The sequence below is a fragment of the Seriola lalandi genome, unplaced genomic scaffold (genome assembly GCF_002814215.2).
Source record: "Seriola lalandi dorsalis isolate HSWRI2012SDOR001 ecotype SW California unplaced genomic scaffold, Sedor1 jcf7180002054966, whole genome shotgun sequence".
NCBI classification, from domain to species: domain Eukaryota; kingdom Metazoa; phylum Chordata; class Actinopteri; order Carangiformes; family Carangidae; genus Seriola; species Seriola lalandi.
Genome location: NW_019525517.1, coordinates 1,465,674 through 1,609,852, shown reverse-complemented (window position 1 = coordinate 1,609,852; position 144,179 = coordinate 1,465,674). Strand labels below are relative to the sequence as shown.

At 39.5% G+C, this 144,179-nt stretch overlaps 3 protein-coding genes across 4 annotated transcripts in view; all 3 read right to left on the bottom strand.

Annotated features, from left to right (window-relative positions):
• Positions 1–57,858: 57,858 nt before the first annotated feature.
• Positions 57,859–61,884, bottom strand: LOC111646177 (uncharacterized). Its single transcript, XM_023395607.2, has 6 exons — positions 61,491–61,884; positions 61,047–61,151; positions 60,497–60,627; positions 60,105–60,266; positions 59,587–59,813; positions 57,859–58,654 (listed from the first exon to the last, which is right to left on the bottom strand). The coding sequence occupies exons 1-6, from the start codon at positions 61,555–61,557 to the stop codon at positions 58,552–58,554; spliced, it is 795 nt and encodes a 264-aa protein (XP_023251375.1). The 5' UTR covers positions 61,558–61,884; the 3' UTR covers positions 57,859–58,551.
• Positions 61,885–62,958: 1,074 nt separating this feature from the next.
• LOC111646166 (FERM and PDZ domain-containing protein 4-like) lies at positions 62,959–108,089 on the bottom strand. Its single transcript, XM_023395597.2, has 16 exons — positions 107,653–108,089; positions 86,608–86,730; positions 81,444–81,595; positions 79,969–80,071; positions 78,931–78,976; positions 77,168–77,272; positions 76,758–76,865; positions 75,784–75,915; positions 74,026–74,145; positions 73,432–73,568; positions 72,676–72,802; positions 70,061–70,150; positions 69,727–69,909; positions 69,446–69,584; positions 67,902–68,924; positions 62,959–67,485 (listed from the first exon to the last, which is right to left on the bottom strand). The coding sequence occupies exons 1-16, from the start codon at positions 107,691–107,693 to the stop codon at positions 64,106–64,108; spliced, it is 6,009 nt and encodes a 2,002-aa protein (XP_023251365.1). The 5' UTR covers positions 107,694–108,089; the 3' UTR covers positions 62,959–64,105.
• Positions 108,090–136,595: 28,506 nt separating this feature from the next.
• The window catches only part of LOC111646187 (MSL complex subunit 3), a 10,851-nt gene continuing 3,267 nt past the window's right edge, over positions 136,596–144,179 (bottom strand). Inside the window, exons 7-14 of one of the 2 annotated variants that reach the window (XM_023395618.2) lie at positions 143,955–144,115; positions 143,319–143,477; positions 142,958–143,193; positions 142,758–142,847; positions 141,961–142,070; positions 141,456–141,555; positions 141,211–141,295; positions 136,596–138,471 (exon numbers count right to left, since the gene is read on the bottom strand). In XM_023395618.2, the coding sequence (XP_023251386.1) occupies positions 138,372–138,471; positions 141,211–141,295; positions 141,456–141,555; positions 141,961–142,070; positions 142,758–142,847; positions 142,958–143,193; positions 143,319–143,477; positions 143,955–144,115 (1,041 nt within the window). In that variant the 3' untranslated portion in view covers positions 136,596–138,371. The remainder of the gene's footprint in view (positions 138,472–141,210; positions 141,296–141,455; positions 141,556–141,960; positions 142,071–142,757; positions 142,848–142,957; positions 143,194–143,318; positions 143,478–143,954; positions 144,116–144,179) is intronic. The other variant, XM_087170878.1, reaches the window with a different exon arrangement.

The following is a 144,179-nucleotide window of genomic DNA, read 5'->3' as shown; positions in this document are numbered from 1 at the left end:
ACTTGCATGCTCTGGCAGAGGTAAGTCTGGCAGATATTTTTATAGCCCTCCTGGCCTACATCTGACAGCTCAAATGGTAATTCTTGTCAGGGAGCCACTATTTACTCTAAATGCGTTTTTACTTTTGTGCTTCGAGGAAATTTGGGGTGAAATGCCCTTGACTCGAACTGCACCAAATAACCACACCTGAAAATGCAAATCTCTGTAGAGTAAACTGCAGCAAGGTTCATAAGGAGGGAAAATATAACCCAGGCCAAAAACAGAAAAGCAATTTTACGGGTATAAAGCAACGAAATGATGATAGCACTTACTCATGCATGCAAAGTCTAGCACAACAAAATGTACCGATGACAAATTTAGTGCTCATACTCTGCTTTTCTTACACTTTCTTCATGGGTATGGAGTTTTATACTTTTCCAAACTTACAGAAACTTGAATCCAATCTTGTTGTACTCCAAATTACTGAAGATGTACCCAAGATTCCAATGTGACTTTTGTTTACGAGCTGAGGTACTTTTCAATTGGGCTGCATTAACATAATGATACTACTTATAAGTTAAATAAGTAATCTGCATCACGGTTCACACTAAAGAAAACAAACTGTAGCATTGGCAGACTCCCGCTTGGCCCCCAAACACTATCCGTATCCCACCCACCTCAAAACCAGTCTCTGCGTGGCGGCATGAAAGGTCTACGAGCTGTTGAAAAAAAGCTGCTGTGCTTAGCTGGGAAGTGATGAAAACATTTTCTCTGACTGCGGGTGTTTGAAGCTCTCTCGACAGCTTTTTACTTTCTACAGAAGTGTACAAGCTTCAGAGTAAAGGGATGGAGTAAAGAGTGCAAGTAGGATGAGCGACCTTGCTAACCTAAGAAAAGACTTTGAGGGAAAAACTAAATGACTCGCCGTTGTGTCAGCCACATTAGCCATGTTAAACGACGGTCCTCAGCTGTATAACCTACCTATACCTTAACGATGGGTTTTTAGTCACATATGAAGTGAAACCCAATTAAAGTGTTGGATGTCAATTTTTTGCAGATATGTTTGATATAATTCAATAACAATAGCAACAATAATAATTGTATTTCACAGATACATTCAAAATTAATTTTGTGTCAGATATGTTAAATAAAATAGTCCAAGCTTTGTACAGTCCCTCCAAAACAGCATATAAATTAAATTCACAGAATTTTCCAGCCCTCTAATCATATTTTGATGATGCAGCTCAAGAAGAAAATTAGGCCCTGCATATATATCCACTAGGGAGGGAGAAATGAGTAGCATATCTGAGGCAAGTGGAGATATGTGCTTAACATCCTTATTCAGAGACTATGTGCAGCTTGACGTGATGTTTAATCCAGCACAGATATAGCTCAGACTGAAGCCCAAATTTCTGTGCCGTCTGTGAATGCATTCTCTTTGGACTTCATATCTCTTTAAAATCAAAGTATGTTAAGTGTATATGAGACAGGAAGCACATTTACCACACTCCCTAATGAAAAAGCATCTAAAAAGTTAAAAATTATTTTACAAATTAGAACATTATTTCATATTCTGTTGTTTATACTGTGTATTATTCTATGGTTAATGAATGAAGACAGATGACTAAATGTACTCCATTTCATGTAGGTGCCGTTGTGGCAGGGCCATGCTATTGTGCATACTGGATCACAAGCACTCTGCTAACAATAGATTGTTTGACCAGTTTTATTTTCAAAGCTTAAAGCTTGTACTTTGGAAAAATATTCTTCTGTAAAATCAATGTAATACATACATAATATAATATAATTCTCATTTAGAGGCTTAGCTACCTTGCCTGAACAGTCTGACCTGCTATGATTTGGTGCTGCTAATTACGCTTATTGTAAGAGAAAGACGTTTTTTATGGGATTTTAGTATGTAAAATTAGTATTTTATATAGTTTGTTAAATAGCATAAATTAATATATACTGTAGCTCTCTAGATAAAGCAGAAAGTTAATCCAGTGTATGTTTTCTTTAAACAAACAAACAAAAAAATATTGAATAATCTTTTTCTCTTTCCTTTTTTCTTTACACCCCTTTCAGTTTTTGTTGTGCAGTGCCACTTCTACCATGTGGACTGCATTTGAAATTGGGGCTTATAATCAAATCTACATGGTCTGTATTGAAATGCAGGATATGTGAAATCTGGACAGTTGAGCAAAAACAAAGATGCACTGGAGCTTTAAATCATGTCATGTTATTTTGATCAACATCACTGTGACTTATTTTGAGAATTTTCTAGAAACAAGATAAAGCGTTTCAGAAACAAGAACAAGAAATCAACAATTACGACTGAATGAGGCTAAATGAACTTGATGAAGGACACGTCATACATTATTGCTTCTGTTATATGGGTCACAATCTTCAAAGCCAATTGTTTCTGGCATTTGTGTGTTCAGTGGAATGTGAATGCACCAGGTCTGATCCTGCCACAATGTCCTGCATGTTCCCCTGAAATGTTGTTTAGAGGGTAATTGAGTGATGTGAATAATAAGTAATTCCCGGTGAGCTCTGTTTGGCTTTGTAGTGGTAACCAGGCGCTCCATCCTTGCACTTTGATTTATGAATGATGCATCAAGAAGTCCAATCAATATATTCAGTACGCTGAAACAAAAAGGCCCCCTGCCTTTATATGGACATCACGCTTCGCTTAATTAATGGAAATAGACCCAGGTGGTCCACGTGTACTTGATGTCAAACCTTAGATCATGTTTGAAATGTGCTCCTCAAGATGAAACAAGAAATATTCATTAATACTGACGAGGAAGGAATGGGCTGCAAGAGGAGTGTTGAATGTGGAACTGAGTCAATTTTGGGGCACGATAGATGGGCAATGTTCCCAGTGACAAACAACAAAAGCCCTCCTGGTACAGGATTAGAATAATGTGGGCATCCCATGTAACTAATAAATGACCATTCAACTGCTGTTTCCTAAAACACATCATGCATCCCACACAGCTGGCAGGAGAGCTTGATCTTAGCACATCGTTTGCTGCTGCTCAGTGGGACTCAATATGGAGGAGTGCCATGCTCTCATCCGAGTGTGTGAAGTACGGGATTATCCAATTTAAGATATTATGCAGGGCATATATCACCCCGGTGAGACTGTCAAAGATGAGTAAGAGCCACTGGTTTGTGTTGGCATAAGTGCAAGGAGGCTGGTACATTACTCCATCTATTTTGGGAATACCTTGCTGTAAAATTCTTCTGCTGTGAAATGGTATCCTTTCCATTAGAGATTTTTTTCCTACTGTAACTATTCAGAGCCAAAAACCTCATAACACTGTAAATAAATGCTGTTAACCAGCTGTGGATGCTGGACTATTCTTAGTGACTCTTTTCAAGTGGAAGGAGGAAAGGTAAGCTGATTTCTCCAAAAGACATTTGACTGAAGGACTATCCTATCTGGACTTGATTAACACAGAGTGCGCAGCCAGCCAGCTGACAGAGTTTGATAATGGACTTACTGAGATTGTGAGGAAAGCCCTGAATTGTTTGGCTTTAATCATCTTTGATTTACTAATGATCCTATAAAGGATAATCACTTTAAACTAGTCAGAGTTCCTCACTTGCCTCTTTGTCAGCGGGTAACTTGTGGTTCTTTGAAGAACATGGACATAGCATCAGTGATGTCACATCATATTTTGATGCCTCTTTTGAAGCAAGAGTAGAAAGTAATGTAAATTAATTCCACAAAAAGCCACATTCAAATTTGTGAAAAAAGACACGTTACCTTTGTATGTGAAGAGGGAAAATGGGGATTTTCTATTGACTTGTGTACAGTTGTTTTTGAACTACTATGTAACAACCACTAAAGCAGCTGCATCCTTTGGCACTTCCACAGTCACTTTAGCACTCAGCCTTCATGTCACCAAAGAGCAGGCACCACCATTTATTTAACACTTAGTCAGAAAGCCTTCCTATACTCAACCAACAATGAGTAAACCCACAACGTGTGCCTTGTCTCCATTAATTATAGCTTATGCAATGTAGCACATCATATTCTAAAATTATTCTGCAAGGTTGAGCACAAAACACTCCTCTCTGAACTACAGGGCCATGTTTTTGTGCTTTCTTTAATGCGGTCTCGGTTCATTTGGACTTCAAGCTCATACATTTCTAATGTGAGCTTTTTATGGTGCTTGCAACATCAGCCTAAAACAGAATGCATCTACGCTACCAATTACTTCAGAAAACTTCTGCAAACTAGTGATGTGTAGTCTGAAGTCACTCAAGAGTCAAATGTTGTCTTTGCAACTGGATTTGAGGGAAAACTGTAAATCTTGAGTGCCATTATTTGAAGTCACATTTGGTCAAAACTCAAGCTATTTGAGGTAAGCGCCTCTGAAAGGAAGTGGAATACTTTCCTACACAACACTATTGTTTCAACCAGCTGCCCTTGAAATACACGGATCGAGCCTTCAATGGGAGAACAAAGCTTTTTACCACAATTCCCAGGGCTATGATTACGGATAAGACTTCCCTCAGGCAATTCTGAGTGAAGGGCAGATGAGGAACAGAAGCCTAGCATGTGGTCTAACTATGGGCCAACTAATTGGCTACAAAGCCAGATTCAAAAGGATGATTTCTTTGTATACATATGGTAAGCCACATTCATACACAAATAGAAAGATTGACAGATAGAGTCTGCAGAGCATGTGCCTATTCTCCATATCGAGAACGACTCTATTCATCACTTTGTGGCAGCTCTTGGCAGAAAATGGCGATCAGTCTCTGATGGCATATAACACAGCTTTGGAGAGCCATCACGCTAAAGGCCAGGTTTGTTTGAAGTTCGCTTTGCGATGCATCAGTGGCGATGACCTAGATTTCCTATCTCTCGCTCCTCCAAGAGTGCAGAGAGAGACAGCCTCGTTTCAGCCCTTTCCATCCTCTAACTATGTCAGCTTGCCTGTAAACATTTGGCATAGTCACATCACTGCGTCTCCCCATTTCCCTGCATACGGCTCCGTTTTCCTGTTGTCAACTCTTGATTCCCCACGCATTTGTCCCCTAGAATGGAGGTGGATGGTCAAGCAGCTGAGTTTTTCCAAAGCTAAATGGAACTGAGATACAGTGTAGAGAACGACAGAAAACAAACACTAAAGTAAATGCATAAATTAAACTGCAAGTTTGAGGACACATCATCTCTTTTTTCTTGGCTAAGCTTCCTGCAGGGATAGACCATGCAAGTTCTGACCCATGAAACACAACACAGGTTAAACCCCAGGTGCTCCCTGCGCTCAGAAACATGGCTTGTCTGCTTGACTGTCTGCATATCTTCCGATTCGTCTTCCTACTCTTCCATCCATCTGCTTTCTTGGTGTGTCCGACTCACTGCCTGACAACAAACACGAAAAGAAATGAACAAATTGCAAAAAAGAAACACAGATGGAAGCCGGCCTTGTGCCTCTGAGGTACAATGTTTATTTTGATCATATCTAAAAGTAGCCACTAAAAACGAAGCAGGCATTAGCCAGCCATCTCTCCCTCCTTTCCTCACATCCCTTCATCTGACTTCTCTCTCCTTCCCACACACCCACAGGGGACAGTCGTCAGTGCAGAGTACACTAGAGTGAAGGCACGGGAACAACATTAAAAACGGCTTCAGCTCAACAGCGGACTCATCAAGCCAGAAAGAGTGTGTGCCATGTTTTTAATTATGCATGCTGCACAGCATTACATAGCCCTGTCAGTCAGGGAAAAAGTGCCTTCTTCGCTATTTCTGCTGGAGCCTTTTGTTGGTTTCCTTGGTGATGGTGTAATCTGACATCATAAGACAAGTAGGGTATGCTCGTCAGAGTTGCAGGTGCCCTGTTCCAAAATATCCACCCTATTCCTGACTAATCTTGTCACACCAACTGCCACTACTACCTCTCACTGTGCAGTAATTTTCATTAGAGAACCAGTTTTAAAAACTCTGTCAGACCTCAGGATCCCTGTGAGAAACAGTGTCTCGGGAGTGGAGCGAATTAATGTTCTTTCATGGAAAATCAACTGCACACTGTAGCCTTGTAAGTGGGTTTGAATCTTGGCTTGGGTCCTGGCTATTTAGCTCTTTCTGCTCTGCTTCTTAATATCCTCTGTGTGCAATAGCAGGTGCAAATGTAAAAGAACACTGGAACATGATGGATTGCTCAGCTTCCTAACAACAAATGAAGATGCACTGATAAAAAAAAATTCTGTAAAGCCATAAAATCTTACAGTCTGTACTGGTTCCTGACAATGAATACTCAGAAGTCAACAATGACTCAGTGGTTATGTTTGCTTTTTCTGTTTTGTGCTGTAAAGAATTTTTTTAAAAATCTGAGCCTGTAGCACATTGTGTTTCAATCGATGTTTCATCTTCACATTTTTCAACTCAGTCTCCGCGGGTTTAACACGCATCAAACAATTCTGCAATACACGATTCATGTCGAAAATTCAGCACCAATGACGAAAGTAGCTTAAGAGTTGTAATTTAAATGAAGGTTGCTGTTAGTGTAGGGTTTTGTTAGTCACTTATTTTTGAAAATTTAATTTGCTGTTTGTCACAATATTTTGTAAAATTATGAACCTGCGGTAAAATTAATCTTTCAAAAGCAGGTGTGCAAATTCTGGTGGGTGCTTTTTTGACTAATTTAAGTTGGGGAAGTGGATATTAATGGAGTCAAATGAATATCATCATATCATCATTATCATCATTATTACTGAAAAAAGATACAAAGTTAATCAGTCATTTTACATGCAGTCAATGTCTGATCTAATTTGTGTCAGTTTAGGGGTCCTTGATGTGAAAAAGTTTGAGAACCACTGATTTAGAAGACTAAAGCACATTTAAAAAGCATCTAGAAAAGTACTTACACACACTTACTTTTATACATATATATATATAAACCATATTATATGCACACACACACACACATATAGAGCAGCTGTAGCCAGCTGACTAGCTCAATCAAAACACAGCTGTACAGGGGTTCAGAGATGCCCTCTACACTGCAATTACTCTGATACAGTCTTTTAATACAAAAACAAGGATCTAAAGGAGCAGGTTGAACTAATAGAAAATGGACAGTCAGATGAACAGCCAGCTTCAAGAATAGCTCAGACAAAAAAATTAGCTCCTCAAAAAGGTAATCAGAAAAAGGCAGGTTGGCATGAAAGCCAACATAGACAGTTTCACCCAACTTTCTCAAAAAGACCTCCTCCTCAACAGGAATGAAGAGCAGTGGAAGAACAGGTGTGACTGCCTGCAACAGGAGCTGGCCCGGAGAGATGAAAGCTGTAGGAGGAAAGTGAAGGAGGTGCAAAATGAGAGGAACCTGCTCTGTGAAAAATGGCTCAAGAAGGAGGAAGAGGGAAAGCTAGACTCATGAGCAGATGAGCCTCTTAACCTCCAAGAACAAACAGCACCAGGGACGATGCCTCAGCTGATGCATTTACCTCAGAATAAGGGCCAGCATGTTTCAGAACGCTTGAGAATTTGTTTTAGGATGTTAAATAAAAAATACAGTTTTTATCTTTTCAGAAGCTTGTCACTGATATGTAGGATCAAGTACCACAGAATTACAGTATTTGTTTTGGAGGAACAGATCAGATATGATAATGTTCTCTTTCTATCATTAACAAGACTAGGTGAAAAGCTAGTATATGGCTGGAACGCATCGTCGGCTATTTGCATTTTGCCTAGTGTCAGCCGGTTTCAGCCCTTTATTTATTTGCTTCTTTCCTACTCTCTGTGCTCACATAAGCAGTATTTCAATACAGCCAAAGCTCCAATAAAGCTGTTCTCAGTTAAATGTTTTTGTTTTTTTTTTTGTCAGACAACAGAACATTAAATAAAATAGTGACTGAAGCATGGCCATTTACACTAAATGTTAATCAACAGTCACCTCCAAGCCATTTCCAACCTGTTAAAATCCTGACTTTATAACGGCAGTATCGTCTGACAAAATCACCAAACACATAAGTTAAAGACGTCTGTGCTGTGATTTCAGTTATATCTACTTGTAAAATGATCGCTCAGATAGAAAGTTGGAAGCTCATTCACGTCAGTTTGTGTGCGGTCAGCATAGAGAAGTGTGTCTGCGTGAACAAAAAGCCACCAGATTTCTCTGTAGGTGCTTTCCTTAAAAAAGTCATGTAAGGGGTAAGGGGAAATCTAGTGGCAAAGGTGCCAAGTTGGCAACACTGTTTGTTCACATCAAAATTACTTTGAAAGTGTGACCAATTGTGTAACTTCATCACTCATTCCCCTTTATAGGGTTGGCCCCAGTATTGCAATCCAGCCAGATATGTCGGAATCTTTCCTCCGTCTGTTTGTGACTCACTCTGGTGATCATAACAGCAGAGAGGGTCAAAAATAAAACATCATTTAGGTGATCTTATTAAAACAGCCAGATCCTTAGTGTTAACACCACTGAACAAACTACATTCACTATTCTAGAAAAAATTCCCAAAAGCAATAATAGGCTATATGCCTTTTAAATTAGGGAAATTTGTGTGTGTTTAATGTTTTTAAAACTTGAAACAGACCACTCCTCACATTTCTGGCCTGCTGATGCATGAGAATGTGAGTGTGCAATGTGCAGTAAACAAGAGCAAGTATTGAAATCTTTCTTTTCACAAGCTCTGGTTGGTATCATCATATAAGCCTGCACTATCCTGACCTTTTACTTCCAAAGATGAGTATCACGTTGAGGGAGAGATGAAACACTGTGAATTTTTGAAGTGTTTACTATTTTGCTTGTGCCTGTTTGGTGAGTTAGAACTTCAGCATTTGTGTGGACAGCCTCTGATAAATATATAGCCTTGATATACCTAAAACTGCTATTTGCAATGTCTCTTTTAGAATGAATACTATTTTATTGTTTTATTATTTTATCCATCTGTACATAAAATCACATTTACTGCGGTTCTACCAGCAAGATAAGAATCTAAGGATTATTGCCGTGTCTTCAAAAATGTGAAAGTTTGTTAAAAGTCTTGCTGAGCTTTTCAAAATTATACTCCTACAGTATTTATTATTGATGGAAACCGCTGCTTGTTTCTGTCACTTGACTGTAATTATGAACACAAAATCCTGCAATGTAAAAAAGATGATTACATGAGAGGCACAAACTGGGTCTATGGCTCATGTCAGGCCTTTCAGATTTAATGGGTATCAGATTTTAGGGCTATCCTAGAGAAGATCAGGGAGAGGAACGACATGTTTTATCTAGTCTTGATCATGACACATTTTTTGTTGAAAGATTCAGCCTGTACTGCATGAGCAACATCTGACTCTAGCATTTCAGGCACAAACTTAGATGAAATATTTAACTGGATGTCTCTACAGAGTTTCCTTCCTCACTTAACAAGCTACATCACCACACAGCAGTTTTTCTCTTGCACAATTTGTACTGACCAGTTCAAAAGCAACAATACTTAAGACTTTGAAAAACGTTCTGGCTTGCAAGTGTGCAGCAGAATTATTTCCCTTTCTTGAGAATGATTTCTCTTTGGGAACCACTGACATTTTGACAGCTGTGGGGTGAAACTATCAGCAGTGTACCGAATGCAGCTGATTCAACCCTGAGGCCTCTAGTGGATCCTGTGATATCACCTATCCTTTGAAAGCACTGGTGGCTCAGTGCTATTTACTGCAGTGAAGGACACATGAATTTGATTCCTGTAAACATTGCAGTCCCTTCAATCTTCGGTATGTCAATGTATATATCACGTGAAGTGACAGGATAAATCAACAATGCCAATGAGAACTTGAGAAATTAGATTTCAATTATAAACTTCACAACAGTAGTACTTCTTGTTGTTTTTTTCTTCTCAGTTCATACATTATCTGCACATGGCAAATTAACTATGGTCAAAGTATAGTTAAAGTTAGCAACTACAACACTTACTTAGGATTATTATAAATATAATATAATATAAATATTGTGGTTACAGTTTATAAGAAATTGAACTTAAACTGCAGAAGGTAAGAAGTGTACTTTGTTGCACCGTTACATCACTGCAGCAAGGTGACAAGTTAAAACACTGGTCAACAAAAACGACATTTTCAGGTTACTGAAAGTTACTCTTTAAGACACAAGTGACCATGAGTTAAACTATATTTTAAGTTGCATTCATGTGTTGTAAAATAATGCATTTAGTGCATGTGCACAGAAAATGTGTGTATTCAGTTACCTGCACATAATTGATTATGATCACCTGCATTTTGCCTGTTCATAACATACATACAACATACTTGTTAAAACGTAATGGGCAGAGTGGCATTACATTTGCATTGACATTTCATCAGCACCATTCTCAAGTTAAACTTTGACTACCTTTACATACTGTAGCCTCACTGTTATTTCCCACTACAATTAACTAAGAGGTTTTCTCTAACTGGATTTGGCCAAACTCTGCACTGTCCTTCCATTAAAAGTAAGCAGCTTATTACCATCCATAGTTACACTTTGTTGTTAGGCAACCTCTAGGGGTCATAGTAATTATTACATGAGCAAAGGAGAAGGTCAGGTGATGTTAGTAAACAAAGCGACAAAACAAGCTGTCTTATAACATTTTTTGTTATTTCCAAGATCATGATTTTCTTTAACACACCTTTCAACTGAGAAACATACTGAATTTTGTAAAGATGGCTGGAGAAAAACCCTGTAGAACTGCAGATTCTTATAACACCTGTCATCTGAGTCAGACAAATGTATTTAAGTTGACAGTACCTCCAGCAGGTCTTTCTAACTTTGAAAAAGCTTTTAGATGGCTCCACTGTTCTCCATCAAAAGTGATTTTCTATTCTAAAATTAAATGCACATAAAGGTCCAACGCTTTTTAAATGAGACAAAATAACATCTTAATGAATCCTGAGAGTGCGTCGGTTGAATGACATGAAATAAACAGTGGTCAAAAAGACTTAAATCACATGATAGAAAGCACTTTGCTTCCAGGGAGACAGACAAAACCAGTTCTCTATGAGCAGAAACTGTGCATTTCATACAGTAATTGGAGTCTGCTTTAACATACCATACATGAACTCAGACACGGCAGAAAAATGTTTCAGTTACTGATATCTTGTCATCTTGGTTTTCTGCATACTCACAACATGTTTGCAGCATTCAGGACTGAACTCATTCTGTCTGTTGTTCCATTACAACTTACATCTTTGCTCCTTTACTCTCCTGGATAAGTGAATTTATGTATTCAACTGTGCTGCAGCTACTTATGTAACATGTAGCTGTCCTTTCTCTGTGCAGTTAAGTGAAACAAATAATGTATAATATGTGTAAGCAAGTGCAAAAGACAACAGATACTTTGGCACAGGCCACAAGCTTGAATGTGAATGTGGCAAAGGGCCACAAAGTAAAAAGAAATGAATAAGTCTCTTGTGTTGACAGTTCAGTAATATGATGAGTAAAAAATAGCTTCATACCATTTCTGCAAACAAGACACTTTTAAGCTATTAATACGGCTTGTAATGAGCTATCTTTCTCAAAATAACATCTTAAATGCTATTAGGTTCAATGAACATTGATCAAATACAAATTATTCCACTTTCTTTGGAACCCTCAGAGATTCATAGTTTTGGTACCAGGCCAAGTTGAGCCCATGGATCCTACTTTCAGCAGAATCTCGGATAGAGCTTTCTGAAGCTTTTGTTATCTTTATTGTCATTTTGCTGACACAATTCCCAACTCAGCACAGGTACACAGATATGGCCCCGGATTTGCGGAGAGCAAAGATTCCTTACAAAGCAATACCAGCTACACGAGTTCACAGGGGGATGGCTCTCTAATGATTTAGTATCGGAAACTTTTTCAAACACATTTTGAGGGAACTCAATTAAATTTTCAATTCAAACCTACAAACCAAATTTATCCTTGCAGTGCAATATTCATGTCAGGCATAACATACTGTATAACACAATCTAATACATAAACGCACAGGACCACAAGCTGTAACATTATTTTATAGAGAGCATTACTTAAATTCGAAGGAGTAGCAATATATTGGATCTTCATAATTCAGTGCAGAGTTTGTGCATGTCTGTCATCTTCTCACACACACCCACACACACTGTATTTGTTTACCTCTAGAGTGGTTAAGGTGAGGCTGAAACCGTCATTCAAGGGCAGAAATTTAGAGGACAAAAAGCTCAGACTCTTATGTGGACTATGATGACGACAGTTAGTAAAAACTAGTTTTGCTATTTAACATTAGTTAATATTAGTTTCTATATTTCAGTACAATAACTACCACTCCCATGACATTTTGCAAACACACTGTCTTTTTATACATCATCTGTAGTTACAGATATTACAAATAAATATCAGACTAATCAAACTAATGCTGAAATTATACTTTCAATGTCCATACAGACGCAAGTCCATATAGTCCACATGATGTAAATTCTAACATTTTAACAACACACAGGGATCCTGTGACAGAAACAAATGATCTGTATTTACTTTACAGAAGCAGTTGATTGAAGAAACATCATAAATAACGGTTTTGAGTTTAGATTTTCCAGTTCTCATTAACTCGTATGCTGCATGATTCCCAGTGTGTAGAGGATTTTTCTAAATGCTCATTTGCTGAAAATGAAGAATGGAAGCCAACAATAACATTTAGCTTTTGGAGGACTAGAAAGGAATGAAGAGAGATATTGACACTGGTCTGAGTCGTATCATCTTTGAGCCAGATGATATATTGGACAACAGTTGAAGATGAGGTTCCACTTCCAACAGGTCTTGCCTGAGTCGGAGACTGAACAGGGTCTTTTTTAATAAAGTTTTATGGGCACCACGATGAAGAGTGAGAGTACAGTTAGTGGGGTTTTTCACAAACCAAATTGGAAGATGGTTTTCCCTCCATCTGTTTCTGTGTTATCTGTTTCTTTTTTGTTCATTTGCAAAATTCATCTGAAAACATGACAGACTCAGATGAAAGATTTTTGGAAAGATACTCCATAGTAATTAGTTGATAATATTTTGTCAATATTACAAATCTGTGATATTTGCCTTTTGATTTTTTAATACACATAACTATTTCTACAGCTGATACTGCTGTGTGTTTATTTCTTTTTGCGTGATACTTGAGGCACATAACAGGTAACTTTACAATAAGAAATTAGCCCCATAGGAAAGCTACACAGTGTAATGTGCAATCTGCTCATTATGGCAAAGAGCCAAGAGAGCAGTGGTCTACCACTATGTTTGTCATTAGTTGTCTTACAAAGCCGCACTGAGATCCAATATCTAATCTGACCAACATAATTAAGCTTGTGAGGCAAGGAGAACTGCTGAGTGAGGATATACTCCCGTCTTTTTTATCAGGTAAAGACATAATCTATGATATCAAACTGTCAACAGTTTTCACAGGGACTACTTGCTCAGATGAAAGCAGTCAAAACTAGGTCACTGTTTCTTACTACATACGTTGCTGTAAAAATTTAAGTGTGTAAGTGTGATTTTTCAGTGCTGTGCACATGGCAAACACAACTCCATTCATGTGCATTGTAGTAAGAGTGGCAGCAGAAATTACACAGACACATCTGTCAAAAAAAGACGACTATCGACATAGAAGGAGGTTTCGTGTTTTTAGTGAAACAATACTTTATGACATATTGAATAGCATCATCCTCACAGCACTCATGTCATTGTGAAATAAACTTGAACAGTGGATCAATCTGTCACAGCTGTTCATGTTAGCAGTCTGTCATTTTTTTCCCCTGTTGTATTTGTTCTTGTTTATTATTGCCTCATTTAAACCCTTCCAGCCCTAAAATTAAAATCTGAGGATCTGTCTGTTTAGAAATTTGTCTGTGTAGAAATTTAAACTGTGTTTTTTTTTTTGTTTTTTTTTGTTTAGTTTTTTTACAATGAGCAGAAAAAATGAAGAAGCTAATTGGAAAAAATGTCTGTATGGTTGTTTAAATCATAGAAACTGCTGGTGTGTAGAACCAATTATTGACAGTATTTCACAATCCTCGATAGCGTGCGTGGGAGAAATACAGCAACAGGTAAAAAGCTTTGATACTGACTTCAAAGTGTGAACCATGAGGATGTCCTCTGGCTCACATACTCTCTGCATGTCATCTTTAGAGTCGGCCTTTAGACTTTTACCCATGATTAACATCTGATGTCCCCTGTGATACAAGATGAGAGCTTACATGGAAAACTTTGTCAGATAAAACAGAGCAGGAGTGTGTATCATAATATCAGTAGGGCAGCTGCTGTGAACTTAGAGTAACAAGCCACATAATTTCTTTGAGTAAAGGACTGGGGCTTGGCTGCTGCTATGAAAAATGAGGAAACATTACTGCGGTGATCTTGCAGATTATCACTTTAATGGGGACCTCAGTAACAAATATTAACCTTGTGAGCTGTGTAAGACCATACTCTTAATGGATTTTATTACAGACCTCCTTAAAATGCAATTAAATTTGCACTCCCTTATATAGTAATCAGCAGAATAATCACAAGTCTATGCGGATGTTCCTGCTTAATAAAAATAAATAAATAAAAGTTTTCAGTGCAGTTTAATTTGACCCAATACTAACAACTCCCTCTTAAAATAGATAAGAGAGAACATGTGTGTGAGTCAAACCAAACATGTAAGGTTGAGGAAAGTATTTGATCAATAACTCACTTTAAAGCAATGCACTGTTGCTGATAGCTCAATAGGCGACTGAGGGAGGTGGAAAATTTGATGATTTCTACAGGCAAGCTTAAATTGAAAGGGGAAAAAACAGAGTGGGTGGAAAATCACATGGATCACTGTGGATGAAAGTGAAGAAACAATGAAGGAGAAAACTGATGCACAACAACAAGGATGAAATATGTCTTCTACATGCGTTATCTAAAGCACATCCAGGTATCTGACAGGTGGCACTATCTTGGTTGTTATTGGGAAATATTACTTGACGCTGTTGCTGACAGACCATTCGTGCACTACAAAAAAATATCCATCTTATATGAAATAGATGGCTCTGTTTTTGGAGTTATAGCAATCCCCACAACCCATTATCAGCTGGAAGACAAAAAACCGAATGAAGTCGATACAGCTGGAAGCCCAAAATGGCGAAAAAAATACAAATACTGACAAGATGTCCGCAATCAAAATGACCAATGTCAGTGCCTTCTAAAACACATATTTTTTATTACCAAAATAACTAAACTAAACTAGGCAACCAAAATGTCTTGGTTCAGGTTAGAAAAGATTGTCGTCATGATTAAAAAAAACAATATTGACTGTTGGTAAGAGAAGTGAGGTAAACCAGCATCAAAGTCAGACATTCTGAGCGCCAAACCATCTACCATGACTTCCCCTGCCTTCACACGACCACAAGAGGTCACGTAAAAACAGCTCTTTTTAAGCACGCCCATGTTAATGCCCATGGTGTCTTTTTTCTGGTGAGGATAGTGCAGATAAGTACTGATGGTCTCACTAATGCCCCACTAAAATCTGCTGAATCTTTCATGAACAATCTCACTTTAAATATCATAACAAACCTCCCAAGAACCAGATGCAATAGTGACACAGTGGCATGTCTCCATCCAACCAATGTCAATTAACTTTTATAGAAAAATTTTCTAGGGTACAAATGAAGGAGTTTCTTTATAATATGTTTAAAAAAACTTCCAAATACTTTTTTCTTTTTAATTTTATTTTCAGGGATCAAATTTTCAGAAATATATATACTGCCTTTAGGAATTAAACCCTTCACATTCACTTCCTTTTGTCTTGGTAATTGGACCAGCCAAACAATTCATGCACTGAATGATTTGCTCGAGACAAAAGGAGCAGAACGATTGGAAGCGCCCTCTTTACTGCAGGTGAGCTCAAACTGAGTGTGACATTCCCCTGAGACTTCCCTGTAGCTGACACTAAAATGCCAAACGCAGTGGTGGTTGTTTCCGACATGTGCATTACTGCAGAGAGAGGAAGTCTAATTTGCACAAACAACCTTTATGTTACAGTTACAGGTACTGTATGTACCTCCTTTACTCTCACAAGAGCTAGCCTGTTGCTCATCGCTATACTAGAAGAAAGGTTAGTTACGTTTTTTTCTAAAATAGATTCCAGATAGGGAATTTTAACTGTGGTCCTTGTAGTCATTTTAGAACATGATAAATTTGATGTGTGAAATATTGAAGTCCGCAGTTTTACAAGAGCTAGCCACATACATGAGTCCCTATTTCCTTCACTACTATATATTGTGATGATGCATACATGGCAGGCTGTTATGAAATAGAAATGGAGGAGGCACACAAACAAAGAAACAGTATTTGTGAATTCTTTGAGGTTTGGGGAGCACAATTGCCACTATTATACCCAAGTACATTTCATCTGCTTCTGGAATGATGTATGGGGGAACTTAACCTTTTCATTTTCTGATCTGATTACTTTTTCAGACACAGTCTTGGGTGACGAGCTGCAAAACAATTATCAAATGTGGACACTATGTGTATAAAAAACTATACGTACGAGGACATCACTTTCACTGATTTTTTTTCTCCATCCCAGCAACCTCTGTGAAGGACGGATTTTTTTCATTCCTTCATCGAGATATCATTCACACAGTGTCTTTGTTAAAAGTGACCAATGGCAAAGTGGAAATATGTGACCCTCTCTCCTCCTCTTCAATGGACGGCTGAGCTCCAGCACTGCTGCCAGTGTCAGATGCCAGCATTGATAAAGCCAGGGGCAAGATGGCAACTGTCCACCCTGGAGCCTGCATTTTAAAACTGCTCCTGCCTGCAGCTTTCAGATGGGCACTAACTGCATAGAAGAACTCTGTCTCAGCAAGGCTTTTAGTCTTTTGTTCAGTGTTTTTTAATGAGCTTCTAACGGGTTTAATTGAAGAATTTTCAAAATCATATAACAATACTGTGTTTTGATTAGTTAAATTATATAGACAGGAATGATGTCTTTCATAAAATGTAAAAAAAAATGTAAATGCTACTTTCTGAAATCCTCATTTTACTTTAATTTTTTTTTTTTTTTTTTTTTAAATTATCCTTATTTGGCAAGCTTTCAGACAAGGAACATATGGCTAAAACTAACATTTACAGCACAACAAATAAAGTCATTAGATGTCACAGAACTCAACACCAATCCAGTCACACATAAGCCACCCAGCTGAACACACCCTCTAGCCATGTTTCATGGTCTCTTCCAATCTCAAGATGGCAGATTCTTTATCTGCACAAAACACCTGGGAGCTGAGCCTTCAATAACCTACACCAGTTACAGAGACATTTGATCATTTAGGCACTGAACTGCTTCAAATATTATGTCATGGCCAAGACAATTAAAATAAATGCAGATGGAAGAAAGTAAAACTATGGTTTTCCGATACTTAAACACACCTGCAGAAAATTACAGCGGGAATGGTGTTCAACTAGGCTCCGTTTCCCAGCATGTAAGGCTGAAGTATTAAGCACAGAATCAACATTGCTTTTTTTCTCATATGCAGTCGATTAACATTAACACCCCCCACCACCACCACCAACCTCCCAGTGCCTTGACACTGAGTGTCTGATTATGATTGTCAGATTATGCATAGTCTATAATATATATGAACATCCCCACAACGATCTGCTAGCTAATGGTTACTTTTCATCATTAACCCATGTTCATATCATTTAGTTAACTCTGTGTGGGCTCAAGGCTGCAGCAAACAAAACACACCTGATGCAACGACTGAAAAACTATTTGTCAGTCGAAAGCTGTACATTTCTCTGCCTGTATATGACGGACTTTCACTGGAGATCACTCGTATTCCCGCTCTTACATGCAAAAGACTGAACCACACTTTAGTTCTCTCCGCCATAGATACTTAGAGCAGGGTCTGTGTCTGTGTCTGTGCGTGCTGCACGGTGCTCCACACAGAGCTGCCTCTGCCTCTAACACACACAGGGTCCGAGAGAGAGAGAGAGAGAGAGAGGAAGAGAGAGGGAGAGGTCTCTCCTCTGGATTAGGAACAGCGATAATACATCATTCAAATACTAATGTCTTAATCTGAAACAGAGGTGTTGAGATAACATGTGCGGGAAAGTTTTATGGCGCAATAATAAACAGGAAATCTATTTTCTCAATTTTTTAAGAACCAAAAGCAGAACCAATTAACATCTGAGCTTATTGATACCCCGCTCTTTCAAAATTTAGCCCCAGGTCACATTCAATACCAGGTTTCAGTACCCATCCCTTGGTAGTAGGAGGGAAGGAGAAAGGACTTATTTTCCTTATTAACTGAATTTAAAGTGTTGACTTCAAGCTCCACAGGCTGCATTCAAAGACCCTTTTCCCAGTTTGAGGACTTAATGAAACTAAAATGGAACTTCCCTCTGGCCCTGGGCCATCTGCTTTTGAAACATCAGCAATTAAACTGTAGCTACTAAGCCCATCCTGAAGGTTAGAAGGAACCATGTTAATGATCTGCTCTCTATTGATTCTGATGTACAAGCTTTACAAAGCCATTGTCACTCATAACGCTGTAATCTTCAACTCACTAAACCAAACCATAGGTCATTCTGGAGCAACACAGACATTAAATATGATGCTTTTGTCACTGCTACACTCTCAACAGCACACTAAACAGACTGATGACTCAATCATGACTCGGTCTCTTCACAGACTAAGTTAGAGATTTAAATTTGTTTCCTGTTTCTGTGACTGAGCAGTTCATGCAGGTGAGTGCATCTCCTATCTCGAAATCTCCAGTTGTGACCTGGCTATACTGGAATTCTTCTTGACATGTCCTATGTATGTCTGGTAATAGTTATGGTGCATGAAAGAGTCGACCTTATGGTATGGAGGAAAAGTCAAACAATCACCAAAGACTTGTGAATGTCTGTTTCATGGCAATGTATAGGATGAAATGATTTGTAATTAAAGCAAAAGATTACCTTGTCAGTTAAACAAATCAACAGGTCTTGTCTAAAGGTGTGATGTCAGAAACCAACTCTCTAGAACAAGAGTTGAAGGACACAACTAGACTACAATGTGCCAGAGGAGACGGCACATTATCTCCTTTACGTAGTTTTCTTTCTTCCTTCAGCTCTCTTTATCTTGTCCTCCCATACTCTCCACCCTGTCCACTCACTGTACAGAAAACATCACCCTCTCACTTCTCCTCCTCTCACTTTGATTTTTTTACTGTCATATAGATCTGTAGCTATGGGGATGTATAGTGTCTCTATACATGTGTATGTATGTATGTGTGTGTGTGTGTGTGTGTGTGTGTGTGTGTGTGTGTGTGTGTGTGTGTGTGTGTGTGTGTGTGTGTGTGTGGTGGGGGTAACAGCATTGCTTCCTCTTTGAACTCTTTGCAACGATGGCTAACCAGAGCTGTGATCCATAATTTATCTGCCATGAGACCTGTGTGCACACAAGTGTGAAGTGAGTGTGAGTGTGTGTGTGTGTGTGTGTGTGTGTGTGTGTGTGTGTATGGGTGTGTGTGTGGGTGTGTGTGAGAGAGAGAGAGAGAGTGTGTAGTGGAGGAGCCTTGAAAGCAGATTTTGAATAATGAGAGGATACTAAACCCAGGCCCATTCAAAAGAGACGAGTAGGTACAGAAACTCTTACGCAGAGAAATATGACATCTGCATTACTAAACATTACAGCCTTCAAACAAGAAAAAAAATACACTGGTGGTGTGTGTGTGTGTGTGTGTGTGTGTGTGCGTGCGTGCGTGCGTGCGTGCGTCTGTAATGCAGAGCGCAGGCAAAATGAAAAACATTTTCAGAATTCCTTTGAGATTGAAATTGGACATTTACAAGGAAAATTTTAATTTAAAACCTAAAAGACAAATCTGGGAAGGCAAAGATTAATAGAATTTGGAAGCTTTTGAAATTTAGACAGAAACTTCACCAGTTTTGTCAGAGCCAATTTACTGTACTAATCAGAGAAAACAGTTGTATGAGGACTTCTGTGACTGTAGAGGAACTTTCTAAAGTCTGACAACATTATTCTAGAGACTACATATTTCTCACATTTAGCTTTGGGGAATTGGGGTTTAAAAGACGCCCATAAATAGAACAGGGAGGAGGAGGGCATGACTGTATGTTTTTGGGGTGAGTTCTCGCACTTATATTTGATTGTTTTTGTACCACTTTATAATAATGTGTTGACACAATAGAAAAGGAAAGTGGAGGCTGTTGGGACCTCACAATGTTCTCTTCAATAATCCTCTGATTTTCCCTTAAATGTACTCGAGTCCTTTATCAAACGCCCAAATTTAGGTTTGTTTTGCTTCAGACATTTTTGTTTTTTTTTATCATCTCAATAATACTCCTTCTTTTGCTTTGGACAAGCTGTGCAATTTCTATTTCCTGTTCTATGGCCGATATCCCATGTAGTTAAGAGACAAAAACACTAAAACCAGCTTTTGATCATTTGGTAAAACTTTAAAGCTGTTCTTGACAAGATCAACATCCTCTTTCATAAAGAGTGGCTTCCTTGAGGCCTGTGGATTCTCTTTTTTCCTAAATGAAGTTCTGGTCACTGGGATAATCACATCTCTGCCCACAGGAGGTACTGAATTGAAATTTTGTCAAATTAAAACTCCTTAAAGTGAGAGTAAGCCTCTGAGTTCTGCTACACCACATCTTTTAGTCCTTTTTTCCTTGTAGTGGTGTTATGAATTATACGCCTACCAGTCTATAGTTTACTGTGCAATATGTAACTTCATATCTGGGTATTAAGTGATAAGTAATACAATATTTATTCAATTTTACAACCCTGTGCAACTTGGACCTGCCAACATATGAATTTGCCTCACACAGCTTTGAGTATTCAGTAGGGCAGTGAAAGGTGTGACAAATTAAACAGATTAGTTGTAACTACAACATATATTGTTTAATGCAATTTGTTTTGCATTAATGTGGTGTAGATGTGTTTGAGTGTCTTTTGTCTATTTTCTCTTATCTCCAACTTGCAGACTTAATTACCGGTGTGAGTCCATGTGGAGCACACAACACAGAGAGGTGGTGAACCACTTGCACTGGTAATTATTTTGTACCTCACCGCGTGTAGAGAATCCACTGAAAATGTAAGCAGCAGCCATGATGACAAGGCGTCAGCAATGGGCTGCTCTGGGCTGATTACAGTCTTAGTCTTTAAGATGGAATAAGCAGAGAGGAGGAACATTGCACATGTTCACATAAAGGTCAACTTTGTGCTTATAGTTGAATGAGTAATGTTTACTTTCAACTCATAGTATGTTTGACTTTAATCAAAACAATTACAGCAATTCAAATGAGAATATTTGGATAGAGAACCACCCGCACCAGCAGCAACATTTTATTAAAGTAATGAATGTAAATTACAACTGGATTTCCCCCTTAGAGTTTAAACTTTCTGTTCAGTTAAAGAAAGGAAATGCTATTGTCTTAAACTCACTTTTATTTGTGATTTTGATTGTTATCTTGGGAATTACAATAATAAATAATTAAGTCAAATTATTTGAAAGGCAATGCCATAAAATAGTTAAACTCATTATTGTGCCACTAAAATGCACGAGTGATTAAAATGATGAGTTTGATTATTTTAAATATGCTATTTTGTATTGTAACCGGGTTTCTACTACATTTGAAAGTTATTTGTTTACACGCTTGTATTGTTGTTTCTTTTGCAAAAGTCCCATAACTTTCTTGACACTCAAACAAGAATTCAGCATTAACAGATCAATCTGTCTTTCTGTTGGCTAATTTGGCTAATTTAGAAAAGTTGAACTAGCTGTTCAACTTTATTTGCACTCCAAAATGTAGTATCTTTGCAGTGCTGTCTTTCTAACTCGGAGATCTCAGAGTCAGGCAGTGGTCATATCCTTGCTATCAGCTGGTAGATACTGTCAGTTCAGTTAGGATTTCAAAAGATGGTGATGATAACAAGAGGCTGGTAGGTAGAGCTGTGGTGTGTCATAGTATTCTAGTAAGTATTTAGTACTTGTAAGTACCTCCTGTCATTACATGGAGGTGCACATGAGTGAACTTTAATTTGGAAAGCCCAGCTCTACATTTTCACTGAGGCTAAGCACTGTTAACATTGCTAGTGTGACAATAAATCTACCTGCAAACAAATTATTCTTTATTAGAACAGAGTAACAGAAGTAATTTTTTTTTTTTTAAATCTACCTAATTATGCTGGAGGGGAAATATTTCAGCACTCAGTCCATTGTTCTCTCTCTTAACTATCCCTGTTCCTCATAATAAGATGCTTTACTTAGGAAAAGGTCTCAGAACTGGCTGGTCATGCTGAGCTCTGCGTGTCGGCCAGGTGTCATCACTTTATACCAGCGTTCAGAGACAAGACCCCTCACTGTCACCAGCTGCTCTCCTCTAATCTTTCTCCCCTTATCTTTCTCTTTTGTCTTTCTCCTTATTCTCACTCTCCTTTCGTCTTGTTTGTTTCTCATTCTCTTTTCACTGCTACTAATTCAAAAACCTTGTTTTTGCCCCCTGCCATTTTCATGGATACCTCCCGGTCCAACCGCTCTTGAGGATTGTAAACTCACTCAGCAAAATGCACAAAATTTAAATGTTATTTCGATGGGTTTTATACAATTACACAAAGGCCTACAGCCTTTGCCAGCACATTGGTTATTTCTTCAGAATAGTGGGCTAAAGGTCAGGGGTAACACTTGTTTAAAGTTTTCTCAGACAAGCAGTAACCTGCAACCACTGTAAGAACTTCCTCAGACTATTCCCAGCATCCAAAAAACTTCCTTTGGACAGTTATTAATTATAAGCTGCCACTCGCCATGTCAATGAGGCAGTGAAATTATTTAGTAATGAGGTATTGTCAACAGCAAGAAGAGGATGCTGGACAAAACAGTGCACTCTTGCTGACAACTGATTATTGTATTTTAATGAAACCTCCTTAAAGAAAAAAGTTAAAGAAACTTTTGCTCCACACATATATATTGAGGCTGAAAATTCACTGTTCTTTTCTTTCGGTGAAAAATGAAAAAAATCCATTAACAAACAGAACGAAAAGAAGATCAAAAGTAAAACTGCGTTTCTGTTCATCACCGTTAGCAACTACTTGCTAGCTTTAAAGACATATCACCTGGAGAATCTTTCCGTCATCTTCTACAGAATGAGGGCTGCTAATTTAGCTCAAAGATCTGTCTGATCACTCAGACTATCCATCTGTGGGTGTGCGGTAATTGCAAGATATTTGCATCACTGTGGAGTGTGATAATCAAGGGCATGCTAACACGGTACAACCACTTGGATTAGCTGAGAAACACTTTACAACAGCTGTCTTTATTCCTGCACCATACATGGCAACCTTGAGAGTCCTGAGATCAGCAGATGTTCAAAGTGTGTGTGTATGTGTGTTTGTGTCAGATTCAGATTTATTTCCTGCATTACAGCCAATGACAAGTTGCACTCACACTGAACAAACAGGAAAGATAAACAGCATGCATGCTGCCTTGTGTAAGAATTCAACACTAATGTCAAGTTAAATCTGCGGTCAGCTCAAAAAATATCACAGATCTTTGTGATATTTGCACAGTCTAGCTATGATCAGTCAATACATCCAGCATGCAGCATTCTCATTCTACCATCTCTTCCTCTGGCTTTGAGCTTTTGGAATTATGCCTGGTGGTATATCAGCACCAGTCTGTAGTCATCAAACTGTAACCCTTACCAATAATTTACATTCTAGGCTTGTTAAATACTGGCCTTCTAATCAGTGTTACCAGCTGGTGTTGGACTGATATGCCATGTGTGAAGAGCTTGGATAAAGAGGTGAAATGAGGTGGACTAAAATGACAAGCATAGCATTTTTTTTTTTCTAATCTGTCAAAACTAAGTCAAGCTTTTTATATAGTTTATGTAAAGATTCCCCCTTCTCGTGTGGCTGCTGGTGCAATGCAAGCCACAGGCAGGAAAAAGCTAATTACTGAAGCTCTACAAATTAATAAATGAAATGAACAGTCCATTGAGGTTCATCAATCAGTGAGATAAATAAGTGAAATAAGTCAAGTCCAAGCACTGATTCAGAGTCCAAGGGTCTAGGTATGTGTAGGACAAACAAAAGTCCTATAAATGACTGAGTAAATATATCAAAAAGATGCCTTATGACTGATACTCTTGGATGAAATGACAAGAGTCCATTAAGACTAGATTTCACTGCCCCAGCTGGCAAAATGAAGTGCCTGATAGAGGACATGGCTGACTACACCCTGGCCAGACCAACAGGGAAAGTTTTCCATATCCAGCTTGCTGGACCTATTCTGCAGTCCTCTCAATTTGGAGATTCTCAGTTATAAACATCCAAATTCAAGTTCACAAACATTACACAGTGTTTATATGACTTGGAAGTGCCAGTGAGTCTGTTAGCAGTTCAGTTTAAGATTGTATTTGTGAACAACTAAAGTAAGCAGATATTTTGCATTATATATTGACATAAAGTGATGCTCCGGGCCAAAATTGTCACGTGGGGGAAAACTAGAAGTAAATCAACATATATGTCCTTCGTGAGATTTTCTGCAATATGCGCTCAACAGTAGAGTGCATAGTCTACATACTACATACTACTACATCTGTATGTTTTCACCCTGTCTATTTCTTGGTTGATTTATTTGTTTGTTTGACAGCAAAAAGAACTGAACCAATTTGCCCAAAGTTGCTTATCCAGTAAAAAGGGATGGATCCAGGAATTCTTTTAATCTCTTTCCTTAATACTGCGAAAAATTTTTCGTCAATTTCTGTATGTATGTATGTATGGATCTTGTGGTAAAAAATCGAACGTATTAATGCTGTTGAGATTTATGCCTTCATGCAGTTTGGTGCAGATAGAGATAATAATCTGGATCTGACAGACAGGTATAGGATTGTTTGGCCTTGGTTGAGATATGTGCTCTACTGAGTGTCATTCTACTATTGACTCCTGTTAATGTTTGTCTCAGTCTGCTCATCATTTTCTTACATTTTATGTCAGCCATGGAGATAATTGATTCCCTGAAGACAAGGAACCAGTGAGCTACAGCAACTATCCACTAACATTAAAGTTGTGAGGACACTTGATCAAGTGTCAAGTGGCAGTGTGACTGCTCAGAAACTGAACCTCTAAATGTGACATGCTCAGGGCTTCATACCTGGTTTACATCAAATGTAAAAAAAACCTAATGTTCATGCTATGTCAGCAAGTTGAAATACCAAGTGTAATTAATGATGAATAGGAGAAGGCCATTCTGGTATCATTTTTTCTCTCAGTCACCAATACTCACTGCTATCCATGTGAAGCTGGATTACTGCAGTGCAGGCCTCACATTTCAATGTGTGCTCTGCGTGGGCGACTTCCTACGCCAAGAACATATGAAATTCAGCTATGTCAAAATTGAAAATTATAATACATTTGATATGTCTGCCTTTGCCTTTAGCGCACTCTGTACAATTGATGTGAAACACTCAGAAAGGTGTGTGGGCAGCATATGTTTTCCTTAACTGTTACAATATTTTTTTTTATGAAAATTTGGAAACACCATTTACATGGCTTCCATGTATTATATTCATCTCAAGTCACAAAGGGAACATGTTGTGCTTAAACTAATTGTTTAAAATGACCTAGATTCTATATGAGCATTTTAATTAGATTCAGAAAATTTTTCTTTGCACTTTTTCAGGACTCTACTGTTAATAATCAATAATTACAGCACAGCGGTGCAATACAATAATTTTATTCATCATTAACTGTAATCAAAAAACATTCCCAAAATGAAATATTCCCCTCATCTTTTTCTGTTTTAATTTCATTGTTCACACAAAGTGCTGTTGCTGTACCCAAACCCCCCTTCAGTGTAGCTTACAGTCAATAACAGTGGCTTCAGTGAAGATGAATTTCCCCTCTACCGTGACCCTTTTTTATTGTGACTCCATCTTGGCTACTAAAAATATTCACCTTATGATTAAGGTGGAGACATGGAAGTATGGTTTTCATTACCACTTCAAAAAAACATCCTCTATTTCATGAAAGTGACTGTGGAGTAAAATTTATTATTTGATTATTTACCTATTCAACCAGGGGAAGAAGCATATTAAATCTCCTGACTCTGATCAGGCAGATTCAACAGGCAGGTGCACTACTGAATGGATTGGTGCTAGGGAAAAGGGCTATGAGTCCTTCATAAATAACATCTACAAACTCTCTTGACTCAGCAAGGACAGTCGCACAATAAAATGTTAGTGATAGGGGTTTGATCAGAGCTAGAGGTTGAAATGGTTTTCTGGTAGGGCCCTGCCATCTCAAGTGGGCAGAGAACCATGGGGGAAGAGATAACACTAGAGTTACTGAAACACCATTGTACTCATAGATGCAAGATACACTAGGGCAGATTGTTATGTACTCTAAAAGCTCCCTTTTATCAGCAACAGCATTTATTCTATTCATGTTTGCACAAATTGTATTTTGGTGATGGGTATGGACAATCCTCTATTCACAGAAAGAGTCAGATTGAGGCAATAATCACCAGTGCAGGTAATGTCAGGTTACAAGATCGCTGGATTCTATATTACTTTTCTATATTTCCATTCTCTTGTGACACTTTTCATTACTTTGCATAAACAAAAAGTGAATGCAGCATAAGAGTAACTTGAGTAAAAATCATATGCACATGTTTAACATGCTTACTACCTTGTACTGTGCTATGATCGTTCTTTCACAAGGACTATGTATTTACAGTATGGCACTGTCTCGTGCACCATAATAGCAACTGCAATTGTGAACATTAACGTGACTTTTAGCTGAAAATGAATTTAGACTTTGACATCTTCTAAAATTTAAAATAAGTAAAAGAATAAAAGTGCTGTGAGTTTAGTTTTAAAGAAACTGAACACAGTGGTCAGCTAAATGTTTGTACTATGTATATAAATATATACACATACCATATATATATATATATATATATATATATATATATATATATCGCTAGATTTCCAGACTTATTTGACAAACTGTAGCTACTTTCCATTGAAAAGAGTATTGCCAGTATTGCTGTGCGAGGTCCAGCTTTCCCCCACAGACAAACCTCTCAACGCTGACCACACAACAGCTGACAAACTCTCTCCCGAGTGATCATTTTACAAGTAAATATAGCTGGAATCAGAGCACAGCATGTGTCTGTAAAGTATGTGTTTGGTGATTTTGTGCAGAGCAGCAGCTTGGAAATGGCTAATGTATTCACTATTTCATATTTGTTCTGTTGTCCGACAACAGAAACCAAAAAAACATGTAAATGAGAACAGCTTTATTGGAGATTCAGCTGTATTAAAATACTGCATATGTGAGCACAGCGAGTAGGAGAGAAGCAGACAGATAAAGGGCTGAAACCGGCTGACACGAGGCAGAATGCAAATAGCCTACGACACGGTCCAGCTATTTACTAGGTTATGACCTAGTCTTGTACTAGTAAGAAAGAGTAAAGAGAGATAAAGTTTAAGTAAGAGATATGATTGATCTTAATGAATGTGGGTATTTGGGCATCAAGAGATGAAATCTACAATCGAACTGGCTGTTGCAACATGACAGTGAACAAACTGCAGAATACTGTGCCAAAAGAGAAAAAAAAGAGAATGACTGGTTTAATACCACACTTAAAACATCCAAGCACTTGACCAGACTCACAGATGTGCGCTTCACACATCATCAGGCCATCAAAGAACATCAGCATCCTGAGTGGCAGTATTGCTATTATATATGCATTAACAGAACCCTTGGGAACCCCAAGTGTGATACATGAATAGAAAGAAAGAAAACTGTTGCAAGAAGTGTTTCGAGGGAAAGTGAAAGTATTTCAAAACAGTCTTCCACTGTTAGCTGTTCCATAATATTCACAGTGAGCAGCTGTAGTGCAGATGTATTGGAGGCTGACTAATGCCTCTGTATTTAAAAAATGTTAGTACACTTACAAGCTGATATACACACAAAGGCGGAAATGAGATGTGGTAACTTTAAAGGAAAAAAAACACTAACAAACTCTCATGCACCCTGTGAATTCTCTCATTCTGTAGCAGATAATTATGATCCTTTTATTCTGCTCACTGTTCTCTTCCCAACCGTTATTAATCCATTTTAGAGAGAGAGAGAGAGGACATCATGACAGATGGGATACTTCTCGTGCTCGTGTCCTCCCACTCTGATTGCAGCGACCCATCCATACCGCCCAGGGGGCCATATGTGCTGTACTCCTCCTTGAAGGAGTGCAGGGAAGGGGCATGGAGACATGCCAGCTCACAGTAGCCTTGTTTCTAATACATTGCCAAATATGGGCTTCGTCACATTAACCTACAGTTTTTTTTTTTAAACACAGTTTCTTCCATAGTAGGCTGTTGTAGGTTCCAGATCAGATTTTGTCCGGAATTCAACAGAAAATTGATCATGTAATTTTGTATTGTATCCAAATGAAATAATCTATGTATCGTTTTATTGCCAGAGGAAATTGTTCACTAACTGAGTTATTGTTCTTAATAAACAAATAGTAATTTTGATCTTGTATTACAGTAAATCACATTGGATTGACCTCAGCCCTGACAGGCACCACAGGGTTCTACTGTGAAAAAGTATCTATTGGCAAGACTCCAGGGCTACTATGTCATGTCAGAAAGAGCTTTTATGGACTATTTCCAGCAACTTGTGCCATTTCTACTGACCCCGATAGTCACCCCAACTCATCAGTACCAGCCCGGAGGGCTCCTACTGAAGGGATAGTCACCCAGGTTGGCCGTTATCTCCTATGTACAATATCTTAGGCTGAAGTGAAAAAAGCAGAGGAGAGAGATTGAACAGGTGAACTGGCATCAATCTTCAAGGTCTCTGTCTCTGCAGGGAATCCAGCACTGCATGCTACAGTCCTTGTTTCTTGTCAAACGCCAACATTGTAAGGAAGTAAGGAGGTCAAAGGAGTGACAAAATGTGATGCAAATACAATTTTCCACTTCTAACCACTTAATGAAAGAAATCAGGTTGAAATGAAGATCCCATTGAAATTATGCAGTTGTTTTGGCTGTGGGCTCATAAACCTAACTCAGCACGTGAAGAATCACATTACATTTCAGAAAACACTACAAGTTAATGCTTCTGCAGGGAAACTGCACCCACCACTGGTTCAAAGTACAACTTCCAAATATCAAGGCCATTATAAAACCAGACAAACATAAATGACCCTGGGTGGCTTTTCAGTCTCACTTCATCAAGAGTGACATGAACAAACTGATCCAGTCAGCCTGGTCCAATGTGATAGATGCTGTTCCAATTGGCTCAAATCTAGTTCTCTTTGTAGAGCATGTATTGCCCGTGGCATTTGGAATCTATTCACCATTCAGAATAAATGAAATAACATAATGTAACAATGCCAAAAAACATTAATATATTCTATTACTGTTGCTTCTCATTGTGATCAATGCAGAAATTTCAATGATGTAACACAATTGACAATAAATTACACTAATGCAGACACAGTGAGAAAAGAAGCAGTTGCATTTTTCCAGTCCAGAAGGTGACAGTTATGTAAATGCAGCGTCCTAATCTGTCAGTAGCACTCCTCCAGGATTGATATTTTGACAGCATGACAGACTTGAGCCTTCTATTTTTGGGAGATAGCTTTAACTGTCACAAACACTGACTGAACTGTCTTGCATCAGGAGAAAGATTATGTTTTAGGGCATTTTCTCATTTAAGCTTTGAGGGTTTGACAGACCAAAGGAAATGGCTTTCATCCACTGGTTTAAGGTAGCCACAAACGGTTGCTTTCATTATCAGTTTTAGTACTCTCTTGATCATTTGTTTGAAAGAATCAATTATTGTAAAAATAGTGAAAGCAGAGTCAAAGATGGCATCTTCTAATTGCTTGTTTTGTCCCATCAACAGTCCAAAACCTGAAGATATCAAATTTACAATAATATAAAACAGAGAACAACTGAACTGACCTGAATGATTCTGAATCTACAAAATGTTCTGTCAATTGATTAACTGTCTAATTGTTTCAGGACTACATATGAATTTAGTGTTTAATGTTTGAATTAATCTTTTCAGTGTAGATATTTTGAAAACGTTTTCATGAGCACATAACTTTTAAGAGTGGAATAAAACATGTAAATACTGTTACGCTTCCATATCAGCATGAGCGAACACCTCTTAGCCGTGTACCATTACTTCCAGCAGTGCGGTAATTTCCAGCCAGTTTTATGTTCTATTTTTTCCAAAAGTAACATGACAGCTAATACAAATGGCCTCATTTCCAGGTGCACAACACCCCCTGCAAGTTTAACAATTAATGCAATGCTTTTGATAAACTACCCCCTCAATGAGCTCATTTCTGGCAGAGGTGGGCTTAGCACAAAAAGGCCATTGAATACTTTGAGAGTGCACTGACAGAAGCAGAACAGTTTATGCAAAATGGATATGATCACAAAACGCACACTGATATTTTCAGTGTAAGAATTTTACACTTCACTGGATGGAAGACATTTTCTCGTCACTAGTATACATAACGTTACACAGCCATTGAACTTTGTGCTCACATGTGCTGCCACTGACTAAATGTTCCCAGAGGCGGCAGGCATCTGACCCAATGATGGCCCTTATTCTCCCTAGCAGATGCAGAGAGTGCAATTACTGCTCACACAATTACTACTCCTCACAGTGCACAGCAGGCTGTCGGGTTCAGATTCTCTCTAACGTCTCTCTCTCTCTCTCTCTCTGTCAAGAAAAGAAAAAAAACTCCACAGTTCTGCAGAAATGAAGGAATCCTCTTTGCAGGCATTTCAAGCTGTCATATTTGAAAATAATGTATGTGAACTGTGAACCCAGAGGAGAAGGAGGTTTTACTATATGAGTGACAGCAGTGTATATGTAGCTCGGGTATTTGGCTAATATAATGTAGAGTTACTACAAAAAAGGAATTTGGTCATTTGAATTGAAGACGGTCTAAATAAGACTCTGGATTCCTGCAGCAGTCTTAATATGGATTCATTTAAATACAGGAATTCACTATGACAAGATATAAATTCTCCTCTCATTGAGCTTTGAGGGATTCAGTGCGATTTTGGGCTTTTATGGCCAGGTTCTCAGGTGGAAAATACTCTGGAGGAATGAGGGTTTTCTCCTCATATTATTAATCAAACCAACAATGCATCCAAAGAAGCCACTGGCGCAGACTGTGCTTCTTTGCTCCTCAACGACACTCTGCTGACCAATTTCCCATCACTTGCTCTGACTCACCCCATTCTGAAGAAGCAGCACACTGACTTTATTACCGCGTCACAGGCAGACAGGGACTCATAAAGCTGACGGGTGTGATAACTCGTCCCCTACCTTGTCATGGCTCAGAGAGGAGGATGGAACAAAGGTGTGATGGAGAAGGGCATGAAGCCATCATCCCACTGTGTGCTCAATGGGTTTTCCCAGTGACACCCTGTCGCTCCAGATTTAAAGACTGAGGGGAAGGCCCAGACAGTGACAGGAGATAGAGTGCCAGGGACGCACACAGGGCCGATGTACCTTGGTGTTTACGTCTTGCCGTGCACGTCTCTGAAGAGCAGTTTGTTCTCTTGACTGAGGTGTTTTTAACGCTCAGGCTGAGAAGGGCAGTGGTGGTTTCCGACTTTCTTTTTAAATCTTTCTTCTTCTGGTGATGAATTGGTAAGGTGCATACATTCAGTTTTCCAGAAAAGTCAATTCATTTTCAATATTTATGTCATTACTATTAAGTAATATCATAATATCATCATCATTACTAAATGTGAGCACCTATCTTCACCTGCTCTGTTAAATAAACAGAACACACACTCCACCTCCTCTCAGGTTTCAGCTGCGAGATCAAAATCAAAAACCTTTACATACTCTATGCACCCACACTGAGCAAAGCCCTAGAGATTTGGTTGCAGTATGACTTTACCTCTAAGAGATAACGGTCATTAGTTACAGCTCCACTAGAGGTCACTTGTCAGGGAAAACTAATTAGTAGTATTAAGTCTTTTAACATATGACCAAATCTGCTGTTTTTCCACTGGAGCACAATTTATGGTAGTGAAAGGAGCACTGCAAACTATCTTAATGGCCGTTTGGTGCTCAATTTTTTTATTTCTATTTGTTCTACTGTTTGTTGTTATTTCACAATTTCCCTGTTTATGTGCTTTTCATTTTGCGTTTTTGTCTTGAAAAGTCTTGTCTACAGAATTTTATACTTTAGGCCCCACGAGTAGAACAACGGACAACACTCATAGACTCAAAATTATTGATTTTGATCCTGACAATCATTGTCTGTGAGATAAATATTAATTTTGACTTTTGTGATGTTTGATTTGGGTAAAAGCTTTGATTAACAGGAATAGCTGAACAGATTAAGAGGCCATCACTGGTGGGAGGCCATCATCTCCTATTCGCAGCTCTGTAAGTTTGCTCAGGGGTATTGTCGACCTTTACGCTGACACAAACTTATTGCTGGTGTAAATCACACTCTAGCCACACAACACTCCTGCCCTCTTTCCATGAATATTTAAACAAGTATACATACATACCACACTGCCTTACATTGTCTAGAATATTATTGCTTGCCTGAAGTTATGTTTGAATTACGCCTTTGTCTCAGGAAGTGTAACTTTGGTTTTTCACATCTTCTGTATATCCACATTGCGATGACATATTAGATGAGAAAATATGTAGAAGGAATATCTGCTTCATACACTTGATGTTGTTTTCTCCATGAGGTTACTGGGGACACAGAGAAGTGACAGGGTGTATCCACACTAATGCATCTCTGCTCACAGACAGATGACACACCTCCAGACCTATCTGTTCATTTACCTCCACAATCAAGATTCACGGCTCTATTTTCCACTGCCCTGTTTGCCAGAGGTGCTCTGTTTTCTTCAGTGTTAAATGAATTAAATGGGCTGGCTGCCAAAAGCACTGCTCATTCCACACACCAGATATAGCAGTGTGTCTGCATCTCGAGTGCGTTCACATGTTCAGCCTTCAGCTGATTCAAAGTGATGGATTTTGGTTTCAGAGCTCCGCACCATGACCTCTATTTTTAAAAGGTCAAGTGTTAATGTCACGATAATAACAAAAAATATTGATACTAGCTTTCAGTTATATTACCAAATGCATTACATTTAAATGTCAGTGCAAACTCCACACTCGAGTGCACAAAAAAAGTCGCTAACAAATGTCACCGTGATGAGCACAGTTGCTCTTCTAAATGAGCTACAATAAGCAGTGTGCGCAAGTGAGCACAGTGAGCAGCAGACAGCCGAGCCTTGGCTCTGCATGACTGGCTCTGTCAACGGCAGCATACGGAGGCCTAGCGCTGGCCAGGTGGCTCTTACATCTGGCCCATTAGCTCTCAACCACTGCAATGACTCTCCACGCCACTGAGAGCCTGTTGAAATAATATCATCAGGACCTGTAAGTGCTGAAGGCCGCCTTGCCCATTGCCTGCTCAGAATAGCGAGTCACAGTAACACTCTGAATCTGACCTGTCAGCTCTGAGGCCAGGTCCATTCCTGAACGGAATATCTTGCAAAAATGTGAGGACTCCAAACTGCTGAATCAGGTTTAAGTTCAATGCAGTGATACAATATAGATTAGGAACAAATTCATGTAGTGCTGGACACATTAGTTAACATAAAGTTTATTTAATTTGATAACTGATTCTCATTTGTCAAGAAAAATGCTGTTCTAGACTCCTAAACATGGGGATTTAGAGATTTTCTGTTTTTGATATGCTTCCTTGGGTTCTGACAAGTTGTCACTTTAAAAAATTAAAAAATGACCTGTGACAGACAACTTATAACGGATAGAAAATGACATTTACAGTTTGTTTCTATCACATCTACCTAATGAAATGTCATTATGGTTGACTGTATATTTTAAACACTCACAAACCTAATAAGCCAGTTATTCAAAAAGTTTGTTAGCATTTTAAAATGCACAATGGCCATCATGTATCTCTCTGACAACAAAAACAAAGATTTTAGATGATATTATCAAATTGTTGAGGCTAAACTACAAAAACTCATAAAACATATTTTGTTTCTTTCCGTAAGATCAACAACTTAAATAAAAGATGTTGTTTGTGCTTCTTCACTGTAGCAGCTCAGGTTAATAAATATTATACATTTTTGTCTGGGACCTCAGCAGAGATAATCTAGAGACATTTTTTCTTTTGTGAATTGCGTGCCCCTGTCAGGTCGTGGTAGTTAACACGAATAAAGTGGCCAGGTCTTTGGCCTTTACTTTCCAGTCTCCAGTCCCCTGACTCTCAGGGACAAACCCCCACCTCCAAAAGCTTGCCTCTTGCCCTGAGCACTGCACCAAGTGACACATTCTATCCATCAAAAACTGCACCGCAACATACGAAGCAAAAAAGTGCTGGGATGGCAAATTTTTCATGCATATGATATTCGGGCTGCAGCACATCCGCCTACGATAACCCATAAGAGAGAGAGAGAGAGAGAGAGAGAGAGAGAGAGAGAGAGAGAGAGGAAGAGGGACGCTTTGAAGATGGATTACCAGATCACGTCACGAGAAAAGAGGCTGCTATGACCAAGCACCAATTTCAGGAGGAGGCACTCAGAGCGAGTAGAGTGTGTGGGGAGAGGAATATAGATACTCATTGGGTATGAAGAGTTTATTTTCATGTCAACAGAAGAATACTGTGTATTAGTGCTGTCAAACACTTTAGACCCCAAGCTCAAAGACACTCTTTGTTCTCATAAATAAAAATAGATGTCATGGTGTTAAATTTTAAATTATAGAGCCACTCACATATTCACAGATAAGTGGTGATAACACAGATTAATTTTTGCTTTCTCCTACTTGGTTTTAGCAATCAATTTCCTTGCAGCTAGGCAACATTTGGCATGTTAAAAATCTTCACTTCAGCACTGTGTTTTATGGCTGTAATTCTATTGAGCGAAAAATTAAATGCATAATTCAGGGTTGAACAGGCTGCCCAATTCATTTTACAAAAGGGGACACAAGCCAAAGAAAAAGAAAATGGTGATCTGTGGATTGTTCCTTAGGCCTGGTGCAAACCAGAGGATTTTCAAATCTTAACCAATCCTAAAAATGTGGTAGACCACGCAAACATAACAAGAGATTTAACAAATTTTTTATACTTTTGCTCAAAGAACGCACAAACCAGGTAATTCAGTCAAGATGCAGGATCAATCACAGGGTGTTTATACTTAAAGATATCTGTGGCATCAAAAATGTTTGATATTTACAGGGAGACTCCGATCCAGTCAGTAACATGAAGATTAAGTCTGTAAACCACTCAAACTACAGGATCATTTGGGCAGACAATTGGTTCAAACCAGCCTTAAATTGGGAACTACGCAATTGTCGGGGAAGGGCGAATAGGACCTAAAATCTGACCAATTATCCTCTAAAGTGGGGCCTGCATTCATTTATCATGACAAAGCAATGACAAAGAAGATTGAGATGTTGATTGATTTTTCTTCTGTTGGCAACTAGTCTGTAAAAAACAAATAAAATGTAAAAAAATGCTTTTTTGTCCTTAAATGACAAGGGCTTGCTGATGAAGTTGCCCCTTAATAAAGAAGGACCAGTGTAATGAATGCCTGGGTCTCTTTCTTGCCAAAAACCACATTACAGTGCTCCTAATGGTTTCCCTCGGCTGAAAAAAAAAAATTATCCGTGGGCATGCTCCCAGCAAGAGTAAATTAAACCCCCAGAGAGGAATTGTGGGAGGAAACTGGAGAGTCCAAGGGTGGGGGAAAAAAGGCTCACTAGATACATGACCCCATTCACAAACCAGGGGCAGGTGCAACCATTATCATAAGCTCTCTGAAATGAACGGCAATCCATCACATCCAAGGTTAGCAGTTCTCAGTCAGCAGAGCTTTTTCATCTCAAGGACAGCATGTGGGAGAATGCACAAAGATGACTGTGCACAGCTAGTTTTACCAACACTGGCACTGAAACTTTGTGTCCATTGAAAACTGCATAAATGAACGACATAGATAAATGGATACAGAAATATATAACCACCACTTGCATGCACATGCATCACCCAGGATGAAACACAGTTTTGCCACGTTTCCTAAAAACAAGCAGATTTCATGTGGTGCACATGAACATTGTAAAGGCCACTTTCTTTCCTCGTATGAAATGAGTGTGCACCAACTGAGCAGACCATTTCAATGTGTTTTCCACATGAATATGTTAACAAAAGACAACTGCAAAAAGCTTAAGTTAAATAGTTATTTTCTGACCTAGGACTTATCCTCCTATCTTTTCACAATTTCACTATGGATATTACAAAAAATGTAATCACTTGGAGCTTTATGTTGCTAAAATTAGAAGGGAACCTTCTTATCTAATAACACGCACAGACGGGGCGAAGGGTTGAAGCCGAAAGTGATTAAAACACATCCATTCAATACATTAACAGTCAAAGTGCAACAAAAACTGCCATTTTCAATGTCCTTTGGAAAGTAGTCTGACAAAGATTATAAATGTCTGTGTGTTTTCTGGGCATAGAAAATATGAGTTTTGACAGCTGAGGTCACAAAGTCAAACCCTGAACACAAACAATAAGCACATCTGGTCAAGTGTAATGTTAAAATGTGATTTTAAAGACTAAAGTTACCGTGACATATAAACATACCACAAAACAGGTGTCACCAACACCACACAGATCAACCTGCAGCTGTTTCAACCATATGGTGTAGCTCTGTGGTATTCAAAGCGTGCTAAGGTACCAGCATGACGCTTGGACATGGTTATAGCAAATGAAAGAGAACAATATGTTTGGTAGCGAGTTTGGCAGAAACGGAAGGAATGTACATATCACATCAAAATGTGACAAATGCAATGTTTCCTCAAATATGAATATTGGTCTGTAGCATCTGAAAAAGTAGTTCTATTTTTCAAGATCAAAACCATACCTGATACAGACTTTCAGAAAAACTTACAGAAAACTCAGGCCAGCCCTGATGCCAGTGCTTCCCAACCTTTTTTGCAGATGACTGCCTTTTTACCATTTCATGCTAAACAATCAAGTAAGATGATGAGTACTTAAAGCAAACATGTATGGGCTATCATTACAGCCTGATTCAAAACTGTCCAATTCTCGAGAACTGTTTACTTATTCAAACAATGACCTAATGCCAGGTGACACATTTTCTTGGACGTACACTTTCTGAGTTTATTTTTATGCAGAACTTGAGCCGTGAAGAAGAGTTTAAATATATGAGCACATTTTAAATTGGATGATGTGGAAGATTTTAAATAACCTTGTGTGGCCTTGGTGTTGCTGTCTCTCCCTCTGGCTGTCCTTTTTCATGTTTCTCAGTACTTTTCTATTGTGTGATAACTGTGTGCTTTATATTTTACATTTGCATTTTTCCACTGATGGAAACTGTATATTTGCCCCACACTTCATTGGCACTAGCTTATTAAAGTTTAACTTCAATATATCTCATAGCTTCTTTTTTTAATCTGGTAGCACTTCCTCTATGAGGAATTAGAGTTAGGGCACCATGTCTTGGGTGTCTGTAGGACAGCACTGATGCACTCTATTGTCAAACATCAACTTTGAATGGATTTTGCATTTTCTTAGAGGAAAGCACTGTGTGATTATTCAAAAAAGCATATGCTATACAGAAGGGGAGGAGTGTGGCTAAGGGATGCTGGAGGCTGACAAGGCAAAGGGAGATTTTTAACCTGGACAGAAGAAAGAGTTGGTGAAAGTGGACATTGTCCTGAGAGGCCATCTCTGCCTCTCTAACCCTGTGGTTTGTCACTCGAGTCAGACAAGTACTGCTACTTCAGCAAGTAAAACCCCTGCGGCTCATTACAGCACACTTGTAGTTTGTCCAGTGAGACTCCTGTAGATAAACCTTTAAGGTTGGCCAATTATTTAAAAAAGGTCACCTCAAAACACACTACAGTGATCCAGAGAATTGAATGAGTCTTTCTGCTGGGTCCACATTCTGAGTACTTTGGGAGCTGGATCACTTGGACTCCATCTCCCACATACTGTATCTATTTCATTAGTTTTTCTCGGCATACCAAATCTAACTCATATAGGCCCATGGGTCCATCAATTAAGTATGGGACTCACCAAGTGCATGTAGCTTCTTCCGGTCAAGTGCTGAAACCCCAGAGCGAGGGCGTTCCGCTTGCTTGTGACATCATCTTTTCCACTTCCTGTGAGAGACAAAAACAGTATGATTTTAAATTTTCTTCTCTAATCTGAACAGCAAAATCAAAAACTCCAGTCCCTCAACTGGAGTCAAATAAGGAAAGTTTCATGTGTTTTCAGTGGACAGCTGAGGTGTCCGTGAATTCTGTGGAACACTACTGAATCTAGCCAACTGTAAACATCAACATACACGTGTACTCATTTATGACTCATCTCACAGAGCCATATGGCAACTGGCAAAAACCTAGTAATACAAGGTCTGCACAGGATGGGCTGGCTCTGTCCCTCCATACAGACAGCAGATGTTGGAGGCACAGATTTTTTTTTTTGTCCTTTCTCTAGGGCTGCATGTGTGCAACTTGACATGTACAGGACAATCTACAGGACAATCTAGCGTTTTTCAATCAGAAAACATTTTGTGAAACGTGAGATGGCGGGCAGGATCAGTACAGTGAATTGCAGATGTGAACAGCTGCAGTGCGGAAAGCAGCAGGAACAGACAGTGTGGTCTTTAAAACAAGGCATGGGTTTATCTCTACAAACTTTGTGAAGAAGAATACATTTATTTCTCGCATAAGCCCCAGCTCCAACAGATACCAACATACCAAGTCTGTTAAAATAAATCTTACTACCAAGTTCTACAATAGCTACTGTAAACCTCTGCCTATATTTGGGACCTATTTTGATTTTGAACAGCGGCAAACACTCCAAAATCCCCCCCAAAAAACTTACTTTTTCAAACTTCTATCTCTCTAGCCAAGATACTTTTATCTTGTAACAAACCAACTAGGAGCCTGAGACCTGACATATACTACTGAAACAGTCAAGAATATCCTGTTGAGTTAGGTTTCCTACTGAAGGAAGGTAACAACACATTAAACATTTATTCTATTCTTCTCTATCTAATGTTCCAATGCTAAAACAACAAATCTTCGGACTAGTAATGGCTGTGTTTTTATACACGGCTATCTTGCTTGTCACCAGTCACCTGTCTGTGTCAGTCTTTTGCTTAAACTGTGAAAGAATAAGGAAAGTTCCACAGACAGCAATATTCAATATGATGAAGGACAAACATTGCAGCTATCAGTCAGCTTGAGAGACAGAGTATAAAAAGTTAAAAGACAGTTTACCCGATCATTAGGCAAGCTTATACTTGGCAACATGAAGGCAGGATCAGGCAAACAGTTGTCAGAGAAATTGGCAGGCAAGCACTGCATCAGCAATAAGTATATAAACAGGCCTTCAAGGTAAATAAGATGATTCAGCCGCTACAGAAAGTCAGACAATCTGACAGAGGTTCAGCAGAAAATGCAGAAACCTCTATCTAACAGCTGTACAGGCAGGGGACAGGTAAGAAGAGCAGTCACGTGATGTGCAGAAGCAGAAAAGCTCAATGAGGGCACACAGTGGACAGGTGGGACAGGTGGTACTGTATTTTCACACATTCAAGTCAGAGGCATATGTTCAACGTATAAACACACAACATATTCATCCTCCTATTAAAACCTGGACAAACCCGTGATAAACCTAAACAGGTGTTTTCACTTGATTCGTTGATTAGAACCCACAAATCTTTACTATCTTAACCACTATTAATGGACTTTAGTAGCCTCAAATAATTTGCACCATGGCAACACCTAGTTTAAACCTGAGCTAATCAACGAGAATTTCTCACACCTGTGTGGGTGTGCAGGGTCAATCCGTCCCACTCACCCTGCTACTTTGCTTACTATAAGATTAATAAGTAGGTAAAACATGATGTCGAATACTGTGCAAAGCATTTGGAATTAAAGGAAACAATAACAATTAAAATCTGGTTTATTGGTTTATGTTTTTTCTGACTTTTTATCACTAAAGTTCAAATGTCAGTGCGACTGTAGTGAATAAAACCAGGAGCAGCACAGCGGGAACAACAAGCCATGTAGTGGGTTGCTAATTGCCAATGCCACACTGTGTAAAGCTGACAGGGATTCCACAGCCGTAAATACGACAAAGCAGCTTCACCAAGTTCAACCTTACAAGAACCCCTTACAGAAAGTTTGTCTGTAAAGTTTGCTCTGTAATTAACTTGGTGTGCACCGAGGGACAAATGGACGGGTGTACCAGCACAAATGACAACTCAACAGATAAAATTAAACATGTATTATGAAAACACTTGCCTGAACCTGAGCTTCATGAAATTCAAACCATATAGCTGCTCCGCCATTCTCTTCTCTACTCCAGTTTTTGTTTACACTTATGCTGAAATCCGCGCGGTACACAAATATCCGTCTTCCCGGTGTCTTGGAATACACTTCTCGTTAGTTTTACGATGAAAAATCATATTTCTTCTGTAATATTTCAAAACTCCATCGAAGTCCGCCTTCCTCTGTCAGTACTAATTGGCCTCTTGCGTTGTCAATCATCAGCTGCGGGTTAATAGAGGGAGCACGTGAGGCGCCGCACGAGCCACAAACCTTAATTCACAGTCAGCAAGCTTAATGTTTCACTGTCAAAAATATTTTAAGTCAACAAATAAATTAGTTTCTACTTTGTAAGCATTTAATATAATTTTAATATTATTGCAAATTAATTTATACAGCATAAAATTCACTGCAAAAATTAGTCTATTCGAGTTCTCTTTCCTAATGGGGCCATCACAGCCATGCGATACACTCATTAAGTTGTACCTTCCTCCACAACCTGCCTCCATCCAACACATGCAGCCTAGATGAGTGTTACACTAAACAAAACAAGAAACAACAACAATGGGATTCCTGACTGATTCATTAACCATTAACCATTAAGCAGCAGTAGGCCTTAGCAGAAAAGCAGAACATGGCAACCAATTCCAATATTTCATTACATTAATGAAAAACGAATGGATGTACATTCAGCATTTATGTTTAATCCAAATGTTTAAATGGAAATAAAGTTTTTTTTTATGAAGTCCCAAGGTCTACAGGATTGTTCTGCTGGGAGAGAGAAGAGATGGACAGATGAAGTAGCAAAGCTGAACTGTTGGATGGAGTGCATTTGTGTTTCTGATTTAGTTGTTGAGTAAGTGTAACAGTCCTCTCTTGTTGGAGTCAAAGCTTAGTGCACCAACCTAGACAACCATATTGTCTGGGAAAGCAGAATCCCTCAGTGCCTGTAGCCGCGCACAGGTTGATAATCTGCTGTCAATTACACATGAAAGGCAACACCCAGGTGAGGACGATGTGTCCTATTTGGATCTTGTGACAAAACAGTAACAAACCAGTAAACGTCCAAACCAGTAAATACAGATGATACATTTTAAGTAAAGGCTTGATTTAATCATTAATATCCTTGTACTATAATGTACTAGAAGCAAAGAGAGGGGCAAACATACTTAATATTCATGAAAAAAAATTTTCAATTACACTTAATATTAGAACATGAAGGGTTAAACAACAAATTAATGTGCAGCCACCCTCTGAGATTTATCCCTTTTCAGTCCCTCTCAAATGTGAGTTTATGATATTATTAAATCACTGTCATACTGTCAAATGTCTATACTCCTGTGTGTAGACTGTAAAGTCCAAGACACACATACATTAAGACATTCAGAATTTATCTTGACATTGAAGCTATCTTCGACTATTTTAAATATCAAAGTCTGTTCCTCCTACATTTATTGATTAGGTTTGGTCTTGGGTGTGTTCTGTGATGTGAACTTGACCAAGCTGAGTCTGAATCCTTTTTGGTGTCCATCCTGCTAATTTTTACTTCTTCTGCTTGATGATGCCCCAGATTCCCTAGGAAGTTTGAAAGCATTCATCTTTCACTAAGTAAAAACTTTCAATAATGTATGATTTTAATAATGGTGTGAGGCTGTTGATTCATCGTGTTCTGTGAAATATTCAAAAAGTTACAACTTAAAAACCCTGTAGCTATAGTGCACTATTTTGTCATGTAATGCTACTTTCCTGTGATCTAGTATTAGAGTCAAACACCCCAAGAAAGCAGCTTGAAGCTTGTAAATCTCCCTCCCAAGAGAACATATCTAATCAAGTTTGCTCTGTCTGTTTGTTTCTACATTGTTCTGCCAAAACAACAGAGCAGCAGGGTGTCATTTTGATTAAGGAGACCGCCCTTCAACTGGAGGATGCTGTGCTCAGGCCCCCGTGTTGGAAAGCATCTGTCCCATTGCTGTCTGTCTCTGAGCAACACAGTGAACCACCACCCACTGAAGGGGGAGCTGTTCTCTTTGCCACCTGGGGAGAATTTCCATCAAGGCCTCAAACTTTGGGAAAATGAGCATTTTCTCTGAAATGTATATTCTGCAGCATTTCTGCATCAGGAAAACCTGTTTCTGGCTACATTTTCTTTTTAAGGAGCTCAAACATGAGGTGACATTTTTGTCATCGTTACATGAAACAGACAGTTACACCTCCATGACTGTGGATAATCAAAATAACACATTTTTCTAATTGAGAAAACTGTATTGCTAGAGAAACTGTATCTGACACATGATCATGCCAAACAGTCCACCTGAGACAGCTTTGCCTTCATAATTAGAAGGTTTCTTCGAATGACAAAATCATTAAAAAAAATGGATTAAAAAAAATCAAGATGATCTGACAGGGAAAAGAGCAATGGTGGCTTGTTAATTCATAATCACCCTGAATTAATGATTGAGTGAGACTGAAAGGCACAGGGCATATGGAAAAGAGGGCTGCAGATGCTCCCCAGTGCCTGGGGGGCTTCGAGGAATGGGAGCAACTCAGTGCCTTGTCACACACAAACACGCCTGTATGCATGCCCATAAGCATAAACACACACACATAGACAATCCCAACATGAAAACATCTCTGATAAGGAAATGATTTCAGTTTTATTCACTTTCATACCACATCAAAAGTTAGCTTTTCAGTTTAAGTTCTTAGTGGTTTGGACGCTGACAGCCTGAGGGAACTACAGTATAATGGAAAAGAGATGTTTACTCTTCCCTGGACAGTAAATTGCAGAGGGATTACTTACTAAATCAAGTCCTTCCCTTTGTCTTTACATTGCTGAATGTATCAATTCAATTAATCAAAAAAAGAAAGTTTATCCTTGAATATTTTTCTGCCGATTACTTTTTTATTCACTCCATATCTCTAAACTGGATCGCAGCATGGTAAACAGACACCACAAGTATGAGACGGCAACTGAAATGAAAACTGCCTTCTCTGAGAATCCCCTGATTCCTCAAGCGAGAAGTAGAGGGTTCTCTTTTCTTTGACCATAAGAATTATCTGAACAAGCCACAAAGAAATCTCTGTGGATTCATTTCTTGGCCTGAGAATATTGCACATCCTATCTTCTGACATACAATATAGCAAAGGGATGCTGGAATAAGTGTCCAAACTGTGGCACTGTGAGCAATGTCTAACTGTCTGCTATCAATATGTACAGCTGGCATAAAACAGGCGAAGAAGAACCTTTATCCCCTGACAATAAAGCAGGGAATGGATGCCCGGCTGGTATTCTGTGAAAATTAAAGTTTGCCATCCCAAGAAACTGCAAGCATTTTTTTTTTTTTATTACTTACGCTTATCAAATTCTGGTATGGATTTGAACTTATTCTCAAGCACCAGTGCATGGATGTATCATTAGTGTATCAGCTCATCCTTTGAGAAAAAGTTCAGAAAATATGTAGTCTTCACAACTACTCTACTGAATGGATCATTTGTCAGTCAATGCCTATCTTAGAGACAAGTATGTTGCAGATGGTAACTTGTGATATATGATCATGACAAGGTGTTCGCATGGAGGTATTTCTCCCTTTGTAGATTTCTTTTTCAAGTTTTCTTTTAATGATATCCTCATTTTTTCTCAACATGGAAATACAGGTGTTTCTTTAAATTCACAGCATACTATGTTTTTTTTTATTTTTCTGATTTGTTTCTGAGCATTTCTGAGGCATGGCAGGTTAATACTACAATACCCTTGAAACTCAGCTGCCGTTGCTATAGAGAGACAAATTGCCTTGTTTCCACAAAAATTAACAAAAAGAAAATATATACTTTCCAAATTCATCCGATATTGACCTAAGATCCAGACCAGTTTAAACTGTGATACGTTTTAGTTTAGCTCCCGCTTGCTGTTGCAGTGCACGCAACACCTTTTACGCTCTTCTATTGGGTGATTCTTTGGAAATTTATTTAATTTCTCTCTTTACATTTTTTCTGAAAACAGGCTTGAACAATTTAGTTTTTAATATTTTACCATATAGACGACATCTACAACTTCAGTCTAAAACTCTAAGCTGTAGCAAACTGTGGCTCATGAGAAGAAATTCTAGCACAAAGTAGCTTGAACTGATTAAGAAGAAGAACTGAATGAAAGAGTAGAGGGCACAGATTTGTGAATGAGGCAATCATCCTGATTGAACCTGCACTAAGCTTCATTTAGCTGCTATTGAAAAAGAATAATAGAGACTAAACAGTGTGAATTCATGCTTAATATATAGTTTAAGCCTGTGGGTGTTAAGAGCTAATTCAGCTTTAGTGACACATGCTTTTGACCACTTAAACCTAAAACACCTAAATTCTTTTGGCTTGTTTAAGAACCACACACATATATACATATATTTTCATCTGTATTTGAAAACAACAGTTTGTCGTAAACACAGTTTTTTAACATTAATTTTCCTGATTATCATCTAGTGTATAAAAGGTTCCTTATTTTTCTTATATTTCAGTTTTGGATTTTGTTTTAGATTCAGAATGTTTTTTTTTTTTTCTTTGTCTGGATTTTACAGGGTTTTTCGAGCTGTGAATAATTTATTTTATTGGACCCTTACTGAAGTCCAGATTTAGCAAATGTACTTTAAGGTCACTTGTCTGACTAACCATGTTGCACTAAGTTTGCAGGAGTCAAAGCTGCTTCTTTAACTTTCCTCTCCTCCTCAGCTTTACTCTCTAGTGACTACACCATTACCACCCTGACTGGCAGCAGCTGTGATGTATGCTGCATTCATGCTCTATCAGCAGAATGGGAACAACGGAAAACCTCACATTCCAACTTGGGAGCATTATTCCAAGATGGTTACCCCTTCTGCCAACCTTGTACTCACACCAGAAAATTGGAAATCTAAAGGTACCCTGTGGAGTTTCTGACAGTTATTATGCTTAAAGTATAGGTCCCCGTTTTATTTGTCACCTGTATTTGTTACCTGCGTGCACATGTGACACCATACAAATTCCTCAATTTGTATGGCAGGGAAGAAAACTGCAAGAAAGTAAACATGAATTCAAACAATTTAGGTTCCATACTTTAAAGAACAACTTTACATCCCCTGTAAATTGTGTTTTTGCTGACCTCTCACCTTCCTGCAGCGATGTACAGGTGACAGACATCACTGTTGGGTGTGGTATTAAGTTACTCTTTAAGAAGAAAAATCAGGAAGTGAATACATTCATTATGTTTGTGAGACCTCAAGGATACTATCAATGTATTTTTGGTGAGTAACAATGTGTAATGTTCAAAAGAAAACTCTGCAGGACACCTTTAGCCTAAATGAACTATTAAAAAAAAAATTATATTACAGGCAGAGACAGGATCAGTATTATTATTGGATACCTGTTTCATGACAATGCCATAGATCTGTTTGCCAGGTGGGACATATTGTAACTGTCAGAATAGATGACCCATCTAAATGCCTTTTCCTACCAGGCTGGTTGTGATTATTGTCTATACAATATGACATGCACGCAATAGCATGAGCCAAGACCTTCTCTTTCACAGGTGCTTAAATCCTCTCTGTAACACCAACGCTCACAGTCTTATCCCAAACCGGATGCCTCCATTGTTCACATGAATATAAATGACTCCAGGCACTTGAGCTGAACTCTGTATTTTCCCTTTTTGGACACCATCTTCAGAAAACTCATCTCTGGCCTCTTCCTACCTGCCACAGAGGAGCAGAGAGGTGGTGGAGAGTCTGTTAACTCCACAACTCCGACTCTAACTCACTGCTGTGTTGATATTGGGATCCTTTGTAAATAACTTGGAGCTTTCTTTCTGGGCTACACCATCCTGACCAAAATAGGATGGCCTTCATCCTAATAGAATAAGGTCTCAGATGTTGGCTGAGAATATTTGCTCCTGCCCGTGATGCTCTAGTAGTAGGAAATGTCCCACGCATCCCAAACTTGTCTGTTTGATGACACTTTTCCTGCCATATTGCAATGTATGTATTTGCAGAACTTCTAGGTGACCACTGTGGAGAAAGTCACTTTTCAAACTAGTTACTTGCTATTTTTTACTTTCTAAAGTTATAGTTAATTCAGTGACGATTCAAATAGACAAAAAAATGCAAGAGAGGATCAACAACGATTACACACCCACAGGAAATGTTCGCAACACACAAAGTTTCCTGGACAAAGGTGGAGGTGGTTAAGATGTGATAGCAAGCAGCCTGTCAGGCTATGAACAAAATTAACTGAGGTAAATATGTCTCAACGGAGTATGTTTTTTAAATTATTTTAGCTACTATAAAGACGTGATTTGATCAAATATAAATGGAAAAACGCACAAGTCGATCATGCTCAGCTATACAGATCTTAGAATCAGTTTCTTATTGAGTGTAGAAGTATAAAAAAAGAAAGGAAAAGAAAGCAAATAAAGTGCAGTAAAACTAAAAAGAAGACGTGTTCTGTACAGTATCTTCAGTTATGTCTTTGTTCAAGGTTGTGATGCGTTATGTGTTTTATGCGCCATAAAATAATTGTTGTAATTTACATAGTATACATAAATGTCTTTTCTTATTACGATTTTCCAGCTCTACATGAAGTGACTGCAATAAATGTCTGATAAATACCAAGCAAAAAAAGTTGTGAAAAGAAACATAAATACTGAATTATAATTTTAGTGTAGACAACAGCTTCTGCCATTTCTTTATTATTATTATTATCATTTCTTCTCTTTTTGCTCATCTTTGGGGAGGCAATAATGTTTTAATGTCACTTTATCTGATGCTGCTATAATAAGTGGTTCTATCATTCATAGTTACCCACATGACTAGATAAGCAACATCTTTCAAGAGCCAACTCCATACAGCTTGGTCTTAGGCAGAAAGCTACTTAACCCAAAACAGGCTGTGGGAATAACAGATAGGACTCTGTCAATCTGGAAGGTATTTGTATTTGGATTTCATTGATCCCTTTGTGTTGCTGGAGGGATATCATTACTTTTCTTCAAAGACACATCTTACCGTTCCACCTATCTTTGAACTTAAGGTGTTTCATACGCTGCCTATTGAGTGAAGGACATTTTTTAAAGCTTGCACCTAGCAGCAGTGTTTCATAAGATTAAATAGATGATCAGTGATTCTCAAAGCAGAAATCTCTTTAGACAAGTGAAACTCGCTTGTGCACTCCCTAATGTAGCATGTGCACGCAGTAAAGCAGAGAACTGAGGGAGCTTGGGACCACAGATGCAGCCTCTAATACTGCATCAGATGAGACTGATAACTGTGAATCTCTGCTGCACATATGCATCCATACAAACACATCACATACTGTAGCCTGCACTGCTACAGCGATGAATGCTCTATGATGAAATCACCCTGAAGCTCTAAACAGCAGAATCCATGGTTTCAAAAAAGTGTGAAGATTGGTGAAGGTGTGCTCACTTGGAGTATGTTTCCAGATCATATACATCGCAAGGGTAGTTTAAAAATGATGGCTCTAGGGGACACACATATATCTACCTAAAATTCTCAGGTAGTCTCTCGGGTGTCCACTTTTATGAATTTGCTAAAAGTCCTTGCAGGTTCATGTCTTAATTGGCCAAAGATTAGCCAATCAATAATCAGTCTCTCAGATTTTTGCATTTAAGTCAGTTATTGCCATTATCGTTTGCTCCTTTTCATTTTTTGTTGATTGAATAAACACTGTGCTGTTGCTACTACTACAGCTGCTGTATTGGAGTTCATTTCTGAAGCAACTGATTGATGCCACTCATCTAGGCTCATTATTACATAAGTGTGTGCTGCCCCATCCTCTGAGGAAAGGGGGGATATCAAAATGCACTTAAGTGTTCCTTCATAGAGGTAAACCCACGAGAGGTATGAGTCCAAAGCTGCACCTCAGTGGTCGCTTGGCTTGTTTCCTCGCTGCTGCCCCTGCCTGCCTCTGAACGCAGATGGAGATTCATCTGTTGCCTGTTCCCTCTTGACTTGTTTTCTTTTTCTATTCCTATTCCCCTCCACCCCACCCCCCCTCAAGAGCCTGTCTGCCAGCAGAAGCCCTGTACCTCACCGTGCACTTATCAGACAGTTTATCCTTTTCCTGTGGGCGCCGTCCTCCATCTGTGGCTGTGACAGCCAATCGCCACGCTAAGGGTCCATTCCAAGCCGTGATTTAGACACCCAGCTTGCCAGCACTGCTCTCTCAAACCCCTCTTTCCCTCTCTCATGTGAATTTTTAACAACAGAGACACTTGTTCTTTACTTTCTACCGTTCCGTCACACACACAAAGTTTAACACATGCCCAACACAATTATTAGTCCTTGCCCTACTTACATTTTTTCACAGCTTTTTCTTTACCACCTTTATGTTTTCATACATGAATGTAGTCATGTAGTCATATATACAGTATATATGTCAACACCATCCTGTACCTGACAGGGAAAGTGAATATACTGTATCAAATGCAAAGCGGTACAATGACAGGAAGGGACTAATGAATAGGCCCTGTGTTTACATCCCTCAGTGCTTAGGCTATCTCTCTTAATAGCCTGGCTACAGTCGTATCACTCAACACTTGCAAACATCCTCAAGATGTATCTTCGTTAATATTTTACTCAATAGAGATAGTAAATAACAAGCAAGGCATTTCCACAGAACAAGAGTAAACAGAGAGAGGGAGGATAAGGCAGAGAGGAAGAGAGAGAGGATGGCTGTCTCCAGGGTGTCAGCCACAATTGCTTTCTCATTTTTAAGTTGTCAACTCGGCTTTATCTGTTTTATCACCAATGGAACTCCAAACGCACCAAAAGGCTAAGGCAGCTTGACAGACCAAATATGGCTATTACAAATTTCGATGGGGCAGCAAAAGGAGATTTGAGAAGAATGCCTGCCGTGCATCAGCTCTTTCACCTGCTCCTCAAAGAGAAATAAGAAAATACAAAGCAGAAAACAAACAAAGGAGAAGTTCTCATGCCAGCTCCACTGATTTCCTTGAACCATGCAAGATGGTGTTTATTCAGCAAGATATAGGAAAATAAAACAAAGTGAGCAACGTCCCATTCTGCGGCACAACCTCGCAAAATCTCCAAACTGAATTTAAAGTGTGTGCTGCCTGTGACAAACAAATAAATAAATAAATAAACTAAAAATTGAGCCAAGGCTGAAGTGCACCTCCCATCCCAGCACAGCAGGTGAGTGAGAGATAAACATTTGTGCAAAGTCGGCCGGGTCTAGTCAAGCGGCTGCTACTCCTGGTTCATTTGCAGTTGCCAGCGATGTGTTAAATGGCCATCTGTGATGGGGTGAGAGCCCCTGTAATGACTTCCTGTCTGGGAAGGAAGACTGGCGTGTAGGGAGGGCTGAAACACACAATCCATTTGAGAACATGAAAGGTGCAGTTGGGAGTGGAAAATAGTGGATGTTCATGCTTTTTTATGTGATAAACATCTCGTTTGCGTGGCGTCTCTGAAGTAACAGTTGAAGTGAAATGTTTAAAGTTAAAGTTATTTTAGAAACCAACTTTTTATGAATACCATATCTTGATATGCAAAGTATATGTGGCTGTGAGATATACTGTATAAAGTGCAAAAATTTCCTCTCAAGTGTTTTAGAGGAAAATCACATAAAATTGAGATAGAAGAAATGATCCAATTGTGCACGAGTGAATTAGCTCTTGATGCTATAAAATATATAGTTTTCTTCCTACAGAACCACTTACAGGTTATTGTATTTATATGTGCCATATCACAGTTGCCAGGACCACACACATCAGATTGTCAACTGTATTGCTATTTGTCTGTCCATTCTAACCTCTGAAATACAGAAGGTCTCCCCTTCGGGGGCATTTGCTGCTGCATAATTGCCCATAATCATCTTTTCACCGAGCTTGCTGTGTAATTTTATAGCTTGACAGCTCTCTACTTTTGTGTTCTACTTTCAGCACCATCAGCACTTCTGTGTTCAGGTTCTGTGGCAGTAATTTAGCTTTCACTCCAGATCTCTCACGCCTATCAGCGTGACTCATGATCTAAATTTAAATGGGATCGTCGCTATGACTGAGAAAGATCGACAGCAAATGTAGACGCCATCTCCAACTGTTGTTTCTAGAGTTTGTATTGCGCTGCAGAGTTATTTGGAAACGTCGTTATATCAATTATAACTTGACAAGAACTGACTGGTAAGCCTTTTGTCCTTTCATTCATCTGATTAAGCTTTGGGGAGGCTGTGCAAAACTTGCTTAAATGTGTTAAATGAACTTGAATAGAAGCAGCCTGATGATTTTTATCCTCAGAATTAAATGAACACTGCCAATTTTGCTTTTTTGACATGCTCTAACAAAAACATAAACTTTGTGAAAATATGGAGAGTGTCTTCTTGACATGCATCAGGCTGTGCAGCTGAGCGAGTAGGAGGAATCTTCTGCTTGCCTGATGCTGCCTGGATGGAGCTTATTCCCTTGAAAAGAGGCAAAGTGAGGACAGGCGCTGGCCGCAAGCGCTTTCCACTCAGCCATGAAAACAGCATTGCTGTCCCCGCTGCTTGGCTGTGCCGGAGTCTGCCACCAAATCAGGCTGTGGTAATGACACATGACCCTGGGACGGGGCCCCTCAGGGCCGGTCAGCAGCTCGCCTCTATCATTTTAAGACCCCGCCATCAACCATTATGCTGTCCATCTCTGTTGCTTTTCACTCACTCTCACACACACACAACACTCAGCAGAGTGAACTCACGGTGCCCACCTGTGTAGCTGCTACTATTAGAGCAATGTTCTGGGTAATGTACTGCATTTCAGTGGGAGATGACGGTAGGAATGTGATGTATTTTAATGGGTTGTCTGATTTTGTTCTTTATTCATGCCCACTGTTTGTTTAAAAAGCACTTTCAGACAAAGCTTTTCTCACTTAAAACTTCACTCTATTTAAAAAGGCAATTAGGCAGCAACCACTGTGCCTGAATTTTAAAAGCCAGTGTGATGTGAAGTAACTTCCACCAACCATCCTTACCCTTGTAGTATGAAGTCAACTTTTCTGACAAGATCGGTATGGTTCACTTTTTTTTTTCTAATATGCCTTTTGTGGCAGTTTTTTAAAACAAAATCAGCTCCAGCTCATATTCCTAAATATGAAAGTCATTTTCTTTCTGAACAGGTAAAGAAGACAGTAGTGAACGATTAACCTGACTCAACCATAGGTGATGTCACCAACGCTATACGGCCACGATTGGGATATTCTCAAACAAAAAATCAAAAGTGTGATATCTGTTCTACTTAGACTGGCTATTCTGAAAACTTTTGCTAGCCCAGATATTTCGGTTCACCCATGCACGTCCTACAAATGACGTTTACATGAAAATATTTTGTTTATTTTTGTCTTCAGTGGATCAGAAAAAAATGTTTATGCTATTAATACAGCCATAGCTAAAGTGTGATCGATGTATTCTAAAGTTTAGAAGAAAACCACATAGTTAAATCGACCTCTGCACCCCCAATTTATGCTGCACTACATGTGTAAATATCACACTTTCCCTGCAATGGAACTGAACACCACCATTGACCATTTGCCAATTTAGGTCAATATAAATATTTGTGGCCAGCATTACGTTTAGCCCAAAATGTAAAAAATGCATATGAGTGTACAATAGTTTGTAAGAGAGTTGCAGAGGAAGGGGTGGAAACTTTCCTGAATGACTTAGATAAAGGTCAATAGAAAATTAACAGTCTTTTGATTCATTTATGTGACTTTTTCGAATGTGCGACACTGCATTTGCATTCTCATCTTAACATTTTGGCTCCAGGCTCAAAACAAATGCTCCTTGCTGACCATCAATGGATAATATATAAATAAACAAATATAACAAAATATGAATAATAATATTAATTGTATGCACCAAAGAAAAACTCTTGTCACTGTTTTGCATTTGGACATTTTACCTCATAGGTCTGTCAGCAGGATGAAACTGGGCCCCAAGGCCACCTTGGGAGAGAGAAAGTGAGGGAGGAAGAGAGCCAGCGAAGACCAGCACAACTGGCAAAGCCAAGATACAGACGCAACTTGTAAAAATATCAGGCTTGTAATTAATAACTTCAAGGATATTTAACATCTTCTTTATTCATGAGCAGCTGCTCCCATTGACCTGAGGGACATGCAGAATCAACCTGCATTTTAAACATTTGCAGTTGGGAGACTCGATTCAAGAGCCAGACATTGTAGAGTCATCTAAAGCAGTTTGACATGATTAGTTTTGGCAGTGCCATTACATGGTCATTTATTTTCTCAGAAACACATCCTGCTGAATGATGCTCACTCTTTGTCAGCAGTCAAAGATATTTTAATAAGTTTAGGGCCCAAGTCACATAAGCATCTGAGTCCTCGGCTTACTGTAAAGTGCATCCACCCTAAGTATCAGCCAAGTTACTAATGAACCTCGATTTGTTGAGGTCGATGGAAGAAAGAGAGAAACATGGTGAATTTTTGGGCTAAAACACAAACATACTGTATTTCCCTTACCGAGCATAATTTCCACCAGCCGAATCCCAGTGCAATTTATATTCAGAGAGAGAAGAGGGAGATTGCTCAGTGGACAAAAGTTCAGAGTATGGGTTCAAATAAGACCTGTGACCTTTGTTACATGTAATTCCTCATCGCTTTCTCTTCCATCTTGCCTGCTTCTCTTCACAGTGCGGCATCTCAAAAAGGAGAAATATCAGAAAACCAATTTGAAACACAGGAGTATATCTCTTTGTAAAAGCTCCAAATTACTGTGTATTTTGACTTCAACTGGACTAGTCTTCAGTATTTGATAGAGCTTACTCATTTCTCTTGATCTTTTGTCACTAAACAAATTGCTTTGCTCTGTTATAACTGAAAAAATCCCAACTGTTCTCAATCAAAAATGTTGGGCTCACTCACTTGAAATCCATGCTAAAAATTCTTTGACTCCAAAGACTCAAACAACTATGCAATAAAAATTGACATATTGGTTAAAAAAAATGGGTGGTTTAAGTGCTCCATTGTACAGCTTTGAAGTGCAGTCAACGGAGAGGGCTCTGATTACATTTGCATGTTTCAAATTTGGACGACAAACTGCAATCCCAGAGGAAGAAATGGGAAAATGATCATTTGAATGTGAATTGTTAATTCTACAACGACTATGAGTTGATTATAGGAATATTGGAATATTTTGGGAAACAAGGTAGAAATCCCTCTCTTGGTAACTGGCAGGCAATTAACATAGCTTGGCATTCAGACTGGTGTGCAGCTAGCATGGCTTTGTTCAAAGGAAACAGAATCCACCTACAAGCATCTTGATAGCTTACTGATTAACACATTATACAGTATCTCAATTGTTTCATCTGTACAAAAACTGACCAAGAAATAGTCCCACATTTTTGCAAAAGCGAATTTCCCAAAATCTAACATTATTCCTTGAGCCATCAACTTTTCACAGCCCTGCAAGCATTACAGCACTGGTTCCAAACTTTGGCTTTCAGCACTCAGAGTACCACTGGTTCACATTACCAATGTCTCATTTCCATGCTACACAATAATTCTATGCTGGTTTTGAGCATTCACAATGTTTACTCTGGAAAAGCCGGAACACACACTGTTTATGTTCTCCCACAGCGCAGCACAAAAAGGCAATGGAGGAGCTGCTAACAAACAACTGCAAAACATTATAATATATTGTGAGAAGCAGTGTATCAGCTCAAAGAAGATATCAGAAGAAGTGTAATAAATCTTAAGAAAAACATGTTTCAACAAAACAGTCTTAATTGAATGTCTGCTTAATTGGCATTTTCCGGAGCATTCACCCACATCCCATCCCATGAGCATTGAATGAAAAGCACAGGTGTAACTAAAAACATTAACAATGGCTCAGTTCCATTCAAGTGTCCCAGTAAGCCAGGCCAGGGAGCCAGCATGAATAATACCAGACCCTGGGACTTGCACACTTTGATGAAATGCAGCCATGATTAATGCTATTCATTACACATAGCTCTTTCTGCTTTGACATGTCAAAATGTCTGCCGTGAAAAAGGTCTACTGTGGATGATGGCTAACTGGTGGCTTACAGGGACACTTAACTGGAATTAACCCATCATTAAAGTTATTACCTGTGAATTTCCTGAGATGACATGCCAAAATGTCTGCTGTAAAAAAAAGTCTATCGACTAATTTAGGCCTAGGACAGATATAAAATGCAAATTAAAGCTGAAAGGATCAAATTTCAGTCTGTTTCACTCTGGTTTAAACAAGTTGTTTCAATAATTTATTTTTCTTGTACTCCAAAAACATCATGAACTCTACAGCTGTGCTGCTTTAAACCTTTTCAGATAGCAATGAATATTAACAAAGTCAAAGTGAACACAGCTCACTGCAGTGTAATTCTGACAATCAGTGACATTCTCTTATAAAGTGATAACTGTATTGGGAGCTATTAGGTCACAGAAGGAATGAAATTAGAGCCAGAAAATCTATGAACATTTAAAATATTCGCAGTGCATTTAACTGATCATTTGGGGAAGGAAATAAAAGGAATAACTAGCCCATAGCTCTGCTAATTTGAACCAAAGCACTGGTCTCTCTCTAGAAGGAGCAACACTATTAAATTTTAGGAATATAAGACTACTGTGGCAGCAAGTTTTGTCCTTTCTGTTCTTATCAGTGTCCTTGGGACCTGCTCAGGTCTTTTGGATTTTTCATTGTAATTCCAGATACGCGGCATCAAAGTGCTCTCTTTCACTTTCTTTCAGCTCTGTTTGCCCAAGCTGCAGCGACAGATGTTTGAATGTCAGTACAGATGTCTATGAGAGGAATTTAGCTATGTAAGACTATTCAACTCATGTACAAACATTCAGTCACTGTGTTCTCTCACTGGGTCCCTTCTGTAACTCTTTGAGACTTGCTAGTGCTGGTTTTCTACCCTCATAGCTAGTTAATTACAGCTAATTACACTCACCTGGCATCCCAGGTGTAAATCAGCCCCTTATTAGACAGCTGAAGATGAATGAAAAGCAGTGCAGCGCTGCGTCTTTAGGACCAGAATTAAAACCACTAATGTAAATCTCACACTCTAACATGAGGGAATTAGTCATTTCTCAGGAACACAATCCATCTGTGATGTTCAGGGCATTGTAGGAGCTATTTTGAGATGAAGTGTTCTAACACACTTTTTATGGTACACCAAATTTCCTTCAGCCTGCCTCTGATCATATATATATATATGATCATATATGATCATATATGATCATATATATATGATCATATATGATCATATATGATATATATATATATATATCATATGATATATATATATATATATATATATATATATATATAGCTGATGTTTTATAGTTGATTAGCACATGGTGAAAACATGGTTCAATAAAAGTCAACAAAGTTAAAAGTCAGCTATTTCCAGGTGTCTTCTGAACACTTCAATGTAAATATTCAACAAAAAGACAACCAACACCAACCTCTATTATGAATCTGTCCCAGTACTTCTTTTGTTACAGGTACATGCACAACTCCCTCACTTATCTTTGGGGCTATCTGGGAGACTACAAAATTGTAAAATGTTCTTACATTCTTTCCTGGGCTAACCTCTGGTGACAGAATGTATTGGGACTTAACTACTGCTGATTTTGGATAAGGTGAATGGAGAACTATTTTGCTGCTGAAAAATAGAGAATTTATTGCTGTATGAATGAACGACAAACAGGGAGGCCTGTCTTTGTAGCGGGTAGCTCTCTGATCTGTACAAAAGGCAACCTCGAAAACACGTCCAAAGCACAGGGGAGCTGTAATGCATTTTTTTTTTTTTTAATCTTTGCAGCCATGTCATAAAGGAGGCATTTTAACTTCAACACTACTTCAGTGTGCTTCACACCCCTGTAAAGAGTTGTAGTACTACAAATGCTCCTCCTTGCATATTTGATTCTCTATTTCTGATTTCGCTATGGGCTAATTGGTGGCCTCTAAACTATCTCAGGAAATCCTACTTTGTCAAATACTTGCTTGGAGGACTACACTCAGGTGAGATCCGGGCGATGCCTTAAGAGAATAGGTGAAATAGCCTCAAGTTCTACTGCCGAGCATTTACAGAAGGAACGTTTTACTGTGATTTGGAGATTAGCTGTTTTTTTCTCAGAGAAAGATAATTTATTGTGATGGCTTCGACAAACACTCTAGGCTACTTCCCCCAATTTCTCTCATTATTTTCTTCTGTAATGACAGGAAACAAAAAAACAGAGTGAGACAGAAACAAGAAAGACTTGATGAAAGCCAGTATCAGCATACTGTATGTGGTTCAGTTGTAGCAGTCTGAACAATCATGAGCAAACCAATTTAATCTCCAATTCACAGATTACAAATTAACACTGTACATCTATAGTGGGTTGTCTGCATTTACATAAGTACTATAGGCTGCAAAAGGAATAGGTTCCACTTTGTGCAATACCATGGAGACAAATAATGGTATTAATCCTGGACACTGCAACATTACAGCCAAATACTAAACCTATAGAATCCCTATATAATAAAGTGATATTACAGCAATTTCTGATTCTGAGATTCTGCACAGTGGGACATCTGCTTATCAGCAAACAGCCTCTCACCCTATCAACCTCCCATTCATTATCTCGAAGCCTAAATAGCATTTAAAAATTATTTAATATTCATTTCTACAGAGTACCAGGGCAACAGCTGTTTCCCTGGTGGTGTTAACATTGCTCCTCCACTGAAGTCACAAGCCTGACACCAGAGACTGACCCTGGAATTTGAAAAATGGTGTAGCATGGGCTCCACCTTGTGGTAAAAAATGGTAACTTAAAGAGAAGAGCTCACACACTGCCAGAATGCACAAATGATCAATCAATTGATCAATTAATCCCATCATCTACTGCAATGGTGCATCTTTAAGAGGCAGCGGTCCCCAATCAAGGTGCTCTGTAGACTCCAGTATACAAATAAGCTATCGCCAACCTACTGATCAATACTGAGTCGACAAATCAACTGCAGACAAAAACAAACTGCAAAACTATGGAGTGCACACTGATTACTTACAGAGGTGAAAAAGAAGTATGCCACTTTGTCATTCCTATAGAAAAAACACCAAGTCGCACCTTAATACCCACTCAAAGAAAGTCTCTCAAGTCACCTCTGATGAAAATACAGAAAAAGCAGCGTGACGCATACATGTGAAGTTGTAGTTTGTGACAAACTAACAGGTGTTGACTGGTGACAGAATTATTCTTAAATTATCATTCTGCATCTGTCAAAGAACAGCTATGAAATACCAACTACTTACAAGTATCTGATAATTACAGCACTGCATAATATCCACCTTTGAGAAGAATCCAGAAGAAAAGACCTCTAAGCTCATATTTGGTGGACTAGATAGAAAAAAGAAAAAAAAAAAACACTGATAATTATGACTGTACACAGAGATCATAAATACAGCGAGGCCAAAACACACAGATGAACAAACTTCTTTGCAATATAAAGTCACAATTTTATTTAAATTATGGGTCTATTTTATCAAATTTTTTTCAAGTTTTCAGGACAAACAGCAACAGTGCAATCAGTGACAGACAACTCACTACAAAGACAGACATAGAAAACATAACTACAGACAAAGATGGCAAAAGCCAGTTTCAAGTATTGTGAATAGTAATAAGGACATATATACACACCCATATAAAGCAACAAGAAAGGCTATTTTATACTTTACATTTCAATGGTCAATACAAAAGTTATTCTATATAAATTTCTAAAAAAATATACAAAAATGTAATCATATTGAACATTTCTCACAACGTGAATGCTGTCTAAAAAGAAAACATTTTGTAATAGGGACATTAAGTAATGCAACAAATGTTACACTCCGTGTAACATTAATGCTTTCCAGTTGATGTAAAAATGCATTACGATTAAATATGAGGTTTCACTGTACTTCCAACCATTTTGAAGGTGGTTATATTTTCCTTTGTAAACCTGCCTCTTCTGGCACTTATTACATTTACAGTACACTTTGGAAGAATACTGTAGTGGTTTCACAAACAAACACCAACATGTAAAATGTTTTTTTGGCCCTTTACCACACATAAATCATTCAGGTCATCTATGAATCTATCTACACTTTTCACTTGGGTACAGCCACTTGGTAAGAGTGTTTATCACGTTATTTTGTATCCATGGGGGAGTCACCTGCACATCCCATTATCCTCTGCAATTCCTGAATACAAGGCACAATTGACTGGCTGTGCAGCTGAGCCATCTTCAACCTGGAAAGTGAAACAACAGCAGTTTGTTAGACAGTCTTCCACTAAAAACATTCTTAGTGCTATTGACCATTTAAGTTTACAACTAAAACACTAGACAGCTGGAAAGACAATGACAACCCTACGAGTATGAAAACATCTATGCTCCATAGCTTATAAAGAGGCTGAGTAATTAGCTACAGCATTAAGCAAATCTGTAGCAGGCGACTTTAGCCATAAGCAACCATCATTTTGAGGCTGTACTGAATCATACTTTAGCTGCTAAAATAAAGATGGCTAATAATCATAATACACAAACAGAATTCATGCATCCCAGTGACAGCTTAAGTAAACACCTGGTGACTTCTAGCAAAAACAAAGAGACCCAACTCCAAGTTCCTCAGGGGGTGGTGTGCCAACCCAAGACTATAAGAGGAGTGAACTTACACTCAACAGGAGAGAGACAGGACTCCAGTATGACACCCATGTTGCTTTGCTTCAGACGAATATTTAATAGGAAATTGGTTGCCAACACGTCAGCAAAGAGAGCGCAATAAACCGATAGTAAATTGACGTATCACAGCTTGAACTGTGAATTTGTTATAAGATCTTTCTGCCCTGTAGTGGTTAAAAGTGCTTAACAGTTTTGAAGCAATGAGTCAGGTAAAACAAAGTTTGCTGTCGCCTTGTATCCCTCAGTAACTTAAATCCAACTATTTTGTTTAAGAATCAGGTTATTGTTCAGAAAGATGTGGGAAACTAGCAGGAGACAAACTATGACCTTTCAAATGCATGAATAAAGCCACAGTCAAAACACACAACACACAGAGTGAGGTGTTAATGACCATTTCCTTATGTGGAGTATTAACCCAATATCATGATAATGGATATATAATTAGTGTGCATCACAGTACAGCAATGTGAACTGTTCATATGCCTTTAAAAAAAGGTGTTACCTTCTAAGCAACTCGCATCCTCTGTTGGGTTCAGGGTGGTGGTGCTGGAGAGCAGTGAGGCTGTGAGCTGCCAGAATGCTATAACACTGTTCTCGGAGAGCATTGTGGTTCGCTGTATCCCACTGTGGCAACTCGCTGGTGTAGCGCCACGCCATCAGTGTGTGCTCCAACACAGCGTCCCACTCTTTGTTCCTCAGAAGAACTTGGCCCCACTCCTGACACGAAACCTGAGGGGGAGGATAAGGTGGTGAAGGATTAGTATGATACAATGAAACACTCAGCTCAGAGCCACAGAGGGGTAACAAAAATCTAACAAAAATTCCCTTTATTAAAATAAAGCTCAATTTAAAAAAAACAGCAGGGGTGTACTTTAAGAGTGAACACTTCCTTTAAAAGTTTAAAATAAAATGACTCAATCACTTTGCTGCAAGTGAGAATTTAACAATGTACATGTAAAATTAACATGTTTGTATAAATGATTATCTTGGAAAGCCTCAAATTTTGATTTTGGTACTCACTTTGAATGCCACCAGGTGAGGATATGCCTTTCTGTAGCAGTGAGCATCCCTATTGGAGCCAAACCGCGAGTAGGGTATGGACCTGTAAACATTTGCCTTCTTCAGTTGCAAGTCTTCCTGGAGATACTTCAAGTCTGAGGACAGGATCCTGGGTTCTTGGCTCTAGGAAATGCAACACGTCACATTTAAGGTTATATCACATACAGTGAAAGCACCAAGCAGAACAAAACATTTTATTTTATGTGTGGATATAGTATGCACATGTATTTTACTATGTGTACAGAATATCAAGATGATTAATGTGAATGTTATTATTATTATTATTATTATTAATAATATTATTATTGTGTTATCTTCTTAATATGGACTTGTGAAAAGGCCAGCATAAATACCTGTTCAACTAAGATGAGGGATCTGATTAACTGTACTAGCTGCTGTTTGGAGAGTGGGGCATGTTGCTCGTCCATCTTCTCACAGTGCTCCTCAATGCTCCCACTCCACACCCCACCAATGGGCAAGTCCACTGCAAAACACAGGATATCATTAGGACAATAAACAAACCACAGCAAGAGGAAACCAGCTGTCACAGAGAGGGTTGCATTTCTACTAACTAAAGTAGATGAGGCCAGCCATCAGTTAGCAAGTACTGGTATTTACCTTAGATATAATCTCAATAGAGGATAGGAGCACAACAGAACAGCTTTCACTGCTCTGAACATTACATTTTATTTTATTAATGTAAATATTAAGCTCTCAGTTTCCTTAACATCGAATGGAAAGAAACAGGAGTGATAGGAGAAACCAAACACCACCAATCTTCACACTCTTTCCAATATCAAACTAAATTTGTTTTTCCAGTTTGTCTCCTATAAAGACAGCTCACAAAACCGATCTCACATTAGTTTTGCATGTATACTGATAAGGGATTAGCTTTGTACTTACATGACTGACCACGCTTCGTGTTTGTAGATGTATTTCTCCCTCTTGGAAGTGGAGATGGGGCCAAGCGAGCACTTAATATTTCTAGGTAGGACCTCCTCATTCGAGCTGTAAAAAATATGTAAATTAACAATTTGCACTCTTTGGGTGATAGTGACTCATGTTAATATTCCCTATAATGCCTTGTGCCAACGTGCAAAGGGCGCACTGCATAAACCGACTGTTAATGTAAAATGTCTACCACAACATTTTAGTAACAAGTTGACAGAGTTGTCCACGTTAAAGTTAATGACAGCAATAATTTATTATTGGCTAAATGACTCGACACCGGGGGCGCGCGCTTGTGATAACATTAGCATGATAGCAAACTGGCGCCCCCGCTTCAAAGAACAGAAGTTAAAGCTATTTCCAAAGCCAAAATAGAAAGTTGTCACATTTCAGACTTACCTGCAATTTTTGGTTGCGGTGGAGGTATTTCCACCAAGGCACGTCGTGGCTGGCACACTGCTGCCATTGTGACCAAACTAATCGGTTAAGACACGGAGCTAGGTACCTGCTAGTAGCCAGGGACGCTTCTTTTAGCTGAACTTTAAACCCCACAGGGAGCCCAACTATAACTTATCCACTGCAGTAGTTAGCTTGAGCTGGAAAACTCCGCGGTCTGCAGCTCCCTCAATGGCGTCAATGCAGTTTTAGAGCTCTACTGCAAAAAACAAACTTAACTGAATTTAACTAAACGCTACAAAAACTCCCTGCACTACTGGTGCTGCCTGTCGAAGTGGAGGTAAGAAGAAAACTGACAACTTTTGTCTGCTCCACCGCCAATACAATGCTGCTGAGGCGCGCGACAGGAGTTGCCGCGCGGGCGTGGTTTGCTGCATGCGTCGCGCTGATTGGTTAACGTCACTGCATGCGTGAAACAGGCGCCTAATATGCAAATGAGGTGGACCCCACTGTCGTCCACCCCCACACCTCTTCAGCTGCTTGGGTAGGAGATCACGTGAACATACGCTCTTGCATACATGGAAACAATGAGTACGCGCCCATTGTAGTGTTAAAAAGTTTATATTTTCCCTCAATCGGGTCACTTGGCATGGACAGAAGATGTTAATTTTTTTTTATAGGAGAAAATGAAGCATAAACTGCATGAGGTACCACAATACACTTACATTTTATCGCGTAAGAATCTTGTTGCTGCTAAAACCAAATTTTAAACTTGACTAATGTTAATATTTTATCATTATACAAACCAAGCCCTGTGTTTGGCAGTGTACTTTTCTTAACAAATTAAACTGTATGAGGTTGAGTCGTTTTAGTAAGAGGGATATTATATTATCATCACATGAACCCGGATTCTCCAGTTGAAGGGCAGTTTCTCTGAGCAATAGTGAAAGAATAAACATGAATAAGTTGGCTATCAGAATGCTACAATTATATCAAGTTACCTTCTTTAATATCTTATACAGTCCAGATATGACACAAAAAGCCATGAAGAACTTTGAACTACTATCTGCAGCCCTTCAGTTGTCATCGACCCTTGAAACAGATATAAGAACAGTAAAAGGCACCTTAAACACATCAGCATTACTGTCCAACCAAACATCTGGCATCAGATAAACATATGACAAAAGAAAAAATGGTCAAATGCATGTTGCATTCAGTTTGAAAAATGGATGGTTCAGTCACAAAGTATCATATGTTTTAATATGAACAGACTCATAACAAAGACTGTGTGAAAAACATCAGAATATGCTTCTGCAACATGCAAGAGCTTTGGTGTAATAGACAGCAAGCCAGTCTTCTGACACTTGTAATTAAAATTACTGGCTGTTTTATTCTAAGATGAAGTAACACACCAGTGCTTATGCTTTGTGAAGCATTCAAAGAAAAAGACACATTGAAAGGGACATAAAAATATCTGTAAAATGTATTTTAATAGGTTGGTGGATTATTGAAAAAAAAACCAAAAACAAAACAACAATTTCATTTCTTGTCAAGAGACATAACTGCATCTTGATATATGGTGTGGAATAATTAATCATTCAAGCACAGAACTTATTCCAAAACAGATGATAGTAAAACACAAAAAAAACCCCAAAAAACAATTAGATATAATTAACAAAGTCATCAATCTGTAATATGTCTTAACATATTCAATGTTTCCTAAATTGTTAATATGACATTATTATAATAATTTTATATAATTCGTTTTTTGGGGAATAGTTAATATTTACTGCTTATTATTCTTATCTGAAAATAATCTAGGTGATAAAATATGAAGCAGTGATAATGCAGTGCAATTTTAGTGTCCCTGTATTTTCAACAATTTCTAACAATTATTCCTCACGTCTTGCAAAAAACTGCACTGTAACAACAGAGTTGAAATCAGTTCACTTTTACACAGTCATTCAGAAATTTAGCATTTATATTTAGCATGTGAATAACATAGCTACAGTAGCAACAGTTTCCTCACTGGACTTACAGTGGCACATTTGATTTAGATTTCTACAGGTACATTTTTATAATTACAATTATAAATATCTGTAGTAAAACTGCACTTTGACTGATTGAACTGAAAGTGAAATCACTCCAGCCCTGTACAATATTAGAGCAAATTAAGATGAATACTCAATGGCTTCTTGAAACTGCTACAGCAAATAATATAATTTTATTGTATCTATGTACATTATATACATTTTTTAAAATAACTTACATAATGCACAGGTAAAAGGGTATCTATTAGGTACATATCATATTACAAAGGTCTGTGACAGTATGGCTTTGTAAATATACATTACAATATTGTCATCAGAAAAAGCAAGTGCAGTCAGATTGGACTGCCTTTCAGCATCTTACGCATCTTTTCAGTTTGAGAGTTATATAACTTTTATGTTAAGTCTAATTGCAACAAATCTTACATTTTATTGATTTTGATATTGAGACTGTCCAGACCTAATATGAAAAATATATGACTCTTTCAGCAGACTCAAAAATAACGAGATGCTTAAAGACAGACTTCTACTGACCGTGTAGGCCACACTATAAAGCATAAGGAGTAGCCTCTACTTGCTAAGCAGCGTTTTAAGGGAGCGGGTGAGTGCGTTAGCAATGGCCGACATGGTACTGGAGTGGCGGACCAGGGCTTTCACGCTGTGCTCCCCTGGTGCTCCGACGGTGGCAGCCTCAGCCGCTTTGAGCAAACAGATATAGTTCATAACAACCTCGTCAACCTTTGCCACAACCTCTCTCTGTTGGTGTGAGCTGGAGGCTCCGAGCCCCCTAACCAGACACATACAAGCTTCACAGAGACAGCATAGCACCTGGAAGCTACAGGTTACAGCTAGCAGCATCTCCTCAGGACTACCATGGGCCTGTGCCATCCTCCGGCATGCCCGTCCTAATTCTTTTGATTCAACAGAGAGAAGCTGCTTGTACTGGGATACATCCTGGATTGGCATCTGGGCTCCACGATCACAGCGACCTACACTGGATCTCACCAGTGCAATGAGCTCACTGGCATCACGGCGAACATCAGTGAAGCCGGATGGGAAGCAATACATGCGGTCCTTAAGTGCGTTGATTCGTGCAAGACGGTCGCTAAAGCTCATGTTATTGAGGACCTCCCCATATAGCTGCTCCCCAGCTGCATCCACCGCCGAGCCACAGGGCAATATGGCTGATGCAGCGGCACCATCATTATCGATATCATTCCCACCACGGCTTCGTCTGGGCCTCTCCCATTCAATCTCATCCTCTTCGGCCTCACTCCTTCGTTTAAAGAAACAATAACTAAAAGGCCCATTGCATCTCCAGGGACTGGTGTCCAGTTTTTGAGAGCCCTTCATGTGTTTAGCATCTTTCTGCAATGGAAATGCTACAGACGCCCTTCTACTGTCTACCCTGCTGCCTGTAGACCAGCATGTAGTGTGGGAGGATACAGAACCTTGGGAATAGCTCTTGGAGAGGCGCTTCCTTGTTGGCCTCCGCTGCACTTTGGTCTCACCTTGCTGGGGCACAGATGGCAACAAGGGCTGCTGGCTCCGGCTTCGAGTGGGCTTATCAAAGAGAACTTCCACACTACCAGAACTGGCAGTCACATTGCTGGAGCTGCGTTTGAGCTCCCGGCCCCTTTGCAGGTTACTGCCGAAGGTATCTGTCTGCGGCAGGGTTGGGGTAACGGCCTGAATGTGGTTGTGATTCTGCCGGGACTGGATGGAGTGGATGGAATCCTGTATGAATCCTGAGTTGCTGGAGCTAGTGTTGGCTTGCACAGGTATAGACAAAGGAGGAGGAGGAGGTGGCGGTGGTGGTGGAGGAGGTGGAGATTGCGGGTTGGGAGTTGGAGATGTAATGCAAGCTCTGCCAGTAGATGCCTGCCTGATAAAAGCTGATGGGTGGTCCCCCCTTCCTAGTGAGATGCTGTTGAGGTCTGTTCGTTGACCACTTACACTGGGGGCAGCAGAGAAACAAAGAGAATCATTAGGACGAGGATGAGGAGACTGTCGAACTGCATGCTTTGCCCTCGGGTCTGATTTTAACCAGTCCTCATTGCTACCACTAGGTTGGCTTCTTGACCGAGGAGGGCGGTTAGTGGTACCCCCACCATCACGGTTTCCACCTGTGATTAATCCCCCATCACGGCTGATACAGCCCTCTGTCTTATACAGTGACAGGAAGTGCTCTGGGTCCATACCACTCCTCTCTAGCTCACTTTCCAGGCCAGAAAAGGAGCTTCTCCTCTCAGCAGTAGCTGGCCTGAAATCTAGACTGTCATTTGGTCTGTGAGGATGCATGTCAGGGCTTCTCTTGAGTTTGGCAGGAAGTGTGGCTGAATGATATGACCGTGGATTTTTACCTGCCAGCTGCATGGCAGCTGCATTTTGAATTGCTAAATTTGGGCTGAGGAATGGGGATGATATGGAGGAAGGCATACATGGACAGCGAGCAATGGTGTTCCCCCTATTCTTAACCATTTCAACAAGCTGAGGGTTGCTAGTGATAAAGCGCCTGGTGTCCTTTTTCACTGCCCCTCCCATGCCAGCACTGTGCAGCTTCCCTCCCTGATGCATCTGGCTGACTGTCAGATAGTTAATCAGTTGCCTGTAGGCCTCGCTGCCTTCCTTCTGGTTCAGCCCCTTAAAGCAGGCCTGTTGTTTAGCATGCAGATCATTGTGGGGCTTCTTGTTTCCAGTACCTGTGGTCTCTTTATGCTTTGACGGTGTGGCTGAGGAGGGGCGACCTGGTTCAGCCCCAGCAGCAGGGGGGTGAATGTTGGGTAGCATTTTCCGGAGGAGGGCAGGGTCTGCATGAGGGTGGAGGTCTTTTCCCTGAGTGCTCTGGCCAGGGAGGCTGTGAGGAATCCCAGGTTTGTTTTCTTCATAGTTTAGCACCCTGAGTAATGAGGAGGAGGAACTGGAAAGTGGGTGCCTTTGCAAATGGTGATGTTTTGATTCAACCGCACCAGGGCCAAGTGGTGAGTCGGTTGGGGTGGCACAGGCACTGCTGTTCGTGCTGGCACCAGCATCCAGTGATGAGCACAGAGAACCCTGCAGTGAACTGTGGGCTTCTCCTTGCAAACTTGAAATCCTTTTTGCTAAATGGTACTCGCACAACCGTGCAACACTCTGCTGTCTAGAAATCGGCTGATGGTCACTTTGTATGTCTGACCCCTGGTCGGACCCCCCTGATCTGGATTTTTTTGCTGGAGACAGCAATGATGCTACAACTAGATGTTCATCTTGCTCAACAGTCGCAGCTCCATTGTCTGTACCACAGTCCCCCAAGTTGACAACATCTAACAGGCGATCAGAGGTAGCGGAAGCAGGGCGGGGAATTCTGTGATGGTCACGGGGGATACTGTTCACTCCAAGCCCCTCAGCTACAGAGTTTTCTACCAAAAAAGAATTCTGTCTTCCTTGACTTTCCCCTCTCTCACAGAATGAAGTGCGCTGGTCCAAGTCGAGATGGCTGCGACTGCCACTGCTCTCGCCTCGATGCCCTTCCCTTGTGCTGAAGGTGTTATACTTCCCACTGGAATCTGCAGACTTTTTGTGATGTTTGCCCCCGGGTGTGGTGGAACTTGGGCGCTGCAGAGTGGATGACAGGTGAGTCTGGGGCCTCACCTCCAAGCTGTCTGGTCCTGATGATGCGGTGTCCAATTGGGGGCTCCTTCTTGGAGGAACTGCTGGAGGCTGAAGGTGCCGTGTCGGACTAAGGGATTTCTTCTGTATCGTTCCTCCTGTACTGGGTGAGACGGGGAATTCAGTTTTCTCCTCAAGCAGAGGTTGGTATCCTTCCCTTGTGGCCACCAGCAGACGCATGTGGCTCTCGCTGAGCCTGTGAGTAGCAGCCAGTTCAGAGATTTCAGTCATCTCTGAGGAGTTGGTCTCATTTCCAGAATCTGAGGACGACTCTGGGCTAAAGCCTCGAGATGTGTAAACACCTAAAATATAAGACACAGAAAAGTTAAATATCACTAAAAGTTAACTCCAGTTAAATGTTAATTGTATCAAATATTAAACAGCTATGGCCACAATTGCAATTAATGAGAAGACTCTTTATGCAAATCGTTTCTATTCTGGTGTCATGAATGTGTTTTGGGAGTTTGCTAACTTAAAGGAGGGAGAGGTCACAGAGAATTAAAGCAAGAAAACAGCTCAGTGCAAAAAGAGCAGATGGTTACAAACCAGTAACACTTTTTCTTTAATAAAACACGTTGTTTGTGGTCTAAATCATATCAAATGTACACTGAGACGGGATTTATTTGGGGTGGGTTAGGCTGAGTGAAAATGTCTGAAATATTAAACAAAGACAGAAATGACGGTGATCAAACATTACCGTGCTTAGTATTTAACAGACCTGGATTGTTACTGCTGGGTGGTGGCGGGGGAGGCCTCTGTTCAGAGACAGACAGAGCCTCCAGTGCCTGTAGGGTATTCATGACCGCATTCTCCAGCCTCCTCTCCCCTCCCCTGCTCCCTTCCCCCTCCCCATGTGTCGGAATGGCATCAATTAGCGATACTGGGATATCGTCATTGTCACATGTGCTTAGTGGCCTTCCCTCGGGCGCTGCGTCCTCATCTGAACTGTCCCGAAAACCCGGCGGCGGAGCTGCGATTGCAAGGTTCAGCGTCTGCAGCAGTGCGTCATCTTCATCATCGTCGACGCCGCCGTCTCCCTCAGGAGGAGGGAGTGACGTCAGGTCTATGATGTCATCAGTAGAACCAGAAAGAGTGAGGAAGGTGGCTTTGCCAGCTGCCATGGCTAACCCTCCTCCTTGGTTACCACAGTTTTCATCCCCGCCTCCTCTTTCATCACCCACTGGTGTCCCCCCAGTGGAGTCTTCTTCGCAGGAAGCATCGTCGTCATCCTCTGCATCATCCGTTGTGTCACGATAAAACAGATCCCTTAGCAGTGGCTCCTCACCACCTTCTTCACTTATAATGTTACTATAGACATGTGTCAGACCACTGAACTGAAATGGCATCCTGTCCTGTTGCTGAAAGTCTGTGTTGTTGTGCAAGTAGGGCGGTCTGTGCTCAGGTACCTCAGGGCTCTCCAACAGTCTCTCATAGCCTAAGTTCTTAGTCTTGTTCAAGGGTTGGTCCCCCCCAAAAATAAATGACACTTTGGCACTCCGAGGTGAGTCTTGAGGTTTGTGTCTGGTGGCGGGGGGAAGAGGAGGGGGCAATGGACTTCTCCGTGTCCCAAGGTCTCTGTCAGGGTTTTGGGGTTCATGGAAGTAAGGAGAGATACTGTTTTCTCTCTGCCCATTGTCTGAATACTCAGAGTCCCTGTTGTAGACCTCGACCTCGCCGGATGAAGGCTCCTCGTTGTCCCCCAAAGATGTGCTGTATGGCCACTCCAGGACACGATCCTGACCTGTAGACACCAGCAATACAAGGTTTGATTACTTTGTGTTTTTTTTTTAATTTCATGTTGAGTCAATTGTAAAGAAGCTTCTCTTCACTGTACTTTTAAGTGCTCTCCTTCAGAACTTTGAGGTTTTGTGCTTCACTGTAAAACATACATTTTCAAACCATTCAATCTAGCCTTGAGTCTCTCTCCTTCAAAATGTGTCAGAGCGAGAGCGTTCATCAGCTTCCCATATCTTTTTAATGGTCTTTATATGGAGAAAATCATGCAACTTGTTTCTACAACAGTCACTAAACAAATGAAACAGTAATTTTATAAATTTCCTCTGCATCTCATGGACAAAGGCTTTGTCCAAAAATACCATTTGATCATCTGTCCTTCAGACATAATTCTATTGCATTTAAATGACTAAACAAGAGCACATAGCTTTAATCAGAAAAAATGTGAATAATTTGAACAACTTTTCCTAAATCTATACTGTCTTGATCCCACACACATGCATGCACACACAGTTAATAATTACTCACTAGCATCATCACCTCCAGTGCTATTGCAGTGGGCCATGCTGAAGATAGATCTCCTTGAGTCCACTAGGAGGCGATAGTAGCCTGCTGTCAGGCAGGCCAAGTTCATTGCATCACTTGACTCCATGATCAGTGTGATGGGCTGTGAAAAAAAAACAAAGGAGAGTAGGAAGGAAGGAAAGATGGAAGGAAGGCCAGTGGAAAGAGGTGAAATTAAAATCAACAGATGCTAAAAATGGTTTAGGACAAATAATGTATCTGCTTTCAGACAGAAATGTACTCACCCTGACGTCCAGAACATGCAGCTCCAGACGAACGTTGATCTCATCCTCAGTGAGGATCTCGATGCGGTTAACATGGCTGAAGTCGGCCAATAGGGCCACTAGGTTGGTGCGGGCGTTGATAACATGACTGATGCCGTAACGTGGGCCCACTAACAGTGTCACTTCCGTCTGTTTTTCCCCTTGCTACAGAAAGTAAAGTTTATGCATCAGTAATCCAAAACCTAATCAGACATGTTAAGCTTTTGTCCTGAAAGGTTTGACAATAACTGTGTTTGACCAAACTCAAGTTTCTTCTAAAACTTTTACAAATCCTTTCCAGAACTAATGGCCTTACCAAAAGTATTGATTTGAACTCCCTCCCTCCGTAGAGTCTGAGTTCACTGAGGTACCTCAGGTAATGCACCTTGGCCTGCAAAGCAGTCAGCTGCACAGAGAAAAGTGAAATACATTAGTAAGCATCTAAAATGAAATCACAACCTGAACAGACGCATTTGTCTTCTAATGTCAGGATATAAAGCTCTCTCAAGCCCATTTTGATCTGGACCACTGATTTTCCATTATATCCCATCATTTCATTTAGATCTGATCAAAATCTGAAGAGCTTCTCTGCTGCAGTACTCTTTATGGCTTGCTTGGGTGGATGCATGTTTCTCCAGCCATTTAGGGTCAATGGGATTTTTGAAATTCAAACATGAAAGCAACAAAATCGTATCTTCCTTAAAGTACTGATGCTTCCACTGCCATAAGACATGTATACATCCAACTGGCATATTAAAAAAAGATTTTTATATTTCAGCACCGCACGCTCAGGCAAGGCAATGCATTTGCACTGCAAAGCAGTTAAATAAAAATGACTGTGCAGGTATATGTGTATGTATCATATATTACACTGACTTTATAACCACTTTAATATTCATCAGGTCCATAGTCCACACTATAATCCAGTAATATTTTACCTCACTATCAGTAAGAAAAACAGAAGGCTAATGGGATGTCTGACCTTGCTTGCTGAAACCAGACATTGCCATTAAAAAATAATTTTGTCTTTATGAAATACTTGCTCAGTCTTAACTACAGCCCTTCAACGAAACTGAGTGAGCGGCTTCTTTTGATGAGGGCTGAGTGATAACTTAAGAGACTGTAATGAGAAAGCTGATTTGGAGCATCAACATTTTGAATTGCATGTCAGTTTATTGGTGCTGCTTGGCTGTATTTCTCCCTCATGAAGAGACTGGATATCAACTGCCACTGAGAATACAAATCATCAACCTGCTCAGGCTTGGAGGGAGGAGATCAATATCCTTCTTTGACTAAATTTTATACACATAAATATATACACATATGTGGAGTTCACATGTTAATTCTTCACAGAAAACACAGAGGAGCTTATTTGCCAAAAATAATCAGATAACTACAAATGTTCATTTATGTGTTATGTAACACTGGTTTAATATACACATATTTAATGGCTTGGGTTGTGAAGTAGTGCTATTACAACTGAGAAAAAAACAAATCAGATGTATCCATATGGTGTATTTGTGCAACCTCTGATGGATGCTGGGTCACAAACACATTACACTTTAAACAACTATTAGATGTAAAAGGATGGACGAGATTATTCAATTTGTAATAACTTTTTATGTATTATAATTTACGAATAGAAAACTGCAGATTTCACCATGAATATGCATAGTACTTTAGAGTAAAAATACAAACAAAGAGAGAGCTCAGACACACTGAGAGAGTTGGGATGTCATATAATGTGAAACAAAGTTATCCTGGAAGAAAAAAGGCTAGAGTCAGAATCAGTGAGTTTAGTCATACCCAAGCTAGATTGCCTGAAGATCAGTTGACTTGTTATTCTGTGTTCTTCTTCTTGTTACAAATCCCACAAAAGGAGCACAACCAACAATGTGTTCTCTTGGTACTTTCCAACTTCCCTGCCCTCAATGTGGCACCAAGCCTGAAGCTCTTTTGTTCCTAATGAAGATGTAAATCTTTAAAAACTGGGTCAAAAATATGTATTGCCATTCTCAATCATAATATTTTCCCAAAACAGCTGAGTACTGTAGTTCTCAGGAATCAGGAGTAATAATATTCAGCCATGATTAACACACATTTGGTGAATATCTACGGCGGCAGTTTAGGGTATTTAGGACTGACATACATATATCAAACTACACCCAATGCAACGCTGTGGCTCATCGATGTGTTTTTAATAGATCTTTGGAGAAAAAGGGAGCTCAATGGCACAGAGAAATAAGCTCCGTATATCATTCATTGTTGGCTTTGGTCCATTCTTGTGAAAAATACAGGCCAACACCAGCTTCAATAGCCTTATTTTTGTGACCTCAGACTTTGTGGTTGCAGTTGATCAGGAATGTCTTGTGCTGTTTGAGATTTAAAGAAAATGACAAAATATCTGCTTCCTACATGCATCAAACTAAAGCATCTCCTAACTGATTTCCATAGCACAATCACAAAACGTCACCGAATGGCTCATTCATAACTGCAGTACAATTATAACTACTTTTTTTCCTCTGTCTTCTCTGAGACTAAACTAGCACCCAAATTCACCTGCAGCTAAGACAGGTGTTAGAGAATGAACAGAGCAGCAGCTGTTTGTATTTTCAAAACACAAGGAGCCATAAAATTTAACTGAAGTTGGATCAGTGGCCCCTGACTGAGACATGTGTGTGTGAATATGAATGTCTTATTAGCCACACAGTTTGAAAATACATTCTGCTTGTTATCCACATTATCATTCAAGGTCTGGCTCAACAAAGGGTCTTAGTTTGACAAGGGTGAGAACCTTTACAAGGTTGAGCATGGCAGCGATGCTATTTTAAGCTGTTGCGTCAGAAAATAGGGAGACAGTGTGTTTGTGCGCATATGTGTGTGTCATAAGTTTATTAACAAGGGCAAAGAAAGACAAACGGAGCTGCTTACTTTTTTCCCTGGAGGCACGAGGTTCTGGTTGGTTTTGAGGATGTGTGTCAGAGCCTTCTTGATGTTTTTCTCCTTCATGCTGGACAGCACAGCAGGAGGCAGGAACAAAGATAGACCCCACTCCTTTCTGTTGAGAGCAGATTGCTTTATGTATAAAGTCCCCCTTGGAGAAAAAGTACTTCCACTGGACCTGGGATAAATACTTGCAAAGGTTTAAAATCGGATGTTTACTTTCATGCAAGCTGTCAGTCATGGAAAAAAACTCTGAAACAACTTTCTCTGTGTAAAGTGCTTCTTCAATAGAAGGAACTGTTGAACTTTATTAGGTGCTGAGCCTAAATAAAATCTAGAAAATCCTCTCTCAGTAAAATGAAAAGTCATGATGATAATATTGTGAACAGAATATTAATTTTCCATTACTTTTGTTTCACTAATATATTTTATTTTAGTTCCATAATTCCTCTATTATATTCAGACTCCACATTCACTCAGGCATAATAATCAAGGAGACTATCTGTACATGTCTCATATGAGAGATCTGGACCACTTGTGAATTTCATTCATACCTAGAAAATCCCTGAATGCTGTAATTTCTCAGTCATATGAGCAACCCTTGAACACATCTGTTCGTAAGAGTCTTGCATGAGGCTGAATGTTTGGAAGCTTTGTTGAAATCCTAACCCATAACATTACAGATCATGTTAGTAGTGACAAAAACACACACATATCCACCACTAGATTCACATTCAAACTTACTGGATGTATTTAAGGGAGACTTTCTGGCTCTGTCTGGTTGTCATTGTGAGGATGTACATTTGCAGCGCAGCCAATCGCAACGCAGCATCGTATTTCAGCTCCGGGCCAAACCGTTCGAAGACCACATCATTACAACTCTAAAACAAAGCAGGACACAGAGTTACACAAGTTTTTCGGCTTGTGAAGTGCATTCCATCTCATCTTTGTAGAGCAATTTGAGCAGCAAAGCGTCCCTGCTGAGTTAAAATAAGTTGTTCTCAACCTTTGTGGCTTGAGATTCCTTTAAAGGGATACTGTATCCAGTCCCTGGTGAAGGACTTGGAAGCACAAAATGGTGAACTCTGACGAGAAAAGATGATTAGCTTTCCTTTTCTTAGGCTATTTCATTTGACTAATTATCAAAGAATCCTACGGGGAAGTAATTTATTATTTTATAGAGCGAAGAGTGAATTTATTCGACTTTATTTGGGTTGTTTTTGTTTTGACAGGACTAATTCTGTATAAATCAAAGTAATACTGTTAATCATCAAAAATCATTTCCAAACCATCTGGTAGACTGTACTCCTCTCAAAGTTGACTGGTGATTTTGCTCACCTGGACATAGAGGTATTCAAACGCCACAGCATCTCTCCGGAGTAGCTCCACGGGGTCTCTGGGCACGAAACTGATTCTAAAGAAACACTTCATCTTGTCAGAGCCAGGCCTCTGGGTCACCTGGGATCACAGCAGGAAGAGACAGCAAGGGAATGAAAACATTGTGTAAAATGATAACATATCAGCTTCATATATATATATATATATATATATATATACTCTATGTAAGTCAAAAAAGTAACCAGAAAGGAACTATCTTTTTTAAGTAATTCATCTGAATTGAGAGTTTTGATTAATGTTCCAATAAGGAGCATGCTGCATCATAAACAGCTTTTCATAATAGTAAAAGAAGTACAAGTAGGAGACTATTAGTAGTAGTGGCAGTAGTAGTGGGCATAGTTGTCCTGGTAGTAGTAGTAGCAGTGATAGGATTAGGTGTAACAGCTGATTACCATTGGTACAGAAGAAGTAGTATTAACAATAGTAGTGGGAGTATCAATAATAGTATTACTAGTAATTGTAGTAGTAACTGGTAGAATTGCGAGACAAGTTAAACTATTAGTGGAATAGTAATGTAATGCTGTAGTAGTGATGGTTAGAACAGAAAGCCTGCGTTACAAGCCGGGTGCATGGAGGATGGGATTGTTTAATGGATGGGGAGGGCTGAATGACTGGAGCAGCAGTATATGAAGTGTAGGATTCAGGCGAACCCATTGGGACTAAAGGTCAGGATATTTAGGCCTGTGTTGTGTCAATTTTGACCAATATTTTTAACATCTGTCTTTTGCGACCCCCCCACACTAATATCCATTACAAGTAAAAATACTTTTTTGCAAATTTTATTATAGTAAACATGCATAGATACCTACGTAAAAATACTTTACTACACTATTACTTCTAATGCATGTCATATAGCAGAATTTGAACGTATTTGCTGATCGAGAGGGAGCGAACAGTAGTTTAATCCACAGGTTCCCAACCTTACTGGCTTCTGTTGCCTTTAAACAAACCGACTTCTCTGAGTGACACCTATCCACAAGTTGTCGAAGTATTCAGCTGGAATATATTTTTGATGTTTTAGATGCAAAAACTATCAAGTATTTCACAAGAGGAATGAATATGCTTCTCTCCTCATCTCATTACTTATCTTGTGACTCCTCAGATTTGTTTGGTTTAACTTGGTTTCATGTCGTCATCCGCATCATATTCTACAAAATGCAAATTTAGTTGTTTACAGTGTAGTGTATGTTTTAGCATGATAGGCATGACGGAGAAAAAACTACTCTTAAACATTCATCTTCCATTGTGTGTGCCACATGCAGAACCTCACATCTCAACTGTGTGGTATGAATATTAAAATTGTCCTCTTGTGATCCCGCAACCTCATTAGAATGTAGCGCGCACTGTGGATGAAGGTGTGTTTGTGGGGCGTGTGATTGTCTATGTGTGTGTGTGTGTGTGTGTGTGTGCGTGCGTGCATGCGTGCGTGCGTGTGTGTGTGTGTCTGTAGGAGGGTAGGTGTAATGTGAGCTGTCGCCCCTGCTGTGCCAGTGCTGATAAATGACACTGGGTTCCAAATGCTGCTGGAATACTGAACAGGAATGTGCGTGTGCAAGTTGGTGTATGTGTGTATATGTATGTGTATGTGTGTGTGTGTGTGTGTGTGTGTGTGTGTGTGTGTGTGTGTGTGTGTGTGTGTGTGTGTGTCAGACAGAAAAAGGAGACAAAGAAAGTGAACGAAAGGGAAACATCTCTTACCTGAGTAAGCATCTCCTGTTCATGCAGGAGAAGCAGTTTGCTTCCAGAGCCTTCTGTCCTCTGCTCCAACATGAGGGAGAAGTGCTCGATGCATTTGATTGACAGCTTCTCTTGCAGGGTCAGGATCACATCCTGAAATAAATGTAAAAAAGCGTTCACATAAGCTGTGTATACACAGCCATAGTTTACTATTTTTGCAGTTAGCGTACCAGAAATATGTGTACTTTCTAATTTTGCACTTACAGGAAAAAATTCTGCTTTTCCCAGCTGTAAAAAATATGACTTTAAGTAAAGTGTTTTGCTACCAACAGGCCTGTCATTCATCTGATCACTTACTTTATGCTTTTAAAGCTTCGGGAATTTTAGATTTCTCTTTTTCTCTGTTACACCTCCTCAGTAAAGCAAGCTCACTGTTTTACACAGTTTAAAATGCTATTTTACATTTGACACATGTACTGCAAGTGCTATCTATAATTTTCACCTCAGAAAAATCATTAAATAAATAGCTGTTTTACACTTTGATCACAGTTATGTGAAAAAAGTATCTGCTATTATTTTGCATCAATGACCTATGCATCTAAGGGTCAAGAAGAAAATCAATTGTATCAATCAGTATTAGTCAAAATGGCTTATTAATGTGACATTCATTGCAGCAAAGCTGAGGAAAGGAAGTGACTGTTCTTTCCTAAACTACACACTGGGAGCCACGGTGGAAGAATCAACAAGTCAAATATTGAGAATATGCTCGTTCCCCCTTGCCTGAATAAATAAGGTGCACAGACAAATGGAACTCAAAAAGTGATTGAATTTCATGGTCTGTGTGAGTGTTTCAAGACACACTAATTTGCAGTCTAAATGAATTTCTCCCTTTGTAATTATAGATGCTGCAGAGACTGCTAATTTTGTTTAGTGTGCCTTAAGGGTTGGCACGCGCACGCACACAGACACACACACACACACAGACACACACACACCTTGATAGAGGTACTGCTGTCGAAGCGAAAAGATTTTGTCTGCCCGTTCTCCAGGTAGACCTTCAGGACATTTGGCATGAACAGCAGAGAATTGTCCTTCACCGGGTTCTGCAAAGCAGGGAAATGATCAGTCTTTTCATTCTGTACATGTGATCACTTTCATAGAAAACATGTGAGGTTTCATACATGAAAAAAATTCATAAAAGTGTCATGTTGTAACACATTTTTGTGATTGTCTTATCTATCTGCAACACTGAGCTGTCTATCTTATGTGGTAGGTAGCAACCATCTGGCATTGCCTATATAGGTCATACATAAGCATGTGTGTATGTGTGTATACGTGTATTTGTGTGCGTGCGTGTGTGTGTGTGTGTGTGTGTGTGTGTGTGTGTGTGTGTGGTAGAACTGACTGGAACCTGGCCGTTTATAATGACCTCCTCTGCAAAGCGCACTTTGACCGGATTGGACTTGAGCATGGCTTTTTTGGCTGCACTGATGAACGCTGATTTAGGGGACTAAGAGGCAACCATCCAAAAAGAGAGACGGAGAGAGTAAGAGGGAGATAGAGGAGGGTAAGAGGAAGAAAGAGACAGATGGAGGGAGAGAGATAAAGAGAAGCATAAACACATGCTCAAACGAAGGGAAAAAAACAGGTTTCCAGCACATTCACTCAACATTTAATATTAGAAAATCAACATCCTGAAATTGGGAAAAAGTGAAAAGGGTGTAACCAAACGCAATCCTGGTGCAACGCAATATAAACTCAAGACAAGCTTGGTGCAGGATGAATAAATACATTTAATTGGGAGAATACAGAATCATCATTTCACACCCTTTAAAGGAAAAGGTGATGTTTTTTCTTTATTTTTCCTGTTGTCAACAATTCCCTAAAAAGACCAAACTGAAAATGCATCGGTTTATCTCCCAACACTTTCTGATTCTAATATCCTCTCTGTCAAACTTGATCTAAAGCACATTTGTACAATTTTAGATGTAAATCTTGAAAAACAGGTCACGAAAGGATCATTTTGTTTTGTTTTAGTTTCTTTTTAAAGGCTCAGTAATTTTCTAAACTGATGGACACTGTGCTTTTTAGTAAATGTTGCTCAAACAGGAGGAAATACTGCATTTGTTGGGGACTATTTTCAGCAGTGGATTAATGCACAATTAAGGCTTTAGTGACTATTTACAGTAACAGGATGATGCATATTGGATTGACTTGCATTAAACTATAGTGCCCATGACAACAGCAGCTGACAACACATTCTCACTTCAAGGTCCATTTTGTAGTTGTTCTGGAGCTTTCGATCATATCACATGATCATGATCATGTTCTTGACCTTCTAAACAGTACTTTTTACTTTAACTATTGCTCTGATGAAACAACTGTGGACAACTGGCTCAATCTGTTGATGAATATCACGGGAAATAAGAGAACGCTCCAGTGCTCATGGTAATGAAAAAAACATGTAATCCAGTGTGTTTAATAGTTTTTGGACAGCAATGGAGCTCTATGGGACAGGAGAATTAGATATATATAAGGTCATTTACAGGAAGTAAGTAGGATCAATTCAATGCTGGTCTTGGCCTTTTAATGGGATTTTGTGAATATAAGCATAATACAGAATATTACCAGTCTTATCCTCTAAACGCAGCAGAGAGTTTAAGAGGCCTGAAGGAGAGCCCAGGCCTAACTGAACTCAGAGAAAATTGTTGGTAAAAGCTGCATATCTGCAGCTCACCCAATATGCTTTGAAGGGCAGACAGTGTCCTTTATGGATAAAAGTTGTAAGAATTCTGGCAATAACAAAATCCCTGGGCTGAGACACAGGACATTACCCATTATCACAACCAAGTAATTTTTCAACATTATATAAAAGTATCAATTAATGTGTTTAAAATACAAGCTACAGCACCTTAACATATTCAGATTTTGTGAATTAATGAACTGTTTAATGTAAATTGGGTCTACAGGAGATAAAGAGAGCAAATGGAGGCAAAGAAAACATTGTTTTCAGACCAAAAAAATAATTTTACACAGTAATCCTTCTGCCAGAATTCTAATTTCATATCAGCACTTTTTGGAGAACTATGTTTCATACATACAATCTTTGTGATCTGGTCCAAGAATTAAAAAAAAAAAGAAGCTATTTGCAAGAACCGATCTACTCACAGGATACGGTTGGACAACAGTCAACATAATGGATTCTTTGCAGCTCCTGAAACAAGAACACAGAAAATCACAGTCAACAAAACCATCAGAAAACGAGACTCACAATGAACAACATTATGGCAGATACACAACAGGGACTTGATTAGCTTCAGTGAAATGGAATGAGATGCCTGTGGCAATCACCACTTACAAGAAGAGGCAGCACTCTCTCTCTCTCTCTCTCTCTCTCTCACACACACACACACACACACACACACACACACACTCATTAGTTTCTCATTTAAAAAACGTGACAGCATTTTCTGCAAACCGAAACATGATTTGAGTCAATGCAAACTGTGTGCAACGAAACAGCAAAACACTTTTAAGTTTTCTAATTCATTCTGAATATGTATTAAGTTGGTGTGATCAGCAGAACTGTATTAACTAAGCATTAAGCAGACAAGTGAAAATCATTACTAATACAAAGTTTTGTGAAATTAATGATGATTTTAAAAGCAAATGAATGATAAAGACTTTGTTTAATTATGAATTTGGCAATTACGTGTTTTTGTTATTTTTTTTGCTATGATCATTATTGAACCTGCCATTTAAAATGTTTCAAACTGCTTCAATTGGAGTATAGAGTTAATTTACCTTCATATTACTTTTAAGTTAATTTAGTCTAAAGTCACAGTTCACCCAAATGAGTCTCACTTATCATGAGTGGCATTTAGCCATCTATAGGGGGAAAGTTTGAGATTTCTGCCTCTAAAAGTATAAGACAGCAATATGTCTTTTCAGAAACTGTATCCTTGTTGCTCTGGAAAACCCTCAAATCTCCCTGCCAACCATTTTCATAGGGACTACATATTCACTGAAAGATCAATTTTTCTTTTCGTAATAAGTGAACTTGCCATTTAAATCTTAGGTATCAATAACCTGCAGTGATGAGACTGTTTTGTATTTCAAATCCACCACCTGACTGACCTGAACTGAACTATTACAGCTATTATCGACTCTGACCAATCACAGCGTCCCAGAGGTTTCTGTATCTACCTGACGAGGTCGATGACTCGTTCTCTGGGAGCTGAGCTGACAGGTTCATCGTTGATCATGATGATCTCATCGCCTGGCAACAGCTTCCCTTCTGATGGACCACCTACACACACACACACACACACACACACACACAGACATACAGAAATACATGAAAACAAGCCACAAGCCATGTTTCTGTCTGTCAACCAGACTGTCAATGAATGAATCAGTGTGTGAAATGTGTGTATGTGTGATTGTGTGCATATACACGTGTTGGTCATTTGTAAAAAGATCTACTTTGTGTGTTTGCCTCCTGTCACATGAAATAGGTGTGGGCAATTAATCTTCTGCTATGTCTTCAATAACATCTATTCCTTTCCTTGTCCAAACACTCTGAATAGAATATTCATTTTTCTTCAATTATCTGCTTAGAATTCAGCCCTGATTGATTATTGAAATGCCTAATCAATGTGTGTGTCTGTGCAGCCACTGAAACTGACGAAAGAAAGGAATCTGTAAGCAGTAGTGTGGCAGTAATTTGGCAATCAACCAGTCAAATGAACTTAACAATACTTAGGAAAATATTCATTTTCTTTCTTGAATGGGTCAATACTACTCACTCATTCAATCATAGGCTGGAGGAGCAAACAGTGTGCATGTTTCCCTCTAAACAATCATTACAGGAACTGCTTGCACTGATTAACGCACTTCAAATTGTGAGGAGGAACTAATGAAACCCCTCACCTAGGACGTCTCTGCACTACACTAGAAAAAGAAATTAAAATATCGGAGAGAAAATATTCCTGTGCAATGTTACAAGCTCACTGCCTTTCTACACATTTATGGATAAAACTGCACATTTCAAAATGAGGATGCTTGATTCTTTCATGGCAAAGACACACTACACAAAAATAAGCGTTACTGACAGTGCAGAGCGGTGAATGTTATATTAAAGAATTTTGCAGGGAACTGACAGCAAACAGAAGAGATGAAAGGAAAAAAAGTGTATCATGACTAGATGTGAGTGCTCCAGCCCTGGATGGAGGAGTATTAGTCAGTATGGACTGTGTAAGCTACATGTAAAAATGTATCACTGGATACCATGAAGATGATTGGAAATATGTGATTAGTTTGCTGCTTTATTGACTTTAATAAAATATGAAAATATAAATACAACTACAAAACATTGGGTCCGAATTATATTACTTATACACCACAATTCTGTCAGTACAGTAAATGCAAGGTGCTTGTGTGAACACCATCTAACCATGAAGCAATGATATGCATGCATGCACAGTGAAACCATTTAACAGAACGTAAACGGAAAGCCACAGCCATTCTGAGAGCTGATTTGGGTTGACATTCTTGTTCCTTTCTTAAAACTAGAGGAATGTGCACGGTGTGAAACTACACTTAAGTATTGAATGATTTATTCTATCAAATATATGATTTAAAGCCCAACCCTTTTACAGACAGCAGATTCTGACACCCACCTGGCGTGACAGAGCGGACCACCACTGGTTTCTCACTGCCTGCCACAAAGCCAAAGCCCAGGACTGGGTCCCGTCTCATCTCCACCAGCCGAGGGGCGGGTGGGACCCCGTCCAGGTGAACCTCCTCCAGGGAGCTGCTCTGGGACACTTGGCTGAAAAACAGGAGGAACACAATGAGTAACACCAATATCTATGTAGTCAATGAAATAAAAGGAGCAAGGACATCATACAGATGACTTTGACTTAAAGCATAGTTCAGACAATTTGCTGCCTACTTAGCCGTGAGTGGTGTACAATGACTCAGCAAATAGTGACAAGATGTAGATGGTAAAAGGCCAAACGGACCCAACCTGTCCTGCTGGTTAAAAGAAGGTCTTTTGAAGAATATGATGAAGTGCACATTAAAATGCGATCAATGAATTCATTCCTACAGTAGAAATAGTTTTAACCTAGATAGATATCATTGCACTTGGAATGAATGATTTGAGCTGTACGGTCTGCTGTTCATAAATCAGAGTCTTGGCTCAGGTTTGATCATTAGCACAACATTTTATGCTTAAGAGCCACATAAAAAAGAGAGCACAGGTCCTGCAGTTTTAAAATCCCTGGAATTTTCCAACTGCAACCAATTTGCCTCTTACATCCATATAAAAGTCTGTGGACTATTCCAAAAAGAAATGTACTGATAGTTTCATAAAGTCACAATTATTCATTTTTATGTGTAAAGGCCTTGTACATCTGCTTTCATATGTGCTCTATAGAGGTCCTTTCTCTTCTTTTTCTTCCTCTCTTGATCACTAGCTCCCTAATTATCAAGGTGTATGACCCAGTTGTTGACCTATAGTATAGGTCAACAACTGGTATATATATAGTATTCTCCCTGTGTTTTCTACATGGATCAAGAACTAATCCGGATGCTGACTTTTTGTCAAGGATGGACACATTCAGTGTCTGTCTTTGGGCATCATGCACAGTGGGCTCCAAAAGTCTGAGACGACTTCAACTCCCACCTTTCACAGTGTTCCTGTTTTAAATCACTGTAAACTGTGTCTGTGCTGTGATAGAATGGACAGGTATAGCAATGGTAAATGGGGGGGAGGGGCTCAGTGAGCAGTCAATGAAAACATGAAGCTTTGCAATCAACTTCAAACAGCTATGGTCTGATGTACCTCACAGGATCAGCAAAAGTGTCTGTGTTTTATAATGACATTTCCAGGGTATACTGGAAACCTTTTATAGATAACTCTTAAATTTAATGCTCTGCTTTGGGCAGCTTCTTTAGTTTTATCAGCAGTCATTTTTATCTATGTGGATGTGATCCTCAAAACCCCTGAGGCTGTTGGTTTTTCAGTTTTATGCTTAGGTGGATAAAGTCCTATCAATAGTGATGTGTAGCCAGAGAGGGAAAGCAAAAAGTTTCCACTTGAGTAAATGTGTCTGCATTGTATTTTGGTCTTTTGAAGTTACAACTGTTTATTTTTTCTGCAGCCTCTTGTGTAGCTTTCACCTTGATGCTGTTTCTGAGGGACTGATGATAACAGATGGTGAGCGTTTTATGAGAATTGTTGGTAGTAAATATGTGTCAACCAACATTTAATGCAACTTTAATGTAGGTTAATATTGGTGAGGTTTCACACTGACCCTTTCTCAGCCTTATTGCAAGTCACTTAGGATGAGAGCACCACTAAAATGTAAATGCACCGTATTAAATTAAAACCTTCCTGCTTGCTGAACCTCAGACGTCTGTCTCGACCGGGACACTGAGAAAGCAGAGAGCCTGTTAATTAAGAGGTGAAATACACTTTCAGTAGGGTTAACTCATTCTCTCTCTGTCTCTGTTTCTCCCTCCCTCTTTCACAGCTTAAAAAGCTTCCCTGGCAGCCATTACTTCTCCTCTGCACACAAAGTCCTGCGCAGGGTGTCTATTGTTACCTGGCCAACATCCATTCCATCTTTGTCTGCCTCTGTCCTTACAGCAGTGCATATGAATGTCCTGCCTCGTCCATCCCAACTTTACACAGTCACAGATCTTCTGTCTGTTTGCAACCGCTGCAGAAACTGTGCAGCACTACATGATTTTATATATATACCTATAGCTTTGCTTAAATCTAGCCTGATGATGAAGAATGTTCCAACCATACGGGATGAAACTTTATCACCAACCAATCCAGATCAGTCTCAATCTCTTCCCCACCTTCTTTTCCTCTTGCGCTTTCTCATTCTCTCTCCCTCATTATCGCTTTTCTCTGTATTGTACATAAGGCGCAGAAATCTCAAACTAAATCTGTCTGTGATGAAGCATGTTCCAATCTGTGATGTCGGCTCATCTTCCCTGTCAGGGTCGGTGGGCTTTAATCCTACAGGAGGGCAGAGCGAGGATGTCAGAGGGTCAGGGGTAAGCTGAAAACAAAGGGTCAAATCCTGGTGTTGCTGCTAGTCATGGAAGAATGGAATAGAGCATGCACCCTTAAATTCACACTGATGTGAAATGTTATAGGAATAAACAACTGAAAAAATGCTGGGAGTAAACATCACATCTCATGTCCCTTAAAATATAACTGTAAAACAAATTTGCAATACAAATGAAGTATATATCAAGATTCCTGGGAGAAATTGTTGAATCATTTACCTAAAAGCTCAAGTTAAGGTTCATGAATGTATATGTCCTTCATCATGAGTGAGTAAAGGGCTTCAACAGATAACCACCATGATTCAAATCTAAAAATATAGTGAACAGAACAAAGAGTAGTATGTTAGAATTACATAACATGCTTAGCAAACCTCCCTAACCTAGCCTTGGCTACCATGCAACATAAACTTTAACTTTTAACTTTAAAGAGACAGCCAAGGGGCTGAAGGAGCTTGTCCTCTACCACATGAACTTCTACAACTCCCACTGCGCCGGACCAGCGCTGCCCACCAGACCTCTGCAGTTAGTCCAGAATGCTGCAACTTCAACTCCCAGCCCCGTTCTGCCTTTAAGCCACAGTCAAACCCTACAGCCTGGTGTGCCACTTGATGATTAGCTGCTCTGTAAGTCCGTGGAGCCTGCGGTCACTCATCTGTGTGGGTTTTACTAGGCTAAAAAACCCATCGAAACAAAACAAAGACATCCCAGCACTTGTGCTCTAGCTCTGAACAAACACGTAGTCATTTGTTTGGATGGGATGTACTTATAATTTTTAATGACTTCTTAAAAGACATTTTAGACAAAAGTGCCTGCTACATGAACTTAACTGCATGGAAACAGACACTCCTGCTGACTGGTAATTTATCTACTACAGTTTCTCAATAACTTGATATATATCGGTATTGCCAGATGTGTTAGAGGTAGTGCTTGAGCAGAGAGTAGCATTCAGAAACCTGCTAGATCACGTTAGGTGAGGTTAGGAGAGGTACCTGGCCAGTACAGTTAAATCAATCATTGGCTTTACTCACTCTCTTTCCCTCTCTCCTTTTCCTTTCTTTCTCTGTCTCACAGAAATCCAATTGTGACACTCAATCACCACCTCTAAAGCCATCAGCTTTTCTCTGGGAACAAAGCCACATAGCCAGAACTGTCATCCTCGTCATATTTGACTCCTCCACATCATGAGGAGAGAAGAGGGGGGGAATTAAATAGGGGCGTGACAAAGAGGAGAAAAGGAAAGGGGCAGAGAAGACAAAGGATTAAATATGAAGAAAAAGACAAAAAAAGAAGAGGAGTTGAAAACAAAAAAAGAAGAAGCAGGGTTTGGGTGTTTGTGGGTGAGTGATGGTGGGGTTAAAAGATATATTTGCAACCTGTCAAGCTACAACAGCTTCTCTTGACAGGCTGAGCTTCCCAAAAGCATGTTCACAAGAAAATTCACAATTGCTCAATTACTTGAAAGGTGATACAATGGCAAATTAGCATTCCTGGGCTTGTAGGAATCCCATTATCAACCAAGAAGGTACACAGCATTACCCATAAATGAAAAGCTAGTAGATAACATGCTGCATTTGTCAACTGAAGCCAAAAAAGCAGGGAGTCCGAGGGAAAGGAATTGATGTCAAAGAGGTGAAGTGGAGTGAAGGCAGGAGGAGAGCAGAGGAAATGCACAGAAGAGGAGGAGGCCATTTTGAGGTGAAAATGAGACACTGGAGAGAATTAAAACAAAAGTGGCAAACATAATGAGAGAATGAAGAGATGAGATATAAGGACGTTGAGAGGAAACGTATCACATAGAAGTCGTAGTGCAAGAAAGGCATGACAACACACATTAAGCAGTAGCACTGAACAGTCCTGGCAATCTGAGATTAGTGCATTTTTAATTACCACCGGCCTGTTTTACCGCCAGTGTTTACATGTAGCTGGACTCATTGTGTGTAATGTTCTCTCTGCCAAGCCTGCAATGCCAGTCCAACTGGATGATCTGCATGTTTACATGGAAGAAGGTTTCTTGCTGCATGACAAATTCACACGGACAGCAGGGAATGAACATACAAAGAATGCAAAATTACCTGAACACTTTTTTTGCATGTGGTGATGGAGAATGCAGATGGAACAAGAGCAAAACTGGCGCATAGGAGCATGCTTTTACTCTGTTAGTGATTAAACTGAAGTGATGGCTCTGGGAATACAGAGGGCTTTTGTTTTCCATTCTGGTCTGTATTTAACTGTTTCACTGGACATTCATACTCCACATTTGTTAATTATGCATTCTATGCACATATAAATCTATATGCTGTTATACTGTTTCCACTTTGTGAACAGATGCCAGACTGCATTTCATTGTACCAGTACTTACCCTGTGCACTGACAAGCAAATCTAATTTAAATTCAGATCTTACGCCCATCCATACTGCCACTTCAGAACCGGCCAAATCCAGTCAGACTACCAGCAGGTTCGACTTCACAAAATGACATGGCACATCTATTTTGATCACTTCTCATATATGTGTTTGCATTTCAGGCCATTATTCCTATTCACAATTTTGCTGTGTCATGGTAACCTTATGAGGACCATTCACTATGACTCATATCCATTCTAAACTGGCATAAATCCATGTTGTAATTCTCCAGTTGTTTGCCATGATGTAACCAGATGTGACTGAGGAAACTATGTATTTGCAGGACTGTGCATGAATAGATTTCTTTTACACTTTAAAGGGCAAACATGCTTGTCTTTATGATCATACATACTTGGTGAGGCAGTCCCGTCCCTCCCTGGTGCTGTTCATGCTGTCCCAGCTGTAAGGAGGCCCCTGCAGTCCGCCCCATGAGCCTGGGCCAGGAGGTGGCCACCCTGACGTTTTGTTCTTATGGCTGAAACATAAAAGGCGAAAAATAAGCTTGATCATCATGTTTGAAGAAATTTGTGTTTATCAATGTGCTGTGAAAGATAATTAAAGAGATTTTGTCTCAGATTCAATCTCAAACGCATAAAACAAGATCGTCTCTAAGAAGTTAAATGAATCCACTTGATCCGGGAGTGGTTTCACTTGTTTTACAGATACATAAACCTGATAAGATGGATATTTGCTATTTTTCAAGAAAGTAAAATGAAAACACACAAAACTATCTCACCTCATCTGCAGATTTAAACACATTTGCTACTGGTTTAGACAGATTTTGTTGTAGAGCTGCAACAAATCTTAAGATTCCTCGGGAGGTATCTGTACAGGGAGATGATCTACAGAGAACATAACTCATACATAAACATCACACGAACTTATCTACATATTTCAAGAGTTACAAGTTTTTCCCAAGAGACACTCTGTACAGCTCTAGTTAGATTACTCCAATTAATGTGACTTCTGGTCTCGGTTGTATGGCTTGCAGTGTGAGATAGCACTGCTTAGTGCAATCGACCACAGTCAAATAACGTCACCATCAGCTCCATAAATGGGCAATCAATGGCTGCATATACGGTCAGTGCTGCCGTAGCTGCTCTGCTATATTGTACATGTGTGCAGTGAGGTAAAGCACTGATGTGACAGCTGATTGGTTTATCGCAGATTAAGCTAACAATGTCATTGATGATTTCAGGACAGTGGGAATAGAGAGAGAGGCAGAGGGAGGAGATAGGACAAGAGAGTGGCTCTGATGTGGCATGAATTAGAGAGTTGAGCAGATGATCCTCGTAAATCAACTTGGCTGAGTTAAAGATTCTTGTCTTCAGTGTCTCACATGCTACAGTGACTAATCATGTGCAGATCATAAAGCGACCATTCCATAACTCCGCACAGAAGTAATCACAAATGCAACAAAAGATCAGCAAGCCAGAGAAATGCCACTGAATTTAAGCATCGATGCACTTCATTCTCATGTTTGATTTATTTTTGAGACTACTTCCTCCCGCAGGCATAAATCATGTAGACGAGTTTATTGTCCTGACCTCAAGTCTGTGATATCAAGCTGATGCATAGCTACAGTAATAGCAAAATGATTAATGCCTTTTCAGGGCCAAAATTCAGATTCAAATATTCTATTACACAGCATATTCTCTCAGTGAGTGATGCCATGTGCCAGGATGTCACACGGCACAGTTTCAGCTCTTTGACCTTTGCCATTGAAAAGAGTTAAAAGGGCCCAAATGAGCCATCATCAGTCATAACACAAATTCTTAAAATAGGCAAAAAGGCATACTAGATGAGGACGTCATTGCCATAAGAATCCAGCCGATCAATTCCCATATTGTGTTGCTGATGGGTTGAATACATCAGTCAGTCATGTCATAGCTTACAGTGTGTGGAAATGAAAATTGTCCTCAGATTAAAAGCTCCACTGGAGTACAGTAAAGCTGCTGGTGAAAGTGTTAGACACTCTGAGTCATCCTGAAATCAGTCGTCATGTGGAAGAAGAAAAAAGAAAAAAAGTTTACTAATGATACTTCATTTGTTTAAAGAAATACACATAGCTTCGATGTTCCAGTTAACACCAAGTGCAAAGAAAATAAAATAAACAGCAAGTCATCCTCAGAAGCAACAGATCCATTTCATCAATTTCAAGCTTTCAAGTTTGACTCTGCTCAATTCTGTTGCCATCCACAGATTTCACTCAGACACTTGTGTTCCTGTTGATCTTCAGTCATCCGAAAGAAAAACAGATCCATCGCCACTTCAGAATCCCAATCAGAGACTCTTGCGCTGAAAATATACAGAGGCCGTGGTGTTAACGGCCGTGCAGATCTCCAGTGTATAGCCACACATTCATCTGTGTTTGTCATTGTGCTGTCGCTGAGAGCAGCTTTGGTCCGAACTGAACTAAACTGCTGTGGCCTCGCCTCCTTTATCCCATAATCCCTCTCATCACAGAGAAAACAAATCCACGCTGTGTGTGTGTGCATGTGTGAGTATGAGTATTTGTGTGTGCGTATGAGAGACAGAGAGAGAAAATGAGAGGGAGAGACGGAGTGTGTGCAACTGTGCATGTATACGGGAGGATGTGTGTGTGAGTTTGTGTGTGGAGTAAGAGGATTTTCGGAGAGCAACAACGTGTATGGAAACAGTGCTCCATCTCAGAGCTGGAGTCTCACAGCGGGAAGCAGGAAGAAGAAACTGCCTCTTAAAGTTCACCTGGATGGCATCAATATTTCCCTCTTAACTTTTCGTCTTCCTCCAGCAAGAAGTTATTTCTTTTACCTAAATAACATCAGCAAGGAATGTCTGTAACAAATATTGCACCACTCCATATTGTAGATGTTGAGATATTTCAATAGTTAAGGGCAAAATTTGACCATTTAGTAGCACCAGATGAAAAGTTAGATGATCACCAAAATCATTAGGGTTCATCCTGTGGGGACCTTGAATATCTTTTATGACAATCAACCCAATAACTGTTGAGATATTACCTTCAAAATCAAAAATGCCGCCTCATGGTGGCACTAGATGAAAAGTCAGTTATAAGTTATAAGGTTATAAGGATTCATCCTCTGGATACTATGAATGTCTGTAGCAAACTTCATGGAAATCTATCCAACAATTGCCATTTGGAATATTGACTGACCAACTAACATTGTAGTCCCTGAAGCCCCATTGCTATCACGACAAAAATACTATTCAACACACAATTGTAAATAAAATAAATAAGTAAATAAGTCATTTTGGGATAGATTTTTTCCGCAGTGTGATGGACCTTTGCATCAAAGTGGCTCTCTATCAGCATCACCTCCCTCACTTGCTGCTTTTGATGCATAGCATACAAGTCAACTGGGGATTTACATGTGGATGCAAGCTCAAATACTCTCACATTGCACTGAATGAAGGCACAAAATCAGATAATTGTGTTTACCGTTCATAACAGTGACAGATACGCTAACTTTACAGCTGCATGTGTAAAAGGAAACTCTACAAGGAGCACTGAAAACTCCATCTTCTAATATTTAGCTGTGCTCAGGCTTTTTTTCTGGCTTCTGTTTTTCTCCCTCAGTAGTTTTCTCAAATGTGAATACAAAAGGTTACTGACTGAAGAAATGCTGTGCAGAAACTTACAAACATTGACAGATCACAACCCAGAGTGCTGTAACCCCTGACTCCCTATTTTGAAAGTTGTTTTTACCTAACTGATGTCGCACAAATTTGCAGTGTTGACCCGAGGCCCCCTCCCGTTTCCCCCTGTTTGAAACACTTCCCTTCAACATACCAGGAATCCCAATACATGCATTCAAAAGAAGCAGCATGACACTTTATTCCTCGGGTTGTCTTTGCTGAAAAGGCCTGTGTATTGACCTCACAAAGTACTTTTTTCTTTCAAACTGATCAATTCATGTATCTCTCAAAAACTTTACCTCCAGGGATCAATTTCTCACAGTCATTCACACTACCACTCAAAAGCTACATTTTTTTTCTGTATGTCAGAACTTAGGATGGTTCTTCCAATAAAAAAAAAAAAGATAGCCGTGCTTACAAGATTTCTTTAAGATAAATGCTAACATTAGCATACAACATGCTCACAATCTTAAATGCTGGCATCTAATTTAGCTTTAGGCTAGTCTACAGAGCAGTATATTGCTGTTATAACTGTTTTATTTCAGTTTTTTTTGACTAAATTAGAATCCTGATGCTTGCTGTGCCCATAAAACCTCCAGGCAGATTGATTTGTCGAAGCTATTCTTTCATAGACTGCCATTACAGATATTGATCCTCTCCATCTTTTCATTAGGTTGTTTAAAACACCAAGAAAAAAGATCGGATCACAGTGATGTATTGCACGACAACGGTAGTGTGCGAGAGAAAAGAGTTTCAGTGAGTGAAACATCTTTGCACCAGAATATATCTCACCACATGACAAATAAATGTCTATCCTTATTAAGTGACAAAGATGGTGGTTACTGGAGCTATAGTCAGATTGTTTTTTGCTGCATCATATGTCAAACCTCCCTATCACAGAAAGCAGTCTAGCCAGCTGGCAGAGACCTCTGTGTTCAGCCACCACATGCTCCACTCAGCAAGAACGCACAGCCTTGAACACTGAGCTCTGAGTGCATCTTAACAAATGTTTCATTTCTCATATATTGCAGCTATGATTTGGATTGTTACTGTCCAGCAAAGTAATCCATCACAGGGCTCAGCCTCAGTAATACATACAGTATATTACCACATACACATGAACCTGACATGTGATAGCCCAGAGTAGATTATCATCTCAATTTCTCTGACATTTATTACATTTCATCAGTAAATATAATTATTGTGGCTTTCATCGAGAATTCATAACATAAATAGCTTTATGTGTCCACTGATGACAGAACCCAGCAGGTGTCAGGAGTATTTTTTAACTCATGCAGACGCTTAGAAACTAGTAATTTCTGCTTTTGAATGAAGGTCACTGCAGCAACAGCATAAATCGTTATGATTTTTCCTTTATATCAATTTCATTAGGTTACTACATTCCTAATATTTGCCATTGTCCCCCACACTCCTTTTATTCAGTTGTGACTCCATATTGTACATTGTTTCAGCTATACTAGCCAGAGCTTTGGATGCTATCAGTTGGACGCAGCCTAATGCAGTACAGTTAGAGTCGCCAGGCCGTGTTTCGATTTTGGCTGAAAATAAAGTATTTGGATATCTTTTAAGAGCAATTTACGCTGGCTTTATCTTGGACATGTCATTTTTGAGAGAAGGAATAACACATTTTTCCTGTTACAAATTAGAAGTTAAATTCATGAATAATTAAAACACACTGTTGCTTAATTCAAAAGGCTCCCAGATTTTGCAGTTACAACCTTATTTGTTTTGATATAGCCAGTAGGTAATGGTAATATTGGTTACTGCTAGCAAACATTAGGTAAATAGTGTTGTATAATGTAATGACTGCTCTCAACTTGCATTACTGTTGCAGTGGATTAGCATTTAAGCTAAATGCTAAACAATAGTTTAGCTATACAGTAGCTTTGCGTTTAGCATTACCATATTCTATATTATATTATTATATATTTGTCAATTAATCAATTCGTTAACTAGTCAGGAAAAAGCTAGCAGCAGTTCTGATTAGATGTTTAAGTCGTTTATCAAGTATTCAGTCATTATCATGTCATTGAAGTCATTTATCCTCTCAGGTTTTGCTGCTTTTCTATGTTTTATATTATTACAAATTGAATAAATGTGGGTTTTGAATTGTTGATCAGACAAAACAAGTCATCTAAAGACATTGCCTTGAACTCTGGGACACTGTGATGACAACTTCTCACTACTCACTCCCATCTTATATTATGTTCTTATTGTGTGTTTTTTCCCCTGTACTTTTTTGTTTGACCTGATACATGACTAATCTCTAGTTTGGTCTGTGCCACTAAACCCTGACATTTGTCAACTGTCTCGACCAAGGAAAATCAGCAGCAGAGAGGGATCTGAGTCACTCAGACATTTCTGCTTTGACCTTTATTGACACACATTTTCAATTCAGAATTTGAATCAGCTTAATTGTAATTTAAACAAGATGCTTTAGCATTTCAAAGGTCCAGCCTCAGGATTGAGGACATTTAAAGGACTGTCTCTGCCAGTAGCCTGGCTACTTATTACTGCTGGAAGAGAAAATTATTTTGTTTGACCTTCCTTTTTGTATAGACCACACACACACACACACACACACACACACGCACACACACACAAACAGACACACACATACACACACATGACATTAAATCCCGTATAACCCCTCAAGACCTTTATCCAGACTGAATTTGCACAAAAGGCAAAGAGCTCTCCCAAGATGCTTTAGCCTACATTATGACAATGGTTACTACAGCCAGTAGCGTAAAACCAACCTCCCTTAGCTTTGTTCTCCCTGCCAATTCTCACCACTTTACACTCTACAGAAGAACTAGGGTAATTTCAGCTCAAACACATGTCCATGCAAAATGTACTATAGTATTTTCTTCCTCTTAAAAGCTCAGCTGCTGAGTGGTCTGAAGGTTTGTGGAGCTGAGGTCCCCTCTCAGGACACAAAGATGTGCAGATTAAGAGGTTAGGTGGAGCAGTGTAATATATATGTAATATATATATGTGTATATATAAAATGTAAATCAAGGTTAGGGTCACTTCCTTCTCAGTTCAGTCACTTTAACATATGAGTTAAGTCTGCAATAAATAGAAACTGATATAATGACGTAAGTGCTTTAAGAAAATCTACTTCAGTCAAAGGTATTTCAGCTCTAGGGACTTGAGATGAGATGCAAAGAGACTTTTTACTTGCTGTGATTTCACACTGCTGAACACGTACAGCTCAGAAAATCAAGAAAAGAAAAAACAAACCTCTCTGTAAAACTTCACAATTAGCCTGAAGTAACTCTCAGTGTGCATGTTTCAAGAATGTATTATCTTCAATCTCAGTAGGAGACTCCATTAAAAACACTCTGGTTGTGATTTAAAGGGCCCACAGAAAAACACAGGATGAAGAGTCTAACTGACTTGAACGTTTCTCTGGTTCTGAAGTTGAAGCCGACACATATCCACATATATACTGTAGGTCAAATAAAATGCCAGCTGCAATCTGTGTCAGACTGTGTGATGAATGCCTTGTGAATGTGATGTGAGCAAGGCTGAAAAATGCAAGAATAGATCTGTGATCAACATGGGTCACTGGCTTAAAAAGTAGTCATGGTGCTGGTGATGTTATTTCTAACTTCATTCAAACATTGCACTTACTTGGGTTTGTAAAAGTGGACTGTCAACCAAAGATTTCACCACTCATTACTGTCAAGTTTTGTCCAAAATCACACATCTGTAGTGGCCTCTGTTATCATTGTATACTGTATCTCTATGATAAAATACTATAATAAAGTCACATATTCACAAGTTGATTTCTGCTTTGTGCCATAGAGGAAACATTTTTTACTGTAAAGCAGCACAACATATCTAATATGTCAGTTTGCTTCTTTCCTTTGTCACGTGATTGTAAATTGAATATCTTACATACTGGACACTTAGTTGAACAAAACGAGCATTTTAAAGATGTCAGCGGGCTCAGAAATCATTATGGACTCATTTCACAGGAAAGGAATAAAGAATTAAGTGTTTAATCGAGTGAATAATCAGCTGATTTTTAAATAGTAAAATAATCAGGAGTTGCAGTCCTATATCACATGATTTATTAACTATTAAAAGCACATGCTATAACATTTTTACAGAGATTACACAGTTGATACAACTAAAGTTGTATTAAAGAGATTTGTGTTGCTACCAGTGAATAGGATTCTCCAACTTGTCACTAGAAATTTCCTAATTGGCTTGCTAATGGAGTTTCTTTCCTCTCAGCCTTCCTCATTATGCTCATTAATGTTCCAACTTAACACACTCTTAGCTCCCAGCAAGACAACTCCAGCCATCGCCTGACCTCCCTCCCATCCAATCCTCATCCTCTCTTCCCTCTTTCCATTTGTTGGCTTTTCTTTTACCACTCTCTCTCTCTCTCTCTCTCTCCCTCTCTCTCTCTCTCACTCACTCAGTCTTTCTCTGCGACTTTGTGCTGTTCATAAATGAAACATTGGTGCATGTTGTTAAAAGTTGCCCTAGGAGTGCTCTCACTTTATATAGCTTTACTATCTGAAGACAACATGCTTTGGCTCTCAGTGCATTTCACACACCCAAGCATGCACACACATACACATGCACATAAATACGGGCACATGCAGTTTCTTTTTATGTAACCACTTAAACATTAAGCTCCATTCTGCATGCTCCCTGAACATCTTGCAGAGCGGCGATGTTTGCTAAACAAGCATAATGGAATGAAAAATAAAGAACTCCAAGAGTTTCACAACTCTTGCTAATTTGCAGCTTTGGAAACTTGCAAATTCAATGAATGAATGCAGTGAAAAACAACTCTTCTCAAGAGAAATCTCACTCACTCATAAACTAAAGGTTTAATGGATCCATCAGTTCTGCTGATTCTTGTCCCCTTTTTCCATCCATCCATCTGCAACTGAAAAGCTCTACCATTTACTATTTAAAGACCAGATTCAGCATTCCACTCACAACAACCGCAAGCAGCACTGAAGGCCTTCAGGCCTTTAGACAGCTCACTAAACCTTAAGATGCTGTCCCTAACGATTATAAGTATTCAAGCTCATGATGGCAAGATTGGCAACCGAACAGAATGACAATTTCTTTCTACTTCATTATTTAGTCTGACATCGTGTTGTTTTTTGGCCAGTTTCTGTTTGAGAGTTATTTGACATATTCTGCCCCATCACAGTGATTCCTAACCTTGGGGTCCACACCCTTGTCGGGGTGTATTTCAGAGTTGTTATTCCTGCAAGCTGACTTACACCAACCTGTAGAGCTGTACAGTTTATCACCATTTGCTGGCAATTCTTCTGTTGCTGTTTGTCACGGATGCAGCTATTCTCTGGCTCTGGCACAAGAAGATGACATCCCCATTCTTAATTACTCCTTCAAAGCTCTATAGCTCTCATTGTGCACCGCTCCAGACCTATTTGATTTGCTGAACAAAAAGAAAAAAAAAATCCGATATGACTCAGAGGTCTGGAGCCAGGTTATCTGCTGGCCTATAGTATGCCCACTCAGTACATTAATCTGACATGAAATCCAAAAAATATTGAATTACTGTAAATAAATGTTCTTACAAGAGTCACATTATAATCATGGTATTTATGTATTTTCCTGTCCTGTCACTTCTTCTTCAGTCTACCACGCCTCCAAACCACCGAATGCTGTTACTAGTATTTCCACGTCAGCCACCAAGCTGCTAAATCCATAGCCTATCAGCTGTAACTGCAGAGGCAGTGAGTCACCGCTACTCTGCTATTTTATGGCTGCAGATAAATGTTACATTTGTCATGTTGCACGGTGCGCTATACAGTCCTTGCCCAGTAAATTAACTATCCTCTGAGATAATAATAAAGACTTAACTGTGCTCGAGCTGATTAGTGGGATTTGGATCTTTATATCCTCAAGAGATGAAACTCAGCTCCTTAAAAACACTCGTTGGGCTTGGTGATGTGGAAACATGCCAACAGTGTGTGATGATGGAATCAATTAAAAGCTCAATATGAAAAGCCTCTGCTTACAAAGTCATCACAGTAGGTGAGTGAGGACGGACAGCTCCCTTCCTATTGTAAAGCTCTTTTCAGGATGTGAATACTGATACTCAAGTCAATGCACACACACAGCAATATATAGGCACAAAGACATGTCAGGGTCTGTCAATAAGTACACAGCTGCATCAATCACAGCTGTCCGGTTCACACCGGTTCACAGCTGTTCCGGGCACTGCATCCCACACTGGACAACAGGACACTCGAACCACTTCAAGCACACAGGATGAGACTATGAAATGTATGGAAGGGTTTCAAATCTCTCTGTTCACTCATTCTTTATCATTTCTTCCTCTTTGCTTCTCTCTCCTTGTTGATTTCTCTCTCTTTGTAACAGACCAGTTCCAGACAACAAGTGGGCACACCCTGTCCATTCCTAATGTGAGGATTTGGACTATACCACACACTGCTGGCCAGACTCTGGACACACACACACATCTCCACTCGATGACTATCTTTAACTGCACTGAAAATAGTATTTAACGGCTTTTTGAGAAGCAGGTGAATGTGTCAGAAATGTCACATTTCTCTTTAGAATAAAGGCTTTTTGCAAAGGGAGAGTTTGGAGGACAACAGGTGCAGCTATAATTTATAAGATAGGACAATGCCAGATGAAACCTCGAGATCCCAGTGCGTACATTAAAAAAATATAGGATCTAGTAAAAAATATAAGCACACAAAATAAAATATATATAAGCAGAGAAAAAGAAAAATTAGACGGATGTTTAAAAATTTGTGGAGTTACTTGTGTGTATGTATAGGAAGGGGAATGGATGTGTTTTGTAAATTTTGTGCTGCCCTTTGGGAGTTATGTAAGTCACAGCTTTGATTGACTGACAGGACTGCTGGTGTGATGAAAATGGGGGAGCTGAAACAAAGATCAATAAGTTGCCTGACCCTCACAATACAATAGGAGGTCGGGCTTGTTCAGCTAAACACATTGTTTTAGATAGATTACCTTTAGTTTTTACCAGAGGGTAATTTATTTTTACCATAATGACTTCACACCTTGATTGGATGAGTTTGGAAAAATTTCATCATCGTCATACAATATAACTTACTCCACTCGTCTAGTATTCCTTTCGTTCTTGGGTATGGAAGGGGTCTAAGAACAATGTAAAACTTTGGGATAAACTCACTATGCTTACAAGTCAAACAAGGAATATTCTCTCTTCTTTGTACTTCACTTGTGTTTACAAGCTGTCACTGTTTGACATACTGTTAGACTCCACTGTATCTGTATCAGCAGCAGAAACACTCTTCAGTGCTGCTTTTCAACCTTTGCAGCACAGCAGTGCATCTCTGTGGGACAACACAGTCCACAGCACAACAATACATTGATTCTTTGTAAATGTCACATAAAGCCCAGTGGAACCAAGGGGCAGAAAATACAAAGGGCAATAGAGTTTTAAATTATGTTTTTAAAAGAGGACTGCTGTGTGAATTATGTTTAGGCTGTTGTTGAATCAATGATGTTTTAGAGTTGGTCTACGGCCCCACTGGACCAACACTCGAGATCACACATATACATTGTAGTACATGTGTAACTTTTTCTGTATGATTGTATTCTACATAAAAAAGGCACCAATGTTGGTCTGCTGTTAAAATTTGTCAATATTTATAAATTCAGCCGAGATAAATTCCGGCACCTTTATTGCAGGTGTCAAATAAAAATAAGTTTTTCAGCCAAAGGAGAAAAACAAAACAAATAATAAAACACTGAATTTCCATTGCAACCTGTACCTCTAGGTGGTCCATTAATGGATCCAAGGATAAGCTCTGAAAAGCAACTTAAATACCAGGATCAAACAGATGGATTCCCAGAGACAGCTACAGGCAATTATTCACCATCCACCTTACTTTCCCAGTCGGTGATGAGGAAACAACTGGAAAACCAGGGCTTAGATTTTCCATTTTTACCTGATTATACGGTCTCAGACAAAAACTATGCTGCATCTACTGCAGTGATCTACTGGTCTGAAATGCATCACAGTCTTTCTTTAAAAAAAATCAAGAAATCATGTATCTGTTTAAAAAGAAACAATCTGTTTTATTCATTAAATAATATATATATATATTCTGTGTCAGGGCCCTTTATTCTTGTTCATGTCTGTATTGGTGAGTAGTGCTTTGGCTGAGGTCATGTCTATGGGGAGTTTCACTACCCGTTAGCTTTTGGTTGGTTAACTGTACTCACGTGATGTAATGATGACCAAGCATTGACTACCTCCATCTATTTGGCTCAAGTCAATCGGAAAGGTTAAAGAAAGAGAACAGTACAGCAGCTGCATTTGCGTATACATGCATGTCTGATCTGCTTGTAGTGTATAAAAGAGTCCATGGATGGTCACTGGGTGCATTCAGTCCACGCTAAAACACATATAGGCAGAAAACATTACATCCGACTAGAACATCTGCACCGAACACAGAAGCATAATTCTGCAGGCTAAAAATATCACAGCAGAACAAGCGTTGCTGAACGCTCCCTAAACAAGATTACTCAGGAGGATGGTGATCATTAGGATGAATGAGAAACATTTATGCTCGTGTCTTGCTTCTTGAATCATAATGTTGTCATGAAAATCTCTTTACCCCCCTCAAAAAAAGTGAATGTGCAGTAAAGAAAAAGTGCAGCAGGGTATGATATGGCACAGATAAACAACTTTCCACACTGTTGAGTGTCTTCTGAAGCACTCTGGGAAACGATGCACTTAGAGACATTAAACCTTGAACAAAGGAAAAGTTCAAATGTGCTTCAAAGTGAAAAAAGTACGCCTGACAACACCTTTAAAGCTGACTGATTAAAACACTGTATCTCATTTGTTTAATGCATTCATAAACAAAAATGTAAAATTTGTGGTTTTAGTAGGAGTTGCATATTGGAGCCATTTCTTTGCAAATACACAACTCGGAGGATAACATCATAACTCACCACTGACTGTAATTGTATGCTTCTCTTTCTTATGCAGTCTTGTAAATGTATTTTACAAGCACAAAAACTGCATTTCAAAGTTAAGTACAAGAAGGCTACATTATAAAACCAGGTCTGTAATACATTCATTTCATTTTTTTTCATTTTTTTTTTTTTATTGGGGGCCATGTTTTCTCTCTCATACTCACAGGCTTTCTGTATATGGTTGTGCTCATCCTTATGGGGCTGATTTGTTAAATGCTGGCCAGTTTGGAGGTGCTGATATTACAGAATCATGTGCACTTGAACATGTGCGTGTCCCCTAATTTATGAATGGAGTTAAGAATGGGAGGCGCCCAAGCATCTCCCATCAACAAATAATAAAACTGGCTGAGTCTGATTTGGGCTTTTAAAGAGTCCGTGCCTCTGGGTAAATTTTTCCATTTTAGAAAAACAGAGCACATGGAGTTTTTGATTCAGTGCATTGTTGAATATGTTGCTTGCGAGACAGTGTTCTTTTCCCACCCAGTTTGTTGCATTTACACATGAAAAATGTAAATAAACAGCTCAGTTGTAACTTTGTTACATTTCTAGCCAGGTTCACCTTACTACAGTCAGACGACCAGGAGGGCTGAGCTGACATTTGACTTTTCAATTCACTTTCAATTCTATTAATCAATTCATTACAGCCTAATTAGATGAAGTAATAACCATGATAAATCAGTGGAAGAATGTTTTCAGGACTCCTGACCTTCATGTTTACACACACACACACACACACACCACACACACACACACACACACACACACCAGGCATTAACATGTCTGCCAGAGAAGGTGTATTAGCGTCTATTTGTGTACACATGTGAGTAATGTACTGTATGTCCTGTAGGTTTACAGTACATTTGGTGTGTTTGACATTGTGGCTCTGTGAATACACAGTGGCACTTAAGTATTATGTGATAGTATTTGGAGCAGAACTAATCGCTCCACTAGCCTATTTAGCAAACAGATGTACAGTGTATTCAGAAAGTATTCAGACCAGGGCCGTGGTAAGAAAGGTGACCAAGAACCCGTCACCCGAGTTCCAGATGGTAAAAACTTGCAGAGGAACAACCATCACTGCAACACTCCACTGATCTGGGCTTTATGAATGAAAGCACCGAAAGGACTCTCAGACTGCGGAAAACAAGATGCTTTGGTCTGATGAAAGCAAGACTGAACTGTTTGGCATCAATTCAAAGCGTCATGTCTGGAGGAAACCAGTCATGAGCTGCCCAATACCATCCCAACAGTGAAGCATGGTGGTTCACTATACGGCTACACACTAGCGCTTCACTATGACTATCACAATTTGTGATATTCAAATGTGGGAAACCCCAGCTGCATATGACCCCATCTACTTGATACAAACACAAAACAAATTTGTGAAAATAAAAAAATGTCACTGCTTGAACAGTTGAAGTCAAAAATAAATGACGATTCATTAATTCCATATTTTTACCATTGTGTGATTAATTTATTCCACAGTACTGCCTCCTTCCCTGTTGCAAACATCACCCTGAATACCAGTGTGTGTGTGTGTGTGTGTGTGTGTATCTGTGTGTAAAAGAGAATATAAAATGTAAGATGTAGAAGATATTTTTATCTTCCTTTCTGTCCTGCAACCACAGAATTGCTCACTGTATGTAGTAAAAGCAGCCAAAGTGATCAATTATTGAGTATGCACTTGGTAAGAGGGATGAACAGTGTGACTGTTTGTTAAACGTCCTCATTCACTGATCACAGTCATTCTACTTGACATTTCTATGTGTTCTAGTGATCACTTAAATATACATAGCTTTAGAGGTGAAGTTACTTGTTATATAATGAGAACACAGATGCCAAAATCATCCATGTGTCCTTGGTGTTTTATGCTGACACTTTAACATACACCATGTTACTGAATGCATCCGTGAGCATTCATCTAAAAAGGGAAGAACAGCAGCTGTAAGGGTAAATGGTACGGAAAGTGAGGGGCGAGGGTTCTGTACATTGAGACATGCATGCCACTCTGGAAATGTACTGGAAATGTAACTTGTCAGTTTTTCTGTATAAGCTGCAGTAGGTATCTCAGGACTACTGAGGATCTTTTTGTGTAAATACCCTTACACAGTTCTAGTCTGAGCTCAGTGTACTTATATTAATGGGTACAGCACACAATCTTATGATCTAATTGAACGTATGGTCTACACATACACATAGAAAAAATCTATATGATAAAATTCACATCCAATCACAATGTCTGCACAAAGGGTAGTAAATCATTTTGTTGAATTACACTTATCTGCTTTCTTGCTGACAGGACAAGACTGTACACTTAAAGTGAAGCAAGACCCAGGAAATAATTATCTTAGCTTAGCATGAAGACTGGAAACAGGGGAAATAACTGGCCTATCTTTAAAAAAGCACCTCTAAACCTCACTTATTTAAATGTGATATATCTCGTTTACTTCATCAATATAAACTCTGCAGTGCTTCTGCTGGTTGCCTAGCAATCTCACGTTGATTCAGTGTTGCCTTCTGTCTTATGTGAAAGGCAAAGGAAACAAAGTAGAGCCAAAACTTAAATTTCATGTAAAATTGTCCACAGATTTTGACAATTCACATCTTTAAAAAAATGATGAACATACTAATTACGAAGTTTCTTTAAACAGGTTACATGGTACTATATATAGTTGGGATTCAAGCCACTCACTGTAAAAGAAAAGCTAATATAAAATGTCTCAGTAAAGTGTGGGGCCAGCATAAGTCTCCAGAGCAGCCTCAGTGGTCTTTGGTGTGGATACTCAAAGTTTCTGAACTCTACTGGAGGGATGAACACAATTCTTCCAAAAGATTCATTTTGTCTTTTAAAGATGGATGTGGCCAGCGCTGCTGGACATGCCGCTCCAAAAGCTCAAATTAGTCTTAATTAGGCTGAGATCTGGTGACTGCATATGTTCCTCCACTCATTTATTCAGGTTTTCCTTTTGAGTTGTCTCTGGTCTGTATGTTCCCTTCAATAATTTTAAAAATCAACCCGAATAAATATTAATTCAAGAGATGTAATATTGTGACCAGCTGCTAACTCATCATAAAGTCCACCCTAGAGTTAGAATAAAGTCAAAACTTCAGAAGGAAGATCAGGCACTGGAGTGAATCATCTTGGGATTCATGGATGGTTTCAGTGCCTTTGTTCTCAGGGATTCTTACAGAGGTTCAACCTAAGGCCAAACACCATTACATGCCTGCTTATGATGGGAATTAGGCATGGGTTGTCTCAGCATGCAGAATTGCTTTCAATTGAACCTTCACAGTCATTGTATGGTTACAACACAGCAGTTATCCATTTATGCAGCAGAAGCCTATGCACCTGTGTCATTAAATAATGCAGTAAGCAGTGTTTGCTCTGAACCAGGGCTTCCTGCAGAATACATGACAGAAAAGAGAAACACATGCTGTATGTCAAATTCTCTTAACATTTACAGAACATGTGACAAACTCCTGTGGGCAAAAATTCAATAAGAGCGTCCCTTTTTGCATCACTGATCAGCTGGCATATTGTCCCTGGATTTCAGTGTGCTTGCTGTTTGAGATTCAAAGCGTAATTGGGAGATGATGCTTACTCTAAAAGCTATTTGTTTTTGCGAATCAGAGACGAGGGAAGGAAGTTTGGATCTGAACGGCAGCAAGAAACAAAATGGGTTTTTGCTTCATTTGCATAATTGATCAAATGTAAGTCTCTCGTCAAAGGGGGGTGAAGCATGAAGCGCATCGCTTCAGTCTATGAGTATTATCTGGTGTGAGAGATGACTGGAATAACGGGAAGTAAAATGTGATAATCACAACATAACAGAATATTAGTGTTCACCAGGAAATGACTTCCTGCAGAACGAAGGACTGATTAAAGCGTTCCATTTCAGAACTGGGAGATAACAAATATCTTATTCTACAGGGCTACTACTGTGGCTTTACACTTTAAAGAAGGATCATGTTTAAACAAACATATAAACAGAACATGCTTTCAAATACATTTCATTTAAGTCAAAAACCACATCATTCTCCATTTGAAAGATGAATCAGATCTATGAAGCTGACTGTACCTGGTTTAAATTACAGCCAAGGACAGATACACAGATAGGTGGATGGATGTGCTGTGTGATTTGATTTCAATATACTGAATGAAACAGCCAACAGTGTGTTCACCCTGCCAGCCCCTCCTGCAGTGATCACCGACCAAATCCCTTAGGAGGATTATCCAGACTCAAATCAAGAAAATTGTGCAACTTTAAGGGTAACAGGCAAAGAGTGAGAAAGAGAGAAATGAGGGGGTGTTGTCCTGTAGCCTGATGTTATTTCTTCTCCTCTCCTGCCTCTGATTTGTGTGTTTTGAAATATGTGCTCCTTACAGCCACCTACACCCAATAGGCTGATAATCTGATGTGCTGATAAAGGACATGTTTGGATATTTTAAGTTAGCAATGTACCACTCTCATTCAACATCTATACACAAAATATGAAGTTAGATTTTCACCAAGGGATTTCCTTAGTGTGGACTAAATGCAGGGTGAAACAGCAAACCAGGCTCCGTTGAAAAAAAAAAAAGAAAAAAGGAGATATATAACGTGTTAGTTACTAAGCTTTAGAGGTGCTGGTGGCTAACCTTAACCTCACCTTAACAACAAATTTATTCGCAATCAACAATATTTTTCTAACTGGAACCATTCCATACTACCATGTGTAGATCTTGTAATGTTGGCATAAAAAAACAAAAAAGAAAAACCTGACCATTGAACATTCTGCAGGGTTTTGCAGTGTTGTTCTTGTCTGGGGAAAGAGCTGGTGAGCGGAAGAATTATAATAACATTATTAAAACAGCAGAGATCTTTCGAGTCTACATCTATGTAGATATTTATAGTAACCCTCCTCTCCTTGTGCTTTTTCTGAAAGGTTGATCTTGACGCCCAAATTTATGAGTTAAACTGCCTTCATATGGAGTGTGAAGTGACGTGATTATGAAATAGTTGCAGGTCATTTAAAGTAATGAGGCCCCTGACTTACTCAAAACCGAAAATCACAGTCGCCACGACTTGTCAGATGGCTCTCAGTACAATGGAACTTTGCCCTCTGAAGTAGCAGCATGCATTGGCACAAAGCAGAAGGCAATTTGGCAACGTATTACTGTAATCTGATATTCAGAACACAAACAAGCCCTGCTGGCTAGTTTCACTGCCAAATGCCGACACACTAAAGCCAAGATTTTCCCACACTACAAACACTGATACAGGTCCTGTCTTTGTTTTAAGGAGGCATGGACTGAAACAGATAAGAGAGACTGGGTTAATGTTCCCGAAATATAGCCAGATGTGTGATGATCAAACTGACAGGTGGAATAAAAACAATAATCACAAACAGTAAGATCGCAGTCCCTTCTCACCTGCCACAGCCCTTTTATTTCCCATCTTACCATCATTGATTTATTATGAGCATTAAAAAGGTGATAAATGATCTGTAATTTCTCATTAAATCAAATTCAGCTTGTACGCCATCTGCAAACAGAGGGCTCCGACACTGTGATTATGAAAAGCTCATGGATCCACACTGACCATCTGGATATCAGCGAAATGCAGCTAACTTGCCAGTGATGCAAACACCCTCTTGGTGCCTATTAAGTGTTACACCATTATTAATTTTTACCATTTTACAGTCTGTTGACAGCGGTGGGAGCCAAATGTGTAAAAGTGAGCATGGTGAACCTTATGACTGGCTGACAAAATGGTAAAGCATAAGGAGAAGGGGAAGTGGTTCCCCGGAGGGTAAAACTCTCTAAAACAGGGGAAAGGAAGAACTTCTTACGAGAAATAGAAGCTATTTATTCAAATAATACATCAAATAAAGACACAAATGTGATAATATACAACACACTGCTACTGTGTACTGAGTCACACATTCATCTATATTAATGTGCTACAACAGAATGTACTACATTTGATGTGTTGTTTGTAATAAAGTCTGGTAAAACGTCATTAATAGAACACTTCAACTGTTAATCCTTATGATTTACAGAAACAGGGATGTTAACACTGTGCTTTGCATGCATTTAAAAGCACAGTGCCTTGGCCTTGGTTTCCTTATTTATTTAGCTAATTAAATAAAAAGAAAAGCAAGGCTGCAATATTATTGTTTTTTCAGTTATTTAAAAAGAAAAGAAAACATTTTTTGCTTCTGTAACACACAGTAAGACAGCTGGGCTGATGGATGGACTGATATTCAAAACCACAGATTCAAACATTTCTTAACGATCTTGCTGAGGATGAGTTGAGAGGTTTGATCCTCCAACCTGAATGACCTGAAAGGTCATTTGTTCTTACCCCCAGACATGACCCATAGGAGTGTACCAGCTGCAGGCGTACCTGACATTTATTGTCATGGTAACAATAATATAACCCCTAGGAGCACATCAGCAGCAGGCATACTGGACCTTTGTCGCCACGGTGACATGGTTTATGAACACAAAAACTGCTTGGTTAGGTTATGGTTTAGGTTAAAATAAGAACTAAGGTTAGAGGACCTTTGTCGTCATGGTTACAAAAATAAACATGTGGTTAAGACTGTGGAACAGTCATGGATAAAAGACAGAACAATTATTATTGGTTTCACAAGGGAAACAAGCAGAAGTCTCCTGTGAGAAAGGCCTGTGTTTTGTCGAATCATCCATCCAAAGACATTGTTTTTCAGCGTTAACATGCAAAACAAAAAATACATGACTGTACCAAATGCAGATTTAGGAGGATGTCACTTGATCACCATGACAATTTTCAACATACAAATGTTCAAAATGAGATATCAATAGTTTAAGATCTTGATACTGATTTTTGATACTTTGAAATGTCCCTTTATCAAACTGTAAATTTGAACATGAAGAGTATTGAGAGTATGAGATTCAAATACAGGTAGGATAGACTTTGGAACTCCGGTTCATGACTTGATTTTGGCTGAAGCAAAGTTTTGTGTTTCCCAATCTTAATGTAATCCACCAACGCATCACAGCGTGCACCTGCCAGCAACAGGTACAGTATGATGAATCAAAACGCATCAGCTTGTCTGTTTCAGAAAGGCTTCCACTGAATTTGTACAGACTCATTCATTTGAAAGACTATGCAGTAAATATAGGAAGTGAACCTGCATCATGATGTGGGGAATAAAGAATCTGACTCCATTTAACCATGCTCCTTAAGACATATCACACATTTTGATGAAATAGCTATATTACTGGTGTTAAGTCTGATCTATTGTGGAGATTTCTTTCCTTTTCTCTCTCTGACAGGAGTAGAAGACACACTCCAGATGCTAACCTCTGACTGTGTGTGTCTGTGTGTGTAGGTTTAAAAGATTTGTCATGAGCCATGTTTAGCGGGCTTAGTGATGTGACCACACATGAGTCAAGGATCATGGAAACATGTATTTATGTACATGTGTATCATGCGGTGTGTGTGTGTGTGTGTGTGTGTGTGTGTGGTATATAGAAGCACAGTGAGCAGGGATTGTTGTGTGCTGAGCTCTTCATTAAAACAGCAGCTCTGATCTCTGTCTTAAGACTTCTTAGTGTTTCTTTACATTTCAGGCCTGAGGTTGCTTCATTTCAAAACTGCAACACTGAATAGTTTACTAATTGAAATAGTATGTAATAACAGCAAAAACATATTTACCAGTAGGGAAAACCTTTAGACTGACTACTCGCCAATGTATCCTGCTGTCAGGAAAATCAAATGATTAGGTTGCAGGGGTTTTAATTGTCCAATTAGGTCTTTCATGTGATCTCTGAATCTTCTGTCAATGAGCTGCTGTGTAACTGCACTAAGTGGGTGTGGTTGTGTGTTATGGGGACTGGATAGGGTTTAAACCGAACTGTTTTTTCAAATACTTAATAGTCTTGTAACAACTCTTCCTTTGCCTCTGTGCTCTCTCACTTTGTGTTTCCATCCTTTTCAGTAACCACTGTCCGTCCTCTCGATTCCTTATCTCTTTCTTAATCAGCTCCACTATCTGGTTGTTCCTTGAACTCTCTGATTCAATTCCACCTTTCATTTCCCACATTCCCTGAACTTCTGCTCTTGTTGTCCGTATCCAACAGCATATACCTTATATATCCCACCGTGGTGATTTCTTAGTTACTCATCCACCACAAATCAAAAAAAACCCAGTCAGGCCTCTGCTAGCTCACACAGACACAATACATCAGCAACAACCCCTAACACAGAGCTGTCAATTAACGCCTCTGACATTAAGGCACCATAGGTCAGATACAAATCTGTTCTGTGCGTCATACACATCAGATGCAGCTTCCCTTTTTTCCTTTCACTCCATGAAACACTTTCTAGGCTTGTCACCAAAGTTAAACTTTTTGAGTGAAACAATTAGCTGTGGACAAAAAGTCAATATATGTTTCATTCAACTGCTATTCCAATTATAAACTGAGCAAGTGAGGTGACTTTTAAACCCTGCAAAAACTGCTCAATGTGTTTTATACTGGTTAAATAAATTCACCTGGCATCATCTTGGATGGATTATCTTGACATTGTTCGCAATGAATTTGTCAATATATTCACATACATGATATGCACATTTAGCAATATACAGGTGTGCTCACCATCATGAGTAACTTACATTCACTACATTTACTTGTTGAAGATGTTATGTCACCATGAAAAATCTATAAGATCTCTAAGGTGTAAAACTCAACACACACACTCACCCAGACAGCTTTGGCATCTTGGAGAAACCAAACATGTCCATGTGGTCCTGCTACAGAGTGCTATGTCCCAAAGCTCAGGTCCTCCACATCAGCATCCTAATCCACATCCAAATCCCTTCACACTGAAAACTCACACATCCAGTTTCAACCCGGATCCATATCAAGAGTCAACAAAAGCCAGTCGAACACAGAATGCAGAATTTTTCTTTCGCGGTTTAAGAAAATTAAGTCAAATGGCAGAAAGTATCACCCTTGTTAAATGCCCCATCCAGTGAGCAGACAGTCCAATTCCCTGTCTTTGCACAATGTTGCGTTCCTAAGTGATGATAGAGAGAGAGTGTCACCTCCCACCTCTTCTGCTGTCTCTGGGACCAGTCAGCCCTTTCTGCTGCTTTCCACCTGGCTTAGCTGGGCTGCAATAAGACCTCTGTGTGCGCTCTCCATCTCAGCGCATGGAGAAGTGCAGTGATCCTAACCGCGGTGAGCAGAGGAGAAGAGAGGAGGAGGGAGGGAGAGAGAATGGAAGAGGGATGGGATAGAGAGGGAGGGTGGGGGGAGGGACAAAGCGAATGGATGACGGATGCTCTCTGGCTCTGGCTTTGCCCTCTGTTCATCAGGGCTGCAAGTCTCTTTGCAGGGCAGAGAAGAGGATTGAGGGAGGATGCAGAGCAAGGAAGGCTACGAGAGGAGGAAATCAAGATGAAAGATGGAGGAGGGACAAAAAGGAGAGTAATAGTGCTTTGGTTGTAAAGAGAAAGCAACTGAGAGAGACAGAGAAGGAGGGGGAGAAGAGAGCGGTGATGGGCAGAGGAAAGCTGACTCTGCAGAATGGGAAGCTGATGGGAGCAAGACCCCATCTCTCCGATTTTTCTTCTCCCCTTGTTTGGTTTTACTAAGTGAGTTTGTACGTCACAGCAGCCTCACAATGATGCAAGCATGCATTAGTCCTCTTGACCACCGACGGCTTTCTTTTACTCATCCAGTGGAAACATTTGTTTTGGCTTTGCATCATTTTTTAGGGGTTGAAAATGTGAGTGGAAGAACGGAAGAAACAAAAGTCCAGATAAACTTTTAATTATATTGCGGACTTGTGGGGGGAAAGAACATTCAAGGACTCTTCTTTCATCCCTTCTCAGAGCCTGTCATCATCTTGTGTGTGTGCACGCGCACAGATGGTTCAGCCTTAGCAAGATGGTGCTCCCGCTGGCCCCGTGCCACAAGGGGCCAAGGATGAACCACAAATGAACCTCAGTAGTGTTGATAAACTTTAATTGAACGCAAAACAGCGGGAAGAATGTTTAGCATCCCATGCAATGCAGCTAAACCTAACTGGGCGTGTAATGAAAGGAAGTTTTTCAGTTCTTTTATGAATGAAAGGAGTATGTTTTTCTCACTCTCATTATTCTAAGTACTACCAGTTACTACAGGCCTATAACAGTACACGATAACCACAATCCCTGACCTCAATGTCCATGTTAAAAGACAGTCTTAAAGGACAATAACCGCTAGATTGGAGTCTGGCATTTTCTTAAATTTGTGAGTCAGAGGGGAGACATAATGTCAAATGGCACATGAAATGAGAGAAATGGAGACAAATATCCTCAAGTTGAAAGCCACAAGATCAAAGAATTCAGAAAAATTATCCTGATGTTTTAGGACAGTCTAATCACTATTTATGAGCATGAACATTTCTCTGGGGAACAACTCAAGACCGCTTACTTCATCACATTAAAAGTTTGAGGCTTCGCTCTGACTTTTCCATATTTCAAGTGAAAAAATTTTCAACAATATTACTCAGACTGTCGCAGGATACAGCAACAACATAACATAAAGTGCCATCTTAAATAGTTGAACAGTGACATGTCAGATCATGTACATTACATTACTGTCAACAATTTTCCAAAAGATGCTGTAGTTTCATAGATTTCTGACTCCTAAAAGCTTTGGGTTAACATTAATTCCAGTTCTGTATCTTAGTCAATGCAAGAAGCTGTAAGACTCACTTGATCTTTTGATGTCATGGTGTCCCAGTTTGCTTATTGTGTGTCTACAGGGTTAGATTTGCCAATTACATAACTTTCTCACCATGGACACATCAGACAGGCAGAACTTTTAAGTCAGTCTCCTTTCAACCACGTAGGCAAAGAATTATAAAGGTTCTCAAACACCCAGATTACGCCAACATGCTGATATTTAGTAGGTGTTATGTTTGTACCATGCTCACCATCTTAGTTTCATCATCTGTGTCTTGCTCTGAGTGCAAAGCACAAATGGCCAAAAACAAAAAAAAAAAAAAATTTTGCAGCTTTGATGCAAAGACTCTTTGATGACCCTCGTCCTCCCCTAGGCTTCACACACACACACACACACACACACACACACACACACACACACACACACACACACACACACACACACGCATATGCATCCACACACATCAAACATACTTTTGTGGGTCACAGGATATAAAAGGCCTTGTTACCCTCTCACAATTTCATACTGGTCCGGTTAAAAACTCATCTCAGGATGAGAAGGAGACAAACGGATGAAGCCCTTTTATCTGTTAGTAGATTCAATTTCCTGTCACAATTTATTACAGATAGAAGCTATTTTGGGATATCTAGTATTGTGCATCACTGACAGCTTTTGGATAATAGTTTTCAGAAATCAATTCCCATGCCAGCTTTAAAATGATGTGACTTTTGTGGTGAATAAACCAAGTATGTGTCTTCTTCGACTGGTGATCTTCAAATTGGATGCTTTTAGATTAGTAGACGTCTTTAAATCCAGGCAGGAGCAGAAACAAACCAAAATAGCTGGAAAAAAGGTGCCAACTCTGTAGCACGTCAGTTCACCTGCACTGACCAGACTTCAAATGTTGTTTTCTTCAATCAATATAGTTGACATGCGGAACAACAGACAGAGATGGGAGACAGCAAAATAACAGTGCTGCGAAAATATAAGGCTTCATGTGTCTTCAAAAACATGGCAGACAGCAGCTGTTTGTTGTGTTATCTTGCGCAACGCCTACTATACTTTCTGCAAACAGATGACAATGTCTTGCTACCACACTTCATGTACTATAGTATTTGTTCAACTGTAACTCAAAATGCAGTACCTCAGTCTTAAGCATCAGATTAGAAAAATAAAGCCTCTGAGTACGACAAAGTATTGTTAATAAAATGTTGTTCTAGCTGGCGCCTTGATGGAAACAGCAGACTGCAGGAGTAGCTGATTGGATTGGCGAAGGAAACTGTGACAAATGATTGGTTCCTGTGTGGGTAAGAGAGAGGAGTGGTACTTTTAGGCTTAAGAGATTGGATAACGTGAAGTGAGGAAGAACTTGACTAATTTAAAATTGACGTAATAATAAAGGGAAGTAGGGCTCTATGAGGATGGAGTGGAGCCAAGAGGCATGAGGGCTGAGAGGGAGGAATGAATGAAGAAGTGGGGGAGAGAGAGAGAACTTTTGTCAAGGTCCACAAACTCCCATTTTAATATTATTACTCATTCCATAAAGGGATGCAAGATAGGACAAAGACTGTGGTGATTACCCATGATGCTTTCCACTAACCCTTTTGTGAGTCTTGTATATCTTCCTCTGTGCAGCTTTAAGTTCAGACTGCAGGCAAACCCAATTTATTTCTTCAATCTGATCTTTTGGAGGCAGTTAAACTGATTCTGATTTTATTATGTGTCATCTCTCTCAAGTAGCAAGAAAGGGAGCTATTCAGTTCAGTGAAACTCAGACTCTGATGCAGAATTGCATAATAAATATGCAGGAAAAACGGGAAAAAGATGATTTATTAAACAAGTCTGCATTCTTAGCATTTTGAGAGGGATGTGTATGAAGGACGAGCAGGACCTTTTACTTCTAAGCCTGTAACTTACTTCCGCACTTCACTGATTCCACCTCCAGTGACTTGCCCACCCATTCACCTTTTAGAGCTCAGAGTTGTTATGAACAGTGTTTTTTATCTCACAGGGACTCAAACAGTGCAAACTTTGAGAAACTCAATATGAAACTCTTATACCACAAACACACAAGCAAAAGAACCGTCTAAACAGTATTTTCTTTCTCTAACTTCTGATTATTCATGCCCTTAAAATCATTTCTTCTTGGTTCTAATGTCTTCAATGACTCAAGCTGAGTCAAACCCGAGTCATCAGTCTGATCATTTTTGACTTGACAACAGTCAAAAACGACTTGCAATTCAACTTAAATGACTTAATATCCTCCCAAAGCCTAAAGATGAAAAATGATGTTATAAAACAGAGTGCTGAGAATCATCTTCCTTTGCCTGTCAACGGATGAATCAATCTGATAGCAGCTGATCACATTCACAGCCAGAAGGGTAAGGTGCATTTGGCAGTGCACACCAGCAGACAGACAACAGATGACGCCTCAGACTGTCACGTTTGCATGGAAAGACTCTGCAGTGGTCAACAAAAAACCGACAGTTACGTAAAAAACATTCAGCTCTGCAATTACAAATGATTGTAATTGTGACACAGTACAATTAATACTGAGGCACCCCTAATGAATTTGCTTTTGAATGTTGTCAACTTTATTTAAAAGCAGCAAATATAATTTTCTAAATACATGCATGATTTCTGTAACATTAACTGTTGGTTGAAATGTGAATTTGGAATTAAATTTGGCGAGAGGTTTCAAATGATTTATTTAGGGAGCATCCTCTTAACACAGTCAGGTATTGTGTTTTTTTGTCCACTTCCATGACTGGTTAGTCCCCTTGATCACCTCCCATTTATTCATGGACCATGATGCTTCAGTAAGTACATATTTTTTAGTATTTAATTTCAGGTCAAACATTGTTTTCTCTGACAGTATGACAGTGTTCTGATGGCATTGATGTTGTCGAGAGCTGGACTATTAATATTTTCTAATGAGTCTCTTCTAAATTTGTTATGTTTTTGTCTGTTAATTTCTGACAGTGGTACTTTATTTTTTTTTTACTCTTCAGAGACACTCTTGTGAATGAACTTAATAGCAAAAGAAGCAAACAGGCAGTAGGTGGTATTGAGAATGCTAATGATCGAGTCTCACCAAACCATGAACACATCACATTCAGCAAGTTGAAATGAGCAGTTTACAACAGTTAAAATCAGCAGTTAAGATCGTACAAGCAAACCTCCCAGAAGAAAGTAAGACAGACTGAGAATAAAAATGTTCTTGCATGAGGCTGAATGACTTCATCCCACCTGTGATCTTTAACACTCAACACTAGATTGTCAGCTGTAACAGTCAGGCTCCAAACTATGATCTGTTATGATGCTATGAACAATGGGGAGATTTTGTAAGTAACACTCCATGAATTTCATAAGAGTAAATCTCATTACGTATCTCAACAATTATCAATTTAAGTTACAGAAAATATTGTTTTCAACTTGTCAGTCTGCCAGTTGTTATTTCTCTCCAACCATCAGACCAATCCTTTTTTCATATTTACTTTCCTAGGGTTAGGGTTAGTCTGAATTTAAAAAATAATCAAAAAGGTTTTCTACTCTGTGAAATAATAACCTTTATAGGACAAAGTGTTAAGCACCTGATGGACAGGACAGCAGGACCTTTCTTTTATCTCTTAAGGCTGCTGTCTGATCTCCACACTTGGTTGATTTAAAACAGTGATGCTTATTACAGTGAGGACAGATAGGAGCGTCACTGGCATCCCACTGCTGGTTTGTGTTCCATAGAGATAAGAGGAGAGAAGGCAGCCTGCCCGACTCTGTCCACTAATGAATAACAATATAGCCCAAGGTCACAATTTGAGTGTACGCGACTGTGTGAGTGTGAGTGTGTGTGAGTGTGTGTGTGTGTGTGTGTCTGTGTGTGTGTGAGGAAACTGAGAAAGAAAAGCGAGTGTGCTGCATTATTACACACCACATTGGCATTCAGCGCCCCTTCACCTTGTGGTCTATGATGTTTGACACACACACACAGACTTAATCATTAACCTGTGTGTCCGTGTGTGTGTGTGTGTGTGTGTGTGCCTGTATCGAAAAATCTCTTCTGTCTCCTTTAAAAGAGCAGGATGGAGCATGTCCAACAAAATAACCATCATAATAGCAGTATCCTGAAATGAGATTTTCACCAAAGGCTTGCTTCAAGAACAATAAAGTACCACAGTTAAAATGTTGCGTTGATGCTTATCAATCATACTATAAAAATAACTGGCTGATCAGCTGATGACAGATAATGAAATAATAAAGCTTTGTTTCTTTATTCAACCAGCAGAATTTAGACATTGATGACTTTGACATTCCCTTGAATCTCTGAGTGGTGTTGTTCATACATAAATCACTGTCACCTTTGCAGCAGCAACTTCCATCTCACTGCCTGTTCTGCACTCTGCAGACCACTGTCGAATGTGCACGGAGACAGCCTCGTCTGCTAAAAAATATGGTTATCTGCAGCATATTTGCTTTGTAAATTATGTTTTGATGGAAATGCTAGTGCTGCCTGGATCATGTCCACTGGCAACACTTTGTTTCAATTCAAGAGTGACATCTTTATACTGTCACAGGGAGAAGGTCAGAGTGGATGGTGTAAGAATCACAGCACTCCACAGACTGAGACTAACATCCTGCATGGTTAGGTTTAGCTACCGAAAACACTCGGTTAGGGTTGAGGAAAGATCAGGGTTTTGGTTAATTATGCTCAAGTTTTTCAGTTTTAATGATATCTGCAGCATTATGTTTTCTAAAAACATATCTAAGCCATCAACTTAGATGTGTTAGAATTTTTTCAGAGGCAACTGTGGTGGAAAGTAACTAAGTATATTTACTCAAGCACTGTACTTATGTGCCATTTTGAGGGTACTTGTACTTCAGTATTTCAGTTTTCTGCTACTTCTACTCCACTACATTTACTGAAGAGATAGAGTTACCATTTACTTATCATGTTATATTTTACATGCAAGATATAGATAATGATGACCTTATGAAATATGATGTGTTATTACAGACGAAACTACTCAAAAGTAGTAAAAGTAGCAGTTAAAATTAGTTCACCTCGACTAACTACAACATTAAAAAACTCAATAGTCAATAATATTGAACTAAATATGTAAACACTGACAGAGGCTATTCTCCATAATGAGAACTTTCACTTTTACTCACTGAAAGTTTATTTTGTTGCTTTTATACTTTTACTTAAGTAAAATCTTGTATGCAGGACTTTTAAATTTAAATGATCTTCATACTTCTTTGACTGTACAAAAAGCTGTGTCCAAGTTTGATAAAGAAGGAAATGCATTTAATCATATGAAATTGCTTTTTGGTTAGAATATTAAACTGTTTGTTTACCTCACTCCTGTATGTTTAAGTAATTGTTATTACTTATACACATTTTGACAGGTGATGTCTTCAGTTAAATAAATTGTCAGGTCATGTGAATACCTGCTTGTTCGATAACATCCACTTTCTGCAGCCCAATCCATCATCATACAGTAATTTAATATGCTGTCAAGTCTATGCTACAACACAATGATAAATGAATACAATAAGAGCGTAAATCAGTCTGTCATTAAACTCTCTGTCACCACAGCAAAGACACTTTTCCAGCATTATTACCCAGCATGCAACAGCGCCGGGCGTTCCTGGCCATCTCCATGTCATTACATGGGATAAAGCAGACGCCACCCTTGGCATGCACACACACATACACCAACTTTATGTGACTCGTCTAAACAATGAGATCATAGAATTTCATTCCCGCACCCCCTTTAATCCAACTGGCAATCTCTCTCTTCCTCTCTGTTCCTTATGATGCAGGCCTAATCTGACAGGGCAGACAACCCTAAAGCGTGGGAGGGGAGGGGATAGATGTAGGGACGGTGTGAGAAAGAGTAGAACTAGTCCGGATTGATTCAACAAGGGGGAACAAGAGAGCTGTATGTATGGAGAGATGATGAACGTGTGAGGGGGGAGGGAGACAGAAAGGTCAGGGAGGATAAATGGGTGGAGGGAGAGATGGATACTCACAAGCGATGGGTTGTAAGACGGAGGTGTGATGTGGGAGTTGATGATGGATTGGGGTAGAAGGAGACTGAAGGATGGAATGAATGAAAGAGATGGGCAAAAGGGCAGATGCAGAGAATTAAGGATTACATCACAACAGGAGGAGATGAGAGAAAGAAAGGGGACGAGAGGAGAAGTGAGAAGGCTCATGCTTTTAATATACATATATGTACACACACACACACACACACACACACACACACACACACACACACACACACACCACGCTCTTCAAGATCAAGTGGGGCTTTCACTTTGCGATTTTGGTAAATGGCTGGCAACGACAAGTTTAGTATAAACATGTTTACTGGTCCAAACCAGATTAGCAAACTTTGAAACTGATGTTGCTCCAAGATTGTATATATGTGCAATAAGATAATATCATCAGGATTAACAACCCGCTGTAATTGGTATATTTGTTCAGTGCTGTTTAAGAAGTGTAGAATCCAGGGACATAAGAAACAAATAAAAAATAATTAGCTCCAGCATCATTTTCCTTTGTATGGTTCCGGTGGTTTAATCTACTATATCAAACACATACCTGAGTGACTACAACTTTGCTTGTTCGCTTCCAACCATGGACCTGTGTTGCATTTTATTCTATCTCCCCTTCTTTCCTGTCACCTGTTAACTGTTCAATATATAACGGCAGCAATGTCAAATAAATAAATTCTTAAATTCTTTGTCTCTGTATAAAATCTGATCCACTTTACCTGACATGGATCAAGTAGGATGAAGTATTTTCAAAAACCTTCAGTTTGTTTCGCAATGTCAATAATACAATGAATACCAACAGGGACGGACAATGTCAAGGCAGCAAAGTGGATTTAGATAACTCACTCCACATCTCAAGACAAACACAAAAACTTGCAGTTCGCCCAAGGAAGATGAACCAAAAGAGCGAAAAGAAATTAAAAAAAGAGAGAGAGAAGAAAAGCAACTAATCTTGCTAATCTTGCTAATATTCATAATATGCTAATATTTGAGGTTTTCATTACAGCCTGATGTTTGACTTTCAATGACTTTCAGATTTAGTTTTTAATGAAAATGAAGCAATCGCTGATGCATTTTGGTACTATAGTTACACTAATGTTTTCTCTCTATATATGTATTTTCAAAAACATACAAAGGCCTACTGAGCTTCCAAGGCCTTTTTGGTTTTCCTCATGATACTTTGCTCCAACTTTTCCACAGGCCCCTGAGAATCCTATTTCTATATTACAAGTTTGTCTAACGTTCTCCGAGAGCAGGTGAGTTTTTATCTACCTGGCATACCTGATATACCTGGCAGCAAAGAGACTCTTTCTGACGCATTAAACCTGCTGACTGCTCCATGTGGGTTTAAAAAAATAATACATTTGGCTCAGGTCTGCTTTGTTTCTGCCTCTCTGCTTCCCCTGCTTTTCCTCATGCCTCCCGCTGTCAGCTTACTAAACGTCCCTCCTCAATAACCAAGCTTGTCGCAGACACTTAGGAGATAAGGAAGAGTGGGAAACGACGGGAGCTATTTGTCACTTCACAGCATAGCAGCAAGCTGCTGGCTGCCCCAGACCCTTCAGCTTTTTGAGGGGGGCGCTTTCATGCAGGCAACCCCAAGTAAACACACAAAGAGGCATCTACCAAGCAAACAATCACATGTTCCTCTGGAGTATAAATTCACTGGCTGGTTGCATGCAATGCGCGTGTTCCCATCCTGCCTGCTGTACACACAAATCAAAATGCAAAGATGGAGACCTAGACGTAGACTAACCAAATTGATCAAATGCTATTAGCTATTCTTCCAGCCCACTGTGACATTTAATTACACACACATGCACGCACTCACTAAGCTTCAATGCTGAGGAGAGAGGTGTTTTTTTTTGTTTTTTTGTGAGCCACGTCTCTTGAGGCGACCGGCAATATTTGGCAGACGCTCCCAAACACACATAGAAAAAAGCATGCACAATAATATAGTAGATATCTGTGGCAGAATATAAAACCCCATGACAACCAAAAGATTTATCAAATGGAAATGAAGAAATATGAAAATACAATTTCAGCAACATATTTCAGGAATTAAAAATAGTTTATTTGTTAAAAACTACTGCTCTTTGAACGCAGTGTGATTGCCAGGCTAAGGACTGATAATGTGTGACGACAAAGAGGCCCAAGGGAGGGGCTCTTGTTTGGGCAACATTCCCAGCGTTGCTGAACATAAATTTGCAGTGCTCCCAGTGATGAGAGAAAAAAAGTGAGAGTCAGAGTAATGGTGGAAGCGTTCTGGGCAAGAGTGGAAGTAATAAATAACAGTTTTTCCTGGAACAGAAGCTGAGAGGCTGCATTGTGGTATTGTTTGTGTTGCACTTTTAAAGCTATTTTACTTGCTGAAGTGTGTTTGGGCTGGGCTGTTACATTGTGACAGTCAAATGATGGGAACTTTCCACAGGGATTATATCTGAAACTGGCAAATTCTAAAATGCATCAGACATGTACGGGCATGTGGAGGTGGTGATAACAAATGTAAATATTTGTTGAAAGCATGGTTTTGATTTGCCAATGGATAGATTCTGATAGCATGTAGCTTATACTGTTTCACACCACTAATGCTCACCAGTAAAGAGCCATTCTTCTGCTATTTTTGGCTCATAACCTCTGCCAAGCAGAGAGGTCGCTCTCAATGTCAAATCTCTGTGGCTAAATTCAACATATCCTGCAGCTGATTAACAGTAAAATCTGTCCCATGGCTCTCCATGCTTAATGCCCTATGGTTAGATTTTCACTGTATTTTGGTGTATATCATATAAGTGAGTTTTATGAAGCACCTGTAAATGTGTTTAGACAAGGAACTGACGCCTCTGAGTAGTTACAAAGTGAATCAGCAGCAGGAATTGCTGAGAGAAATGGGAGTGGATCAGAAAATAGTGAAGCATATTTAAATAAGATGAAGAGTGGGGACATTTATGTAAGAAGACAAGAAACAAATTTTGTGCAAACTTGAGGAGAGGAATCTGTGGAAATCTCACAAATTCATTTTGATTCCTGATTCAAAATCAATTTCTAAATCAAATAAACAGAAAAGGCGGCACTATTCTCAGGCTCCAGTGTACAGGGACCCAAACCATTCACTCATGTCATTAGTCCAATGAACTGCAATATGAAAGGTTAAGGTCACTGACAAACAGAAAGAACTACATAGACTTTTTCTTTTGAAGTTAAAGTTAAATTCTACCTGTAAAGTGGGGCATGTTACAGCCACAGGTCAAAGAAGCAGATATAAGTGAGAGGAAATAAAACTTTACTAAGCTGTTTATGATGAGCAGCTGAACAAAAAAACATGATATGTGAAGACGCCCGGTTCAGGAGTATAAATCTGTGATTTAACAGAGGACATGACTGGTTGTGGCTCCTGGCTTGTGTGTTTTCTTTTTACTGAGAGGTGACTCCTCTCACCATTTAGCCCTTAGCATCTGGACTCAATGAGGGGCCATGATATAAATATACTTATGCGTACTCTTTAGATCCATTACATCTACTGTACAGAGTAAAAGGATTCATCTAGCTGAGTTTATAGTAAGAAATTAAGCTTTTGTTCTGAATTAATGGTCTTGACAACCTCAATTTTGGCTTAAGTACGGCATATTTCACACACAGTACAAGCACAGTGAAATGGAAAAGTGGTAGTAATATTTCATTTTGCTGTGAAGTTTTCAGTAAATCATATTGCCTGTTCATAAATACTAATTTTGAGAACTGGGTGTAAAAGGCCTTAAATAATGAACATGATTACTGCTGGCATGCTGATGCTGAATTTGTGTGGTGGTGTGAATGCTAATTGCAATGAAAAATCAAGTGAAAATATAATTTTTCATCATATTCCTGAAATAAAGCTGAAGCTTCTGATCAAATTTCAGAGCAAAAAAAAAAAATTCACTCAGTTGAGCATCAAACAAAATAATGTAACAAACAAGTACTATGTGACAAATAACTTGTTAATCCAGATCTCATCCATCTGTTATAGTCATTTAACATGCAAGGCAACGCAACCTACAACATATGCAACTAAGTGGCATATGGGTTTTAAATCTCACACTTCCTACGGTACACATGTAGAGATAAACATCATGTGATAACCCTGCTGACGTTCTTTAACTGGCGGGGTCGCTGCTACATCTGCATTTAGTCATTAAAGGATTGTGGATTTACACATTAGCTCATCTGACATTTATGAAAGATCTCTGACTGTTTGGAAACAGACAACAGATTTGCACTGCAAATCCCTACTCCATGCAACATGCGGTTACACATCTGAGCCACACGTCCAGATACACACAGACACACACATACACACACACACACACACACACACACACACTAAATCTAACTATGGATATCATGTTGTCATGAGTGATAAATGGTATTCCCAGTGAGATTATCATCCGCTGCTTCCATTAGGTAATAATGAGATTCTGCAACTCCAGTGAAAATAACCATCCGAGAACAACACGCAAACATCCTGCTGATGTGTTGTCAATACCTGCCAGACAAAAACACACATATGCAGGATTTTTCAGTTATTGATGGCTCTACCTAGCTGGTTATTGCAATGTTCAGCTTTTTTTCTGTCTTATTAGAAGTCCAGCAGACATATACACATATCAGCACAATTACAGCAGTCTATACAGTACATTAAATAGACTTTGGTGCATGGCAGACTTTTGCTTTAACTCTAATATTGTATTACACCCTAATTAACACCAAACCCTAATATGAACTATATTTTATTGCTTTCACCCCTGTTAGAACATTATTTAGACTATTAAGGAAAATTAATGTGACATCAGTGACAATGTAGTTTACTAATTCCAGGAAATTTTACAAATTTCATCACCCTTTTGACAATTTTTTTATCATTATGAGCAGTGACATACAAATCCACCTTGACAACACACACCAACATATACAGCATGACTTTGGTAGGTCAGCAGTTTGCTAAATGTTTCCAATGCATACAGTTAACCAGTCATAGTGTCAGCTACATGCGGATGCAAACAGCAGCAGGTAGTTTTTCAGACATTTGCTATCAGATCAAAAGTAGCAGGTGACATCCCATTTCTGATTGCAGACTGATTTGCCACCCTGTAGTGTACTTTTTAGGGGACTGATAAAATAAAACTCAAAATGTATTTGGAATATTTAAGACTTGTCTGTGTTTTCTACATTTCCTTCTAAAGACGTTGGCTCTGAATTGGAAGAGCAGAGTGGGTGATCCTATGGTGTTTTTCGTGACGCATCCCAAATCATTTCTGCTAGCTTTCTGCAGCCAACAGCAATTTACATGAATTTCCATCTGACGGGCAGAAGAAGAAGAAGAACAGGAGGAGGAGGAGGAGGAGGAGGACTAGACTTTGAGCACCTGCCAACACACTAATCGGCCTATGACCGAATTGGCCTCAAGGCCCGTCCAGCCTGACCTGACCAGTCCAAGCAACATCCTGCAGTGCAGCAGGGCACAGAGGTGGAGCAGCTGCAGATTATAAGGAAGAGCACTTTCAGTAGAGATGCAACCTTTCTGTATTTTTTTTGTTTTGGCCTTTAACAAAGTAACCAATGTGTCTTATTCCCTTCATATAAAAAATCTACAGTGTCTACACAAAACCACCAAATGTCATCACATTCCATTCATACTCAAATTTCAATATAAATAGTTTGCCATACCTCAAAATCTAATTTCCCTGTTATGTCACTGAGAATGAAATTGGGTAAAAATGGAAAAAAAAGAGATTGCCTAAGGTGCACTTTCAAAAATGAAATGAACAACTCCTCTCATTTGCATTGATTATTTTCAGGCTTTACACCTTTACATATTCACAGGTCAGAGCCGCATTTACAAGAGCAAAAGAAAATCATATTCTTGTTGTCATTTCTTATTTTCCATAATACGGGACACAGCCACAGATTTTTGGTAAGCCTTCTACAGTGCAACAAAAATGAAAAAAAAGGACAGCAGGTTCACTTGATTTTACTTGTCTCACTCTTTCTGCCGCTGCTGACTCAACATTCAAATATTTGGAATATCGGTGGTTTTAAAAACCAAGAACAGCAGGTGGAAAGATTGAAAGAAAATCAGTCCATGCCTGCCTGCATGCCTGTCTGTCTGTCTGACTGACACAGCAGAGCTGAGTCTGAATCTGAAACAAATTTCATTTGTCTGCTTTCTGGGCCACATGTTTCCTGGCCAATGACCTATCACCTCGTTGCTGTAATCCTTCGACAATGATGCTGCGATCTGGCGCTTCCTCAATCCCACAGTCTACTGCTGACTGCAGGGGGTTTATGTTTAGGTAGAAAGAAAAAAAGGAGATAGAGCGACAAGATCACTTGGTCTTTTTTACTTTTTACTCCCACCTGTTGTTGTGACCAAAAAACCCATGAAGTTATACATTTTTTGCTGAGTATTCATAATTTATTCTATAACTCTCTACACTTGACCTGGAAACAAGGGTTCTGTTGTTAACTGGTCAGGATACTTCAAAAAACAGCTGAATTTCAGAATGAAAGCACCAACTACAACTGGCTAAATTTGCGATGTGTTATCAGTTGAATCGTACTTTTTGTAAGTTAAATTGACCGAAGAAAGTCTTTTCAACTGAGATACATGTCTTAGTATGAGAACTCTAAATGAGTTGTCATACTAAAGCAGCACTTGGCTGAGCACTGGGCGTCCTGTCAGATGAACTCAAGTCAACACCACCCATCATGTTCCAAATGAGCTCATTTGAATTAGCCTGGATGTTATTTAACAGATATTAACTATATTACTGTTGCAATACTTTTTTTCATAGAATTGAGCAGTTAATGTTTTGGTTTGGTCAAGTTTACATTCATACTATTAATCTTGTATCCATTACTCTTGGCTCTTAACTATTCCAACCATTTAACCATTACGTTTAGCTATTTTAACCATTTATCACTTACTTTTGCTATTTTACTACCTGAACTGTTTTTATTCAGCTTTTATCCATTTCAACCGTTTTCACACACGGTCACTCTCAACACATGGTGTTCAGAAAAGGACAACTGACACAATATATTGATATTAATATATGATTTAAAATAAGATCATAACTTCTATTTTTTCATATCTGCTCAGCTACACCACAATCTTTCCAGTCTTTAGTTACCCCCTGATTATTGCAGAAGTTACTTTTGAGATACACCTGCCCATGGTGGGAATGAGTGCTACATGTGATGTCTTATCACAAATCCAACGGTGTGTTGGAAATAAAGTAGTTTGCCTGAGTCCATCAATCACATGATAAAAATGTGTGTGTGTGTTTATACGTGGATCAATTAGAGTAAACAAACCATCCGGCGTTGAAGGGATGATATTAAAGCAATTAAATCCCGTCCAGAGCCTCAGCTACTGAGTGTGGTAAGTGAAGCTAACTCCTGAACCTTACAGAGCCTGCAACACACACACACACACAGAGGCTAAACATACAGTGCAGTATACACATACACACACACACAGCCTGTATCTTTTATATGCACAGTGCAGGATGCAACATGCATACAAATATACGCGCAACATAATAACAATTTATGAGGCCACACACACACGCGCGCCCACACACATATACCCGCACTTCCCAGCAGCCAGCTAGCTAAACCCCTTCAATCCATGATGTAATCTCTAAGTGTGTTCAGTAATTACAAGGTCCTGGGTTCCTCCACTGCTTGGAGCCACCTCAGCCTTATGTAACGGACGACTCACGTGCCGTCAATTCAGTGAGCAAGATTACAATATGGCTCCCATAAAGCCTGCAGCAAGAAGGATGGGTACAGCATCCATCAGCTTGATTAGACCAGCTAGGGTGGTAGCCAAGACATGATGAAATAAAGAGATGATGAGACCTTAAGGATAACTAGCAATAATGCTAGTCAGCTGGTCAGTCAGGTAGAATTTGTAGTAATTAAGACATCACTAGACAATTACCGTATTTATATTAAAGGTCATTACAGAGACACTTTTCAGTTCAATTTGCAAAATGCCACAGTTGAACATTCTAATATGTGTCTCTAAAAATGGTTTCAAAAAACACAGCAGCTGGGGGCGCCTCGGTGGCTCACCTGGTCGAGTACCATTAAGGCTTAGTCCTAATTGCAGCGGCCATGGGTTCCAGTCCAACCCACGCCCCTTTGCTGCACGCCCCCCCCCCCGATTTTTTCCTTTCTATCTAAAAAAACAACAAGACACCAGCTAGAGAGAGAGAAAAAAAAATGTTTCTGCAATGTAAATGACCTGTGTGAGAGCAGTTTTCTACAGCAAACTGATATATTATCTTTGTGCATCATAACCAGTGGTGGAAATAAAGTAAGTACAACTCAGGTAGTGAACTTAAATACAATTACTTGTAGTTGACTTAAGAATTTCCATTTAATGCCACTTATATACTTAAATTAGCTTCACATTGACCAACTACATCATCGAAGTACCACTTACATATAATTGGCTACATCAATAATAATGATCCAACAATATGATATTATAACACTGACAGGGGCCATTCTCCGTATGTACTTTCTTTTCTTTTTAATCCTTTTACTTTTGATACACTGAGTATGTTTTGTTGCTAATACTTCAATATTTTTTACTAAAATACAATTTGAATGTAGGACTTTTCCTTATGATTGAGTGTTTTTGGTGTTTTTTACTTGAGTAAATTTTTTGAATACTTCATCCATCAGTGATTTTAACTAGATTCTGATCATTGCTTGGTCACATGTTTCAACTTTTCCAAAACATTTAATTACATTATGTTACAAGTCAAACTTTAGCCCTGAATAACACATAAAGTGCCATCATTAGACACAATACAGAACGGACATTTTCAGAACAGAAATTTAATTAAACTTTATCCACAATACACTTAATCCATGTACATGATTTGGATGAAAACCAAAACAGCAATAAGAGAAGGCACTGTAGGCTCCAAAACATCACTCACAAAGAATCTGACCAGAGGCCCGTAACAGGTTCTCACAACCAGCAGCAACCTCTGTGTAAACCTCCCAAGGAGAGTCATTAACAAAGCCCTCTGTAAAGAGCTTTAACACTGATTAGTAAGGGCAGAGAGAGGCAGCAGTGGCTGAAAATGTATCTTAAAATCAAAGAAATTGTTCTTTCCAAAGAAATCCAACATGGCAACATGTTCATTCAAAGCAATGACCAGAGCAAGTACACAACAAGAAGCATCAAGGGACACCAGAACTTACTGGAAAGCGGTTAACATCCCCAGTTCGTCATCATCGTCACACGGCTCCATCCTGTCAGCCGGACAGATGAAGGAATGAACGGGTGGAGACAGTGGGATGGACGCCCCGGCCCCACTCACCACCAAAAGGCTCAGAGCGTCGGAGAAAGAGCTCCTGTCCCGCTCCCTGAGTCCAACTCTTCCACTAAAAAATCCACTTCCTCTGAATCTCTTTAAAAAAAAATCCCCAAACTCAATTTTGTGTGTGTGTGTGTGTGTGTGTGTGTGTGTGTGTGTGTGTGTGTGTGTGTGTGCATATGTGTATGTCTGAGTGTGTTCCTGCTTTTTTTTTTTTCATTCCTAGCTTGGTGCCAAATGTTCCAGCTTAGCACCGCTGTGCAGCACCACTGGTGATGGATTTAGCCGGGGCATCTGGGCCAGCGGGGATAAACTCCATTCACACACACACAAACACACGCATAAGTGCATGGACACCAGCAGACACACGCATGCACAGTGTCATGCAGTGTGAGATTGTGGGGGACATTGTTGGGAAAACCTCCCCCACACAGCATCATCAGAGAGATGACAAGATGTGTGATATACAGTATGTCCAGCACACACACACACACACGCGCGCGCGCACACAGCTTGCACACGCAGCGGGTGGATCAATTCATGAACAGATGTGTGCCAACTTTAGAGCTGCCACTAAGCGCAGACATCAACAGCTGTACTTACAGTGTGCATGTGTGTGTGTATCTCAGACACAAAGATGTCTGATGCCACTTTTAAACCCTGATGCCACAGGACAATGATGCGTGTGTTACATATATTAGACATCTCATGTAAGTGTGTGTGTGTGTGTGTGTGTGTGTGTGTGTGTGTGTGTGTGTGTGGATTGAGGAGTGATTCTCTCCGGTCAGAGCAGACAGAGGTCAACTTTGCCTAAAGGCATAAAGCAGGTGGCGAGAGATTAACACAACAACAATGTATATACAATAAGACGAGCACAAAACTTAAGTGCAGTCGTCCTTGTTGACTGAACAGAGGAGATCAACAAAGACTTGTGACAATAAAAATCAGACTGCTGTTGCCATTGAGTGAGAAAGAAAATGTATCCACACAGCATCATTTAAAGTACTTTTGCACCCCTTTCTCTCTGTGTCTCTCTGTGAACTCAAACTAAGTAAACTTCCCTCAGGTTGCTTAAACCTACAAATTCTCAGACAAATACATGCGTCCACTATGGCAGCTACAGCCCTGACAGTAAAGCTGAACAAAGAGAACAAAAAGAGGTCCACCAACAAGGAATCACGAACAAGAGATCAAATGAGAAATACATCGAAGTAAACTGGAGACACTTTGCAAGGATAACGGTTGGTCAGGTCTGGGTGTGGAAGGCATAGTGCAGCACACAGACAATGGGGATTGTACGACCCTCTCTCTGTAATCAGCAGAATTACTTTGCACTGGCACAACACTGGAGCGACCAAATGTAATCAAAATCAGATCACAAAACTGATCACAACCCATATGTGAATGGCTCAAATTGCCCAATTGCAGGTATTGTGGCAGAGAAAATGACAGGGAAAACAGGCCAAGGAAGCCGCTCAGCATTAATACAGTATCCTGGAAGGAAATCCAAGAAGTAGTAAAATATGTGAGATCTCTTCTTCAGGCTGCAGCAGTGCACTGTACTGGTGTGAAAAAAGGTGTGAAGACTTCAGCCAGCTGAGGAAGAGGAGTAATGTGACATAAGAACCCATTACATTTTTATCATTAATTTTTACAGTTTGCCTGTAGCATAACTGCTGAAAAACAGTATTTGTTTGCAGTGGGCTTACAGTGGGTTCAGAAATTTTTGAGTGATGTTTGTGAATAAAAGTGGAGCAGTGGAGGTGACTTTAGCTGTATTTTCCCTTAAAATGGAAGGTTCACAGATGCCAGAAATCACAGTCGAGCGTGCTAGAGGTATTGTTTGCCTAATTCCATAAAACATCTGTGATAGCAAGTGCTACTTAGGTGAGCCAAGTGCTGGTGAGAAGTGCTGCCTGTCTGATATTCCAGCAGATTTATCACTTCAAAGTCTGATGTCCTCTACAGTCGTCCTTTGTGGGTAAATACATCATTCTTTTGACAGCTGAATTTGGTTTCTGTATGGTATAACATCAGTCTTCTTTGTATTACAACATGCAAATGGATATTTCTCAATGACAAATGACAATCACAAGAAAATAAAGCAGTTTGGAAAATTCCATATAGTCAAGTTTTTTTGGTCTATTGGCAGATATATGTGCTAGTCCTGCATATTTCAGTTCAGTCGAGGCCAGCTTCATTTGCTACCCCTGTGATGCCACCTGGTACTGACTCTTAGCCAAGACTATCTATAGCCATGTCTACAGGAACATGACTACTGATTTGTTCATGCCTGTGACCCAGCTGTGTCTAATTTTACATACAGCATGTTAAAAAAAAAAAGTAAGACTAAATTATCTGCTGATAAAGTATATTGTACCAATATGAAATATTAGACATCAGCCTGACAGGCTCCTCCTCAACCATCGCTACATAAAGCAGTCAGAAAAAATGCAAAAAAATACAATTTCTGGACTAATTCAACTCACTTATTTTGTCATGATTTTTACAAATAACTCTACATTAAGAAGCACAATTGCTCAGATAATGACTCAGTAACTATGACAGTTAATGCCAGGCAAAGGTGGACATGTAGGGAATGAATATGGGATTAAGGAATGAGACTAACTCCCTAAATGCCCTAAAAACACACACAGGTGTGTGTGTGCGTTTTGTGTGCATGTTGTGCTGGAAATGACTCTTGGCCAAATGACTGGACCTCGGTCGTGTCCATCTGGAGGCTCTGTGGGCTTTATGTAACCCTGTCTGTTTACTGAGAAAGGCAAACAGAAGAGTCTCCTAAGTAAAGGCAATTTGTTTTTTTATCCACTTACTACAATGAGCTCTATTTTATGTAATACTAGAAGGGCACTCAGAGAGTGCAGAACTCCACTAAAGCCAATGTCAAACAACATACACCATACTTAAGAGAAAAAAAATCAAATTCAAAGTAACCCCAAAATTCAATGGGTTCTTCCCTGGTCCATCCCCAAATCCCTGCACCCAGTTAAGTGCAAATCAGTTCAAGAATTTTTGCGTAATCCCGCTGACAAACAAACAAACAGAAACGGGTGAAAACGTAACCTCCTTAACGGAGGCAATTATGTGGATTGTCATGGGAAAGCAAGGGATGGTGGAAAGATAAGATGGTCAGACAGATGAAGGGATGAAACGGAGAACACAAGGAATGTAGGAGAGAAAAATGGAAGGCAAAATCTGGAGAAGAAGGAAGGAACAAAGGAATGGAGAAATTAAGGAGAGGAGAATCTTAGCAATGAGTCATCCTGCAAAATACAAGATGACCGATATCACTTCAAAGTGAACAGACTGTTAATTGGCTAAATACAATATTGTCAGCCTAATTCAGAACAAAAGCAATAACCTGTGATCAATTTTCATAATCTGCATCATTCTCATCTGATCCACAGCTGAAAGAGATGATGGAGAATTTGATTGAACAGCCGGCTTGATTCAGAGGGCCAAAGGTCTTTACTGTTTCATTAAAAAGAGAAAAGAGATTCCTCCTCTGTTTAATTACACCCCCTCCTATCATTTATAATACACCATGACTTAAGTGACCTAGCTACCAGCTGATCAGTACAGAAAATCTGTTGCTTCTGCCTCCTGAGATTTATTTTTCCATATTGTTGCACCAGTAGTTGCTCAATTGTCTGTGAGCTCCACAACTTTTCCCCACATGTAATTATTGCTTAAAGGTCAAACTTTTACAGACAAAACATATTATCTCAGATACCACTGCTGTAGTTTCTGATTAATCCTGCATGTGTTGTCCCAATGAAAACAAGTACGGTAATTAAATGTCAAAATGTGTCAGCTTGAGAGGCTCTAATTCATGAGTTTGTATTCCACACTCATGCAGTTATGCTAACAAATTCAACTCGTGGTGCAAAGAGGGCACTTCAACCAAAGGTCAGAATTTTAAAGTCAAATGTGATCCATGTAGATCACATGAGATGAGATAGATGAGATGTAGAAATATAGGGACTGTGCTCTAATGTTCAATGCTTTTTTCTCTCTTGTTACTTTGAACTACTATGGCTGTGCTGCATCCAGTCTGACCAGTTCCTTATCTGGTTTTCAACATCCAACATGAACAAAATGTGACTTTAATGCATCAAGACCTGCCACATAATGATATAATATGATAATCTAGTGGGACCACATTGTGTTATCATTGCGTAACCACGTTACAGTTCAAGCATCATAATGGTGTAACTGTACTCATTCAAAAAGGAGCCAACTGTCCCAAAGGACCACTGCATAACACTAATCAGGTAATAAATGTTTTTAAAGGCTCAACCTCAATCCCTCTTTGACATCACTTCTCATGCTGTCTCCCCATTACTGATACTGTTCCTGCTGTGGTTCATTGGTAATATTATCTCAATTTGCAACTGACTATTGGTTCCCGTACAGTATGTGACACATGAGCACATAAAAGCACTATAAAACATACTTTATACCCAATTCAATGTACAAACAATTACAACAGCTTTGACAAGGCATATATTGTATATTTTGGATATAATGTTAAAAAAGTACATTCAAACCTGCATTTATATTAATTTTTTGTCCACTTGGAAATGGCACAACAAGCTGTACAGCAGACAGACAAACAGAAATATTATCACCTCACATCGTTGTTTTTGTGAATTTGTTAGCAAACAGTTGCCCAAGCACACAAGCAGACATGGAGCAATATTCATTTGGACCACCACCGCCTGCTGTTTGCATGCTGCATGGGTAGCATACAGTGCACTGACAATAGCTGCCTGTTGCAGCAAGAACCAAGATGATTGACGAGAGTCGTAAGACTGAACCAAACAGTAAATTTCCAGGTGTTAAAACAAAAAGAATCAGCTGAAAAGTGCTAAAACACTCTGCAGAGCTGAGGGGGACAGCAGAGTTAGTGATAATTCTGTATGGGTTTGTTATTACGAGCGCATCTTTCATATTGAACATAGTGAATTAACCACTGCCAACATAAAAATATAGGTAAGCGCAGCTTTATGTTATGTAAGTTTGGTTATCAATACGCATAGGTTATCATGCCTGATATGGAACAGCAAATGAAATTACTAGCACTATGAGGATAGACAATAATTCAAGAACAAAATATTATGAATCAACTTCTGTACTGGGTAAATGGCCAACGTCCTAGAATTAAACATAGTGAGTGACAAGAGTTTATTTTGTTTATTTCTATCAATGTAGGCTGGGAAACAGTAGTGTATATATGCGAGTTTATACAGCAGACTGCAGTTCATAGCCTGACAGCCAAGCCTGATTCTAAATCCTGTCAAATTTTATGTCAGAACCACAGAGCTTGAAAGAAGTAGAAAATGCTGTTACTACAGTAAGATAAGTGGGAGGACTCCGATCAGAGTGCCTCCACCAGACTGTGAAAATGTCTGTCTGCCACACACTGTGCTGCTTGCCTGGAGAGATAGAAACAACTTTCACCAAAATTCTCCAGAAGACCTATTTACAGGTTCTGCACAGATGAAATCAGGCATTATACGTGCAGTGGAATGTGGACACATACTGTGATTATCTGTGCTATAAATGCCATGATTAGGTAAAAATGTAGATGCTACAGAATTTTGAGCAGGAAATTGTAAAGTAATTTAGTAAAAAAAATAAAAAATAAATGAATGAATTAAAAAACCGGCATCTGAATAAATCAATTGGAAAGAAATAGAAAAAAAATGACTACAGACAAAAAATAAAACCTCAGACACAAGTAAAGCTGAATATATTCACTCCACCCCACAGACATAAAGACAACATGCACCTTCTCCACACTCGCATAGATAACTACTGTCACTGCAATCAACAAAGCTCATCACTACATCATATGGACATGGAGGATGAGATGTAAATACTATATCTTATCTTACCTCATGACTCAGTTTGCCATCCTGCTACGTCTCTCTGCCTCTCTGACTGTATCCTAATCCTCAGGCTACCACCGGCAAGGGGGCAGGCTTCACAAAAACAATCACCACAACTGCAGCAAAATTACTTCATGTTTGGGTCAGTGAGGGTGGGGCGACGGATGGAGAAAAAGTTAGTTGTTTTGAAGCTCTTGTGATACCAGAATATGGAGGAGAAAAACAAAATGAGAAGAAAGAGAAACTGGAGAAAGCTGGGAATATGGGGCAGAAGGTCCTAAAGCATGGATATAGGGTCAGGTGATTCAGCAGCGAGCAGAAAATCACTCAATCTCTTTATCTGCTTTTTTTCATTCTTTACATCTCTGCAGCTCTCTCTCTCTCTCTGTGGTATGATCTCTTAAAGCTGCCCCTATTTTTTCTCACCCTCCCTCCCACTCTCTCTTAACATGGGAGGATCTGATTTTTAGTTCAGTTTTCTTCAGAAAAATTCTATCCAGCAATGGCTAAACAAATTTAAGTGACAGAAACAGTCATTTATGTTCAGAAATAGTAATTATATATATATAATTTTTTTTCTCACATGAGGGATCCTATCTTCTTCCAGATGGTCCAATCATCACTAAGCTTCCCTAAGTGCACTAGCCAATAGGGTTTAAGCGCACTGACCGCTGTAACCTTTTTAGACTTTAAATACAGCACAAGAACATTAACTGTTTCCTTGCACATTATTGAGACAGAAATCAGCACAAGGAGAAACGACTGCACAGAGGGAAAGTTAGACAAAGAGATCAGGATGAGGAGGAAGCCACTACATGACATTTACTTATTTGAAATTTCACAAAAAACTAAAATATGAATTTGCTTCGTTATCATCAACTGGTTCAATGTGAATAAATAGGTTTTCTTAAAGTAATAGTTTGATAAACACACTTTTTCTCTGTCTCGCAAAGAAGAGAGCAAGTCTGTACCACTCTCACCGGGAGGTGTTTAGCTTAGCGTAAAGGCTGGAAGCAGGGGGAAACGGCTAGCATGGCTTGCTCCAAAGTGAAAAAATGCTTTTGAATTGCTTCATGGCTACATTATAATGTTACATTAGTAACATAATATACTTTGGTGACAACAACACTCCAGGAAGCTGCTGCACTTGGCTGTTGGTAGCCAAAAAATTGTCTTGACACATGACTTTTAAAACTAAAAACTGATGTTTTTACATGTCTGTTTGTGTACTGATTTAACAAACAAGACATAACATGTTAATTAGTGGGTTATAGAGGTGTAAGAGGGTACATATTTTGACCTTGGACAAAGCCAGGCTGTCGGTTTTCCTCTTAATGCTAAGCTTAAATTATGTGTTGGCTCAAGCTTCATATTTTGCATATGGACATGAGAGTAATATAATTCTACTCATCTAACTCTCTACACAAAAAAATAAATAAAAGATGACTGCATTTGCTAAATGGTTGAACCTTTAAGGTAGAAATTTTAGCGAAATCAGAACAATCACCCAATGAAAAATGTCTGTTACAAAATAACACCCAAAAAATAACCTGTATATATTTTATACATTATGGATATTTGCCTTGCCTGTATGCCTTATGCCCAAGAACAACAACACACTGCAAAATGTTATTTTTGCCAAAATGATGTACATTCTTAGTTTGTATTCACACACCTGAAAGTCTTGTGGACATTTGCTATTTCTCTTCAGTCATTCCATTTCAATGATGGAAATCCAGCTACTGACAAAGAAAGAGTAAAAGGTGCAAAATGCATTTATATTCCTCAGATGGCTCTGAAATATTCCTCAGCCAAAGTCTAATCAGTCTTCGTGTAAAGTTACAGAAACACTCCACAGGGAATTAAGGGTCATTTAAAGACATGGTGAGAGTGTCTGCCAGTCAGTGTGTTCAGACTTTGTCTGCCTGTGGAAGGGTAATTATATATATCAGGGCATGGTGGAGTGATGGAGAGAGGAAAGAAAGAAAGAAATACGAAAAGAAAAAAGTAAGGATTTACGAACAACACCCTTGGTTTTCCTGCTTGCCTGAGAATCTCTGAAGAATTCAATGAGGGGAGGTGATTTATAGTCTCTCTCTCTCTATACTCATGCAGGGTTTGCTTTATCCATTCTCACAGTCCTACTATTGGGAATCAGACTCCCATTACAGAAACGCTCATGATTAAAACCAGATGATACCGATAATCATCGCCACTGTGGGCTGAAAGCAAAGTCTCAGTGAGTGCTCTTGCTTTCATGTGCTACTGGTAGAGATCTTTTATCCCCTTCTTTCCCACCCTTTCTAAGAGGTTAGTGGTATTTTTCTTGCTGCTAAATTCTCAACCAGAAGGGGAAAGAACAATCCCTGCTTTCAGCGACAAAACTTTTCATTTGATGGCTCAAATGATCAGATGGATTTATCAAAATGCCAATGGAACGCCATCACTAGCTCATGAGTCATGTAGAACCACATACTGATATTTGCAGACTGAAAACATACTGATCAGACCTTGTGTTTGTATCAAAGGACTCATATTACATTGCAGTCTGAAGCATTAGTGTAATACATGACACAGTAATGATGAATGGGCTATCATGATTACAGGTCAGAACCAAGGTGGCATATTTAAAACTGACTGCACGATTAGGGAAGGCTTGTTCACTCACCTTGATTAAATTTAATCTAATATACACAATCATGCATGCATTTCAGCACAGGAGCCGTGTGTTGCGTTATCAAAGACACTCAAGTCGAGAAAGTATTTAGGAAAATATCTAGGACTTATTTTTCTTCGAACACCAGAATGAGGATGACATTTTTTAATTTCAGTAAAATATTTCCACAGCTATGAGATGGATTCGCATGAACTTTGATGCATATGTTCAGGGTCTCAAAAGAACGGATACAAATTACTTTGGTGATCCCTTGACCTTTCATCTTGGACCAACATGTCAAAATTAGCCTTGTATTTACTAGATGAACTGACTATAAGTTTCATACAGACACTCGGTTGCCAGGTGATGTAACCTAATGACTTAAGTGATCCCGACCTTTCAGCACCATATAACTTTCAACTTGTCCAATACTTTGGTTTATAACCAAATACCTGCAAAACCAATGACATTCATATGAACCTCAGCTGTATTTAGTTTTCAATGCTAATTAGTTGGTTCACAACAATTTTATTTTGAAATTACACAAAACCATGATAACAATTGTTTTACAGTCATTCCATCTGACCAAAAGGTCTGATCAAATTCCTATTTCTCACAGGTAGATTGCACATGACAGTGTTTCTGTCACTTATTTTCACCTGGTCCCTGATGAATGCTCTAGTTATACAATGATATACTTACTCATCATTTCCAAGAAAAGATGTCTCTTTCCATGCAACCTTTAGGGTTCGCATTTCAGAGGAGACCTTGACTGAAGAAGACTTTGGGTGCTGGTCCTCAAACAGTTTACAGCCACTGTGACCTGTCGCTGGACTCAAGATTTGGTCAGAGCTGACTGATGTGAGGTCAGTGCTAACATCAAATGATGTCCAAGAAGAATCAGATGAGACAGACAGGCTGGTGTCCACCTTCTCCTCTTGCAATCCGTCACCTTGGTCCATGGTGCGAGAATGAAAATGAGAGAATGGGATGATGGAAGAAACAAGAGGATGAAGATGAGCGACAAAGAGAAAAAATGACAGCGACTTTGACGACTTTGATGGGGATGAATGTGTCAAAGGATGTCTTGAAAAGGCAAAAGCTAGGAATGGATGAAAAGAGGAAGGGAAGCGGAAAACACTCCCAAATTAGATAAAGGAATGGAAAGAGATGTGCCTCCACACTCCTACTGGCCAAAAGCTTCTCACTCTTTTTCTCTTCTGTCTCAGCAAAGTACTGAAGAGTGAGGAGAAGAATAAAAGACAAAAGACCAATCAGAGGGCGCATTAGAGAAAAGAGATGATGATATGGATGTCAGGGCAGGAAAAGAAAACCACTCAGGGACTTGAAAAGAAGCGAGACATGGAGCCTGGAGAGTGGGATGGAAAGATAGGACTGCACCTGCTGTAGATGGAAGGGGTGAACACAAACAAAGGAAACGGAGGAATCAGGTGAAAGGTGTGGGCAGCAGCACTTACGAGGCGATAGCTCACATCTCATTACATCCCATTTCCCCCCTCAAAGATTGAATCATGTGGTAAGTGGAAAGAGACAGCATGAGAAGGGAAATCGATTTGAGATGCATGGAGAGGCTTGAACCAGTGGCTTCTGTGGTTACATGATAGCAGCAGGCAAGAAAGTGCTGTCTTGGGTTGCACTGATAAGCGGTTCATTACATGAAGTCAGACCCAGTCCAAATACAATTAAGGTTCACCACTAAAACCCATTAGAACCCTGATATGGGGAAGCCACAATAGCCAGCCTCACATAGGTACATAGACTAAAAGTATAGTTGTGCAAACAGTAAAGATAAGTATGGAGGTATAGAAGAAGAGACTTTTCACATATTCAAATGTTTGCTTGTATTGCAATAGAAGCTGATCTGATAAATTGGAATTGTAATAATGTATATTTACTGACTTAAGGGGAGTCAGGCCTCCAGCATGTCAGGGTTAAGTAACTTTATGCAAGAAGGCAAAAGATATATTTCCCTAAATGTCAAACATTTCTATAAGACAACTGCTGCTGCAACAGTTACTCTGGCGCACATCATACTTGTGCACGTCAGTTGTGGTTATGATTTCATGACATAACTTCCAGTCTTTGGAATTATAGTTCGTCTGACCTTAAACTCTTTAACTACACTAAGTGGTTAACCAATGAAGTATGCATATTCTATGTTCAGCTGTGACCCCGTGAAAAAAATGGTATATAACTTTGCCCAGTCGCTCTCTCAGTCCCTCAGCAGTGGTGAACTATGTTCCAAAAGTACCTGATTTGGAACAACCCATCAAACTCTCATCTCAGCCAAAAACATGTCCGCCTCTGCTTAGAACAAATAACAGAAGACTCCCATCCATCTTTAGCTGACAAGGGTACATTGACTACATCAAAATTTCAACTTGTCCACTAATGCTGACCAGGGCAACAGTGGAAGCATCTTAACACATCACTGACAAATCTGTCCTGTCACTTTGGCTTTTATTCTGGCAGGTTTTATTACCTTTGATTAAATGGTGTCAGTAGTGTCAGGTTTTCATATAAATGGGAACCACTAGATTCGATGTGGATTGCTTTTAAGTAGTTGAAACAAAAACAAGAGGAGCCACGCTGCCAAGGACAGTAGATTCAAAATGGCAAGCTGTGGCAGCAACATATTCAGGGTTGAAGTTTTAATCAGCTGTAATTCAGTGACATGAATGGTGAAGGTGGCCAATAAAACCTCCTCTCTCAACATTTAATTTTTTAACAGAGCACTCGCAGCAAATCCATTTGCATGCTCCCAGCTACTAACTCTTTAGTGAGAAGTAAAAGGCAACAAAATACGCAGAAATGAGCTATTATCAATAAAGACTGTAAAACACATTTAAAAAACTGACATGTAGAAAAGTGATAGGGGCAGTACAGTATATTCATACACAATGAGACTGTTGTTTGTACATTTGTAAATAAGCTCACAAGTTTTAGAAAAAATCTTTATTTAATTATCGTCTCTAGACAATGGAGACGATTAGGATAAAATGAAACTTACCTTACAGAAAAAAGATGAAATGAAAAACAATAGAAAAGTCTAACAGGCTATGCAAACCATACCTCTGTACACAACACTGAAAACATAGAAACACTGTATTAAACCTATAAGTGACACTGTATTTACAGATATATTTGTCCAAGAAATAGCTGACACAAGCTAACTGTGTATTATTGGATCTTGTCAAGTATTTTATAACCAGTTTAACAAACAACACATTAACAAAGTGATCCAGTGGTGTGTGAAAAAAAATAAATAGCATACTGATCCAACAGGTGTTTTGTATTTACATTTTTACAAGGTCATGATGAGTAACCAGAATTACTACTGTTGTTGCATTTACAAATCATCTTCTAGAATTTGTTTGATTATTTCTTGTACATTTTTCAACAAACTGCATTAGTCGTTATGGTCTATATCACATAAATGTAATTTTGTTTTTGACACATTTCAGCGATTGTCTAATCTTTGTGATGCTCACTCCTGAGCTGGTCCAAAGCAATCTTTAATTGCAAATACTAACAGCCTCTAGTCTTTAAGTGTATATCAAGATTAGCTTTAGAACAAGATATCTCTTTATTAACACACACATTACTGTGATATGTTGTACACGGCACTTATTGTTTTTTTCATCTTTCACTGCTGCAACTTATCCTTCCTGTTAGAAGGGGGGCAACAGTGGGAGGAACAGGCAGAGCGAAGTCAAATAAAAAGTTAAGACATTTATCAGACATGCACAGGACAACATCCAAAGCAAGACAAAGCAAGAAATAAGAAAATCTCTCATTACACACCAAAAAAGTGTAATACTAGAGGAGGAAAAACAACATTCCCGATTAAAGTTTTTAAGAGTCCACAAATTTGAATTGCTCAGCAAAAGCAGCAAAGCCTCTCCACGACAGAAGAAGCACATCCTACTGTAGCTTTAGAGGAATCATCTCGAGAGGAGGATCACTGGCGACACTGCAAGGGAAGCACTACAAGGAAGTCCCTACATTAAGAGGGGCCAAGCTTCCAAACAGGCAAAACAGCATACAATGCGCCAAAGAGTATCCAAACTTAGTTTATCAGGAAGACAGAACAAGAACACAGGGCTTTTCAATATGTGTCCCTTTTATGAACACACTACAATATTCCAAAACTGTGGCTATGAAGAGCGGCAAAGTGTTAGCAGGAGGAAAAAGAGCTTTGCCAAATAGCAGTGATCGTGTCTGCTTCCATCTGTGTGATTTGACCAGAGGCTAGAGAACTTTACAGCATCAGCCTGGTCCTAAAATGTGTATGCCTGGTAACAAAAAAGCAGATGATAATGAGGAAAGCCTTGGAAAGGAGGCTCAGTATTAGCTGCCTCCTGAGAATAAGATCTGATATGGGGTAACACACAGCACTCGACATGCCGTGGAGCAGTACACTGAAGCAAAGCGTCGCAGGGTGGCTTCACATGCACTACAGTACCACAAATAGAGCGCAGGCGAGGGTTAGTGGCATGGTAGAAGCAACTTATTCCACAAGGCAACAGGAGGAAAACTAATGTTAGGCCAGAGGAGAAGAAAGGGATGCCCAGGAAAGCACAATACAGCTTAACTCCAGAGGAAGCTGCTATTATCCCTCTGAACATGAGCCCCGACAGGTCAGTCTTGGCAAGCTGAAAGGTTAGGTCAGGGTAAAGGCAACAAGGGAAGGAAACACAATGGCCAGTGTCTCCTTCAGTAAACAGGCCTTGGTTGTTTCATGCTGTAGTGGGCCTCTGATGCTGACACATATGCAGACTCAGGAAAAAAATCCTCATGGAACTCTGCCAGAAACCTGAGAGAGAGGGTGGGAAAAAGGCAGTACAAGAGAAGGAGATCTAGTGAGATAGTTTGACGCCAAGAATGTTCAGCAGCTATTTGTTCACATTAAACATTCAACATAAGCTGTTTGTCAGATGACAAACAGCATGGACACGACAGGCTTACATGAAGCAAAAAGCAATGACAGGAAAGCATCTCAAAAGTCACGTCCCAGTTCACTTCTAGTTTTCCTAGATATCCCTGGCTCATTCCACATAAATCCTAGACCCCTTGCCCTCTGCCTGTGAGTATACATGTCAGAGACAAAGCCCCCTCATCCATATACTACCATCAGAGAACCAATCACTATAGCAGAAAGACTGCGAACATGAGAATGACAGACCAAAAGTCAGAGAGGGAAAGAGTGAAAAATCACCCCCCTCCTCCCATCTAATCAGTAGCGGGGAAAACTAATCCGGAATCTTCTTAGTATCCGCTACTCGGCCAAATCCTCTAAATCTTGCCATCTCATCTTAGCTCCACCGGCCTTCCTAATCTCAATGCAAACAAATTATCCTCATCAGAGAACTTAAGAACGCTTTAACAACGAATAGCAAACAAGACAACCTGATGGGACAATAAAGGAAATATTCGAACACCACACAGTGAGCAAACTCAAGATAAGCAAGAGCTCGTCTAAAGAAAATAGGTTTATGTAAGTCAATTCTTAACTACAAACAAAAAATGCTCAAAGAGATTCATTACAAGGCACTAAATAGGTTTCAATATATATTTATTAATCAGAAAATAATTTTTTCTGGCTCTTTGGTGCCAGAAATTCAGGCTTGTGCTAATCTTTATTGCTGTTAGAACAGTAATAACACAAGGCAAGCCGCTTTAGGCATACACATTGTAAATCAGCATAACGTGTGCGTACACATGTGCACACACACCCACACTTAATCATAATCATTCTTGCAGAGAAAGGGAGAGTGAGAGATCAACTGTGGCCAAATCCCAGAATGCATTGCACTTCAGTCTCCGCCACATCAATCAGTTTTTGCCCGCTCGGCACAATCTGCCACAGGACTGCATTCAGAGTAAAAAGCATGAAGGCTTTCCCAAAAGACGACAGCGTTTTAGTTTCTGTCCAGTGTCCTGCAGAGTCTCCAACACAGTGAACATATTAATTAGTCACTGGGAAAAATGGGAGTGTTTCCTGCACTGAATGCTATCAATCCTGTCTTAACGACTTATAGTTCATCACAGAGCTACAGAGGAGATTGAAACTGCAAAAGTAATTTACTTTTAAGCACTTCACTCTTTGCATCCAATTCTGCAGAATAATGCTCTATGAAAAGAGATACACCAGTGATTTGCAGTCCAGTGCCACTGAAGTAAATCAAAGGACATTCTACTCATGTTCCCCCTACTACTGATGACAATGCATGAGATGCTGTGCCAAGATGAACTGCTAATCTTGCTGAAAAGAAAGAGTTCTCTGTATTTTATTTTAGTGTTAAAGTCACTTGTTGAAAATTTCGTTTAAGAGCCCTTCTACCCTGCTGTGAGAAAAATCTGGAGAAGTTGATGCCTCACATACTAAGTTGAATGCTGTAATCCTTTCATACTGCACGGCACTCTCCTCCCACAAACTGACACGAATGCCAGGTCTATGTATTTTCAGAAGACCACCTCAAGATTTTTGTGGCACCAAGTACAGAGCTTCAGTTTATTTATTTATATACATTTTTGGTCGAGTACAGGCAGTTATGGCTCTCAGACTCAGGTTTGTTCCTGTGCCCACTCGATGGTGCGTTCAAGCGTTGCTCCATAGCACTGCTTGGTGGCAGAAAGCAGTACTGCGATTGTTTGATTAGAGAATGAGAGGACCTAAATCCCCCCAGGTTTGGGACCGGCTGAACTGAAGATCGCTAGGGAGGATTTAAAGATTAGACTCCCGTGCTTGTGTAACGCCCACTCATCTCCCTCCCTCTAACACATGCTCTTTCTCACTCCATTCCCCCTCCTCCCCTCCACTCCCATGTTCTCATTTACTTACTCTTCCTTGCCTTTTTGTTTTAGTATTGTGGTTTGTGTATTGATAATTTCCAGACAATCACTATTTTTGTCTTTTAATGAATTCAACTGCTGTCCTCCATCTTTTAATCTAGTCCTTTTATTCTGCTACTGTGAAGCAGATGACCACACACTTCAGTACATTAGGATACTGTGCATAGGGCATAAAATGTATTTGTCAAGGGTGTACTGATATCTTCCACCCCATGCTCCTTGTGAAATGAGAACTTCTTGCGGCTCAACCCTGGCAGTTGCAATTGAGCTTTAATGCTTAGGCAGGTCAAACCTCGGTTAATGAACCATGCTGGTTATTAGCAAGGTGCATTTTAACTCAAAGTTGCTCATATTTAATGTCCCTTTAATTCTTTGCAGCACTATATCTTTTTAATGATTTATACCCCGAGAAAATTATACATGTTGTCACACAGTTTCTGTCCACCTGACAGCACAATCCCTTTTCCAAGAATTGGGGTGAGAATTCCATATTAAGTCTAAATGTTTTTGTGAAGAAAAAAATTTTTTAGGCCTGAGTGATTTCAAGATTGGTTCTCCCACATCTCTTGAAACCCATACTACAGACACACTACTCGTCTCTTTAACCCACTTTAATTACAGTGTTTCTGTCCCTCTCTTGGTTTGTAAAGCACTTACCTCTGAGACTGACCTCTAATGCATTAAGGTACTGATCAGTTACCTGAGAAAGAGTTCCAAATGTTTGACCAGGGCTCGGAGATTCCTCTCAGGGATCTGCATCTTTCCCAGGATCTCAGGAAGCTTCACTGGAAGAAAAGATAGTGAGAAGAGGAATGTAAGGAAGCTGCAAAAAAATATATATATATCACAAAATAACTGCCAAGTCTCCCCTTCTACCACAACCAAACCAATGGAATCATGTATAACAAGTGAACCAATGACAGTTAAATGACCAGAGATACGAACCAAAAAGCCGCAAAAGGTGCTGTGATCCATACAGGTAGGAAGGTGGAGGAGGCTGGTCATTCAGAGGGTAGTTATCAGGAGTCAGCTTCCAGCTGAGGACCTGATCAACAGACCAAAGGAAAAAGCATATGGTCAGATTTCACTGCACACTGGATGTATTGGCAAATCAAAAAATCAATCACAGGGTCCCTACAGTAAATAGTCACCATTTTTCTAAATGCCATATGCAGTTCAGAATTGACAGCAGTTGGTGGTTATGATCAATGTTAAATATATTTCTGATGACTGGTAAATGTGTACATGACATGGCAATACGGTGGACCCATGTGGTCCAAACTGTTTCATACACAGGTTATGTTACCGGGTCAGACAATTTCAATTCAGATATGCGTAATTTCTCTCCCTGCAATGATGTAGCCCACTTATATAACTGTCCTACTGTCCTTGAGCAAGACAGTGTTTCCCTTCCAGGTAATAGTACACTCTTCACACACTGTTGCATCACCTCATTAAGCTCATTGTTTCTCCGGCTCTCCAGGCCATAGAATGGCCCGCTTCGCTCTTTGCTTGGCGTCAAGGGCAATGGGGAAGATGAGCCACTGTGCACTGGGGTTTCTAGATAAAGAGGAAGAACAGAGGAAAGAAAACACTTTATAAAAACTATCTTGTTATGTAGCTCATCATTGCTGGAAAATGGTTTAAGAAGATAAACCAATGACAGCAAAAAATTGATGCAGGCATAAAAAAGTTTTGAGGGATCAAATTTATTCTTGGGAGAGTACACTTCTAAAGCACTTGAGAGGGGACTACTGTGGGAGGAAAGAAGCAGGATAGCACCATCTACTGGGCCAAACTGGTTATTACGAACAGAACAAGCTGTCACTTCACTCAAAATGATGATACTAAATGTTTTCATGAAACGCATTATTTAATATTTATCTGATTAGGACAATAGACTTGCCTCACTGTATGCATCTTGACTTGTCAAACGCATGTTATTAACTAAAAACAATGGAACAGAGCCATTGTTTAAGTTAATTACACCTAAGCTTTTAAATATGTGTGCAACAAATGTGAGTCGTTAAAAAGGTGTTGAATGCGAATAATGTAAACTGCATGTAAACAGTATTTGGTCATTCATTTTACAGTCTTCAGACAGACATGACAGTGAACAACCCTTTTAAAAGCTTGACTGAAATACTGTCTTTATTTATATAAGGATTCTGTAATGTCATGTTAACATAGTTGTTCACTTTTCTGAACAGAACAGCCATCTCATTTTTTAATGGAGTGTCAGCTTACTTCTGTCGAGGTTGAGGAAGAACTTGGGCTGGGATGAGGTATCGACCAAACGCCGTTTGAGCTGTGGGGACGCTGTGGCACTGCCTCCACCTGGATCATTACATACATAACATTTATAGCTCACAAGTGAAGAGGTCATAAATGAGTATTTATATTTTTACAGTCTCAAAATAGCACCAATGCCTGTAAAAGCAGACTACCTCCACTGCTTCCTTCAGCTGGCCGGTCACCTCCAGACGTGTTCCTGGTGGAGCGTCTGAGTGACTGGGACTGGTATGAGATACAGTCCATGTCAGGGTGGCGTCTGCGCTTTGGGGTGGGGGCTGGGGCGGTGGGTGTGGTGGCTGAGATGTCACTCAGTGCTGGCTGACTGTCTGTGGACTGAGGAGTAGGGGGGTTGTGTCCCAACGGGCTCGGGCTGCGCTCTCGTTGGGTGCTTCAGAGACAAAGAAAAACCTTTCTAGCTTAATGAAAGCGCACAATGACCGAATGTAGTATATCACAAGCAAGCAGTGGCATCTGTTAAAGCACATAAGACATGATCTATCATGGCACACTTACTTGCTGGAGCAGGGGGAGCTTTCATTCATGGCCAGAAAGAGCCTGGAGGAGCTGACCTTCTTGAATTGAGCTTGTTCACAGGGGTAGAGGAGGATCATGGGTAAGGTGAAGTCAAACGTGATCCTCAGGCCATCAACCATTTCCTTACACAGCTCCTCACTTAATATAAAGGAAAATTAAGCATAATTAGTTAATGTTCATGATCATATAACATGGAACTGTGCTCCATAATATTAATATATCGTCACCTTCCTAAAATAATGGCCTAAGTCATGTTTTGACAAAAATGTTTTTTTTGCCTAAATCACCCCCTCATGATGCTGGCCACCTCTGGTAAAATCGCCTGAATCCTCAGTTGAGGGGAACATGCAATTCTACCCCCGGTTGTATAATGGCCTATGTCAAAAGTGTGACTCTTTTGTTGAGTTTTTTGTGTTTCCTGAAAAACCTGAAAAAATGACTTAGGCCATTATTTTAAGAGGGTGTCGATATTGATTACCATAATACAAATATTGGGAGAGAAGATGACAAATGATATTCAAATATTGCTGGACCAACATGTATATTATCTTTTAATGACGATCTACACTGGACTAAGTACATCTACTTCCATCGCAATATTTTATATAGACTCACCTCTTCTCTGGAGGGACGGGCTGTGGGCTGCTGCTCTGTGTCGTGCTCTGCTGCTGCCGCCGGTACCTCTCATTGGCCATGAATGCTTTGTTGATGGCAAAGTGTTTCACGTAGGACTCGAGGATGTGCACCACATTCGTCTGACAGGGAACCATCACCAGCTAGGAGAGAAAAGGATGGTCAAGCATAAAGGCAAATCCATGAAAGCAAGCTTCATTATCTACC

Excerpts from the sequence above, each read along its gene's own strand:
- LOC111646177 (XM_023395607.2), bottom strand. The coding sequence starts at position 61,557 with ATGGCAGCAGTGTGCCAGCCACGACGTGCCTTGGTGGAAATACCTCCA. Across the intron at positions 60,267-60,496 it reads CCCTCATCTTAGTTGAACAG|AGCCAAGAACCCAGGATCCT; the intron begins GTATTTATGCTG and ends TGCATTTCCTAG. Across the intron at positions 58,655-59,586 it reads GGATGCGAGTTGCTTAGAAG|GTTGAAGATGGCTCAGCTGC; the intron begins GTAACACCTTTT and ends TTCACTTTCCAG.
- LOC111646166 (XM_023395597.2), bottom strand. The coding sequence starts at position 107,693 with ATGGACATGTTTGGTTTCTCCAAGATGCCAAAGCTGTCTGG. Across the intron at positions 81,596-86,607 it reads GGACGGGACTGCCTCACCAA|CCAAGTGTCCCAGAGCAGCT; the intron begins GTATGTATGATC and ends CCTGTTTTTCAG. Across the intron at positions 72,803-73,431 it reads GTCTCCCTTAAATACATCCA|AAAGGAGTGGGGTCTATCTT; the intron begins GTAAGTTTGAAT and ends TGCTCTCAACAG.